Source organism: Saccopteryx bilineata, chromosome 3, assembly GCF_036850765.1.
Source record: "Saccopteryx bilineata isolate mSacBil1 chromosome 3, mSacBil1_pri_phased_curated, whole genome shotgun sequence".
Taxonomy (NCBI): Eukaryota; Metazoa; Chordata; class Mammalia; order Chiroptera; family Emballonuridae; genus Saccopteryx; species Saccopteryx bilineata.
The window spans coordinates 163,691,591-163,820,135 of record NC_089492.1 but is presented as its reverse complement, the minus strand read 5'-3'; the positions used below and the strand labels follow the sequence as shown (position 1 = coordinate 163,820,135).

The 128,545-nt window shown below is 43.7% G+C and overlaps 2 protein-coding genes across 6 annotated transcripts; one reads left to right on the top strand and one right to left on the bottom strand.

Annotated features, from left to right (window-relative positions):
• The first annotated feature begins 37,887 nt into the window (after positions 1–37,887).
• On the top strand, positions 37,888–95,596 carry ZNF697 (zinc finger protein 697). Of its 5 annotated transcripts, XR_010730375.1 has the most exons (6): positions 37,888–38,020; positions 84,653–84,935; positions 86,484–90,884; positions 91,168–91,265; positions 92,559–92,594; positions 95,193–95,596. XR_010730375.1 is itself a non-coding variant. In XM_066268126.1 (3 exons), exons 2-3 carry the CDS (start codon positions 84,692–84,694, stop codon positions 87,860–87,862), a joined length of 1,623 nt encoding a protein of 540 aa, XP_066124223.1. In that variant the 5' UTR covers positions 37,888–38,020; positions 84,653–84,691; the 3' UTR covers positions 87,863–91,123. The 5 variants fall into 5 exon arrangements, 4 of the variants coding, with proteins under 4 accessions (XP_066124223.1, XP_066124224.1, XP_066124225.1 ...); XM_066268126.1 differs by lacking the exons at positions 91,168–91,265; positions 92,559–92,594; positions 95,193–95,596 and having other exon boundaries at positions 86,484–91,123; XM_066268127.1 differs by lacking the exons at positions 91,168–91,265; positions 92,559–92,594; positions 95,193–95,596 and having other exon boundaries at positions 37,920–38,020; positions 84,656–84,935; positions 86,484–91,123.
• A 4,282-nt stretch (positions 95,597–99,878) lies between these two features.
• Positions 99,879–108,812, bottom strand: HSD3B2 (hydroxy-delta-5-steroid dehydrogenase, 3 beta- and steroid delta-isomerase 2). Its single transcript, XM_066268125.1, has 4 exons — positions 108,640–108,812; positions 108,302–108,454; positions 103,419–103,583; positions 99,879–101,038 (listed from the first exon to the last, which is right to left on the bottom strand). Exons 2-4 carry the CDS (start codon positions 108,444–108,446, stop codon positions 100,227–100,229), a joined length of 1,122 nt encoding a protein of 373 aa, XP_066124222.1. The 5' UTR covers positions 108,447–108,454; positions 108,640–108,812; the 3' UTR covers positions 99,879–100,226.
• Positions 108,813–128,545: the final 19,733 nt, after the last annotated feature.

The following is a 128,545-nucleotide window of genomic DNA, read 5'->3' as shown; positions in this document are numbered from 1 at the left end:
TACCTGAATCATTACCAGCTAGAAGCTGCAGTCATTGGGACTTGGACTCAAGCTGCAAAGTGTAGAAATGTGACAACAATTCCAGTGCCATGCAGACTTTTCCTGGGTGTGTTGCTGGACACCTGGACTTTTCCTAGATGTATTTCCTGGACTACTGCTCCTTGTGACAGCTCTTAATGGACTGAACTGGGGTTGGGTTGCATTTGCAGGGAATGCGGAATGATGATGTGTCAGCATGCACTTGGTGAACATGTTAAGGACATTCAAAACAGCAAAGACTCTATTATAGACCCTGTTATATTGGATAAGAATTTGCTTAAAGGCTTTAATCCCTGTAATGTATTAAGACACTTGTTTTGGTATCTGTTAATATTGGTTATGCTAATTTTCTGTTTATTCTGTATTTTTCCTATCTGCCTCTGTATTAGAATCTGGGAAACCAGACAAGTGCAAATCTCAGCACATGAGCTCAATTTAAAAATATATTTATAAATAAGGGGCATATGTGGGGGACGGGCTGTGGGCTGGTGGGGTCATTGTAGCCTAAGGCTTGGTTTGGGACTGAGCCTTTCCCACTCTTAATATTAAGATCTTTTAATACTAAGATCCTTTCAATACTAAGCTTTTCTCCACACCCTTGACTGTTGCATGACATGTGGATGATCACCAGGTGGGAGAGGGGTTGGAGGGATGGGTGAAGAAGGTGAAAAGGATTAAGAAGTACAAATGCCTGATGAGGTGGTGGCGCAGTGGAAAGAGTGTTGGACTCGGATGCATAGGACCCAGGTTTAAAACCCCAAGGTTGCCAGCTTGATCCAGTGTGAGCACAGGTTGTTGGCTTGAGCATGGACTCATAGACAGGACCCCATGTCGCTTCAAGCCATGGTTGCTGGCTTGAGTCCAAGGTTGCTAGCTTGAGTCCAAGGTTGCTGGCTTGAGCAAGGGGTCACTCACTCTGCTGTAGCCCTCTGGTCATGGCATATATGAGAAACCAATCAGTGAAAAATGGCTATTTATAAAAATAGTCATGGGATGTAAAGTACAACATAGGAATATAGGCAATAATATTATAATAACTATGTATGGTGTCAGATGGGTACTGGACTTATCAGGGTGACTACTTTGTAAGGTATATAAATGTCTAATCACTATGTCATATGCCTGAAACTAATATAACATTGCATGCCAACTGTAATTGAAAAATAAATTTAAATATATAAATAAATATAGTCCCCCCAAATATTATGGAGACTTTGATCCTATTTGTGTCTTCTTTTACTTTTCTTACTGGTCATCCCTAAAGAATATCTTTGGACCATTTCAATGTTGATAAGCTTTGTAACAAGAGAGTAGAGTGAGAAAAAAGATAAATTAAAATTTGAAAATTCTAAGGACCTGTGAGCAAATGAAGCAGCTCTCCCTCCAGCTATCCAATAGCTCGTGTGCTGCGATGGGCCAGACAGAATAATGAATGTGGGAGCAGCTGTGAGCAACAGTGCCCACCAAATGCTTGTGTTATTATTATGCACACTTGTATTTAGGTGCTTTGAACACAGAGATAACATAGGCAGCATTTCCAATCCATCAAAAGGCTGTTACAGTGAATCTGGCTGGCAAAATCAGCCAGCAGGGGAAGCAGGGAATTCACTGAAACATCAGAAACATTGATCTGTGAACTCTTCTAGAATGGAATGCTGTGCAGTCATGGGTGTGGTGTAGAGACACAACAGTCAGCAAAGAGGCAGTTTGCAAACTGAAATCCTGCCCAAACCCCTGAGATTTAGCAGAAGCACACAAATAATTGCCCAGAATGGAAAGCTGGCTTGTTGAAGTTTGGGGGGATTAATAATGCTCTGTTTATTCAGTGATCCTTTCCCTCGGGAGACTGGGAGTGCTTGGCAAGCAGCCTCATTACTCACAACCCTCTCCTGCTGGGGCCGGCAAGGTTGGGAGGCATCATTAAACATGCCATGATACAGCAGTAGCAATGCAAGGCGTGTGTCATCTTCCCCAGGCTACCCAGGGAGGTGCGGTGCATTCAACAGTCCAGAAACATGTACAGAGAGTCTACATAATGCCTGGAACATAGCAAGTGCTCAGTAAACATTCACCTCAGTTATTATAACCTAGTGTTTGGCAAACTGCATGATTATTTATTGTGGAAGAGACTGAGAAATAAACTTAATATGTTCATGGACCAGAATTTCTGCCACCACATATTCCTCCTAAGTTCATTACAGCAGATACTGCCAGTTGATAGTTAATCCTGATCCTCTCCAGGGACCACTACCCTGTGGGATCCCAGAGAGACCACATTTCCCAGCCTTCTAGGTGTTGCCACGTGACTGAGTATTAGCAACAGAATCTAAGCAGAATTGATGAGAACCCATTCCAATCTTGACCTTAAAACCTCTTTCCTAGCTTCCACTACCTGTAATGAGAGAGTAAGATGATACGGGATCACTCCCCTCCCCCCACAGAACAACTATCAAGTTTGAACACAATCCATAAATAGCTATCTAAAGGTATTAAATAGTACTGGATAATGAGGCATACACTCTTTGCTTGTATTCGGAATATATACATATAAAGAATTCTTACAACTGAAGAAGACATCTCCCAGTATTTTTAACGGACAAAAGACAAATAAAATATATAGATAGCCAGTAATCATGTGAAAAGATGTTCAACATCATTAGTTGTTAGGACCATACTCATGAAAACCAAGATTTTACTACGTATCTGCTAGAATGGCGAAAATGAAAAACACTGACAATTTCTAGTATTGACAAGAATGTGGAACAACTAGAATTCTCAGACCTTGCTGGTGAGAATGCAAGATGGTCAAGGCATTTTAGTAAATGGTATGGCAATATCTTGTAAGTATGTACTCGGAAATGGCATGTGATAGCTGGGAGGACTAGTTCCTAAGGACTCAAGAATTAGAAAGACTGGGCCCTGGCCGGTTTGCTCAGTGGTAGAGCGTCAGCCTGGCGTGCAGGAGTCCCAGGTTCGATTCCTGGCCAGGGCACACAGGAGAAGCGCCCATCTGCTTCTCCACCACTCCCCCTCTCCTTCCTCTCTGTCCCTCTCTTCCCCTCCCGCAGCCAAGGCTCCATTGGAGCAAAGATGGCCCGGGTGCTGGGGGTGGCTCCATGGCCTCTGCCTCAGGCACTGGAATGGCTCTGGTTGCAACAGAGCAACGCCCCAGATGGGCAGAGCATCGCCCCCTGGTGGGCATGCCGGGTAGATCCCAGTTGGGCGCATGCGGGAGTCTGTCTGACTGCCTCCCCGTTTCCAGCTTCGGAAAAATACAAAAAAAAAAAAAAAAAAAAGAATTAGGAAGACTGGAATTCTAATTTGAAGACTAAAATTTCTGTAGATCGAAGGGGGAGAATCAGAGAAATACAATCTGAGTATTATTAGTGTGACCTGATATTCACCACAGGCTTGTCCAGCCCATGGACATAAGATTTCTCTCTGTGCTTGTTTTTCATTTCACCTCTGTAAAAAAAATAATCAAACCTATGAATAAAATATGAAACATAACATATAAATTAAAACATAGTAAAATAGTAGGATTATAGATAATTTTTTTTTTGTTTTGACTCTTCAGTTTATAGCTTTCTTAGAACCTAATATATAACACAATTTAATTCTCTGGTTATTTGCCCTATAATTTCTCAATAACTTATTCCTTCTTATTGTCATAGAATAGACATTAGAAGAACATAGAGAATAAGATGCCAAGCCTGACCTGTGGTGGCACAGGGGATGAAGCATTAACTTGGAATGCTGAGGTCGCCAGTTCAAAATCCCGGGCTTGCCTGGTCAAGGCACATTCAAGAAGCAACTACCATGAGTTGATGCTTCCTGCTCCCCCCACCCCCATTTCTCTCTCTCTCTCTCTTCTCTCTCTAAAATCAATAATAATAATAATAATAATAATAATAAAAAGAATAAGACATCAAGATCTTCTCTGACCAGAGTATATTCTAAAATAAACATACACCTATCATTAAGAATATTTTGAAGGTAACATTTTTCTCTTAATTTTAATTTTTTTGCTTTCTGTCTATCAGCTCAGAGCAAGTTTAGAGTTGATCATGGCCCTTTTTATAGAAAGAAATCTGCAACAGCAAAGAGAACTTTCCCTGGGCCAGCAGTGACAGTGTGAGTCAGCAAAGCTTGCAATTTATTACCTCGCACTTCCAGTCTGTCCTGAAGCCCTGGCTCACCAGTGGCTTACCTTGATGAATGACAACTGTGACTCCCATAGCTTAGAATGAATGAGAGGCTCTCCTGACACCTGGGAGTTCCACGTGTTTGCCAATCCTATCTAATTATAGAAAATAATTCCTTCATTACTAGTTCACTTACTTATTGAGCATTTATTTCCTTATTCATCTAACCCAGGGGTCCCCAAACTTTTTACACAGGAGGCCAGTTCACTGTTCCTCAGACTGTTGGAGGACCGGACTAAAAAAAACTATGAACAAATCCCTACGCACACTGCACATATCTTATTTTAAAGTAAAAAAAAACAACAAAAAACGGGAATGAATACAATATTTAAAATAAAGAACAAGTAAATTTAAATCAACAAACTGACCAGTATTTCAATGGGAACTATGGGCCTGCTTTTGGCTAATGAGATGGTGAATGTCTGGTTCTATATCTGTGATATGATGCGCTTCCGGAGCCGTGACGCGTGTGTCCCACATCACAGGCAGTAGTACTGTATGTGAGCGACGCCACGCTTTGTGGTGCCGCCACATACAGTACTCCAAGAGCACAGGATGCTCTCACTGACCACCAATGAAAGAGGTGCCTCTTCTGGAAGTGCAGTGGGGGCCAGATAAATGGCCTCAGGGGGCCACATGCGGGCTGCGGGCCGTAGTTTGGGGACCCCTGATCTAACCTATATTTCCAGGCCTGGCACTGGGTTACATGCTGGCAAAAACCTACTCCATTAAGAAAATGTTCCTGAGAAAACAGCTATAGAGAAACAATTAGGTATCAAAAGTATTTCCTATTAATGATGTGTGCTATGAAACATAGTCGAGAGAGATGTCAACTTTTCTCTAGCAGAAAACCAGGAAAATGGTCTGCCTGCCACAAGGCTCACCAGCTGTCTGGGCCCCAATATCTGTGCTTACTGCCTACCCCTCACTGCTAAGCTGATGCTACAGATTTAAGATCTTTTAATGGGAGCATCCATTTCAGGTTCCAACATTTATATGTATTAGGAAAGGTTAAGCTGCTGTAACAAAGGCTCCAATATAAGTACTTTAAAACACTGAAGTTTATATTGCTCATACATGATGGTCCCACAATGTGAATCCAAGTTAGTTGGCATCTCTCCACCATGAGGTCATTCAGGGACTCACATTCCTTGTTTCCTGTGGCTGTGCCATCTCCTTTGGTACTTTCCTGTTTTCATGATCAAAGTTGCTTTTGTTGCAAAAACTTACCATTCTTTCCTAAACAATATCTAAAAGCTGTCCAGTACAAGAACTTGGACAGTTGTAAAGTATGATTAGAAAAGAACAGTAGAAACATATGAAAAGTGTTAATTCTCTTTCATAGACTAATTTGGGATTTTAAAGGGGGCTTAGAGAATGTGACAGTTAATTTTATCTGTCAACTTGAAGGATATTTTTGGAGGAGATTAACATATTAATTGGTGAACTTTGAGTAAAAAGATTGTCCTCTTTAATGTGGGTGGGCCTCACTCAATCAGTTGAAGGCCTGAATGGAACAAAAAGACCTCCTCGAGCAAAAAAGAATTTTCCAGCATCTAGCCTACAGTCAGCACCATTGGCTCTTCTGGGTCTCCAGGCTGCTGGCCCACCTTGTAGATATGGGATAAAACATAATTGCATAAAATAATTGCTCATCATAAATCTCTTTCTATATGTATCCAAACATAGCCTATTGGTTCTGTTTCTCTGGGGAACCCTATCTAATACAGAACTAAGTGCTATTACTCTGTTTAACAACATACTCTTTAACACAGAATTAAAGAATCACAATCTTTTTTTTCTTGACCTCCTTTTGCTTTTTTAAAATTCTTTCTTTCTTCCTCAATTCTTTTCTTTTTCTGAGGCAATCCCTACTCCACTTATGTTTGGTGCTCAGTTTTTCCAAACTTCTTAAAACTTAAACACAAAATGAGTACTGAACACTTTTGCTTTGAGTTATATGCTTGATTCAGTAGACAATTCTTTTTTTTTTTTTTAATTAAGAGAGAGGTGGGGAAGCAGAGAGACACACTCCCACATGCAACCCAACCAGGATCCACCTAGCAAGCCCTCTACTGGGGAACTGCTCTGTTGTTCAGTAACTGAGCTATTTTAGCACATGAGGCTAGGCCATGGAACCATTCTCAGCACCCAGGGCTAACTTGCTCTAATGAATCAAGCCATGCATGTAGGAGAGGAAGAGAGAGAGAGAGAGAGAGAGAGAGAGAGAGAGATTGAAGGAGGGGGAGGGGTGGAGAAACAAAAAGTCACGTCTCCTGTGTGCCCTGACAGGGAATTAAACCCGGGACTTCCACATGCCACGCTGATGCTCTACCACTGAGCCAGCCATCCAGGGCCCAGACAATTCTTGAACCCTTACATGGTGTGGGACCTATACCATGAACAGGGGATACAAACAAGAACTGAACATAGTTCTTGACCTTGAGAACCTCAAATCAAGTGGCATTAAATAAAATTTGAATAAACCATATGTTTCCTCTTCATCTCCTTAAAATTTGGCAAGTCCAAGGGGATTGTAGTGTGTATGACGATGTTTAATTTCATTACCTTATGAATTTTACCTAAGAGTTGCTTCTTCTCCCTGATGAAGTATTGACTCTTATTCTTCATTCTTAAGCAGGTACTTTGGGTTTCAGAAACTAAGACCCAAATATAGTAGGGTCAAATCTCAATAGGCCCCTGGAGTCCTGTGATCATCATCTCATGCCACCCCAGTTTTGTCACAATTATGACCATTTCTTGAGCACCTCCTTGCCAAGAGATTCTACATGAGACTTAGAATTCCTACTGAGCTATCTGAAGTCACAAAACATTTTCAGTTGCTCTATTTATATGCCAGTACATATAGTGTTTATTATGTGCCAGACATTTTATTATACATTCATTACTCATAACAACACCATGAAATAGGTGCCAATATTACCTTTCATATATGAGATTATATTAAGCTCTATCTGAGGAATAGAAAGATTATAAAACATGTTAGGGTCGTGAAGCTTACTTTCTGACAGAGTTGAGATTTGAACTCAAGAAGTCTAGTTTTAACCAGAACACTGCTATCTTTCCCCATACTTTATGGAAAACAAGTAAGTAAATAAAACAAAGAAAATATCCCTAGACTATCTGTCTCTGGCCTAGGATGTGTTCAGTGCTGCCTGCCCACTGCTAGTTATGTGAAATACCAACAAGGATGGGTATGCAGTGACATTTCTGTTGGTTTCTGCTTAGCTCTCTCTCCCCTCAAGACCCCCAGAGATGGATTGAGATCCAGGAATAATATGAGGAACTCCAGAGTCAAAGCTCTTTGAGAATCAAGTCAATCTTACAGCTAGACTTGCTGGGACCCTGTACTTCTGTTTATAGAGTATGTCCTTATTTCAAAAACACTATTTTCTTCTGTAACATCAATGACTGAATGGCTGTTTTGCTCCCTTGTATCTAATTCCTTACTTTGACTCCTGGCTGAGAATTTTAGTTTTTGTCTTGCTTCTTCTAATCCTAGAGATTCAAGTGCTGGCCTTAACCCTCAGTTCCCTGGTGAGGTTCCTGATGCTACCCTGTATCTCGCCCAGCTTTCTTGAGGCTCTGCACTGCCTAACTGCCTAGTTATTTACGTGCATCATCTCCTTGGACATCCTCATGGTGCCCGTTACTGAAGCTAGCCCAAGCTGGGACAATGGTCAGGAGTGGGGCTTTTAGCCTTCTCCCAGTTAGCCTACCCCCAGTGCTATCAGAACCTCAGTTCTGACCCTGACTGCAACCTTAATCGAGGTGAAGGAAGAGAGATAAGGATAAATGTAAGAAACAGGAGCTGAGCAAAACTTAGAGGTGGAATGCTTAGTGGACAGATATGATCTTAACATACCTTGAGGCACAGGAAGCTTTGCTTGGTACAGGGCACTGAGTTCCTTAGGAAGAACAAAAAGGGTGTCTTGGAATCTTAGTTTGGTTCTTCTGGAAGATGTGATGTACTGAAGGAGAGTTTATGGTCAACTGGCCAAGTTCAAATCAAATTAGAGCTACAGGTTCTGTGCCGCTGCCTTGCCCTCCATGTAAGTGGCAGGGTTTCTCACCCTAGAATCCATGTACTTGCAGGCTTTGGGAAATAGCATGCCTATGAGTGTTTTTTTTGAGAGAAGGCTCAGTTGCTTAGATTGGATTTTCACATGGGCTTGTGACTGACCACTTAAGAAATTTTCCCATAACTATCAGCAAGGCTGAGTTAAGGGACCAGACATTTTCATTAACCCTTTCTTTCCATGCTGAGTCCTCTAGAACTTTCAAGTCATGAATAAAGTAGAGACATGTATTTTGATTATAACAAATAAGTGCATACAAATTATATATGTATATATATCAGGGTTTATATTCAATGCTTTTCTTTTTTTCTAATTAAAAAAGAAACATTTCCCATTGATTTAGGAGGGAGGAAGAGAGAAGCATCAGCTTGCTGTTCCACTTAGTTGTTCCATTTAGTTGTGCACTCACTGATTGCTTTTCATAGATGCACTGACTGGGGATCAAACCTCCGATTTCAGCACATGGGGATGATGCTTTATCCACTGAGGCTTCCAGTCAGGACAGTATTTAGCTGGAAACAAGTCAGGATACTGTTTGTGAGTCTGATTTCTCATACCCTGTTGTTTTTAAAAACTAACTGGCAAAATGATTCAAAACTTTAACATGGTGGTATGTGATGGAAATTAGTTTAATTAGTTTGATAACATCATAGGCTTCTAAGTAAGTGAAAAGAGAAAGATTATAAAAGATCTCACCCTGGGGGGGAAAATGCAGAGGTTTAATCTAGTTAGGATATACAAAACACAGTATATTGCAGAAAACTGTGGTAAAAAGAACCTCAGGAGATACTAGTATTTAGGTTCAGAAGAGTTGGGGGGTTTCTAGTCAAGGGAGTTGCTCTGGAAGATATTTTACTTATACAGAAACACCTTGGTCTTTTCCCTAAAAAGCAGCTGATTGTCCTAAAACTTCAAAGAAAGCACACTCCTGATCTCTGGTTCTCACTGAGCTAAGATTATCACTTGACTTCACTTAAAAACTGGCCATGTAGGGATATGGGCAGAGGTCAGAAGAGTGGAAAGAAACTTACAGATCTTCTAATTGATGAGTCACTAACTGTCGGTTGCAAACCCAGGTGCTTTTTGGCCCATTGATTTTTTTGGAGGTAATCTGAGCCAATATCGGAAAATTCATATGATAATCAAGATTTCCATTTCTTTAAAAAAATTTTTAGGAGAGACAAGATGGCGCTGGAGTAGGCGGACGTACCAGCATCTACCTCCCAGAACCAAAGTGGATTACAAACTAATTTTATGAACTATCATCTGGAAAAACCAACTTTGGACTAAACTAAGAGGACTCTTCAACCAAGGAACACTGAAGAACCCGCACCGAGACTGGTAGGAAAAGCGAAAACGCAGAAACGCGGAGAGGGCTGCCTAGCTCCTCAGAGTGAACGGCAGCAGGGAGAGACTCGCATGGCGGGAAGTGAGTTTAGCAGAGGGGAAAGGGTCCTGAGCCCCAGGAACAAAGCCCCAGCCAGCAGCCCCAGAGCCCAGAAGAGGCGTAAGGACAGTATTTAGCTGGAAACAAGTCAGGATACTGTTTGTGAGTCTGATTTCTCAGACCCAGGATCCTTCTTAAAGGGACCGCGCAGAACATCTCTCTCAAAAACAATCACCTGGGGCTCCTGGGGACGGGGGGTGGGGGGGGTGGGGGGGGAGAGAGGAGAGGACCACAGTAACAGGAAGAGAGTGTAATCCAGGAGGCATAGGGAGAAACATTTTGGGAGATAGCCACCCTAACCCCTGGGACGAGTCACTCCCCAAAGCTGAAGTGAATATTTCCCCCGGAAACAGCAATACCAGCAAAGGGAAGCAGGAGAGCAGCCAAACAAGCTCCCCCATGGCATGCAGAACAAAGTCACATAGAAGGAGGGAGCTTTCGGGTCTACAGTAGTGAGTCTTAGGGTCCGAGCTGCAACGCCCCCACCCACACGGCTGAGGGCGCACGGGAGAGGGGGGGGCAGCGGGAGACCACCACTGGGCTCAGGTGTGAGCTCAATCTTGCCCAGCTGGGGAGAAGGGGGCGTGCAAAAGCGGTCAAACTCAGCTGCCGGCAGTCTGTAATCCAGCCTCCGGGAGAAGGGCGGGAACCCCGGAAAGGGTGGAGACCAACCCTGGAGCAAGGGCAGAGGAGCACAGCCCTGCCCCGCCCGTGCAACCCAGGCTGGCCGTCTGACTTGGTAGCCGGCTCCTCCTGCAGGGGTGGAGCCAAAAGCCCAGAAGAGGTGGAGTTCCGCTAAGGAGCTGACCTTGGGCACGCAGCCCTGTCGGGCCATAGAGCCAAGGCTAGCAGCTGTTCCTTCAGTGGGATCCTCCTGCAAGGGCAGGGCAAAAGCTCAGAAACAGGCGGAGACCCGCAGCTGAGCAAAGGTGCTCGCCAGTGCCCTCAGGACCGAGCATAACGTCACACACGGAGGCGGGACAAAGGCCAAGGCCACCAACCCTTGTGCACCCGAGCACGTGATCACAGCCACTCCCGTGAAGAGAAAATGCGTAGGCAGAGAAATACAACACAAATAAACCAAGAGAAATCCCCAGAAAAGGACCTAAGTGAATCAGATATAACCAAATTACCAGATGCAGAGTTTAAAATAACGATTCTTAGGATGCTCAAAGATATTAGAACAACCATAGATGGCCATTACGAAAACCTAAATAAAGAGATAACAAATATAAAAAAGGACATTGAAATAAGAAAAAAGAATCAGTCAGAAATGACAAATACAATATCTGAAATAAAGAATACAATGGAAGGAATTAAAAGTAGGATGGATGAAGCAGAGAATCGAATCAGCGAGTTAGAGGACACCATAAATAAAGGCACGGAAGCAGAGCAGAAAAAAGAAAAGAGACTCAAAAAGTCTGAGGAAACTCTAAGAGAGCTCTGTGACAACATGAAGAGAAACAACATCCGCATCATAGTGGTTCCTGAAGAAGAAGAGAAAGAACAAGGGATAGAGACTTTGTTCAAACAAATCATAGCAGAAAACTTCCCCCAATTAAGGCAGGAAAACATTTCACATGTTCAGGAAGCACAGAGAACTCCATTAAGGAGAAACCCAAAGAAACCAACACCAAGACACATCATAATTAAATTACCAAAGCTAAATGATAAAGAGAAAATATTAAAAGCTGCTAGAGAGAAAAAGACTATCACCTATAAAGGAGCCCCCATAAGGATGACTTCTGACTTCTCAACAGAAACACTTGAGGCCAGAAGGGAATGGCAAGAAATATTCAAAGTAATGCAGAACAAGAACCTACAACCAAGACTACTTTATCCAGCAAGGCTATCATTTAAAATTGAAGGAGAAATAAAAAGCTTTACAGACAAAAAAAAAAAAACTCAAGGATTTCACTGCAACCAAACCAAGGCTGCAAGAAATGCTAAGGGACCTGTTGCAAACAGATCAAAGGGAAAAAAGAATATAGCAAAAGAGAAAAACAGTTTTAAAGAAAAAAAATGGCAATAAACAATTACATATCAGTAATAACCTTAAATGTTAATGGATTAAATGATCCGATCAAGAGACAGGGTAGCTGCGTGGATAAGAAAACAGGACCCATACATATGCTGTCTATAAGAGACACACCTTAAATCAAAAGATGTACACAGACTGAAGATAAAAGGATGGAAAAAAATATTTCATGCAAATGGAAATGAAAAAAAAAGCTGGGGTAGCAATACTTATATCAGACAAAATGGACTTTAAAACAAAGACCATAGTTAGAGATAAAGAAGGTCACTACATAATGATAAAGGGAGCAATCCAAAAGGAAGATATAACCATTATAAATATCTATGCACCTAATATAGGAGCAACTAAATATATAAAGCAGACTTTGATGGACTTAAAGGGCGAGATCAACAGCAATACTATAATAGTAGGGGATTTCAATACCCCATTAACATCATTAGATAGATCCTCAAGAAAGAAAATTAACAAAGAAACAGCAGACTTAAAGGACATATTAGATCAACTCGATTTAATATCTTTAGAACCTTTCACCCTAAAACAGCAGAATATACATTCTTTTCAAGTGCTTATGGTACATTCTCTAGAATAGACTACATGTTAGGGCACAAAAGCGGTCTCAACAAATTTAAGAAGATTAAAATCATATTGAGCACTTTCTCTGATCACAATGGCATTAAACTAGAAATCAACCACAATAGAAAAATTGAAAAACATTCAAACACTTGGAAACTAAATAGCATGTTATTAAACAATGAATGGGTTAACACTGAGATCAAAGAAGAAATTAAAAAATTCCTAGAAACAAATGATAATGAGCATACATCAACTCAAAATTTATGGGACACAGCAAAAGCAGTCCTGAGAGGGAAGTTTATAGCATTACAGGCATACCTCAAGAAGCTAGAAAAAGCTCAAATAAACAACTTGACCCTGCATCTAAAAGAACTAGAAAAAGAACAGCAAGTAAAGCCCAGAGCTAGTAGAAGGAAGGAAATAATAAATGACATAGAGGCTAAAGAAACAATACAGAGATCAAAGAAACCAGGAGCTGGTTCTTTGAAAAGGTAAACAAGATCGATGAACCTTTAACGAGACTCACCAAGAAAAAAAGAGAGAGGACTCAAATAAATAAAATTAGAAACGAGAATGGAGAAATAACAACTGACACAACAGAAATACAAAATATTGTAAGAAAATACTATGAAGAACTGTACGCCAAAAAACTAGACAACCTAGATGAAATGGACAAATTCCTTGAATCATATAATCTTCCAAAAATCAATCTGGAAGAATCAGAAAACCGAAACAGACCAATTACAACAAATGAGATTGAAACAGCTATCAAAAAACTCCCAAAAAAGAAAAGTCCTGGGCCTGATGGCTTCACAAGTGAATTCTACCAAATATTCAAAAAAGAACTAACTCCTATCCTTCTCAAGCTATTTCAAAAAATTCAAGAGGAAGGAAGACTTCCAAACTCCTTTTATGAGGCGAGCATAATTCTGATTCCAAAACCAGGCAAAGACAACACAAAAAAGGAAAATTGTAGGCCAATATCCCTGATGAACTTAGATGCAAAAATCCTCAATAAAATATTAGCAAACCGGATCCAGCAATATATGGAAAAAAACCATACACCATGATCAAGTAGGATTTATTCTTGGGAGGAAAGGCTGGTACAATATTCACAAATATTGATGTGATGAATCAATCAATGTGATTCATCACATAAACAAAAGAAAGGAGAAAAACCACATAATTTCAATAGATGCAGAAAAAGCATTTGATAAAGTCCAGCACCCATTCATGATCAAAACTCTCAGCAAAGTGGGAATACAGGGAACATACCTCAACATGATAAAGGCCATCTATGACAAACCCACAGCCAACATCATACTCAATGGGCAAAAATTAAAAGCAATCCCTTTAAGATCAGGAACAAGGCAGGGGTGCCCCCTTTCACCACTCTTATTCAACATAGTTCTGGAAGTCCTAGCCACAGCAATCAGACAAGAAAAAGAAATAAAAGGCATCTAAATTGGAAAAGAAGAAGTAAAACTATCATTATTTGCAGATGACATGATATTGTATATAGAAAACCCTAAAGTCTCAGTCAAAAAACTACTAGACCTGATAAATGAATTCGGCAAGGTGGCAGGATATAAAATCAATACTCAGAAATCAGAGGCATTTTTATACACTAATAATGAACTGTCAGAAAGAGAAATCAAGGAATCAATCCCCTTTACCATTGCAACCAAAAAAATAAAGTACCTAGGAATAAATCTAACCAAGGAGATTAAAGACTTGTACTCGGAAAATTATAAAACATTGATAAAAGAAATCAGGGAAGATATGAATAAGTGGAGGCATATACCGTGCTCATGGTTAGGAAGAATAAACATCATTAAAATGTCTATATTACCCAAAGCAATTTATAAATTCAATGCAATACCGATTAAAATACCAATGACTTACTTCAAAGACATAGAACACATATTCCAAAAATTTATATGGAACCAAAAAAGAACACGAATAGCCTCAGCAATCTTGAAAAGGAAGAAAAAAGCGGGAGGTATCACACTTCCTGATATCAAGTTATATTATAAGGCCATTGTACTCAAAACAGCATGGTACTGGCATAAGAACAGGCACATAGATCAATGGAACAGAACAGAGAACCCAGAAATAAACCCACAGCTCTATCGACAACTGATATTTGACAAAGGAGGTAAGACAATACAATGGAGTAAAGACAGCTTCTTCAACAAATGGTGTTGGGAAAACTGGACAGCTACCTGCAAAAAAATGAAACTAGACCACCAACTTACACCACTCACAAAAATAAACTCAAAATGGATAAAAGACTTGAATGTAAGCTGTGAAACCATAAGCATCTTAGAAGAAAACATAGGCAGTAAGCTCTCTGACATCTCTCGCAGCAATATATTTGCTGATTTGTCTCCACAGGCAAGTGAAATAAAAGACAGGATAAACAAATGGGACTTTATCAAACTAAAAAGCTTCTGCACAGCTAAAGACAATAAGAACAGAATAAAAAGACAAACTACACAATGGGAGAATATATTTGACAATGCGTCTGAAATTTATAAAGAACTTGTAAAACTTAATACCAGGAAGACAAACAATCCAATCCAAAAATGGGCAAAAGAAATGAATAGACACTTCTCCAAAGAGGACACACAGATGGCCAACAGGCATATGAAAAAATGTTCAACATCACTAATGATTAGAGAAATGCAAATTAAAACCACAATGAGATATCACCTCACACCAGTCAGAATGGCGCTCATCAATAAAACAACACAGAATAAGTGCTGGCGAGGATGTGGAGAAAAGGGAACCCTCCTGCACTGCTGATGGGAATGCAGACTGGTGCAGCCACTGTGGAAAACAGTATGGAGAATCCTCAAGAAATTAAAAATCAAACTGCCTTTTGACCCAGCTATACCACTGTTAGGAATATACCCCAAGAACACCATAGCACTGTTTGAAAAGAAGAAATGCACCCCTATGTTTATGGCAGCATTGTTCACAATAGCAAAGATTTGGAAACAGCCCAAGTGTCCATCAGAGGATGAGTGGATTAAAAAGCTTTGGTATATATATATATACTATGGAATACTACTCAGCCATAAGAAATGATGACATAGGATCTTTTACAACAACATGGATGGGCCTTGATAACATTATACTGAGTGAAACAAGTAAATCAGAAAAAACTAAGAACTATATGATTCCATACATAGATGGGACATAAAGATGAGACTCAGAGACATGAACAACAGTGTTGGGGTTACAGGGTGGGGGGAGGAGAGGGAGGGTGTTGGGGGAGGGGAGGAGCACAAAGATCATGGCTTTTCAGCATTTGTCATATTCCCCCCTTAATCTATAGACAGACAGCAAATATTTACATATGGTGTTCCCACTATAAAGACTGCTGTCTTAGGGACAAATGCTGATAAACTATTTCAGCAGTTCCTCCTTCTTCAAAGACTTATATGTCAACATAGAGCTCCATGTTTCATAGGACATACTCAAGCTCACTCCATGCTCCCTGCAGCTTTAGCAGAAGGGAATGCCCCCCCCCTTTTTTAGTATTTTTTCTTTTATTTATTTTTTTTTTGTATTTTTCTGAGGATGGAGATGGGGAGGCAGTCAGACAGACTCCTGCATGTGCCTGACTGGGATCCGCCTGGCATGCCTACCAGGGGGGATGCTCTGCCCATCTGGGGTGTTGCTCTGTTGCGATTGGAGCCATTCTAGCGACTGGGGCGGAGGCCATGGGGCCATCCTTAGTGCCCAGTGTGGCTTTGCTCTGGTGGAGCTTTGGCTGCGGGCGGGAGGAGAGAGACGAAGAGGAAGGAGAGGGGGAGGGGTGGAGAGGTAGATGGGTGCTTCTCCTGTATGATCTGGCCAGGAATCGAACCCGGGATTCCTACACACCAGGTCAATGACTCCAACGGGTCTACAATATCATGCTTTTTACTTAAAAAAAAATTTTTTTACATTTCTTTTGAATGCTGATGAACAGGAGACACCAAATCTTTTTCACCTGCAAACTACTATCTTCTGTATTAGATCTAGCTAATAACACTGTTTTGCCTTTTTCCAAATAACTCCAGATATATGGAAAAGATTTATATAGGCAGATGGGGATCCTCAAACCCCACAGCGAGATCTTCTGAGAAGGGCTTTTAAGATACCTAGAGGCAGAAAAAGCCCAATAGAGATCAGGGGAACTACCAGCTTTTAGGATACACCCTTAAAGGCTCCAACGCCCCAAAGGGGTCTCATAGGATGCCATCTGGATCCTGCTTCAATAGTGGAAAGGAAGGTCATTGAGCTAAAGCCTGCCAGGCTTACACGCCTCTGCTGTAAGGAAACAGGGACACTGGAAGGTAGGCTTCCCCCTCGCTCCTCTAAGGGAGGGTTCAGTCTCTTCCAGCCCTGCTCCAGCCACCTATGACCTAACCTTGCCCAGAATGCTGGGGTTTGCCACTGAAGGCTGAAGGTGCCCAGGGCCATCGGCCCCCATCTACGACACTGTGGACGAGCCTAGGGTATTTCTTCCAAGAAGCAGGTAAACTGATCTCATTTGCACAAGGGCCACTTAACAATGTTTTGCCTGAATATTCAGGTTTTTTATTCTTCCCTCAAAAATCTCTGTTGTGGGTGTTGATAGTCCTATTTTCTGCTGCTTTGCTTAATATATAGTGTTTCCTTTATCCCCCCTACCTCAATGCCCCACTCATATTTCAGGCTGGGACCTACACCTAATTTAGAACTCTCTTTCCTCCTTTTGCCAACTTGCATTATGAATTTACCTTTGCCACCCAGCTTAGTGTATCCCAAGGTTCTCTTTACCATGCCACAGTCACAGAGCTCCAGGGAAAAGCAACCTGTTCTCAACTCTCCAGGCAGAGGAGAACAGAAGCTCCATATCCACGATGCTGCAAATGGCTTTTTACAGTCTACCTGAATCACTACCAGCTAGAAGCAGCGGTCATTGGGACTTGGACATGAGCTGCAAAGTATAGAATGGTGACAACAACTCCAGTGCCATGTGGACTTTTCCTGTGGGGAACTTTCCTGGACTCCTGCTCCCTGTGACAGCTCCTAACAGACTGAACTGTGGTTGGGTTGCATTTTTCAGGGATTTGGCATGGTGACGGGGCCAACTTGGACTTGGTGAACATGTTAAGGACACTACTCTTTTATGGATTCTTGCTGTGTTGGCCAAGAGTTTGCTTAAAGGCTTTTAATCACTGTAAAAAAAAATAGAGGACTGGATGAAGTAGATGGGGCACATATACACCATGGTATACTATTTAGCTAGGAGAAATGATGACACTGGATCACTTACAGTGGAATGGTGGAGTCTTGGTAGCATTGTGCGGGGTGAAATAAGTGAATCAGAAAAAAACAGGAACCGCAGGATTCCATACATTGGTGGGACATAAAAGCGAGACTAAGAGGCATGGACAGGAGTGTGGTGGTTACGGGGGGTGGGGGGAGGGAAGGAGAGAGAGGGGGAGGGGGAGGGGTACAGAGAGAACTGGATGGAGGGTGGCGGAGGATGATCTCTCTTCGGGTGATGGCTATGCAACAGAACTAAAAGACAAGATAACCTGGAAATGTTTTCTTTGAATGTATGTACCCTGATTTATTGATGTCACCCCATTAAAATAAAAATTTATTTATAAAAAATTTTTTTTAAATTAAGTTTTAGAGAGAGAGAGAGGGAGGGAAAGAGACAGAGAAACATTGATTTGTTGTTCCACTTATTTGTGCCACCATTGGTTGAATCTTGTATGTGCCCTGACTAGGGACTGAATCCCCAACATTGGGATGTTGGGACGACGCTCTAACTAACTGAGCTACCCAGCCAGGGCCAAGATTTTCATTTCTTTTGCAAAGTCTGAAGACACTGCAACACTGATCTCGAGTAGCTACTGGGTCACTTTTAGGAAGCTATTTTCATTAGAAGGTTGTTGCTATTCTTCTGGGGTCCACCCTGAAAGCCAGGGATTGTGTTACTGGATAATTGAGAGTGTCAGAGCTGAAATGACAGGGATGAGATAATTTGCATATTAGAGCACTTGTGCACCTCATGGCTGACATTACAAGAGACCTTAATCCACTCTGTCAGAAGTTGCCTAAGCTCCAGGATAAGTCTGCAGGCTTCCTGTGTTCTCCCTAGGAGACTGTTTGGGATCTCAGAAGCTCTTCCACCTGGAGCTGGATTATTATTTCCTTTGTTTCAGACATTGCACTCACCCTTCATAATCAGGACACCTTATTCTTGGTTTTCAGCTCCTCCCAACACCAGTTCAGATTTGACTTCACTATCCATTCCCAGTTTATAATAGAACAATATTTATTCTTTTGCCAATTTCTGGTTGCCTATACCCTGTCAACTGTACAAGGTGCTGAGGAATCAAAGACAAGACACAGTCTTGCCAAGAGAAGAACTTAAAAGCATAAATGTTTGTGGGGGAGACGTAAGAGCAATCTGATTTGGTAATAAAAATCTGTTCACCAGTCCACCAGATGGCGCTCAAGTAATCCCAGTTTAACAAAACAATTACAGAAAGAAAAAAAAAAGGAAAATTTACTCCGTGGAAGAACAAATAGCACTATATACTTTGATGTTCTACTAAGCTTCTAACTGTTATTTTCCCCAATCCCAGGACTCTGGGTGTGACGTTTGAACAGGGAGGAACACCTTTTCCCACACGGACCCCCTCCAGCCAACACTAGCCAGTAGGCGGAGCACATCCCAGTGGTACTCAGAGAGAACTGGTTCGCGGAGCGGTGTGCTTGCATTTTTCCGAAGTTGGAAACGGGGAGGCAGTCAGACAGACTCCCACATGTGCCTGACCGAGATCCACCCGGCACGCCCACCAGGGGGCGATGCTCTGCCCATCTGGGGTGTTGCTCTGCCGCAATCAAAGCCATTCTAGGGCCTGAGGCAGAGGCCACAGAGGCATCCTCAGCGCCCTGGCCAACTTTGCTCCAATGGAGCCTTGGCTGCAGGAGCGGAAGAGAGAGAGAGAGAGGAAGGAGAGGGGGAGGGGTGGAGAAGCAGATGGGCACCTCTCCTGTGTGCCCTGGCCGGGAATCGAACCCAGGATTCCTGCACGCCAGGCCGGCACTCTACCACTGAGCCAACCAGCCAGAGTTGGAAGGCTGACTCTTACTTGAGTTCAATACCTAGCTGGGTGTCTTTTGGGAATAATCCACGTTTCTCCTCTCATAGCTGCTCTGGTCTGGCCGTCTTTGGGAAGCTGTCTCTTCAGATCTTCTGCCCATTTTTAAATCGCATTGTTTAGGTTTTTGCTATTGAGTTGTATTAAGTTTTTAAATTACACTGCCCACAAAAATGAGGGGATCAGAGAACGTGCAGGTATTCCAGTACTTTCAGCCTTTTGTATAGTGCATTTTCACCAATGAAGTAAAAGTTGGTTTTGCATCTCATTTGCACAATTGAACACCTTTCTTTGACTTGTTTGCTTTCTGATGTTCTTGTTTAATTTTTTAAAAAGTCAAATGCTTTTTTATCGTTTCATATTCATTTTGAAATATCTCTTAATTTTTTGAGCAGTATATTTAAAAAAATTTTAATTTAGAAATGAAATTTATTGGGTTGACATTGGTCAATAAGAATACATAGGTTTCAAGTAAACATCTCTCTATAGCATTTGAACTATTGATAACATTGTTTGCAAGTTTTAAATATGAATTTTTGAATGAGTCAATTTGGCTACAAAAATCCTGTTTGTTATCTAAAACCCGTAAATGCTGCTACACATTCAGGTGCCTTGGGGGGTGTTTTCGTTGTTTTGCTGTGCTTTTTTTTGTTTTCAGAAGATGAAAAATCAAGGAAGGGGACTGAATGCCATGAGTCGGTTGGTGACAGTCAAAACAATGAGAGCAGCTGTGAGAGGTGAGATGGTGGTGGGCTAAGGATTCGGACAGAGACAGAACTCTGAGCAAGGCACACATACAGTATGAGAAAACAAAACACCAAAAATCACGGGATCCATGGGGCAGACAGTGAACAACATCCTGCAGGGTTAGGATTCTCTAGCCGACTTCAGTTAAATCTCAAAGCAGAGAGTGACTGCTGGCAACTGACTCACACAACCAGGTCCGCAATTACATTCTTACATATACACCTTTAAGTTTTTATGCATCATTTATTTTGTTAATTCCATAAACACATTGAATTCTTGTTTTATGGAAGCAGCATAAGCAAGATAGTCAATGATCTTAGATCTCCAAAGATGAAGTTTGCATTCTTTTTTTTTTTATACAGAGACAGAGTCAGAGAGAGGGATAGATAGGGACAGACAGACAGGAACCAAGAGGGATGAGAAGCACCAATCATCAGTTTTTCGTTTTGACACCTTAGTTGTTCATTGATTGCTTTCTCATATGTGCCTTGACCGTGGGCCTTCAGCAGACTGAGTAACCCCTTGCTCGAGCCAGTGACCTTGGGTCCAAGCTGGTGAGCTTTGATCAAACCAGATGAGCCCGTGCTCAAGCTGGCGACCTCAGGGTCTCGAACCTGGGTCTTCTGCATCCCAGTCTGACACTCTATCCACTGTGCCACCACCTGGTCAGGTGAAGTTTGCATTCTTTTAGTTAAATTGCTGGGTCAAAGGACATGATAATTTCAAGATTCTGAAAGACATTTCAAAATGTTCTTTCCTACCCAGAAATCAAACTTTCTTGCAAATTTTGTTTATATTTGCTAATGGTTTGATATGTTTTTCCGTATTTAAGTCTTATCCATTAACTGGCTTGTGGTGGCACAGTGGATAAAGCATTGACCTGGAATGCTGAGGTCACCAGTTGGAAGCCCTGGGCTTGCTTAATCAAGGCACATACAATAAGCAAACAACTAACATGAAGCAGCTATGAGTTGATACTTTTTGCTCCTCCACCCTCTTTCTCCTCTCTGTAAAATCAATAAATAAAATCTTAAAAACAAAAAACAACCTTATCCATTAAAACATTATACCCCTTTAATGTTGCACCATGTGAATCTCTTAATTTATTTTTCTACAAAATGTCCAACTGATTTTTATGAACCACAATTTATTCAGTAGCTCAATCTTCTAACATTGATTTGTGATGCTTCCCTTGGGATATTTTAACTCTTGTGAGATAGCATCTGTGTTTTTCCTTCTGTTTCATTAATTTGCTTATCTTTTCATATGCCAGAACCACAATTTTTGTTTTTGCTACATAGTATAACTTTATGAATAATCTGATATCTGACTAGGCAGGTGCCTCCCTCCTTAATCTCCTTTTCTGTTTTAAAAATTCTTAGTTGTTTATTCTCCCAGTTCAACCTAAGAATAATTTTAGCCCTGGCCGGTTGGCTCAGTGGTAGAGCGTCAGCCTGGCATGCAGTATTCCCGGGTTCGATTCCCGGACAGGGCACACAGGAGAGGTGCCCATCTGCTTCTCCACCCCTCCCCCTCTCCTTCCTCTCTGTCTCTCTGTTCCCCTCCTGCAGCCAAGGCTCCATTGGAGCAAAGCTGGCCCGGGCTCTGAGGATGGCTCCAGGGTCTCTGCCTCAGGTGCTAGAATGGCTCTGGTTGCAACAGAGCAACGCCCCAGATGGGCAGAGCATCACCCCCTGGTGGGCATGCTGGGTGGATCCTGTCGGGCGCATGCAGGAGTCTGTCTGACTGCCTCCCTGTTTCCAACTTCAGAAAAATACAAAAAAAAAGAATAATTTTATTAAATTCAAAAAATAAAAAATTCCATTAGGGTTATGTTAAAACTGTCACTCAATTTGGGAAATGTGAAATCCTGACAATATAGTCAATCTTCCCATTTTGGTATCTCTCTCCAGATGTGGGAAGCATTTGAGGCTTTGCCTTACTTACAATCTAACAGTTAGCTCAGTTATTCTCAAAGTGTGCACCAGGGCGCACTGGAGCGCCCTAGAAGATTTGCAGGTGCACCCTATAGTATTCCAGAGAAATATGTGCCTGTTGGGGACCAAAAATCCAACAGGGATTTTGGAGTTTAGATTTTGGGGTGACAGAGGTGTGGGGAATTGGCTGTAAGCTGACAGTCTGCCCAACCCCCCACCTCACTTGCCTGATTAGGTTGCAAAAGGCTGTTAAGCTGTGGTGCTGGATTGTTTACACAATATTACCCTATATTACCCTATATTCCCTGGAAAGACTGGAGGCAAATTTCTTTTATCCTTTGTTTGGTGTAAAGTTAAGATGATATGTATGGTTGGGGTTTTGAATTGATGACTAAACATAAAGAATTGTCTCTTGAAGCCTTTTGGATTTCTATAAAAGAAGAATATGTAGCAATATCTAAAAAAGCTTTGAACATTTTACTACAATTTTTAACATCCTATTACATAAATAGGATTTTCTACCTTCAACACAATTAAGAGTAAAAAGAGAGGAATTCTTCAATGTATTGATGAGGAAGTGAGAGTTTGCCTTTCAAATATATGCCCAAACATTGAAGAAATCACTAGGACACCTCAGGCTCATGTTTCTCATAAACACAAGAATGAAAATACACATTCGTGCCAGGACCTGCCGAATTTATTAAATCTTACTCAGAATGTATCTATCTATATAAAAAAATAACTTTTCTGTCGTTTTTTTTAAATTTTTTAACCCCTCTTTTTTAGGAATTCTAAAAAGCATAACAAAAAATGTAACATAAAAATGTTGTTTTTGCCCTGGCCAGTTGGCTCAGCGGTAGAGCGTCGGCCTGGCATGCGGGGGACCCGGGTTCGATTCCCGGCCAGGGCACACAGGAGAAGCGCCCATCTGCTTCTCCACCCCTCCCCCTCTCCTTCCTCTCTGTCTCTCTCTTCCCCTCCCGCAGCCGAGGCTCCAGTGGAGCAAAGATGGCCCGGGCACTGGGGATGGCTCCTCGGCCTCTGCCCCGGGTGCTGGAGTGGCTCTGGTCGCAGCAGAGCGACCCCCCGGAGGGGCAGAGCACCGCCCCCTGGTGGGCAGAGCCTCGCCCCTGGTGGGCGTGCCGGGTGGATCCCGGTCGGGCACATGCGGAGTCTGTCTGACTGTCTCTCCCCGTTTCCAGCTTCAGAAAAATACAGGAAAAATAAATAAATAAATAAATAAAACTGCATTCTTTGTAGCTGTCTGGCTTCTTAAAATTATTCACCTGGATTCTGTGCCTTCAGAACCCTTCATATAATCTTTGTTTCTAGAGACCCAATCTAGTCATGATTTTCCAGGGCCTTCCTGTGGAGTCAACCCAAATATAGCAACAGTTGTAACTAAAAGCATAATTCTAATTAACCTTCACCTCCCATCTGGCTCTGCATTCCTCTCCCTCCTTTCCCCCCAAAAAAGCCTTGGCATAAGATATGACTCTTCCATTTATTTAAACATTTCCCCCATTGATTTGGGGTGGGGGGAGAGACATCAACTCATTGTTCCACTTAGTTGTTTTTTCCTCTGGTCTGTTTGCTTGTGAGTGCTGAGAGAGAGAGAGAGAAGCAGTTTGCCCTGCCTGCTTGCTCGTCTGCCCTGGCGAGACTCTAATATACGAAATCTATCACCATTCTCTGGCTCCACATCTGCCCAAATCCAGTGAGAACCCGCATGGGCACGACCACCGGCCTTGGCCTGTACTGTGTCACACACTGGTTTCAGAAGTTGGCTTCCAGCTTCAGGTCTTCTTTGGGTTGAGACAGGACTCTAATCACACTGAGAAACATGCATGTATATATCACAGAAAATCTCAACTATAACAGATCTGCAGACCCAGGTGTTTTTTCCATTTCTATCTAAGCACACTTCCTTCTTGAGTGGAACAGAACCAATTTCCATTTTATCATTTGTGCCCTGAGTGTTGGTAGAAACCTGAGTTAAAGAGCATGGAATCTCTGGTGGATTCCTGGGATGTTTTAGTGCCTCTATGGGTTGAAGCCTGGGGCGAGCTGTTCCTGCCCTTCTGACTCTGACTTGGTAACAATGCTCAGGTCACTGAAACTCTAGAACTCGGTTTCCTCATCTGCACGGGGCTATTAATACCTACAGAGTCTACGTCATAGGGCCACTTGAAGCTCAGATGAGCTAATGAATGTAAAAACATTTTTGTAAACTGGACAAAGTTGGCCATAGGTGGGCTGGAGAAGTGGAGAATGTTAGATTGGTAAAGAAGTACCCCAGGGAGAATCCCAACTTACAGCACCGCTTGTCAAACACTTCTCTTGAACCCACAGTTCAAAATATATAAATAAGGGAGCCAGATGTTACTAAGGACAGCAATGGCCTAGATTTCTGTGACTCTAGGTTGAATTTCCAACACCACTCTAAATTGAAATGTATGAATTTGGCCCTGGCCAGTTGGCTCAGCGGTAGAGCGTCGGCCTGGCGTGCCGGGGACCCGGGTTCGATTCCCGGCCAGGGCACATAGGAGAAGCGCCCCTTTGCTTCTCCACCCCCCCTTCCTACCTCTCTGCCTCTCTCTTCCCCTCCCGCAGCCAAGGCTCCATTGGAGCAAAGATGGCCCGGGCGCTGGGGATGGCTCCTTGGCCTCTGCCCCAGGCGCTGGAGTGGCTCTGGTCACGGCAGAGCAAGGCCCCGGAGGGGCAGAGCATTGCCCCTGGTGGGCATGCCGGGTGGATCCCGGTCGGGCGCATGCGGGAGTCTGTCTGACTGTCTCTCCCCGTTTCCAGCTTCAGAAAAATACAAAAAAAAAAAAAAAGAAAAAAAGAAAAAAAAAAGAAATTATGAATTTGGGTAAATCACTTAACCTTTTTGGTTTCTTCATCTGTAAAGTGAGATGAATACTTATATATTCTGTAAGTATTATGAAAATTAACTAAGGGAAACCTCACTAAAATGGAGTTGGGAGGCCAGGAGGGGACCTCTCACACAGTACCCTGGATGGCAATAACAGGAAGAATTGTCAGTTACAGAACCCAGCAGGAGAAAGGCCAACAGGAAAAAACTGTCAATTATAATCCTTAACAGGAAAAGATGCATATTACATTTCCTATAAGAAATCTACCATGCCAGCAACTCAGCCAATGAGAAACTGTCATCTCCCTGACGGCACCCCTTTCTCCAGTGGACTTTCAAAACAACTCTTAACTTCTTCCTTTTTCTTGGTAAAATGATGGTCCCTCTATTTGTAGGGCCTGCTTAGCTTTTGCAATAGCTTGCTCTCGCAAATTGTGATGCTTTGCTGCTCCCTAATAAGCCCATTTTTCTAATAAAATAACTGACATGTACTTATCAGGTCTTGAGCATATGAAAACCATGTTTTTTTCAGACTTTCTAAGATATTTAGGGTTTGCTGAAATATGCATCATAGAAACTCAAGGATTTGTCTTCTTCACTGAGATGTGTCACACATGAGGCCTAACATGCATAGTAGGTGCTCAGTAAGTATATGTTGAGTGTAAGAATGACAGTTTAATTGTTGTAACTGATTTACAGGATAATTTTGTATTTTAATTCAATTTTATTCCTTTCAGCAAGGATGGTTAAATGTGTAACTCCATGTAATTAATTAATACATATTTTTCTAAGACCTATTATTTAGATGACTCTACAATTCCAAAACATTTTGATTTTGGTTTGAAGGGAAAACATCACCATACCTTGAGAGCATGTAATATTTATACTCAGGATTTTCTGGAACTTAGTTCCATTGTCTTGTCTATGTGATTTCTTCTAGCACTAAAATGTTTAGATTTAAAAGCCAACTGGCCCTAGCTGGCTGGCTCAGTGAAAAGAGTATCAGCCTGGGTGCATATGTCCCAGGTTCAATCCTGGTCGGGGCACACATGAGAAGCAACCATCTGCTTCCCTCTCTCTCTCTCTTCTCTCTCTCTTCCTCTTTAGCAGCCACTGGTTTGAGCATCAGCTTCAGGCGCTAAGGAGAGCCTGGCTGATTTGAGCATCAGCCTCAGACGGAGGTTGCTGAATGGATCCCGATCGGGGTGTCCGTGGGAGTCTGTCTCTCTATCTCCCTTCTTCTCACTTAAAACAAACAAACAAACAAACAAACAAACAAAACAGCTAACTTATACTGCCCCCCCCCCCCCCCCAGTCCTGGCCTCATTCCTCATTTTGGCCTCCTCGGATGCTCAGTACCACACTGTTTCTAGGCTCAGGCTCTTTCTTTGTGCATGAGACTCCTCTAACCCAAATTCACATCCTGCTTCTAGTTCCTACTTTTTCCAGGCTCAGCTTGAAAATGTTTATCAGAAAATGTTTTGTAAGACTAGGTTAGGTGCCAGTAACACTGAATATTTTTCTAGTGCGACACGTCTGCATTGTGTCATTTATCACACCGGATTGTCATTAGGCTGCTCAGAGGCACAGACCCTGTAGCCGGGGTTCCAACTTGATTAGTAAGGATGACTCCTACAACCTGCCTCATAGGGCTGTTGAGAGTATTACATGGTGAAATGTCTAAATATGGAAGCATATAGAACAAGGCTGAGCATATAGTAGTATGTCATGTTTGCTGAATCTGGTGTTAAATATTACTATCTGTTGGTCAACTGGCACCCAACAGCTTCCTGAGAGTAGAAACCACATTTGATTCACTGCTCTACTCTAACACTGTAAATGTTCTGTAAATATTTATTGAATAAATGGATTTATCTTTTCTACTTCGTTGAAGTTAAATTGGGAACCCTATTGCTTGATTGGAGGTGGTGAACCTGGTGATAAAGCCACAGTATTCAAAGAGCAAGTTTGTGAGTAGGTGGAGGGTGTTAGTCACCTCTGCTGAGCACTGAAGCAATCTTATTGAGAAGAGGATTAAATTTTGGTAACCCCACTTAGAAAGCTATGGCTGGTGATAGATTATAGGAAAATCAGCATGCCGATGGCAGTGATAACACTAGGGAGCAAAATTTTTGTTGCATCCACAAAAACACTTGTTCTTACCTAATTGGAGTGTGCTAATCTCAAATCTGACATTAGTTTTTCTCTGTAAGCTACAGTTTTTTTGCAATTCAAGATTTTAGGTTTTCATCTTATTGGAAAATTTTCAACATTTAGTTTAACATAATGAAGTAGAATGTCTTCTTGGGCATCATCTTTGTGAAAATATAATAATCTATATAATGCAGTAAATACACTAATACACTAAAAGATATGATTGCATCAGAATTTGTCTACAATTTCAAAACACAACATATTAAAACACTTATTTTAATCATAAAATTTGCACAAAACTTATTTAAATTTTATTCAGGCAAAAATTTGCATTTGTAGCTCTTGCGCTTGTGTACTTGTTGAGGACAATCTCTTTTGATGCTCTAGTAGTAGTCTGCTCATCACTAACAGTGCCAAGCTTTTCGGGAAACTTATCAAGGTGACTGTTCAGGAGTGAATCTTAATGCTCATGTTACATCCAATGTCGTGGAAAGCCAACAGCATCCTTTGAATCAGAAGTTCATAGTTTTCTGCTTTTTTGTTGGCAAGGAAGTTCTTTGTAACTGCCACAAAAACTGCCATGCTGCTTTCTCCTCCTTATTTATCTTCCTGGCAAATTCTTCATCATGTATGAGGGTTCGAAGTTGAGGTCCATTGAATACACCTGCTTTTATCTTCTCAAAAGACAAGGCAGGAAAAGCAGAAATAGTATGTGGAAAGCATTCACTTTCTGTATTCAAAGCCTGAACAAATTACTTTATTAAGCCAAGTTTGATGTGAAGTGGGGGAAAAATGATCCTGTATTGATTAACTACAGGTTCATTCACAATATTTTGCATCCCTACTCCAGAGCTTCACGTTTCAGCTGCTCTTTCTGTGTCCAATGTTTCTTCCGAGCTCGGCTGTCCCACAAACAGAGAAAGCAAAGATACTTTGTGAAACCTCTCTGTTGTCCTAGCAGGAAATTTACTGTTTTAAGATCCACACAAATGATCCAGTTATGCTCCTCATACTTCAGAAAGTTGAGGACAATTTTTATGTCATTCTTACTAAGTCATTCAATTCTGGTTGGCTTAACTGGTTGAAGGGTTAATGACTGCTTGGCATCAGAAGAAGACCCTTCAGATTCTACAACCATTTCCTCATGCATCTTATCAAAATACACTTGATCACCATGTTCACTTTCTTCGTCCTTAGAAGAAATAAAACCATTGAAAACTGGAACCAGGTGTGTCTAAGAGTGTAGGATAGGTCATATTGCTGAAGAAATATTAGGATATGTGATCATATGCCGTTTTTTCTTGCCAATGCCCTTTGTATGGATCAGACAGAAATAACAGTCACTGCTATGGTCCTTAGGTTCACGCCAAACCATGGGAATACCAAAAAGCACCTTTGCGTTTTCCTTTTGTCCAGTCACGAACCATTTCCTCACAATTATGACACGCAATATGAGGAACCCAATTCTTGTCTTGATCGCCAAGGGGAACTTGAAAATAGGCAATATATGCATGAGTCACAAATGATGAAATATTGGGCCTTTGACGTTGAAGTATGTAACAGCCACATATATAACAGAAGGAGTCAGGACTATTCTTACATTTACGCCTACTCAAAGAAGCCATGATTCAATCTTAAAATAAGAGGGTGTTTTTATCAGATAATGATTTTTTACATTTAAAAACAACTGCAATTATGTAAAAGTGATGTTTGTAAAACATTAATTGCCTTGTGGTTATGTTCAATCCAAGAGTCGTTGCCCTTTAACTCCAATTTAAAAACCAATGCATGCCATTAACTGTAACAAAAATAAATTAAAATTGTATAAAAACACGCACCAAAAAATGGATTTCAGATTTGGAATCAGCGATGCAGAGATATATAGAAACAGTTCTAAAACCTCATGCAACAGAAAATGAAAAAAAAATTGTTCCCCAGTGAATTGACGCTGCTGAGTGGGGGCGCAGTAAAGGAAAACAAACAATTTATCTCCTCTCCCTCATTCAACCTGTAAGGACTGAGTCATTCTCTTTTCAGTCTGTGTCTCAGAATAGATACTTTCCATTCTGTGTCTCACTATCTCAGTGTTGTGTTCATTGTGCACACTCCTCAGCATGGCTCACAGTGTCATTCAGGACCTGGGCCCGTGCCTTCTTCTCTAGTTCCAATCACTGTCATTCTGAGCAACCATCCTGTCCCACCCCACCCCTCTCTTAGAGCACCTTGGGTTTTGGCTGTCACCTGACATGCTCAGCTCTTCTTATTCTTCAAGGTGTCACTATCGGGAAAGCCATCTCCAGCAATCCCAATTTCTTTTCTGCTCTGACTGCTTGCTGTGCAAACACAGTGTTATTGCCACATGTGGTTATCGTCCTTTCGTCAAATTGGGTCATGACCTGTGTCTGCCATGTAGGAAGATGTGCAGAGTAGAGAGCAGGCATACACTAACATAGTGTCCAACTACAAAATGCATGGATGGATGGATGAAGGATGGATAGATGAAAAGATGAATGAATGGATGGATGGGACTTCCCTACTCTCCCCCTTCACACTCTCAGTCTGAATGTTCTTATTCTTTCTTCTTGCCTAATGGGTTTATAGTCAGCCTTTGAGGCCTACCACTAAACAATGTGGGGTAAATGCAGCCTCTCAGAGCCTCATTTTATTTGTGAAATAGAGTTTATTTATGGATATTAAATAAGTAGATGATTCCTGGTTTACAATAAGTTCCATGTGAATGATCGTCTGCAAATAACAGTCTTGTTTCTTCATTTCTAATGTTTGTACCTTTGATTTCCTTCCCTTGTTGGAATGTTTAGGTTGTAGAGGAGCATTGATATTGGGCATCTTTATCCTGCTTCTAACCTCAGAAAGAAGGTACCTGAAGTTTCTCATTTAAGTCAGATACTGATTTATTTTAAAAGCTTGTATGTTACATGTGATTGATTTGGCTCCAACTCCTGGTGACCCTATGAATGAATAATTTCCACAATGTCCTGTCCTCAACAACACAGCTCCCATAGACTCAAGCTTATGGCTCCCTTCCACCTCATGTTTGGTCTTCTGCTATTAGCGACCTAAATACCTTTCTAGACTTTGGAGTACAGGGTTGAGTGAAATGTATACCTTGACCAGTATTATGGTTAACATTACATTATTAACCATAATTTTTTTTGTGATTCACAAATTATTTTCCTCCTCCTCTCATCCTTATGGGATAAGAAGTTCCAGATTGGTGCCCAGCAAGAAAACAAAGTCTTGTGCTCATGCGAAGGGTAACGTTTGTGGGAGGCAGGCTATTTTAGTGCTTGCTCTCAGTCAAGCTAATCCCAATTTAAAATCCCCTTGGCCTCCCTCTGCTGCCTTTGATCAGATGAAAAACACACACTTTTCCCTTCCCCCAATTCTCCTCTAGACAATAAGATACTCTTCAATATCTGAATACATTATACTTGAATAAAATATTTATCTTTACACTGCTAATGGAAAAAATAAAATGGCGTAAGAATTGCTAAGAGCCATGTAAAATAGAGTGGGGAGGCTGTTAGGGAAGATGCCTATGTACATCTTATACCTTCATTCTCAGAGATGCTAATAAATTGCTAACCCTTGCTAAACTCTGGAGGCTGAGCCATAGCATCCTGGGACAACTGTTTTTCCTTCCCTCCTCTGCACATAGGAAGTAACCAATTCCTGTTAACCTGGCTAGCCATCCTTCATTTGCATGAAAGTATTACACTGTTGCAGCTTTTGCCTTTATGAATCTTGCCTTTTTTTATTCTCCTGGGAACATAGTTTGGGTTGCTACTTGAGTCTGTGTCTCCTGGGTTGCAGTCCTTTGCTCAAATAAATGCTATTTGTCCTTTATTACATCCTGAACCGTTTCTCTGGTTAACATTACATTATACTTTAACAAAAAGTTTATTAATTTTTTATTGATTGATTTTAGACAGAGAGAAGAAGGGAGACAGAGTGAGAGAGAAAGAGGGAGGGAGACAGAGAAAAAGAGGGAGAGAGAGAAGCATTCATTTGTCGTTTCACTTAGTTGTGCATTAATTGGTTGCTTCCCATGTGTGCCCTGGCTGAGGATCGAACCTGCAACCTTGGTGTTTTGGGACGATGCTCTAACTGACTTAGATAACTGGCCTAAAAAGTTTTAGTCAGGGTCTTAAAAGTTACTTCTTTAAAAAAAAGTGTATCCAAGGCACTGGCTGGGAGGCCCAGTGGAGAAAGCATCATCCCATCATGCCAGAGTTCACAGGTTTGACCCCCAGTCAGGGCATGCACAAGAAGCAATCAACAAGTACATAACTAAATAAAAAAATAAAGTGAAACAAGTTGATGTTTCTCTCTTTCTCTCCTTTCCTTTCTCTCAAAATCAATGGGGAAAAAAGCGTATCTAAGAGAAGATGCCCACAACATTGTTGCTCCTCTTAGCTGCTTAAAAATAATTCTTTATTAAATATATGCAACAAGTATCTTTGGAAGTCCTGCTATAAAAGCTGAGCACTGTGTTAGACTCATGGGACAAAACTATGACTGAGACAGACCTAGACCCTACTCTAGGAAGTGTCCTGGATGGCTCCAGGAGAGAAAGAAAACACAGGAGCAGTATGAAGGGTTTCACAGAGGAGGGCAACAAGCACTAACACAGAAGAAGGGGAGGCTGCTTTAGCTAGAGTGGCCACAGAAGGTCTCCATCAGGAGGTGACAAAAGAACTAACCTCTAAAGGGTTGGGACTGGAGCTGGAATGTTGACTCTTGGCAGAGGAGGAAGGAAGTCTCTAATGAGAGAGTCCAAGGTTTATGACTTAAAAGAAAGAAGTCAAATGCCACCAGAAAACAAAACAAAAGAACAAAGCTTTAGCTTACCTATTAATAAACGAAACAAGCTCCATAGTAACTTTAAGGGTTGGGAAAAAATGCTAAGCAAAAGAGCCAACACAAGGGTAAAAAACGTGGTTGACTACTCCCAAAGGCCAGGCCCTAGCTGATCAAGGTGTTCAGTGTAATTTCAATCCCAGAATGGTCAGTTTGTCACACAATTATAACCAGCTTGTGTGATGGAATTAGAGGGTTAGTGCTGGAAACCACAGGGAGCCTATGGAGAAAAAGAACACTTTAGGCCCCCTTTCCTTTCTCTCTATCTCTCTCTTCCCCTTCTGCAGCCAAGGCTCCACTGGAGCAAAGTTGGCCTGGGTGCTGAGGATGGCTCCATGGCCTCTGCCTCAGGCGCTAGAATGGCTCCAGTTGTAACAGAGCAACACCCCAGATGGGCAGAGCATCGCCTCCTGGTGGGCATGCGGGTGGATCTGGTCAGGTGCCTGTGGGAGTCTGTCTCTCTGCCTCCAGCTTCTCATTTCAGAAAAATACAAAGAGAGAGAGAGAGAGAAATAGAGAGAGAAAAAGAACACTTTAGTGATAGCTGTTGCCCAGGTGGGACTATCTATTGTTTTTCCCATCCCCTTTTCTGAGTGTCTTTACCATGAGAAATACTGCAAAACACACAAAAGCTCTGAGTTTAGTTGAAATAGGCAGAAATCCAATTCAATTAGATTAATCAAGAAACAAAACTAGGGTAGTGGTGACAGGGAGATTTAATTGTTCACATAATTGAAGAGTACAGGGATAGCTAGATCAGGCATGGCTGAACTGAAGACGTCAAATAAACTCTTAGTTTCTTCTCTCCGCACTTCCTTTCCCTGTTTTGACTACACATTCAGGCTACACCACCAGCATCTTCATAGGTTTGTTGTCTTTCCAAAGAACAATTCCAATAGGAAAAGAGGGTTCTCTGACCTTAGCTGCTGGGTCATAGGCCCACACCTGAGTGGATCACTGGTCTGGGCCTCTGCTGATTGGCAGGCCGGAGGTTTCAAACCTCGCTCTGGAGCTGGAAGATGAAGAGGTAGGAGCAGGGGGAAGCATGGCAGCCTCTTCCAGACAAGACTAAAGTTGGTGGTAGAGGTTCCTTGGAAGGGAAGTTAGGTGTTAGGAGAAGTGGAAAGCATGCTGAGCCATTAAATAAATAGCTGTGCACTGCCATTCATCCACGGTCTGCCCTTCTTCCCTGCACATAGTTTTAAAAACGTCCCCACGTAAAAGCATGCACTCCATATATGCCTGAAAGTGCATCCACCCATACTGCAAAGTGAGAGACCCTTACTTTGTTCTAGCTCCTAGCCCAGGATTTTAAATGATTTTTATTATCTCTTTTTGCCAGCTAATGGCTAAACTACAAATCTGACCATTCCTCACACAGCAGTGTAAACATGGTGGAGGGAACTCCTACTTGACAGCAAGGGAAAGGGTGAATAATAAGCAGGGAGACTGTCCCATAGGATGTATTCAATTCTGCTAATTAGAAATAACAAGAATTACTTGCACCCACAGAGAATTGAGGTTTTTTTTGCTAATTTAGCTGTTTCCATTTTAACTCACAAGAGAAAGATTTTTATTGACTATTTTCCTTCCTGACCACAGCCACATTGGAAAGGTTCCCCTCTGGGGACTGACCAGCTGTAGTCATACACATGCTAATGTAGCTCACATGTGTGGAGTTCATTTATACTCTAGAACCCTGGCCAGGGGCTTTCTGTCTTTTAAGGAAAGTCCTTAGGGCTGATTTACCTTCCAGTTTTCAGTTTCACTGCAGCCATCTTGACCTCCACCTAAGAACAATTTGAAACAATTATCTGGGGGTTTAGGAGGACTAATGGATTGGTCTCTTGATGCAAAGCTGTTTATTAGGGTGACCTGCTTTAGAGCTGTCATTCAGGTGTCATTATTAATAATACATTCCTATTCACACTCAAAACAGTCCCATTTGGTTGATAAGTTATATGGTCACCCTACTTAAAATGGGGTTAATTCTGCCCTTCCTCAGGCAGGGAAGGCACAGCAGGAGGAGTCAGATGCAGACCTGTAGATGATCTTTCCATCATCCGTTTTTCACCCATGTGCCTTTGCTGTCACTCTGGAAAGGGCAGAGAATTTTATTTTTCCAACCTGGTGTGGCTCAGTATATCTGGCTCTTGGCCGTCTGGTCTGTTGGCTAGAGGCAGAAAGAATATCTCTGAGTCAGGCTGTTATTTCTTCCTCCCTTCTTCTACTCGGGCCAGCTTTCAAATCAGCAGGTCTCTTTCCTGAGAACATTTATAACAACTATAAGTAGCCCAAACCTTCTAAAATCCTGACATTGGTCAACCAAAATTTCTAAAACGCCACCCATTATATCCTGGGCTGAGAAGCCTTTGTACTCTAACCCTTATTCTACTTAGAAACTGCGGGGCTAAGGATCTGCACGGCAACACCCACACCCAGCTGTACACAACTCTGTGGGAAGCAAGACATAGAACTCAAAAAAGCTTATGCCCAAAACAGAATGTTTAGCTCATGTAACTAAAAGTCTGGGGGTGTTTGGCTTCAGGCATGATCAAAGAGTATCATAAGGATTTGCTTGTGCTCTCTCTCTCTACACAGACACTTTTTCTCAGATTGCTTCCTCTAGTAACCTATCCCATGTACAGTGACAGAATAGCTTCATGGGCAGGTGCTGACTAAAAATCCATCACTGAAATGGAGGTAGAAACAAGCTATGCCCCTCTCTAAGTCACAAAGAGTGAGGGCAAGAAGGGGGTCATTTCCTCACAGGTATTGTTACCAAAAAGGGGGAGGGTGCTTGCTAGGTAAGAAAAACAGATGTCTACCTTATATACTTGCAAGCTTAAACAATGTAGGCAAATCTAGCCAGGTCAATGACTCTTTTGTTTTATTCCCCTCCTCCAAAACATTTTATATCGTTTTATACTCATTTTAAGTAAATCAAATTTTAGATTAGAATAGTTTTTGAATGCAAATGTGAAAAAATAGATTAGAAAAAAATGCATAATTACAAGAAACTATTCTTCCAAATATTAAAATTATGATACTATAGTAATTAAAAACAATACTCCATGAAATGTAGGCATAGTAATGGAACTTTTTTTTTTTTTTTTTTTTTTTTTTACAGAGACAGAGAGAGTCAGAGAGGGATAGATAGGGACAGACAGACAGTAACCAAGAGAGATGAGAAGCACCAATCATCAGTTTTTTGTTGCAACACCTTAGTTGTTCATTGATTGCTTTCTCTTATGTGCCTTAACCGGGGGCTACAGCAGACCGAGTGACTCCTTGCTCAAGCCAGCGACCTTGGGTACAAGCTGGTGAGCTTGGCTCAAACCAGATGAGCCTATGCTCAAACTGATGACCTCGGGGGTCTCGAACCTGGGTCCTCCACATCCCAATCCGACGCTCTATCCACTGCACCACCACCTGGTCAGGCAGAACATACTTTTTAAATCCTAGAATATATCTAAGTGTGTATAAAATTGAATTTATTATTATTTTTTCCAATTATCAGTTATCTTTTTGAAAGGTGAGGATGAAAATTTTTGGTTGGTTTAAAAATAAAACCCAAACCCACACACAGGTTTACAAGTTTAGACTTTCCTGAAGTTGCTGTGTGACTTTGGAACCTGTTGGAAAAGGCTCCACCCTCTGACCGTGGTGGAGGCCTCCTTACCTCATCTTGCTAACTTTCTATAACTTTCCCCTGAGGATATGAGGGGTGGAGGAGGGGGCATGAGGAGGAAGAAAGGAATGCCATTTCTGTCTAGTCTCAGACTCCCTATTTCAGCCGGGAGTGTGCAGTTTGTTAATTTCAATCTCAACATCCTTAATAATTGTTGAGGATGGAATATGGAAGACCGTCACTTTCTGGGAACACAAACCTCTGTGTATGGCTTTGTTACAGCACTTAAAGACTGTGTAGTAATTGTCTGTGTGATGTTGAGTGGAGTGTGAACTTCTAAGGGTAAGTCGGAACTTGTAGTTACTCCATGAAATCTTACTGTTGAGTGCCATCTACCCCAGGCATGGTGACTAGCATTGAATAAGTGGGAAATAAATCGTTATTGAAGCAACTAATTGACGTGGATTGGCAACAACAGAGAAGGGACTGGTTTGGTGTAGGATGGAGATAACAGTAAATTTCTAGGAATCCTGAGCTGAAGTTAGAAGTGGAAAGGGTACTGTATTTTAAGCAAGGTAGAAAATCGCTTCAATGCGCGTGCTGCTGACAATGTTAAATCCTACAGTCTAGTGTATGATCTTTTCAAATTAAACACTAGAAGAGGTTGCTGTATTTGCCAATGATGATCAGTTATCTTTTTTTTTTTTTTTTTTAGGGTTGGAGGGCAGTTTTGCTAGAGTGTTGCCAGGCTGCAAACCATTACCTAGCAGTAGTTTGTAGAGAACACATGGATCACAGCACAATTAATCCATGTGGACAGTCAACAGAGTAACATATAACAGGAACTTTGGGGATGTAGGTGCTTACACCTATATGCTTTTCATCAATTCTGCACCTTAAATGAAACCAGCCCATCTTCCTGTGGTTAAGGATCTCCGGAGAAAGGGTACTACAGCAGAAAAGTGGATACACTTTTTTTAAGTGTAAACTACATCCCTCACTCCAGTGTTCTAATTCATGTGCACTTGAAATGGGAGAGGCCAAGTGGGTAAGATGGGTTATTATGACCTATATTTTCAGACACGTTTTGGAGCATCCTAGAACCTCCTTTCCTAGTTCCTTTGAGAGAACACAGCTTTTAGTTATTTAGTCTCTATGTGATCCTTCCTTGATTTTTTGGAGGGGCTTGGGCATGTAGTTCCAGAATTAGGAGTTTGTGGAGGATATTACAGGCTCTTGATAGGCTGGAGGAGGAGTTCCTTTCTTGTGGTCAATGTCTTCCTTCCTTAATAAGCCCCTCCTCTCCCCGCATACAGTGGTCTTTACATTTGTTTTGTAGGATACAGTAAACTGAATCATGAAGGTGTAGAAGGGAGTGATAAGCAGAAAGTCTAGCACACAGTTTCTGGTTTTTTTTTAATTTTTATTTTTACGTCTTATTGTTAATTTCTGTACTGTAATTTATTTTCAATCTCTTAATTACTTTGCTTGAAAAGATGCCTGGGCCACGGCCAACATCGGAGGGAGGAACGTCCCCGGGTCAGGCTCTGGAAACAATCAGCCCTTATGGTTTTAAGGACAAAGCGCCAAGATCTTAAGGAACCTGAATTCCTAGTGAGCTGTCAAGTTCTTTAATCAGCCCCCGGCAGGATTCCGGCGGTTTAAAAAAAGAGAATGGACCAGGAAAAGAAAATCTATTAAAAAAATCAAGTCAACTCAAAGCGAACCCACCCCAAACTTTTTCCTTTCTAAAAAAAAGGCCTTTCCACCCCAGGGTCTTTCCGCACATCGCGACAGGTTCCCATAGAGCGGACCGCCGCCCATGCGCGGAGTGCGAACTCCCGCGTGGCGACCGCGTCCCGGAAGGCGCGGGGCAGGGTCCACAGTGTGACCTTCCGCAGTTCCTTCTCTGGAGCGCTTAAGGTCGCAGGGAGCGCCTCTCCTCTAGTCCGAGGCCCCTGTCTGGTCCGAGCTGCTGCGGTGAAAGGAAGTCCCCGGGAACTACAAATCGAGGCATGCTGGGAACATTCCCCCTGCTCCTCCCAGGAAATGTCCTTTGTCCAGCCCTACAGGAAGCCCCAGTGAGGAGTCAGCCGGGCAGCCAGCCAGTCAGCCAGCGAGCCAGCGGCTGCTGCTGCTGCTACCGCCGCAGCACAAGGGCAACCGCGCCGGGGCGCAGGGCTCGGGCTGGGCGCTCAGTGCCCTCGCTCCTGGCCGCCCCGCCGCCGCGCAGGTAGGAGCGTGCCTGCGGCTCGGCTCCCCTGCCGCTTGAAGATGGAGCTGATCTGAACCGGTCCAAACGTTGCGGGGATGGGTGTGCGCCCCAGAGTGGGTGGCGGACCGGCCGGGTGAAGTTGTACGTTGGAGAGACTAGACCGCTGTCCGCTGCCGCGGGGCGCAAGGGGTGTTGTCGTGGCTCTCAAACCCGGGCTGAGCTTCCGCGGGGGTCGGTGGCGAGGGGCCGGGAGGAGGCTGAGATGGGAGGGAGGGGGCAGCGCTGCGAGAGGGAGTTGGGCCGTCCCTCCGACCACCAAAGGGGGCATCCGAGACCCTCGGAACAACGAAGCTCAGGGAAGAAGAGCTTGGGTGGCGAGGAGAAGGTGAAGGGCTTTGTGTGCAGCTGTGACCGGGACCCACTGCGCTCCCTACGCCTTGTCTGTCCACGCCCCCAGCCTCAAGCGGGATGAAGGGGTGGGGTTGGAGTGGGTGCTCAGAGGAGGATCAGCTCGTCATCCTGGCTCCTTGTGAAATGTGTTCTCCCATTCCACCTCCGCTTTATTCTAGCCCGATTCAAATCAGCGGCTTGGGGCTTCCATCAGAGCGGGCAAATGGCCCAGTAAGGATGGGTGAGTGGAGAGATATACATCCTGGACGGTGGCGGTTTTGCTCTGATAGTCTTCCCAGAGCCAGCGGTCCCTGTCTGCCGGTGTGTGGGTGGTTGGGCGAAGCTGATGATGCCTTCACTCAGAATGCCGAAGCTCGGGACTGAGCGGGGAGGCGCGGGGTGAAGCGCGTGTTGGCAGGGTAGGGCGATAAGAGATTGAGCCGAGAGTATCGGCCGCAGGGGCCCTGAGTGTCCCTTATGGCCAGGCTTCAGAATCGGATTACCATTTCTCTGGGACTCTCAGTGATTGTTTTTAACGCCCCCCCCCCCGCCTTCCTTACTGAATCACCCACCCCTTGCTACTTGAGCGCTAGGCTGGACTCAAGTGTGGTGAGGTAGCCTTGCCCTTATAGTGGGTCTGTGTCCTTTACCTGTAGGGCGCTATGACTACTTTGCGTGCCCTGTGGTTCTCCTCCGATGGGACAGAGGGTGTGGTAAAGGCGGTTGGATAATGACTAGCAAGTTAATAGTCTTTGAAGAGCTGTGATGGATGAGTGGGTAATTGTGAACACCGTCCAAAGTGTTCCTGCTGTAACTCAGCTTATTATCCTAAGGGGCCTTGTTTTCTTTTTTCTTCCTCTCTGTTTTACTGCTGTCCCCAGGTGCTTACCTCAGCCTCTTAGGAAGCCAGCATATGGACATTATTTAATATTTTAGGAATACATTTTAGGAGCCAAATGAACCTTTAACAATGTGGCTTAGGTGGGTACACTGGAGTACTAAGGCTCATGGTAAGGGTGGTAGGGCACAGAGCGCTGCCCCCTGTATAAGTCGTTTGTGGGGCAACAGACATTTTTCATGAGCTTTTTTAGGAGAGATGAAGAAGCATCTGAAGTGGGATAAGAATGGAATGAGGGCATGAGGAATTTGAGATAAAGTGGAAGGGCTCTGAAATCAGGACATGATTTTTTTTATAAATTTTTATTAATGTTAATGGGATGACATTAATAGTTCAGGGTACATATATTCAAAGAAAACATGTCTAGGTTATCTTGTCATTAAATTATGTTGCATACCCCTCGCCCAGAGTCAGATCGTCCTCCGTCACCCTCTATCTAGTTTTCTCTGTGCCCCTCCCCCTCCCCATAACTCTCTCCCTCCCTCCCTCCTGCATCCTCCCTCCCCCCACCCCTGGTAACCACCACACTCTTGTCCATGTCTCTTAGTCTCATTTTTATGTTCCACCAATGTATGGAATCATGTAGTTCTTGTTTTTTTCTGATTTACTTATTTCACTCCGTATAATGTTATCAAGATCCCACCATTTTGCTGTAAATGATCTGATGTCATCATTTCTTATGGCTGAGTAGTATTCCATAGTGTATATGTGCCACATCTTCTTTATCCAGTCTTCTATTGAAGGGCTTTTTGGTTGTTTCCATGTCTTGGCCACTGTGAACAGTGCTGCAATGAACATGGGGCTACATGTGTCTTTACGTATCAATGATTCTGAGGTTTTGGGGTATATACCCAGTAGAGGGATTGCTGGGTCATAAGGTAGTTCTATTTGCAGTTTTTTGAGGAACCACCATACTTTCCTCCATAGTGGTTGTACTACTTTACATTCCCACCAACAGTGTATGAGGGTTCCTTTTTCTCCACAGCCTCTCCAACATTTGCTATTACCCGTCTTGTTGATAATAGCTAATCTAACAGGGGTGAGGTGGTATCTCATTGTAGTTTTGATTTGCATTTCTCTAATAACTAATGAAGCTGAGCATCTTTTCATATATCTGTTGGCCATTTGTATTTCTTCCTGGGAGAAGTGTCTGTTCAAGGACATGATTTCTTGATGGAACTTTCTTTTAGTGTGTGTGCGCTTGGGCAAGCCCACTGGAGGTAGAGGTGATTGTTAGAGGAAATTTGATGTCAGAAGTTTAGTTGGGCCCCGAAGAGAAGATGACACCAGAGTGAACCAAGGTCATAAATGGGAAGTCAGGCTAGCCTTTACAACAAGGAAAACAGAGAGAGTCTCCAGAACGACTGGAATTAAGTGGGTGAGTGGAAACATCAGAAATACCAGTTGCTGCAGCTGAATTGGAGGGGTGAGGAGACCTCACTGAGGTTGGTGACTCAGGCTGCTGGCTTGCATCACATTTCCTCCCTTCTCCCGTAAAGTTCTGAGTTTTCTCAGAATCAACGTGTTTGCCTAATTTCTAGTGTCCAGTTAAAAGGAAGGAGAAAGGGAAAAAGTTGGTTAAAGATGATAAGTTAGGGCAAGAGAGATATTGCCTGGTCATGTGGGGTAGGGAAGAGGTCTGGAGGCTGAACCTATGTTAATACCATTTTCTTTCTTTTTTTTTTTTTTTGTATTTTTCTGAAGCTGGAAACAGGGAGAGACAGACAGACTCCCGCATGCGCCCGACCGGGATCCACCCGGCACGCCCACCAGGGGCGACCCTCTGCCCACCAGGGGGCGGTGCTCTGCCCCTCCGGGGCGTTGCTCTGCCGCGACCAGAGCCACTCCAGCACCTGGGGCAGAGGCCAAAGAGCCATCCCCAGCGCCCGGGCCATCTTTGCTCCAATGGAGCCTCAGCTGCGGGAGGGGAAGAGAGAGACAGAGAGGAAGGAGAGGGGGAGGGGTGGAGAAGCAGATGGGCGCTTCTCCTGTGTGCCCTGGCCGGGAATCGAACCCGGGACTTCTGCACACCAGGCTGACGCTCTACCACTGAGCCAACCGGCCAGGGCCAATACCATTTTCTTTGTAGCAAAGATCCTAGCCCTCCTCCTTCCCCCAACAGGTTTCTTAGTGTACACATTGTATTGTTAAATGTAATCAACAGCGGTAGTCTGTGTTCATGGTTCATAACCCTTCACAATTCACCTCTGTCTTCCACTGGCCCCCGGCCACCCCTTATTACCTGTCCATTTTTGAAACAGACACCTTTCCCTTCTCTGATGTGACACAGTGTCTCTATCAGGTTGTACTTTGTGCTTGATGAGCATCCTGTACTCTTCCTGATTATTTTCTGCAAATCCTAGCACAGCCGATGGATCACTCTTGTAGAAATCTTCCTGATCTCTTAGTCAAATTACTCCTCTCCACACAGTACTTATATTCTCTGGACGATGCACATCTTTAGGCTGCCTTGTGATAGATGTTTATCTTGCTAGCCTTCAAACTGTAAACCCCATGAGGGCAATGACTTTCTCTACCCTGTGCTTTATACCTAACAGGGGCATGAAAGATATTTACTTGGAAAGCATGGTTAGATGAAGGAATGAGGGAAAGAACTGAAAGAATGCATACATCTTTAATTGATCTCTTTTTTTTTCTGTAAGGTCTTTAGACCTGTGAGGATTTGTGACAATTGTGTATCTAAAGCATTTAGTACAGGACAGACTGGAACTTTTCCTTTTGTTTCTGGATGAGAAAACCCTGAAAGGATATATTAAGGTGTCTTGGTACAAAGAAATTCAGTAACAGTTTCTTGAATAGGTTCTTGGCCAGCCTAAAATTTCAAACTCTGTATGCAGGGTATAGAATGGATTAATCTCAACTGGGTAATCAATGACTTTGGTCATGCTCTTGGACCAAAGAAGTGACACCTCTCAATTGTGAAGGTGCGATGTGCTTTCTAGAGAGCAGCACTCCAAAGGCCAGCCTGCTGTTTGAAACTAATCCACTGGCATCCACTATGTCACTTTGATTTTTATTGCCCAAGGAATCAACCAGGATTAAAACCTAGCATATAGAAGTACAAGACAGGTCAGACAGACTCCAAACTTTCCCCCAGGACATGGCAATTTTGTAGTTCCTCGTTTACCTCTAACTGGACAATTTTTCATGCTTCCTTTTTACGTGATGACAACAGTTACTGTTGTAGAACATCTATGTATCAACTATTGAATTAGACAATTTACGTGTATTGCCTTGATCTGGTGGTTTACATATTGTCTCCATTTTAAAAAATGAAGCAATGGGTTCAGAAAGAAGTTAAGAAACTTGCTTGCAGTTTCAGCTTCTGAACTGAAGCTAGAGTATAATTTAGAACTGTTGACTCCCATGCCTGTTCAGAATGGATGTACCTGTGCTTTCCTGGGGAGAAAACCACCAGATCTCTTTTCCTTCTTCCTGAGGCCCTCTACCTCCCAGATTTCCTACTGGGAATGTTGAGCTTCTAATTTCATCCTAGTGGATCTCATCTGAGAGGCCCTGGTTTTTCATGAATTTGTTATTATTTTATGCCCGTAACCTCCAATGACCATCAGTTGGGAAGATCAGATTCAGAATCCCTAATAGGACTAGAATTCTTTTCCATGTTCTCCCAGTCTATCTGAATTCTTTCTGTTCCTTTCTCCAGACCAAGTCTTACCCCTTTTGGTAGCCTTTTTTGACATTCCATGCCATACTCAGCCTCTCCCCGAATCTTCTGCGTTATCTGAATAAAAAGGCTTAATATCCTTTTTTTTTTAAGTGAGAGGAGGGGAGATAGTGAGACAGACTCCCTCATGTGCCCTGACTGGGTTCCACCTGGCAACCCCTGTCAGGGACTGATGCTTGAGTCAACCCATCTATCCTCAGTGCCTGAGGCTGATGTGCTAGCTAGGACCTACTAAGCTATCTTTAGCACCTGGGGTTTGAACCAGTCGAGCCACTGGCTGCCGGAGGGGAAGAGGGAGAGAAGAGGGAGAGGAAGAGAAGCAGGTGGTTGCTTCTCTTGTGTGCTCTGATTGGGAATCGAGCCTGGGACATCCATACGCCTGGCCAAGGCTCTATCCACTGAGCCAACTGGCCATGGCTTCAGTGTCTTCTTAATGAAAATAAACTTGAATAAACCGCCATATGGTGCTGGAATATTTGCATATCCCCTGCACATGGCAGGAACTTTATGTCCTGAACATAACCTGACATATTGTGGGGTTTCAGGAACTGCGAGCTGGTGATGAATTGGTAATAACTGAAATTGCAGAAATGTCGGCATGAAACATCATTTGCACATTGACAGTTTGTAGGAGAAAGATCAGAGGGGTCACTTTTTTAGTTAATTTTCATTCTTTTCATGTGACTGCCAAAAAAAGGAAGAACCTTCTGGAAATGTGCCAGAACAGATCAATGTATTACTGAGTCTGATGAGCTTGACTCACGTCAGCACTAAGTGATTACGGTATTTTATTGGTGTTGGGAGCAGGAGTGGGTCCATTACTTCAGTCTTTTCCCCCTTGCTCTCATGCCCACCCACCATATCTTCTAGAAAGGACTTCTTTATTTCATATCTGAGAAATTCAGAGTGGTTTCTCTTGCTTCTGAAAATATGAAAAAAAAAAATAAAGAAAAAAGAAAGGCCGAGTAAGGAAGGGAGGTAATTCATTCTGTTCCCCTGGCCCCACCTCTGAGAGTAGCATGATTTGCCTGGGGTGTGGGTTTGGTCTCCATTGCATCATATCTGAACGGGGTGGTGAGGCGGCGTGGCCTCTCTTTGGGTAGAAAGGCTTTTTTACTCCCAGCAAAATCAAACCCCTTCCTGAGGTGGACTCCCCCTTCTTTTGCCCTGAGCTCCAGGCCTAAGTTTGGAAGCCTCTGCGTACACGCAGTGTTTGGCATTGGTTGTTACCAGCACATTAGTCATTTTGGCCCCTTTAAAGGAGCATAGGACAGCTCTTGGGATCTTTACATTTGTTAGCAAGTCCTGCGTGGTGCTTCCACAGGCTGGCAGGCTGCTCACCAGGTATGTGGGAAGGCCAGCACAATTCTTCAAGCTCTCCTTCCTGCAGAGGGTCAAGTCTGAGTCCTGTGCTGCTGACTCATTGGCTACAATGTGTGCAGTTAGGGGAAAGGGGCCCCTTTCTATGCTGAGCGTCATTTTAGATTTCAATGGCTTTCTGAGAAGTTTATCAGGACCTTAAGATAAGTTAGAAAACAGGAGCTGTTCTTCTGGGTTTTATTATGAAATGTGTGCTTTGGTCTCAGGGTCTCAGTGCTGTGCATATTCATGTGGTTAGCTTATCTTTGATGCTTGGTGACACTCAGGCAGGGTACTTGAGAAAAAAACACATTTTCCATTGTTGACAATTCCCCCCCCCCCCCAAATCCAGAGGAACCTTTGTGAATTCCAAAGAATCACTGTTTTCCTAGGGTTTTTTTTTTTTAAGTCTTCAGGCAGGTATTGACAATGATTTCTGGTAGCAGTAGGTGGCTTTGAAAACAATGAATTCTTAAGATTATATAACTGGAGCCTGACCAAGTGGTGGTGCAGTGGACAGAGTGTCCACCTGGGACACTAAGGACCCAGGTTTGAAACCCTGAGGTTACCAGTTGAATGTGGGCTCACCAGCTTGAGCATGGGGTCTGGCTTGAGCGTGTGATCCGTACACATGACCCCATGGTCACTGGCATGAGCCCAAAGGTCACTGGCTTGAACCCCAAGGTTGCTGGCTTGAGCAAGGGGTCACTGGCTTAGCTGGAGCCCCCGGGTCAAGGCACGTATGAGAAGCAATCATGAACAACTAAAGTGCTGCAAATAGGCCTGACCTGTGGTGGCGCAGTGGATAAAGCATCGACCTGGAAACGCTGAGGTTGCTGGTTCAAAACCCTGGGCTTGCCTGGTCGAGGCACATATGGGAGTTGATGCTTCCAGCTCCTCCCCCTTCTCTCTCTCTGTCTCTCTCTCCTCTCTCTCCCTCTCTGTCTCTCTCCTCTCTAACAATGAATAAATAAAATAAAATTAATAAAGTGCTGCAAATAAAAGTTGATGCTTCCTATCTTTCTTCCTGTCTGTCTTACTAAAAAAAAAAAAGAAATGAAAAGATTGTATCATCAGAATGGAATCTTCACAAGGTGAGAGACCCAGGTTAATGGGTAGGGCAGCACATGTTAAGTGTGCTGTAAATGTGGAGTGAATGAATGTGTTATGTTTAAAAATATTTCATTCTGATTCCCTCCTAATAATGATGACTCTACCAATCTTTTACAATGAGGTACGCAAAGGGTGTGTGCTTAATGCGTTACATAAGCTAGGGAAATTACATATAATTTAGATATATTTAAATAAACTTTGTTTTTAGAGCCATTTTAGATTCACAGCTGTACTGAACAGAAAGTAGAGATGGTTATGCACATATGCATGACCTCTCCCACTTTTAGCATCCTGCACCAGAATGGTATGTTTGTTCAAATTGATGAACTTACACTGACACATCATTGTCACCCAAATTCATAGTTTACTTTAGCATTTATTCTTGGTGTTGGACATTCTGTGAGGTTTTTAATTGACTTTTTTAAATTAAAAAAAATTTTTTTGGGGGGGAATCATCGATTTTTTGTTCCACTTATTTATACATTCCTTGCTTGATTCTTGTGTGTGCCCTGATGGTACCGCAACCGTGGTGTACTGGGATGACGCTGTAACCAGCAGAGCTACCCAGCTAGGGCCCATTTTGTGAGTTTTGACAAATCTATAATGACATGTATCTAACACTGTGGCATTGTACAGAATAGTTTCACCGCCCTGAAAGTCCTCAGTGTTCTGCCTGTTCACCCCTTTCCTGTGTAACCCCTGCAACCACTGTTTTTTTTTTTTTTTACCATCTTCACAGTTTTACCTTTTCTAAAATGTTATATATCTACTATAGTTGGAATCATACAGTATGTATGTAGTCTTTTCAGATTGGCTTCTTTCACCTAATAGAATACATTATATTTCCAACATGTCTTTTTGTGGCTTGATGGCTTATTTCTTACTAGCTCTGAATAATGCTCCATTGTCTAGATGTTCCACAGTTTGTCAATTATTCTATGAAAGGACAACTTGGTTGCTTTCATGTTTTGGTGATTATGAATAAAGCTGCTATAAACTTCCATGTGTAGGTTTTTGTGTGGTGGTCATAAGTTTTCAGGTCATTTGCATAAATACCAAGGAGTGAGATGGCTGGGTTGCATGGTAAGAGTATGCTTACTTTTGTCTGAAACTGCCAAACTATCTTCCAAATTGGCTGTGTCAGTTTTGCCTTCTTATCAGCAATGAATAAGAGTTACTGTTGTTCCACATCCTCACCAGCATTTGGTGTTGTCAGTGTTCTGGATTCTTCCCCATTGTTCGTTTAATTTGCAGTTCCCTAATGATATATGATGTTGGGTACCTTTCCATGCTTATTTGCCATCTATATATTTTTGGTGAGGTGTCTGTTTCACTCTTTTGCCCATTTTAAAATTAGGTCATTTTCTTGCCATTAAGTTTTAAGAATTCTCTGTGCATTTTGGCTAAAGTCCTTTATGGGTTAGGTTTCTTGCAAGTATTTCCTCTGAGTCTGTGGCCCATCTTCTCTTTCTTTTTAAAATATTTTATTGACTGCTTTTAGAGAGGAAGAAAGGAGGGAGAGAGAGAGAGAGAGAGAGAGAGAGGCATTTATTTATTGTTCTACTCATTGGTTGCTTCCTGTATGTGCTTCCTGTCTGTGCCCTGACCAGAGCTCAAACCAAACCCATGACCTTGGTGTTTCGGGAGGATGCTCTAATTGACTGAACTTTTCCTATATTTTTCTTTGGGGGGAGTGTATGTATGCCAGATCTATTTTAAAATAAAACCAGTTTGCCCCCCCCCAAATGAGAAACCAAAGTGTGACATAAACTTGGAGAAATATGCTCCCCAACCTTTTATTTTTTATTTTATTATTATTATTATTATTTTTTGTATTTTTCTGAAGTTGGAAATTGGGAGGCAGTCAGACAGACTCCTGCATGCCCCCTACCGGGATCCACCTGGCATGCTCACCAGGGGCCAATGCTCCACCCATCTGGGGCGTTGCTCTGTTGCAATCAGAGCCATTCTAGGGCCGGAGGCAGAGGCCACAGAGCCATCCTCAGCGCCCGGGCCAACTTTGCTCCCATGGAGCCTCGGCTGCGGGAGGGGAAGAGAGAGACAGAGAGGAAGGAGAGGGGCAGGGGTGGAGAAGCAGATGGGTGCTTCTCCTGTGTGCCCTGGCTGGGAATCGAACCCGGGACTCCTGCACGCCAGGCCGACGCTCTACCACTGAGCCAACCGGCCAGGGCCCCAACCTTTTATTTTATTTTATTTTATTTTTTACAGAGACAGTGAGAGAGTCAGAGAGAGGGATAGACAGGAACGGAGAGAGATGAGAAGCATCAATCATCAGCCTTTCATTGCGACACCTTAGCTGCTCATTGATTGCTCTCATATGTGCCTCGACCGTGGGCCTTCAGCAGACCGAGTAACCCTTTGCTCAAGCCAGCAACCTTGGGTCCAAGCTGGTGAGCTTTGCTTAAACCAGATGAGCCCGTGCTCAAGCTGGTGACCTTGGGGTCTCGAACCCGGGTCCTCCACATCCCAGTCCGACGCTCTATCCACTGTGCCACCGCCTGGTCAGGCCCAACCTTTTATTTTTAAATCAGGTAAATGTCAGTTTGGATTTAATCAGACTGTGACCACAGCCTGAACTAGCTTGGGTGCAGTTATTATGAGGAATGTTTCTGTTTTCCATCTCCCTAGCAAGTGCTCTAGTGTGTATTGATGGAATTGGTAGTTTGGAAAATACTTCCTACATAACATGTACCCTTTGTACAAATTTCTTTAAGGGCCTACTTTTGTCTCATAGCTTAATTCTGGACTCTTAGGAAAAAGGGTTTTTAGGCTGATAATTGTGTCAGGTAAGAAGAGGAATTAAGAAATGCCTGTCATAGTAAGAAATTCCTGTCTTAGTAAGAAAAAACAAAACAAAACTCCAAACCCATGAAAACTGAGAATAAACTTCGGTCTGAAGAGACACTTACTGTTAAATATAATTTTTCTTATTTTTGACTGTGTTCTCCATCACACCTCTTACTTTCCCTACCACCCCTATACCCCAACCTTTTATTTAGTCTGGTTACTTTGAAAAGGTTGAATGTTGGTCTTTTTTCATTCATTATTCAATTTCTGTTACTTCCAGTCCTGCCTTCCTCCAGGAGGGAGAGCAGCACTTGTCTTGTCCAGACTGGGAGTGTCTGGTGGCGGTTCCCACCGTGGACACAAGCACAGCTCTGTGTTGCCTCTGTTCCTTGCACAGCTGACCTGAGTGTTACAGCTTGGAGTGGAGGGGGGGACATGCACAGGACTCTTTGATGCAAACAAGGACTGTTTGCATTGAATGTCCCTTGGCTGACATTTGGCCAAAGGACACAGGATTCTTTTTTGAGAAGGTTCTGTCCAACTTCTGAAGCTAATCACCACTTTCTATCATGTCTGTCTGTTCAGCAGCATAATTAAGCATGCTTGGCTCCTGGTGCTGACAGGTTATTGGATCTTGCTGAGAGAGCTAGGTTGTTTCCATGGCTCTGCCTTACCTGATGTGATGTTGGCCAGATCACTAGGTTTCCTGGTCTGGTTCTTCCTTTTGAGAATGAGGGAGAGAAATAATTACACCTAATTTTATCCATTTCAAGAAATATTTGAGGGCTTATTATGTGGGGAAGCCACCAAAGTGGAGAAAATACTATGTTCCCAGTGAGAGCTTATGTTTAGGAAGGGTTAGGGAGGGAGAGAGCAAACAATAAGATACAAATTCTTTATTTTATTTCTTGATTTACAGAGAGGGTGGGGTGAGTGAGAAGTACCAACTCATAGCTGCTTCATTTTAGTTGTTCATTGATTGCTTGTTCTTTGTGCCTTGACCTGGCAAGCCCAGAGTATTGAACTGGTGACCTCAGCATTCCAGGTTTATGCTTATTCCACTGTGCCACCACAGGTCAGGCTAAGGTGCAAATTCTTATAACCATGGTTGTAGTTTAAAAACTGGTATTAGGCAGACTAAGATGAGGAAAAGTACCTGAAAGTCACACAAAGTGACATAATAATAATTCTTTCTGAGCACTTAACAATGATCTTATAAAGTAGACACAGTCGATTTCCCCATTTTATAGATGAAAATACCAAGGCTCAAAGAGGTTGAGCAGCCTTTCTAAGGCTACAGAGCCAGAGACTGAATCCATATAAGTGGTCTGGCTCTAACCGCTACAAGTTAGGGAGAGACTGCTTCCTGCTGTTTCTTGAGGAGGAACAGAATGGCAGGAGAGGAACAACATAGGGTGCTGCCTTCCTGTGGGGGTGCAGAGCAGCAGCCCTTCTTGGCTGGAGTTAGCAGACAGGTCAGGAAGTGGAAGTGAGAGAGCCTTGGGCTACATTGTGTGGAGTGTGGCCTTCTCTGGAGACCTGCAGAGTCAACCAGGGGTTTCTGAACAAGAGAATAAAAGGAATGGCAGCTATATTCCTTTTTTAAAAATTATTTAAAAAAATAATTTTTAAAGTTTTTATTAGTTTTAAAATTTTTAATTTTTTTTTTTTTTTTTGCATTTTTCTGAAGCTGGAAACAGGGAGAGACAGTCAGACAGACTCCCGCATGCGCCCGACCGGGATCCACCCGGCACGCCCACCAGGGGCGACGCTCTGTCCACCAGGGGGCGATGCTCTGCCCATCCTGGGCGTCACCATGTTGCGACCCTCCTGGGTGTCGCCATGTTGCGACCAGAGCCACTCTAGCGCCTGGGGCAGAGGCCACAGAGCCATCCCCAGCGCCCGGGCCATCTTTGCTCCAATGGAGCCTTGGCTGCGGGAGGGGAAGAGAGAGACAGAGAGGAAGGCGCGGCGGAGGGGTGGAGAAGCAAATGGGCGCTTCTCCTATGTGCCCTGGCCGGGAATCGAACCCGGGTCCTCCGCACGCTAGGCCGACGCTCTACCGCTGAGCCAACTGGCCAGGGCCAAAATTTTTAAATTTTTAAAGTTTTTAGAGAGACAAGCGAGAAATACTCATTTGCTATTCCATCTATTTTTGTATTATCATTGGTTCTTTTTATTCTTATTTATTTATTTATTTTAGATGAGAAGAAGGGAGATAGTGAGGCAGATTCCCTCATGTGCCCCAACTGGAATCCACTTGACAACCCCATCTGGGCCAATGCTTGAGTACTGAGCTATTTTTAGTGCCTGAGGCTGCTGTACTCCAACAGAGCTATCCTTAGTGCCCCGACCCATCGAGCAGTGGCTGTGGGAAGGGAAGAGTGAGAGAAGGGGGAGAGGGAGGAAGAAAAAGCCAGATGGTGGTTTCTCCTGTGTGCCCTGACTGGGGATCGAACTTGGGACGTTCATATGCGGGCTGATGCTCTATCCACTGAGGCACCAGCCAGGGCCTATTGGTTGGTTCTTACACATGTCCTCACCAGGGACAGAACCCGCAACCTTGGCATGTTTGGAGGAACTCTAACCAAATCAGCTACCTGGCCAGAGCCTTAAAAAAAAAAAAAAAAAAAAAAAAAAGCCTGATCAGGCAGTGGCACAGAGGATAGAACGTCAGATTGGGACGCAGGGAGGACCCAGGTTCAAAGCCCCGAGGTCACCAGCTTGAGTGTGCTCTCATCTGGCTTGAGTGTGGGCTAACCAGCTTGAGGGCCCTCACTGGCTTGAGTGTGGGATTATAGACATGACCCCATAGTCACTGGTTTGAGCCCAAAGGTCACTGGCTTGAAGCCCAAGGTGCAGGCTTAAGCCCAAGGTGCTGGCTTGAGCCCAAGGTCACTGGCTTGAGCAAGGGGTCACTCAGTCTGCTGTAGCCCCCTGTCAAGGCACATATGAGAAAGCAATCAATGAACAACTAAGGAACCGCAACAAAGAATGTTTCTCATCTCTCTCCCTTTCTGTCTGTCTGTTCCTCTCTGTCCCTCTCTCTGACTCTCTCTCTGTCTCTTGTCAAAACAAAAAATTGAAAAAAATTTATTAATTTTAGAGAGAGGAAGGGAGGGTAGTGAAGGGAGGGAGAGAAGGAGAAACATTGATTTGTTGTGCAACTTGTTTGTGCATTCCCTCAACCTTGGTATGTTGGGAGGACCCTCTAATCAACTGAGCTATTCGGCCAGGCCTGGCAACCATGTTCTAGCATTGATCTTGCAGTGAGTGCCATGTAGGTGCATGGAACTGGTAAGAGTCTACCTCGGTGATGTGGCAATGGCAACGAAAGGGAAGAAGTAAAAGGAAGGACTTCGGAAATGATTTGATTGAAAGGGGTGAGGAAGGGTCAGTGCTGACTCTAGGGTTTGAGCCTGATGAGTAAGAACAGGGAAGCCTTAACAGAAATGGACACTGACTGGAGGAGCTTTATCTGTAACAAAGATTTGGGAAGAGAAGAAAGTTTTCCCATATGACAGCGGTTCTCAACCTGTGGGTCGCGACCCCGGCAGGGGTTGAACGACCAAAACACGGGTTGCCTAAAGCCATCGGAAATACATATTTCTCAACCTATGGGTCTGTGGCTTTAGACGACTCCTGTGTTTTGGTCGTTCGACCCCCTGCCGGGGTCGCGACCCACAGGTTGAGAACCGCTGCCATATGACCAGGGCCAGATATGTTACAAATGGAAATTCATTTAGTCTTGACAACAGTCTTTCAAGGTAAGTTGTTTTACCCATTGTATAGATGAGGACACTAAGACTCAAAGAGGAGAAATAACTGTCTTGGTGGGCATTTAGTATGTAAGAGGCAAACTTCTCTATTTGAAACCAAGTTTGGGCCCTCACTGGCTGGCTCAATGGATGGAGTGTCTGCCTGATGTATGGATGTCCGGGTTCAATTCCTCGTCAGGGCACACAGGAGAAGTGCCTATCTCAGGGGTCCCCAAACTTTTTACACAGGGGGCCAAGTTTACTGCCCCTCAGACTGTTGGAGGGCCGGACTATAAAAAAAACTATGAACAAATCCCTATGCACACTGCACATATCTTATTTTAAAATAAAAAAACAAAACAGGAACAAATACAATATTTAAAATAAAGAACATGTAAATTTAAATCAACAAACTGACCAGTATTTCAATGGGAACTATGGGCCTGCTTTTGGCTAATGAGATGGTTAATGTCCGGTTCCATATTTGTCACTGCTAGCCGTACAAGTGATATGACATGCTTCAGGAGCCGTGATGCATGCGTGTTGGCGCTGCTGCCGCCACATACAGTGCTCCAGGAGCACAGGATGTAGATATTGAACACCAATGAAAGAGGTGCCCCTTCCGGAAGTGTGGTGGGGGCCGGATAAATGGCCTCAGGGGGCTGCATGTGGCCCGCGGGCCGTAGTTTGGAGACCCCTGGCCTATCTGCTACTCTTCCCCCTCCCTCTTTTCTCTCTCTTCCCCTCCCGCAGCCAGTGACTCATCCAGCATTGCCCTCGGTGCTGAGAATAGCTTGTTGGTCTGAGCTGTCAGCTTCAGACACTGAAAATAGCTCAGTTGATTTGAGCATCAGCTCTAGACAGGGTTGCTGGGTGGATCCCGTTAGGGGAACATGCAGGAATCTGTCTCTCTGTCTCCGTTCCTCTCACTTAAAAAAGAAACCAGATCTGTTGATGACTTAACAAGTGCTATGCCCCCTCCATTCCTTCAGCTGCCTCCTGTCCTGTCCTGTGCCCCATGTGACATACTGGATAGCTTTTTAGGACTGGAAGGGGCTACTAAGTTCCTCAGTTGCAATGATGGGTATATCATTAGACATGGACCTGGAGTGCAGGTGAGGGATTGGGCAAGAGGTTCAAATTTGTGACATCTCTGGACGGACAGAGGAGGGGTTTATTTAAAACTATGGGAAGGGGCCAAATGATTGAAGGGGAGGGAGAGGGAGAAGAAAGGTAAGTAAGAATTTTGAAGGCTGACCTGTTTTAGGAGTTAAGAAGAAGAGACAGGGCAGTGAGTGAAATATGAAAATTACTAAGACAGAGCGGAACCCTGGATGCAAAGGAAGGAGAGAATGTCCAAGGCGAGCACCTCAGCAGGACTTCTGTAGTGATGGCCTGCATCCCGATATATGTGCCACGCACTTGACAGTGTTGGTGATGTCAAAGAAGAGACCGCCTGATTTGGAAGACTGAAAATTATAGCTGATACTAATGTGAGCCTGACTCATTAAATGTTAACAATTAATGACTTTCGCTGAGATGGCTCACATCTGGGTAGCCCATGGTTCACCGGGACCCTGATGTGTGTGGGGACAATGTTAGCACACTAACACCTGTCCCTCTTTTTCCCAACAGCCTGTAAGACTGGCCAAAAAATGGCATTGCAGAAGCAAATGTATTATAGTATGATTATTAATTTTAGACTTTTAATAAATGACAGTGCAGAAGAAAGGGACAGACAGGAAGGAAGAGAGATGAGAAGCATCAACTCATAGTTGCGGCACCTTAGTTGTTCATTGATTGCTTTCTCATAAGTGCCTTGATCTGGGGGCTCCAGCCAAGCCAGTGACTCCTTGCTCAAGTCACCAACTTTGGGCTCAAGCCAGAGACCATGGGGTCATGTCTGTAATCCCACACTCAAGCTGGAGAGCCTGTGCTCAAGCCAGATGATCCCATATTCAACCTGATAGCCTTGGGGTTTCGAACCTGGGCCCTCAGCGTCGCAGGCCGACGCTCTATCCACTGTGCTTACCGCCGGGTCAGGCATAGGGTTTCCATTTTTTTTTTTTCTAATGAGAGGTTCACAGTTTGATTGAAAAAAAGTCTTTAGGCCCTGGCCAGTTTGTTCAGTGAATAGAGAGTCTTCAGCCTGAATCCCTCATCAGGGCACACAGGAGAAGCCACCAACTGCTTCTTCGTCCCTCTCCCCTCCATCTTCTCCTGCATCTAGTAGCTCGACTGCTTCGCATCTTCCCCATACGGGGGTTGTTGGGTGGATACTGGTCCCGGCGCATGCAGAAGTCTGTCTCACTATCTCCCATCTCACTTAAAAAAAAAAAAGAAAGAAAAAAGTTCTTTAAAGATTATTTTTTATTATTATTATTTTTTTTGTATTTTTCTGAAGCTGGAAACGGAGAGGCAGTCAGACAGACTCCCGCATGCGCCTGACCGGGATCCACCCGGCACGCCCACCAGGGGGCGATGCTCTGCCCATCCGGGGCGGCACTCTGTCGCCATCAGAGCCACTCTAGCACCTGGGGCAGAGGCCAAGGAGCCATCCCCAGCACCCAGGCCATCTTTTGCTCCAATGGAGCCTCGGCTGCGGGAGGGGAAGAGAGAGACAGAGAGGAAGGAGAAGGGGAAGGGTGGAGAAGCAGATGGGCGCCTCTCCTGTGTGCCCTGGCCGGGAATCAACCCGGGACTTCTGCACGCCAGGCCGACGCTCTACCACTGAGCCAACCACCAGGACTAAAGATTATTATTATTTTTTAATTTTTTATTTTTTTAATGGGGCGACATCAATAAATCAGGATACATATATTCAAAGATAACAAGTCCAGGTTATCTTGTCTTTCAATTATATTGCATACCCATCACCCAAAGTCAGATTGTCCTCTGTCATCTTCTATTTAGTTTTCTTTGTGCCCCTCTCCCTCCCCCTTTCCCTCTCCCTTTCCCTCCTCCCCCCGTAACCACCACACTCTTATCAATGTCTCTTAGTTTCACTTTTATGTCCCACCTATGTATGGAATAATGCAGTTCCTGTTTTTTTCTGATTTACTTATTTCACTTCGTATAATGTTATCAAGATCCCACCATTTTGCTGTAAATGATCCGATGTCATCATTTCTTTGTGGCCCAACATATGGTCAATTCTTGAGAATGATCCATGTACACTGGAGAAAAAAGTATACTCAGTCACTTTGGGATGAAATGTCCTGTAGATGTCTATCATATCCAGGTGCTCTAGTGTTTTGTTTAAGGCCACATATCTTTGTTGATTCTCTGTTTGGATGACCGATCTAGAGCCGTCAGCGGTGTATTGAGGTCTCCAAGTATGATTGTATTTTTGTCAGTTTTTGTTTTAAGGTCAATAAGTAGCTGTCTTATCTATTTTGGTGCTCCTTGGTTTGGTGCATATATATTAAGAATTGTTATGTCTTCTTGATTCAGTGTCCCCTTAGCCATTATGAAATGGCCATTTTTGTCTCTGAGTACTTTTGTTGTCTTGTAGTCAGCATTATCAGATATGAGTATTGCTACATCTGCTTTTTTTTTTGGATGTTATTTGCTTGGAGTATTGTTTTCCAGCCTTTCACTTTGAATTTGTTTTTATCCTTGTTACTTAGATGAGTTTCCTGTAGGCAGCATGCAGTTGGATTTTGTTTTTTAATCCATTCTGCTACTCTGTGTCTTTTTATTGGTGAGTTTAATCCGTTTACATTTAGTGTAATTATTGACACTTGTGAGTTCCCTATTGCCATTTTATAGATTGCTTTCTGTTAGTTTTGTTTCTTGTTTGATCCTTCTCTTTCGTTTTTCTATCTTTTGTTTTTATTTGGTTGTATTCCATACATCTTTCCTCTGTTGCTATCTTTTTTATCTCATGTGCTTCTGTGGTGGTTTTTTCAATGGTGGTTACCTTTAAGTAATGAAAAGGGTTCCTACCCTGTTCATTGTAACGCACTATTTTGTGAGTACTTTTGCACTCCATCGTCCTTTGCTACTCTTAATCTCCATCCTCTCCCCCCCTTTCTTTTTGTTGTTGTCACAGTTTAAATTTGGTTTTATTGTGTTCTTCTTGGAGCTTTTAATTGTGGCTTTTATTTTTTTTGTTCTTTGTATCTGATTGGAGAACCCCCTTTAGTAATTCCTGGAGTGGGGGTTTTCTGATGATAAATTCCCTCATCTTTTCTGTATCTGTGAATGTTTTTATTTCTCCTTCATATTTGAAGGATAGCTTTGATTGGTATAGTATTCGTGGCTGAAAGTTCCTCTCTTTCAGGACTTTTAATATTGGGGTCCACTCTCTTCTAGCTTGTAGAGTTTCTGCTGAGAAATCTGATGATATTCTAATGGGCCTTCCTTTATATGTTGTATTCTTCTTTTCCCTGGCTGCCTTGAGAATTTTTTCTTTGCTGTTGGTTTGTGCCAATTTCATTATGATGTGCCTTGGAATAGGTTTGTTGGGGTTAAGAAAACTCGGAATTCTGTTTGCTTCATGAATTTGAGGCTTTAGTTCTTTCCACAGGCTTGGGAAGTTCTCATCTATTATTTGTTTGAGTATGTTCTCCATTCCATTTCCTCTCTCTTCTCCCTCTGATATACCTATTATTCTTATGTTATTCTTTCTGATGGAGTCAGATAATTCTTGTAGGGCTATCTCATTTTTTTTAATTTTTGAGTCTCTTCTTCTCTCTGTTGTGCCTCAAGTTGCTTGTCTTCTATTTCACTAATCCTCTCTTCTATCTGGCCTGTTCTATTAGCTAAGCTTGTTACCTTGTTTTTCAGCTCGTGAATTGAGTTTTTCATCTCTGTTTGATTTGTTTTTATAGTTTCAGTTTCCTTGGAAATATATTCTTTGTGTTCATTGAGTTGTTTTCTGAGCTCCCTAAATTGCCTTTCTGTGTTTTCTTGTATATCTCTGAGTATTTTTAGGATTTCTATCTTGAATTCTCTGTCATTTAGCTCCAAGGTTTCCAATATATTAAATTTTTTCTCCATAGATTTTTCCTCATCTATCTGTGTTACCTCTCTTTCTTTTGTATCCATGATATTTGATTTTCTCTTCCTTAATGGCATCTGAGGGTTGGTTTTGTTGATAGTATTAATGAGATTTAATAAAGAATAAAAAGTTAAAAAATAAAAAATCAAAAAAAGTTTTTTAAAATTAATAACGAAATAAAGAAAAATAAAATAAAATAAAAATAAAAAAAAGGAAATTATTCCCCCCCTCCTTTTTTCCTCTCCTCTCCTCTCCCCTCTTTCTTGAGAAAATCTTGTGGTGAACTGTGAATTATATTGTATTAAATAGAACAAACAATGCCTGTAATGGAGGGCCTGAATTGGGGAAAAGTAATAAAGGGGGAAAAAAAAATAATAATAAAAAAGGGGGGCCCTGGCCGGTTGGCTCAGCGGTAGAGCGTCGGCCTAGCGTGCGGAGGACCCGGGTTCGATTCCCGGCCAGGGCACACAGGAGAAGCGCTCATTTGCTTCTCCACCCCTCCGCCGCGCTTTCCTCTCTGTCTCTCTCTTCCCCTCCCGCAGCCAAGGCTCCATTGGAGCAAAGATGGCCCGGGCGCTGGGCATGGCTCTGTGGCCTCTGCCTCAGGCGCTAGAGTGGCTCTGGTCGCAATATGGCGACGCCCAGGATGGGCAGAGCATCGCCCCCTGGGGGGCAGAGCACTGCCCCTGGTGGGCGTGCCGGGTGGATCCCGGTCGGGCGCATGCGGGAGTCTGTCTGACTGTCTCTCCCTGTTTCCAGCTTCAGAAAAATGAAAAAAAAAAAAAAAAAAAAAAAAAAAAAAAAAAAAAAAAAGGGGGGGGGTATGGACCCACAAAAAGCAAATAAGGAAAAAATTTGGATCAAGAATAAAATGATTTGCGTTTAGGTGTTGGTTGACTAAGAGTTATGATGAGAGGAATAAGAGGGAAACAGGAAAATGCGGGGACAAATTAAAAAATTGCTATTGTATTTAGTGGAACAAGAGCTTGATAAAATGGAGAGCCAGGGATGGGAGCACTGCTAGTGAGTTAAAAAGGTGAAGTAAAAGCCCCCCAAAGTGCCACAAACATAAGTTGGAGTCCCAGATAAGATAATTTGTTCGTTATTGAGGTTTGAATGAGAGGAGACGTAAAGGAGAAAGGAAGAAACTAATATAGAGGGAGAAAAGAAAGGGAGAGAGAGAGAAAAAAGAGGGAACCACTAAAAGAAGAAAAAAGAAAAAAGAGGAGAGAGAGAGAGAGAGAGTGTTAAGGGTTTTGGAGTGCAACCCTCATAGAGAGAAAGGAAGAGGAAAGAGAAGATAATGGGAGATGTAACACTTATGGGTAGTGTAGTTCAAGGAGAAGAGAGAGTAAGACCGGTAGAGAGTTAAACGACCAAATTGGAGGAGGAAAAAAAAAAAAAATCAAGGATGAAGAGAAACAAACGAACAAATATAATAAAATAGGATAGGTTATAAAGTCTGCGGATTATTCTTGATTTTGAGAGGTTATCTTCTTGCTTTTTCTTTTCTCTCCCTCTTCCTGGTCGGTGACTCTGTACCCTGGGTTCTGCCCCTTTGGCACGCTCAGGTAGAGGTTTGTAGTTGATAAGTCTCTATGGCGATGTCATGTATTGTGCTTTAGTCACGTTGGCAGTCGAGGCTCATTAGCATTTATAGGCTCCGACAGTGAGAGAGTCCGTGTTCCTGGAGCCTCTCTCCTAGTCTTTCCTTCTTCAATTTGTAGCCTGATAATCCAGCTATCGGGTTGCTGCTGCCTCTGCTTGGATAGTAAGATGCTCAAAGAGCTGGCCACTCCCCACTCTATTTCCACTCAGCACAGGGCTCTGGGTAAGGCTCAGTCAGTCAGAGCTGCTAGCATAATCAGGCGGGGCTTCCGCCCACTCAAACACCTCTGGCTCTGCCACTCTGTCCGGTAACACGGGCGGGCACCCACTCCCGGGGCGCTTGGAGGAAACTCTCGCTCACTATCTGCGCGTGCAGACCAGGATGTCAGGCCGGAAGTCTCGCCCTCTGAGTGAAACCCCCCGTCCGCACTGAAAAGTTCCAGCATTGAAATTGGCTCTCGCTCTGTCCCCGGGCGTGGCTTTTTCAAGGCGCTGGGGTGGCCTGAGATTCCGCTTTCGGCCCACACAAAGGCCCCTGACTCTGCCTCTCTGCGGGGTAACACAGGAGCACACTCCCGGGGCATTGGAAGGAATCTCTCGCCCACTATCTGCGCCCGCCGACCAGGAGATCAGGTAAAATGGCTGCCCCGCTTATCTTTCTTTGTCTGGGTTTGGCGCGAGTGTTAGCTGTATTGCCCGGGTTGTCACAGGAACAGTTCTCCATGCCACAGCCTGGTTCGACCATTTGTGCCGCGGCCTGGATCTATTCACCCCCTTTGCCCGCCTTAGTTTCTATATTCTCAGTTTCCAGTGAAAGCCGCCCTGTTTAGGTTAGTGAGGAAGGCGGAGCATTTCTTACTCCCTATTTCCTTCGGGGTTTGGTTATATATTTGGCCAATTTTTCGCTCGATCATACCTTCGGGTGTATTGTGAAACATCTGGAGGCTCCAAGGATAGGTTTTTCTGTTTCTGGTTGAAGATCTTGTTGAGTTTTGGGGGAGATTTATCGGTATTGCTTCCTATCCTGCCATTACTCTGACGTCATCTATCAGAAATCCTAAAGATTATTTTAAAAGAGCATAACCAGCACTAATTTTTCAGGTTGATGTTTTCTAGCCTTTATCAAGGACTGGGAATTATTAAATATTACCATACCACTCCATTAAGTCAATGCTAATTCAGATGTCTGTTTTCTTTTTTTCTAGCCAACAAAACTTTTTGTTTTCTCTAAGACAAAAAGTAGACAACCCAACACCTCTTACATCAGAGACCGTTATGGAGAATCTCAGGAAGTTGAGTTTGAAGAACATTTTTTACATTTTTTTAGAGGAAAAATGATTGAAATTACAGGAGGAAAAAAAACAGTGATCTGGGAAGGAACAAGAAAAATGGGAAGGAAAAAGGAGTTTACTGCTGTCGGTAAAGCCAGAGCCATTAGCTGGCATAGATGTCACAGCTGGTTGGGAGAGTCCGGTGGGAGAGACTGAACGTGAAAGGAATCAGATGACCTGAATGGTGTGCCAGTCTGGCCACCTGCTTCCTAGCTTTTTGAATGCAGCAAGAACTTCTCTCGTCCTCAGATGCCTTAGCTGTTTAATTAGAGACCCCTTTAAGAAATGTTCGACAGCAACAAAAAGTTAAATTCTCTGATGATCTGTGGGTATAATCTCTTGAGCACAATTTAGCTTGTTGCTGGCCTACCACCTGGCCCATTTAGCACCACCTCCCACACGGAACGCACATTAAGGTAGGAGCAAAAAGCTGCAGTAGAAACGAGAGTGAATCTGGGAAATACTTGTCATGGGCCATGATGGCCTAGCCTGGGTGACGCACCGCCTTACTCACCATGAGTGTGAGCCGGGCTCCTTGTGCTGCAGTTTTGTGTCACTCCCAGAATCCCCTTCTTCACTGCGTATTTCTGTGTAATTATTTGCAGGCAGGATGATTTTGCTAACACTCGGAGGATTTGTTAGGAATGAGTTGGTGACTTTGGCCAGATTTAAAATTTTTCCCTTTGAGAAGGGAAGGATTAACTAACAAAACAAAGCATTTTGTGTCCTGGATAGGTGAGGGCTTGATTAATGTGCTTTGACTCACTGCGCAAGTAAGCAGCTGATGGGAGCCGTAAGCCTGGGGTCAGACTTGCATAAATGAGCTATCCCCTGGCCCTGGCCGGTTGGCTCAGTGGTAGAGCATCGGCCTGGCGTGCAGAAGTCCCGGGTTCGATTCCCGGCCAGGGCACACAGGAGAGGCGCCCATCTGCTTCTCCACCCCCCCTCCCCCTCTCCTTCTTCTCTGTCTCTCTCTTCCCCTCCCGCAGCCAAGGCTCCATTGGAGCAGAAAGATGGCCCGGGCGCTGGGGATGGCTCCTTGGCCTCTTCCCCAGGCGCTAGAGTGGCTCTGGTCGTGACAGAGCGACGCCCCAGAGGGGCAGAGCATCGCCCCCTGGTGGGCAGAGCATCGCCCCTGGTGGGCGTGCCGGGTGGATCCCGGTCGGGCGCATGCAGGAGTCTGTCTGACTGCCTCCCAGTTTCCAGCTTCAGAACAATGCAAAAAATGCAAAAAAAAAAAAAAAAAAAAAAAAGCTATCCCCGGGAGGCAGTATTTGAGGCTTGAAGAACAACTTGACTCCCTCTTCATGCACCTGCTGCATAACATGAGTGATTAGGGAGCGAAAGCAGGTGAACTAGTGATGCTGGGAGCACCCGACACCAGTGTGTACTAGCAAGCACAGCAGGCTCTGGTGGGTGTGGAGAAAGAGGATTGGAACAAAAGTTGAAATGTCAGTGATTTAAGCTTATGTCTGCTATTAACCTCTCTGGGCCTTTATTGCCTGACTCACCTATAAAGCAGGGTGCTAGCCGAGGTCAGCAGACGGGAGCAGGCAGGTTGCATTTACAAGGTTTCTCTCATCTGGCTCCATCATTCCCTTTTTGAAATGTACTAAAATATTTGTGCTACTGCCTGATTTGGGATTTACAGTCAGTAGCTCCCTTCTTCAGCAGTCCAGCCAAGGGTTCATGGCATCTAGTGATGAAATTGCTCTTACCCCTCCCCCAAAACCACTCTGGGTGATGTCTGAAATACTGCGATCAGGAATAATTTGTGCAACCTTGTGGTAGCGGTTTATAACAGGGTGTTTGTTTTCTTTTTGTGCCATGAATCCTTGCAGAGGCTAAGGGAGAGCCCTGGGCCTTCTCAGGAAAGAGTTTCTACAGGCACATTCACAATGTTTCGGGAGTTTCATAAGGTTTCATGACTCTGAAGAATAAGAACTCATGCTTATGGAATATACCGTTATTCTGCTTGCAAGCTGGTATTGGACTACTGCTCTGGGAAATGCTAGGCACTGGAATTAAAAGGGACATAAGGAACCCAAGGAGCTTGAGCCTGACATGAAAATTAAGGTATTCAAGCAGTCAGTGAGCTGTGGATGTCACGACCTTTTTTTTTTTCTTTTCTGTATTTTTCTGAAGTGAAAGGAGGGGAGGCAGACAGACAGACTCCTGCATGCGCCTGACCGGGATCCACCTGGCATGCCCACCAGGGGGCGATGCTCTGCCCATCTGGGGCGTTGCTCCGCTGTAATTTGAGCCATTCTAGCACCTGAGGCGGAGGCCATGGAGCCATCCTCAGCGCCCAGGCCAACTTTGCTCCAATGGAGGTTTTGCTGAAGGAGGGGAAGAAAAAGAGAGAAAGGAGAGGGGGAAGGATGGAGAAGCAGATGGGTGCCTCTCCTGTGTGCCCTGGCCGGGAATCGAACCCAGGACTTACACACACTGGGCTGATGCTCTACCACTAAACAAGCCAGCTAGGGCCTCATGACCTTCTTAAAAGAGATGTGTCACCTCCTGGATGGAAACTGTGCCCTGTGACAGGTTCTATGCATCAGACTTACTGTGCACCCTTGACTAAGGAGGAAAATATTTGCGAGTTTTTGGTTTCCAGCCTATGGTGGGACTGTGGTATCTTCAAGCCAGTCACTTTGGAATGTGGTATGAGTAAATCTGGATGGCAGCATCAGAGTTTCTCCAAGAAGGACACTGGCTAAATTTACAAGTTCTCAATTTGGACTAGCCAAGTACCTATTCCTGCCAGGGTTCATCTCATAGAGATCATATGTTCATAAGTTATTAGTACATTATCTGTTCATTTACACATGCCTTTACATTTTTCATCCCCTTAGGAGGTCAGTCTGGGGATGACCAATTAGCAGTGTGGGACAGTTGCATCTTTTCTCAGTTTGACTTTCCTGGGGATGAGGCATCCCTCTTCTGGAGTTGTCATGCCAGGTCCTCCAGGCAGGTGTATTTCTCCTTGGTCTTGAGTGTAGACTTGCTGAACTAATGGTGGAATTAAACAAGCACTGGCTGTAGCAGCATTCTTCTCGGAGTTCTTCGGAAATATGAAAGCGGAATCAGGATTCTGATTCTATTTTGGATATAACAGCCATTCCTCTATAACAAAATAAGTTAAAAAAAGACTCAAAAGCATCAAACTTGTTTCTTTAGCCACTTTACCCTGCTGCCTCTCCCCCAGTTCCCATGGGTGTTGGATTCAATATTAGGCATTGTAATTACTTCAGATTTGGCATAACTAGTCAAAGCAGGCTGATCCTTTTGTGGAAGTCACTGACATTTTATTATGGTCTGCTCAGAATTTAACTAAATATGATCAGCCTTAAATTTCAGGAAAAAATACTTTGTTTTCCATTAAAGTTTTTTGTTAGGAAGTTTTCTAGCAAATACAAAAGCAGACAGTGTAATGTAATACCACACGTGCCACCAGCCAGCTTCAACAGTGACCCATATATAGCCATCCTGTTTATTCTGTATCCCTGCCTTTTTCCTTTTGTCCTGGAATTCTAGACATCATTTCTTTCTTTATTTCATTTTTTTTAAGTGACAGGAGGGGAGATAGTGAGACAGACTCCTGCATGCACCCCGATTGGGCTCTACCCGGCAACCCCCCTGAGGTCCATGCCTAAATCAACTGAGCTATCCTCAGCACCTGGGCCCAATGCTCCAACCAGTCAAGCCACTGACTGTGAGAGGGGAAGAGAGAGAAGGGGGAGAGGGTGGGGAGAGGTTGCTTCTCATGTGTGCTCTGACTGGGTATTGAACCCAGGACATCTGCATGCTGGCTCAACACTCTATCCACTAAACAAACCAGCTAGGGCCTAGACATCATTTCAAATTCTAGAAATAACATTTCACCTGTAAATATTTCATTATGTACCTCTTAAAGATATAAGAACTCTTTGTAAACTTAACCCCAGTATCAACACCTTAAAAAGCAAACAATTTCTGAATATCAAATACCAGTATTTACAATTCCCCAATTGCCTTGTAATTTATTTTGTAGTTCATTTGAATTTGGATTCAATAAGGTCTAAGCACCAAGGTTAGTTGATACATCTCAAGTTTTTTTTTTTTTTTTTTTTTTTTTTTAATAAATTTTTATTAATGGTAATGGGATGACATTAATAAATCAGGGTACATATATTCAAAGAAAACATGTCTAGGTTATTTTGTCATCAAATTATGTTGCAAACCCCTCGCCCAAAGTCAGATTGTCCTCCGTCACCCTCTATCTAGTTCTCTGTGCCCCTCCCCCTCCCCCTAACTCTCTCCCTCCCTCCCTCCCATGTCCTCCCTCCCCCCCCACCCTTGGTAACCACCACACTCTTGTCCATGTCTCTTAGTCTCATTTTTATGTTCCACCAATGTATGGAATCATGTAGTTCTTGTTTTTTTCTGATTTACTTATTTCACTCCTTATAATGTTATCAAGATCCCACCATTTTGCTGTAAATGATCTGATGTCATCATTTCTTATGGCTGAGTAGTATTCCATAGTGTATATGTGCCACATCTTCTTTATCCAGTCTTCTATTGAAGGGCTTTTTGGTTGTTTCCATGTCTTGGCCACTGTGAACAGTGCTGCAATGAACATGGGGCTACATGTGTCTTCACGTATCAATGTTTCTGAGGTTTTGGGGTATATACCCAGTAGAGGGATTGCTGGGTCATAAGGTAGTTCTATTTGCAGTTTTTTGAGGAACCACCATACTTTCCTCCATAATGGTTGTACTACTTTACATTCCCACCAACAGTGAATGAGGGTTCCTTTTTCTCCACAGCCTCTCCAACATTTGCTATTACCCGTCTTGTTGATAATAGCTAATCTAACAGGGGTGAGGTGGTATCTCATTGTAGTTTTGATTTGCATTTCTCTAATAACTAATGAAGCTGAGCATCTTTTCATATATCTGTTGGCCATTTGTATCTCTTCCTGGGAGAAGTGTCTGTTCATGTCCTCTTCCCATTTTTTTATTGGATTGTTTGTTTGTTTGTTGTTGAGTTTTATGAGTTCTTTGTAAATTTTGGATATTAGGCCCTTATCTGAGCTGTCGTTTGAAAATATCAGTTCCCATATAGTTGGCTGTCTGTTTATTTTGATATCAGTTTCTCTTGCTGAGCAAAAACTTTTAATTCTGATGTAGTCCCATTCATTTATCTTTGCCTTCACTTCTCTTGCCATTGGAGTCAAGTTCATAAAATGTTCTTTAAAACCCAGGTCCATGATTTTAGTACCTATGTCTTCTTCTATGTACTTTATTGTTTCAGGTCTTATATTTAGGTCTTTGATCCATTTTGAATTAATTTTAGTACACGGGGACAGGCTGTAGTCGAGTTTCATTCTTTTGCATGTGGCTTTCCAGTTTTCCCAACACCATTTGTTGAAGAGGCTTTCTTTTCTCCATTGTGTGTTGTTGGCCCCTTTATCAAAGATTATTTGACCATATATATGTGGTTTTATTTCTGGGCTTTCTATTCTGTTCCATTGGTCTGAGTGTCTATTTTTCTGCCAATACCATGCTGTTTTGATTATCGTGGCCCTATAATATAGTTTAAAGTCAGGTATTGTAATGCCCCCAGCTTCATTCTTTTTCCTTAGGATTGTTTTGGCTATTCGGGGTTTTTTATAGTTCCATATAAATCTGATAATTTTTTGTTCCATTTCTTTAAAAAATCTCATAGGGATTTTGATGGGAATTGCATTAAATTTGTATATTGCTTTGGGTAATATGGCCATTTTGATTATATTTATTCTTCCTATCCAAGAACAAGGAATATTTTTCCATCTCATTGTATCTTTTTCGATTTCCCTTAACAATGCTTTGTAATTTTCATTATATAGGTCCTTTACGTTCTTTGTTATGTTTATTCCTAGGTATTTTATTTTTTTTGTTGCAATCGTGAAGGGGATTATTTTTTTGAGTTCGTTTTCTAATATTTCATTGTTGGCATATAGAAAGGCTATGGACTTTTGTATGTTAATTTTGTATCCTGCGACCTTACTGTATTGGTTTATTGTTTCTAATAATCTTTTTGTGGAGTCCTTCGGGTTTTCGATGTATAGGATCATATCATCAGCAAAAAGTGATAGCTTTACTTCTTCTTTTCCGATATGGATGCCTTTTATTTCTTTGTCTTGTCTGATTGCTCTGGCCAGAACTTCTAGCACCACGTTGAATAAGAGTGGAGAGAGTGGACAACCCTGTCTTGTTCCTGATTTAAGGTAGAAAGTCCTCAGTTTTATGCCGTTTAATAGGATGTTGGCTGATGGTTTATCATATATGGCCTTTATCATGTTAAGATATTTTCCTTCTATACCCATTTTGTTGAGAGTCTTAAACATAAAATTGTGTTGTATTTTATCAAAAGCCTTTTCTGCATCTATTGATAAGATCATGTGGTTTTTGTTCTTTGTTTTGTTGATATGGTGTATTACGTTAACCGTTTTGCGTATGTTGAACCATCCTTGAGATTCTGGGATGAATCCCACTTGATCATGATGTATTATTTTTTTAATATGTTGTTGTATTCGGTTTGCCAGTATTTTGTTTAGTATTTTAGCATCTGTATTCATTAGAGATATTGGTCTGTAGTTTTCTTTCTTTGTGCCATCCTTGCCAGGTTTTGGTATGAGGGTTATGTTGGCCTCATAAAATGTGTTTGGAAGTATTGCTTCTTCTTCAATTTTTTGGAAGACTTTGAGTAGAATAGGAACCAAGTCTTCTTTGAATGTTTGATAGAATTCACTAGTATAACCGTCTGGGCCTGGACTTTTATTTTTGGGGAGATTTTTAATAGTTTTTTCTATTTCCTCCCTGCTGATTGGTCTGTTTAGGCTTTCTGCTTCTTCATGACTCAGTCTAGGAAGGTTGTATTGTTCTAGGAATTTATCCATTTCTTCTAGGTTGTTGTATTTGGTGGCATATAATTTTTCATAGTATTCTACAATAATTCTTTGTATTTCTATGATGTCTGTGGTGATCTCTCCTCTTTCATTTTGGATTTTATTTATTTGAGTCCTGTGTCTTTTTTCCTTGGTGAGTCTTGCCAAGGGTTTGTCAATTTTGTTGATCTTTTCAAAGAACCAGCTCCTTGTTTTATTGATATTTTCTATAGTTTTTCTGTTCTCTATTTCATTTATTTCTGCTCTGATTTTTATTATCTCCTTTCTTCGGCTGGTTTTGGGTTGTCTTTGTTCTTCTTTTTCTAGTTCCTTAAGGTGTGAAGTTAAGTGGTTTACTTCGGCTCTCTCTTGTTTGTTCATATAGGCCTGAAGTGATATGAACTTTCCTCTTATTACTGCTTTTGCTGCATCCCAGAGATTCTGATATGTCGTATTTTCATTTTCATTTGTCTGTATATATCTTTTGATTTCTGTGCTTATTTCTTCTTTGACCCATTCATTTTTTAGAAGTATGTTGTTTAGTTTCCACATTTTTGTGGGTTTTTCCCCCTCTTTTTTGCAGTTGAATTCTAGTTTCAAGGCTTTATGATCAGAAAATACGCTTGGTACAATTTCAATTTTTCTAAATTTGCTGATATTGTCTTTGTGGCCCAACATATGGTCAATTCTTGAGAATGTTCCATGTACACTAGAGAAAAATGTATACTCTGTCGCTTTGGGATGAAGTGTCCTGTAGATGTCTATCATATCCAGGTGTTCTAGTATTTCGTTTAAGGCCACTATATCTTTATTGATTCTCTGTTTGGATGACCGATCTAGAGCCGTCAGCGGTGTATTGAGGTCTCCAAGTATGATTGTATTTTTGTTAGTTTTTGTTTTAAGGTCAATAAGTAGCTGTCTTATATATTTTGGTGCTCCTTGGTTTGGTGCATATATATTAAGGATTGTTATGTCTTCTTGATTCAACTTCCCCTTAATCATTATGAAATGACCATTTTTGTCTCTGAGTACTTTTTCTGTCTTGTAGTCAGCATTATTAGATATGAGTATTGCTACACCTGCTTTTTTTTGGGTGTTGTTTGCTTGGAGTATTGTTTTCCAGCCTTTCACTTTGAATTTGTTTTTATCCTTGTTGCTTAGATGTGTTTCTTGTAGGCAGCATATAGTTGGATTTTCTTTTTTAATCCATTCTGCTACTCTGTGTCTTTTTATTGGTAAGTTTAATCCGTTTACATTTAGTGTAATTATTGACACTTGTGGGTTCCCTACTGCCATTTTATAAATTGCTTTCTGTTAGTTTTGTATCTAGTTTGATTCTTCTCTTTTGTTTTTCTATCATTTGTTTTTGTTTGTTTGTGTTCCATACTTCTTTCCTCTGTTGCTACCTTTTTTAAGTCAAGTGTTTTTGTGGTGGTTTTTTTAAGGGTGGTTACCATTAAGTAATGAAAAGGGTACCTACCATATTCATTGTAGTACCCTATCTTATAAGTATTTCTGCACTTCATCATCCTTTGCTACTGTTAATCTCCATCCTCTCCCCCCTTTTTTTCCTTTGTTGTCACAGTTTAAGTTTGGTTTATTGTGTTCTTGGTGGAGCTGTTACTTGTGGTGTTGTTTTCTTTTGTTCTTTGAATCTGGTTGGAAAACCCCCCTTAGTATTTCCTGGAGTGGGGGCTTTCTGTTGATAAATTCTCTCATCTTTTCTGTATTTGTGAATGTTTTTATATCTCCTTCATACTTGAAGGATAGCTTTGATGGGTATAGTATTCTTGGCTGAAAGTTCCTCTCTTTCAGGGCTTTAAATATTGGGGTCCACTCTCTTCTAGCTTGTAGAGTTTCTGCTGAGAAATCTGATGATAATCTAATAGGCCTTCCTTTATATGTTGTACTCTTCTTTTCCCTGGCTGCCTTGAGAATTTTTTCTTTGTCATTGGTTTGTGTCATCTTTATTATGATGTGCCTTGGAGTGGGTTTGTTGGGGTTAAGAAAACTTGGTGTTCTGTTTGCTTCTTGAATTTGAGGCTTTAGTTCCTTCCACAGGCTTGGGAAGTTCTCGTCTATTATTTGTTTGAGTATATTCTCCATTCCATTTTCTTTCTCTTCTCCCTCTGATATACCTATTATTCTTATGTTATTCTTTCTGATGGAGTCAGACAATTCCTGTAGGGCTTTCTCATTTTTTATTATTTTTGAGTCTCTTTCTTCTTCTCTCTGTTGTGCCTCAAGTTGTTTGTCTTCTATTTCACTAATCCTATCTTCAATCTGGGCTGTTCTGTTAGCTAAGCTTGTTACCTCGTTTTTCAGCTCGTGAATTGAGTTTTTCATTTCTGTTTGATTTGTTTTTATCGTTTCAATTTCCTTGGTAATATATTCTTTGTGTTCATTGAGTTGTTTTCTGATCTCCCTATATTGCCTTTCTGTGTTTTCTTGTATATCTCTGAGTATTTTTAAGATTTCTATTTTAAATTCTCTGTCATTTAGCTCCAAGGCTTCCAATATGTTAAGTCTTTTCTCCATAGATTTTTCCACATCTATTTGTGTTACCTCTCTTTCTTTTGTATCCATAATATTCGATTTCCTCTTTCTTATCGGCATCTGAGGGTGGTCTTATTGATAGCACTAATTAGAATTAATAAAGAGTAAAAAGAAAAAAAAAAAATAGGGTAAAACACCCCACAAAAAAAAACAGTAATAATTTATTATTTCCCCCTTTTTTCTCTCTTCTCTTTCCCTCCTCTCCCCTCCTCAGGGAAATATCGTGCCTATAATGGAGGGCCTGATTTGGGGTGAAGAGTTCAAGGGGCAAAAAAAGGGAGTAGGGACCTACTAAATGCAAAAAAAAAAAAAAAAAAAAAAAAAAAGGAAGAAAATCTTAGACAAGCATAAGATGATTTGCTTGTAAGTGATGGTCAACTAAGAGATATAATGAGAGGGATAAGAGGGAATCAGAAAAAAGGACCAAAAAAGAATAATAAAGAAGAAAAAAATAAAAATAATAAGTAAAAATCTGTTGTATTAAGTGGAGCGAAGACTAAATACAATGGAGACCTTGGGTTGGGAGGACCCAAAATGCCACAAAAATAAACAAGAGAAAAAAAAATAAAAACAAAAGCAAAAAAGAGAAATAAAACCAAAAAAAAGCCTTGAGTCCCAAATTAACTAATTTGTTCGTGATTGAGGATTATATGGGAGGAAAGTAAAATGAGAAAAGAAAAAACGAATACAAAGGAAAAAATAAGAAAAAGAGAAAAACGAAGGAAGAAATAAAATAGGAGGAGAAAAAAACAAAATAAAGCAAGACAAAAAAAAAACAAAAGAGGAGAGAGTGAGAGTTAAGTGTTTTGGAGTATAACCTTAAAGGAGGGTGAGGATGAAGAAGAAAAATAAAATGCAACACTCATGGGTAGTGTAGTTCAAGAAAGGGGAAGCATAAGATGGGCAGAGAATAGAAGGACCGAGGTGGAGGAAATAAAGGCAAAAAGATAGAAGAAACAAGCAACAACAACAACAACAAAAAAAAAATTAGTGGATCAAGTTGTAAAGTCTGTGGGTTTTTCTTGATTTTGAGAGGTTAACTTCTTCCTTTTTCTTTTCTCTCCCTCTTCCTAGTCGGTGACTCTGTACCCCAGGCTCTGCCCCTGTGTCACTCTTAGGTAGGGATTTGCAGTTGATGGGATTCTATGGCAATGTCATATAATTGACTTTAGTCTTGCTGGAAGTAAAGGCTTGTTGGCGTTTGCAGGGTCCAACGATGAGAGAGTTTGCTTTCCTGGATTCTCTCTCCTAGTCCCCCCTTTCTGAATTAGCAGCCTGGTGATCCAGCTATAAGGCTGCAACTGCTTCTGCCTGGGGAGTAAGAGGCTCAAAGAGCTGGGAAATCCCCACTCTATCCCCACTCAGTGCAAGGCTTTGGGAAAGGCTCTGAGAGTCAGGGCCTCCAGTGTAATCAGGCGGGGGTGGGAGTCAATTGTTGTCAAGGTGACTGTTCAGCGCCTATCATTTAGTTGGACCTCTCAACCCAGGCTTTCCACACTTTGTAGCCTGTTTTTGCAGGGAAGAAGAGGCACTAGTCTCTGCTTACGACTAGTGTAGTATAGACCTTATTATCTGCCAAGTCCTTCTTGTTAGCGTTTATCCCTGAATATGGAGGCTCTATCAATCAGAAGTTGCCCCCGCCCCTTTAGCGAGAGGCACTAAAAAATATCACGCCTCTTGTCTTGGATCGCTGAACTGAGAGAGATCTTATCAATTAGAACCAAGGGTGCGCAGATTTTATGGGTTAAGCTAATTTCAGTGATTGGGTTGCAGCTGTGTTTCCGAAGGTATTTTAGGCTGCCTGCGCGCACCCCTCCCCCAACGCTTGATTGTTAGCTTGAATGGCTGGGTGAGGTGCCCCGCCCACGGAGAGAATCTCCCAAACCTCTCCCGCTCGGCCCGCCGCTGGCGGCTGGACCGCACCAGGCGCAGGATAATGGAGCCCCCTGGGTGTGCGGGCCAGTAGGGCGCCCTGGGCGCGTGGAATACCCAAGGCACGCGCGCGCGCGAATGGGGCGCTCAGGGCACCGGTGGCCGGCGACCCCCACTCGCAGTGTGCGGGCCGCTGGGAACGTCAGCGGTGCTCAACCGGACCGGGCGCTCGCGCGTTGGCTCGTGGCTGCCGCTCGCGGTGGCGGTTCGCGGGGGCTCGCGGCAGCTCGCGGTGGCGGTTCGCGGGGGTTCGCGGCAGCTCACGGGCTCGCGGCGGCTTGCGGTTCCCAAGTATATGGGCTGACTCACCGCGGGCGCACTCCCTGGCGGCTTGAATGAGCGTCGCTGCGGTAGCTTCCTCCACACCCTCGTCTCTCAGATTCAAGTGATAACAGTCCTTTTGCTTTCAGTTTGTGTGGAACTCCGGAATGCTCCGAGGATAAATTTTTCTGTTTCTAGTTGATAAATTTGTTGTGATTTAGGGGAGAGCTGTCGGACGCGCTTCTCACGGCGCCATTTCCGTCATCTCAAGTTTTTTTACTTAATACATTTTTCTCCTTTCTATTTTTTTCTTGCCATTTTTCTCATTGTTGAAACTGGAACATGTGTCTTATAGTTTCCTGTGATCTGGGTTTTGCTGATAATGCTATTTTTAAGGAAACAAGATAGCACAAGTATTTTATTTTAAGTATTTATTTTTTAATTAAATAAGAGACAGAGAGGCAAAGACAAACTTCCTCATGTGCCCAACCAGGATCTACCTGACAAGTCCCCTACCAGGTGATGCTCAGTGCATCTGGGGCTGTTGCTCCATTGCTTGGCAATCAAGCTATTTTAGCACCTGAAATGAGGCTATGGAGCTATCCTCAGCACCCAGGGCCAACTTGCACAAACCAAGCCATGGCACATGTGGAAGGAGAAAAAAGAGAAGGGGGAAGGGTGGAGAAAGCAGATGGTCACTTCTTCTGTGTTCTCTGACTGGGAATCAAACCTAGGACTTCCACATGCCAGGCTGACACTCTACTATGGAGCCAACCAGCCAGGGCACAAGTATTTTTTTTAAAGTGTTTTTCAGTGTCCGTAAATGTTTCACTTTATGCTGAAAACAGCCTAGCTATGGAGTTTATATTTTAATCGGACAGGAAAATGGAAGTTATCAGGTGACATCTCTACATTTTATTCCTGCTTTCTCTTTGTTGGAAGACACCATGGCAGATTATTTGCTGAGGGGTCACTCACCCACTGCTGAACTGAACTGGGAGGAACATGCCAGCCTTTCTTTATCTATAGCGCCAAACAGTTATTCTGGGCAGAGAATCAGAAGAGCAGTTTTTCCTGTTGAATCTGCAGTGGGGAACTGGGGCAACTGAATGTAGGCCTTAAACCCTTTGGTCCCAACCCTTCTCTGTTCTTATTTGTGATGATGAACAATCTCTTAGTGAGTGCTCATTCCAGTGGAAATACAATCACAGAATCATCTGGGTTAGAAAAGACTCCCTGAGGTCACCTGGCCCCATGTAGTAACCTTAATATGGGATTCCAACATCAACTCTCCCAGAACAAAGCTGCTTGTTAACAACTCCTGTCTCCTACGTACAACCCTTTGCATTCTGTTTTCTCTTTTGTCCTTCAGTGAAATAGATTATTAAATTGCATTCCTTTCTGCTGTGGAGATGCGTGCCTGTATACACATATGTCTGTGTAGATCTTTAAGGTTAATTTTGATTCATGCTTGCCCTCTACAGAGAGCCCATTCAACAGTTGGATAGAGTAGTGATTTTCAACGCAAGTACCACGAGAATTTTTAAAACATGCAGTACCCAACTACTAATATTTAGTCAGGGGCACTGACCTCTTTTCCCTTAGAGTGTCAAATAAAATGATGACAACAGCCAACACAACGATAGCTGTGTGGTATGAATGAATCAAAATTATACCTATTTTTTTTGTCAGGTTGGCAAAATATATTTTTTGGTGCACCACAGAATTTAAATAGTTTGTGTTCCATGAATTGAAAATGGCTGTGTAGAGGCCTTATGACAAACAAAAGGGTTTATGAGTACATTTTGACATATGATGGAATTATCACAGACTGTATTTTTTAGCTACAGTGTGTGTGATGGTTAATTTTATGCATCAATTTGACTGGGCCACACAGGTACATGGATATTGGGTCAAACATTATTCTGGGTGTTTCTGTGGCAGAGTTTTTAGATAAGATTAATATTTAAATTGATGGACTTGGAGTAAAACAGGTTGCCCTCCATAATTGTGGGTGGAAGTCCCCCACTCAGGTGAAGGCCTGAACAGAACAAAAAGACTGATTTCCCTGAGCAAGGAGGAATTCTCCAGCAGGGCTTCGGACTGAAACTACAGCATCGGCTCTGAGTCTCCAGTCTGCTGGGCCACCCTGCAGGTTTTGAATCTGCCAGTGACCAGAATCCTATGAGCCGCTTCCTTAATAACTTTCTGTTGGTTTTGTTTCTCTGGAGTACCCTGAACAAATAGTGTGAAACCAGCCAAAGAAGTATAATACCCCAGATTTTTGTGGCTGTCTATTTTTGAAGTGGTTTTTTATGTTAAAGAAATTGACATCAGAAAAATGAGCATTTGAGCATAACTCTTCTAGCATACCGCCTTTCAATTCCTGACCTGGTCACTTTCCCTCTCTGAGCCTCAGTTTCCTGTCTGTAGAAGGAGTTTGAGATAAGTCTATGACTCCATGAAATACAACTGTTGAACATTTGAACATGCTGAGGGAGTATCTAAAGATAATTCTCCTGAGGGCTGCTCGGTGCTGGGTAAGGAAAGAAGCTTAGGGTGTGTACAGGTCATGGTGATGCCAAGTGGGGTGAGGAATCATGACGAGGAGGATTCTCTGTAGCACGTACAACATTCTAAGTGTAAAGTAGGGATAATTGAATTTCTGCCTAAAAACCTCTATCTTTTGAGGGCAGATGGTCTCACTTTCTCATTTAAGGGCAGATGGTCTCACTTTTCATGGTTCTTAGAATCTCTCTGCACTGCAATAATTCTTACTGTGTGTTGGTGAAGGCTTGGCAGCTCTGACAAGCTGAGGTCCTCTGGCCAAACTGAGGGGCCCCGGCCCAACCAGCAGACAGGAAATGCCTGACCCCAAGGACATAGTGTTATTCCTGACCCTGGAGATTGGAAGGAGTCTCTCAGGCTACCTCTGGCCAGTGGGGTTGTAAGCTGATTTCTCAGTTGTCTTGGTTTTGAGCCTTTCTCTTTTTTCAGCTTGGACTTCCTCTCAGGTAAAAAAGCAGTAACCACAAGGAGGAAATCACATGATTTTAGCTTCTCCTGTCTGGAGCGTGGTTAATACTTAGCTTTCTGTCTGAATTAACATTCACCTTGTACAGCAGTCTATCTGAGTCTGGCACTTTGGGTTGGGCAGTCTGGGTCTGGAACTGCGGAATTCAGCTGCCACCACGGATATGGACAACTTCTCCTGGCAGTGTCCCCTGCAAATTGGTGCGGTGGATTTCTTTGCCCTCAGGGTTCCTTCTGACCAGAGTGAGGAGGCAGGACCCTCATGGCCATGTCCTCTGAGAGGCTAGTTGACTGTTTATTCATTTGGTGCTGAAGACAGACAAATGATTAACCCCCTGTAATCCCTGGTTAGCCCCCCGTTATGGTCATGAGTTCAGCCTTTGGAACCGCAGAGAAATTGTTTTCCAGCCTTCTATCCAGCCGGGTGGCCTGGCCTGGCCTCTGCATAGACACCCTCCCTTGGGAGAGCGCGGTGCATTGGGGCATGGGAAGGGGCTTCCTGTGGGGAGGTAAGGCAGGGACCAGCGAGAGGACAGGGAGACAGGAAAGGAGCTGCAGGCCCAGAGGAGGCAGAGAGGGAGCTAGCTGCTCCTGGCCAGCGCCTGCCCGCTTCCTTCCCCGACTTGATGGCCCCACTGCAGGCCTGGCCCAAGGCCACGTGACAGTGGCCTTGGCACATGACTCCACGGCATTGCCTAGTGTGTAGGTGGGTAGGGGAGTGGCAGAGGTCTTTGCTCAGACTTCTGGCTCCTTCATTTCACCATTCTGCGGGCAGAGGCTGCTAGTTGGGTCCCTCCTGACCTCGCTGATGACATGCCCTCCCTTGCTGCTTCTATGTCCCAAAAAACTGGGGGAATGGGAAATGGGATGGCAGGGAGCCAGAAATGCTGGTCTGAGTCCTGACTTTACTTGGGAGCTGTCACCTGGAGCTCAAGTTGCTAAGTCTCAGCCCTCTTCACATGTAAAACAGGGTGGATGACTCTCATGGAATTATTGGAGGCAAATGAGAGGGACCTGCTCAAGTGCTGTATCAGCTGCCTTGGCTGTCCAGTGGGTGACCAGCTCACAGCAAAGGCCCAGAGGTCTGTGAGCCCCTCCCTCCCCAAGGCCATCCCTGGCTGGAAGGTGCCAGGATAGGGTGGGGTCCTGTGCCAAGAGAGCCAGTCGGTTTATCTTTTAGGAAGGTAGAGGAGAAGTGTGCACTTGTCTGCCCCAACCCCTTTGCAGGAAATTAGGTCAAATTTATAAAGTGATAGGGTCGTTGCTGTTGGTAAGGCCCAGGTGTCTGGGTAACCCCAGTGGGGACCTTTGGGAAAATGTGCCAATAAACTCATTTTCAATTCTGGCTCTGCTGCTGGCTTTACTTCCCCCACCTCATTCCTTCCTTCCTTTTCTCCCTCCCCTTTTTTCCATCAAACTTTATCATATTTTCTTCCACTCTGTAGTATTATTTTCAAACCTACCTGATTCAAATGGAGTTGAGTTTGTCTAGAAAGCATTTTATCATTTTCCTAGTGACTTTATAGGTAATAAACATTACTTTTTTTTGAGTTGGGGAGTACGAGGTGGGAGGAGGGGACATGAACATATTGCAAGTTCTAAAACCTAGGATTTGAATGGTCTTGGCAAAGTTGGCTGATGCCACCCTGAAGTGATCTGTATCTAAGAGAAAAGTGTGGTGGTGGTGACGATGTCGTTGGTGGTGATGGTGATGGTGTTGTTGTTGTTGTTCGTGGTGTGTGTCTGGGGATCTTGCAGCTTGCTGCTGTGCCTGTTAAGTAAGCAAGCTGCCACTGAAATGTCTAATGAAACTGACAACAGTGCCTCCCTGGATAACTGACCTGCACGTCATACGATAAACTAGAACAGTGGTTCTCAACTTCTCTAATGCTGTGACCCCGCAATACAGTTCCTCATGTTGCGGTGACCCCAAACCAAAAAATAATTTTGGTGGCTACTTCATAGCTGTAATTTTGCTTACAGTTATGATTCGGAATGTAAATACCTGATATGCATTATGTATTCTCATTGCTACAAATCAAACATAATTTAAACAGTGATTAATCACAAAAACAATATTTAATTACATATTGAGAAATATTTATTACTAATGGACCTCCTTACCTAGTGTATTGGGGCTACCATTCTGTAAATAGCTGCTTAACTAATGGATGTTTTTTCCAGATTAGTGGCAATTTTTCTATATAGAACAGTGTGAACTACGTCATAGGATACACTGCAGTTTCTGCACAGCATGGTATCTTTCAGGGCTCTTTCACACTATAAAGCAGCGGTTTCTGCGGTGGAATCCACATCTCATTTACTTCAGTGGGAGACCCGTGGGTTCCACAGAAGAGAGACCCCCTGTACGGCAGAAATGCAGTTCCGACACATTTCTTCCTCTCCTATTCAAGTCAATGGGAGGCCGCAGCAGATTCTGCTCAAATATAGAGCATGTTGCTTAATTTTTTCCACGCTAGAACTTTTCCTAGAGCAGAAAAATTCCAAAAGTGGAATCTGCCACCCCCAATAGACTTCTATAGGAGGCAGATCTTTTACACTGCAGAATCCGCACAGCAGATTCCTCAGTGTGAGGCCTCTTTCAGTCTTTTGGGGGTGGCGGATTCCACCTTTGGAGTTTTTCTGCTCTAGGAAAAGTTCTAGCGTGGAAAAAATTAAGCAACATGCTCTATATTTGAGCGGAATCTGCTGCGGCATCCCATTGACTTGAATAGGAGAGGAAGAAATGTGTCGGAAACTGTCATTTCTCCGCCTCTCATTGAAATCAGAAGGAGGCTGTGGCGGATTGTGTGGTAACCCGAGATTCTCGGGAGCTCTCTTCCACAAAATCCGCCGCACTCCCAATGAAATCAATAGGAGGCGGATTCAATGCCGGAAATCGCTGATTTCAGCAGTTTCCTCATTCAGAATATGGGAAAATAGTGGGAGATATGGGAGATAATTATACATTGGGGAACAGTGTGAACTACATCTTATAGTGGTCTCTTATAGTATAAGACCGATGTAGTTCACACTGTGTAAATGTATGGTGCTTTGTGTAAGTGTAAGCTGCTTTGTGTACTGTGTAATGATTATACACAAAGCACCTTACCCTTACACAGGATTGTGTGTATAGTGTGTGTACTGGGTTTTTTTTTTTTTTTTCTGTATTTTTCCGAAGCCGGAAACGGGGAGAGACAGTCAGACAGACTCCCGCATGCGCCCGACTGGGATCCATCTGGCACGCCCACCAGGGGGCGACGCTCTGCCCACCAGGGGGTGATACTCTGCCCCTCCAGGGCGTCGCTCTGTTGCGACCAGAGCCACTCTAGCACCTGGGGCAGAGGCTGAGGAGCCATCCCCAGTGCCCGGGCCATCTTTGCTCCAGTGGAGCCTTGGCTGCGGGAGGGGAAGAGAGAGACAGAGAGGAAGGAGAGGGGGAGGGGTGGATAGCTGATGGGCGCTTCTCCTGTGTGCCCTGGCCGGGAATCGAACCCGGGACTTCTGCACACCAGGCCGACGCTCTACCACTGAGCCAACTGGCCAGGGCCAGTGTGTGTACTGTTTTTACATTATTAACCTTTTTTACACCAGCAGGCTGTCTCGCAGGCTCTCTTCCCTGCCCCTTAGGCCCCGGACAGATGATGCAATCACATCTGCGCATGATCGCAGGCATTTAGTTTGGAACGCAGGCCACGTGCGTTCAAGCTGAATAGCACTGCTACGACGGTAGCGCGGCTTCTCAGCGGCTAAAGCCATCGGAAATATGCCGGGGTCATGACCCACAGGTTGAGAACCGCTGAACTAGAAGATTCAGACCCAAACTCCTCATCAAATAGAAGCTCAGAGGGGGCGGATACTTGAAGTCACACAGCACAGTGTGATAGCCCTGGTTTTAGGACGTAGCTGACCAAAAACAAGGGCTATCATCCATTGCTGCAAATTCAGGGATTAGAATTCTAGATGCAGAATTAATCTTGTCTGCCTGACTGCTCCCACCACTACCTCTATCTCTGTGGGACACCTCTTAAAAGGCTTTTTCTCCTTAAGTATCTCTCCTTCTGGAGGGAGAAGAGCTCCCTTACAGATGGTTTATGTCAGAGTTTGTTGAATCACCTACCTCATTCAGCTGTAGACATATACTTTCTGTATAGAGGATGGGTTGTCAACATCTCCAAACTATATGGAACTGAACCTTGTTTTCTTTGCCCCAGATCTCCAAGAAACTAGCCCCTCCCTGGCTCTTGTCTCCACAGGTAGGCTAGTCATTAATACAGCTGGTCAGCTCTGCTTGTCCTGGCCAAAGGCCATTCTTGGCAAATAGAGCTGTGACCCTCAATTTAGAAGGTGTGTGTTTATAATTTTTTTTTTTTTTGTATTTTTCCGAAGCCGGAAACGGGGAGAGACAGTCAGACAGACTCCCGCATGCGCCCAACCGGGATCCACCCGGCATGCCCACCAGGGGCGAAGCTCTGCCCACCAGGGGGTGATGCTCTGCCCCTCCGGGGCGTCGCTCTGTCGCGACCAGAGCCACTCTAGCGCCTGGGGCAGAGGCCAAGGAGCCATCCCCAGCGCCCGGGCCATCTTTGCTCCAATGGAGCCTTGGCTGCGGGAGGGGAAGAGAGAGACAAAGAGGAAGGAGAGGGGGAGGGGTGGAGAAGCAGATGGGCGCTTCTCCTGTGTGCCCTGGCCGGGAATCGAACCCGGGACTTCTGCACACCAGGCCGATGCTCTACCACTGAGCCAACCGGCCAGGGCCTATAATTTTTTAAATTAAGAAGTTAGCTAATTTTTTTTTTTTTTTTTACAGAGACAGAGAGTGAGTCAGAGAGAGGGATAGACAGGAATGGAGAGAGATGAGAAGCATCAATCATTAGTTTTTCAGTGCCCGTTGCAACACCTTAGTTGTTCATTGATTGCTTTCTCATATGTGCCTTGACCACGGGCCTTCAGCAGACCGAGTAACCCCTCGCTGGAGCCAGCGACCCTGGACTCAAGTTGGTGGGCTTTTCCTTAAACCAGATGAGCCCGCACTCAAGCTGGCGAGCTCAGGGTCCCGAACCCAGGTCCTCTGCATCACAGTCCGACGCTCTATCCACTGCGCCACCGCCTGGTCAGGCTAGAAGTTAGCTAAATTTTTATAACTACCAATTACCATGTCTCTACTGTGTGGCAGCTACTTTTACAAAAATATTGTATGATTAGAGGAAGCATACTTGTTTTTATGGGTGCTGACTTTGAGGTTCAGCAAAGCTAAGTAACTTGCATAGAGTAGCTGACAGAGAGCAGTGGCTTTGAACCTAGGTCAGTCTAGCCACAAAGCTGTCACAGTGCCCTGCCACCCACTCTTTGTTCAACCTGGCCTTGCTTAAGAAAATATGTTGCTAGTTTTTATTTGGAGAATGAATTGGAAAGTAGCTGGAACAAAATGTGCTTAGATAGCTGTTGACAGTGTCTAGATAACATTTCTGAAAATTAAAGTCTTCTAGATTGAAGTAATCACAACTCGTCCTCGTCTTCCTTTTTGTTGCCTCTAGAATAATCATAGGTTTGTTATTCTTTTATGTGTCTTGTCAGGTTTAAAACAAAGTTGGCGCTTTTCGCTGATAAAAATAAATCTTTACTGTGAATACACAGATATTCACAAAAAGGAAAAGTCTTGATTACCATACCAGCTTCTGGTTAAGAATGTGGGCACTGGAGCTGGACCACAGGGGTTTGAATCCTGCTCTGCCACTTAAGATCTTATGGTCTTGAGCTAGCCTCTTTACTTCTGTGCCTATTTTTTCATCTCTGAAATTGAAAATAATACCTTGCTTCTTTGGTGTGTTGTTAAAGATTAAATGATATAGAGCTCCTCGATTCCTGGTCAGGGCATACAAGAGAAGCAACCAACTGCTTCTCCACCCCTCCCCCTTCTTTCTCTTTCTCTTCCCCTCCTGCAGCCATGGCTCTAATGGTTCCAGCAAGCTGGCCCTGGGCACTGAGGATGGCTCCATAGCCTTGCCTCAGGCACTAAAATAGCTAGGTTGCTGAGCAATGGAGCAGCAGCACCAGATGGGCAGAGCATTGCCTGGTAGGGGACCTGCCAGGTGGATCCTGGTCAGGGTACATATGGGAGCCTGTCTGTCTGCCTCCAGCCTCTCACTTAAAAAAAATGATAACAGAGCTCCTAGAAGTGACCAAGAGGTGTTTAATATTTTAATAATCTTCTAGTTTTCCTCTCTGGACCTGTGTATACCTGTGTATGCTAGTGTGCATATACTAATAGACATAATGAGATTATTTTTAAACCAACCAGTTCCTATCTAATAATATATTGTGACTTCCTTGCCTTACCTCTTAAGAAGCCATTTGCATTACTTCATAGCTGCCTAGAACCCAATGATATAGTGGTGTCAATGGAACTGAGCCTACGTTTAGGGCATGCAGATTGCCAGTTTTGCACTAATGTAATGCCTTTTATAATAAACTTGAGCAGAGTAGATGTTGTATACTGAATGGTGTCTCTTTACTGACAGGAGCTGCCCCCTCTTTTCAGAGCATATCTTCTCATGTCTCCCCTGGTGTGAATGAGGTCATAGACATGCTTCCTTTGGGAGCCCACACCCTCTTTAACTCGATTGTGGCAACATTGTGAACTTAATATGCCAGCCCTAAGTGAACACTCAGACTCTTCTCCCTTCTCCCCATCCTTATCCTCCTTTAAAACCAGAAAAACCATGTTTATTTAGTACCTTTAGTATGAATCATCTCTTGGTTCCCAAGAAGTCATAGATCAGAAAGTCCTTTTGTTTTTGCTTCTACAAAGGTGCTCTGTCCTTCTCAACTGGGCTTGATGTGAAACCTTGAGTTTCCTGGTTTCCTAGGATGGACCCCAAAACCCCACTTTTCAGGCTAGAGAGCTGTAGCCACTTCTGTACCATTCTGGGCACCATACCCTGCCATTTTAGTTGTATGAGTTTCTGATGACACATATGGTTCTCTTACTGATATAAAATTCTTGCTGGTTGGTCTCAGATTGGCCAAAAACATTGATTAGTTCCCCCTAAATTTCCTTCCACCCCTCTGCTGCCTTTATCCACTAGCAAACCAAGAGGTCTTAAAAACACGTTTGAAAACCCAACTCTTATCTCTGCACCCCTCACCTTCGGAGTGTATTGCATATGAAAATTCATGGGATGTACCTGTGTACTGCACCAGGAAGCAAGAAGTGATGGATACAAGTGGTTGAGGGTTAGTAGTCCCTTGTGGGATGGACCTCTTAAAAGGTGTATAACTTTAATGGGGTTTGTAAGCCTAATACTGAGTGTTTGAAACCGGGCATCTTAAACAGAATGCATTCTAAAGGGACTCAGCTGCATTCCAGGACACTGTTGACTGCCCAGTCACAGGCACAGCCATTTTCCTGTGGTGGTGAGGAGAAGGGCTTAGTTTTTCACCCTAATCTACAGAGTTCGCATCTCTGAGAAAGGGCATAATAGGTCTTTGGGGCGTTAAGTCAGCTAAAATTTTGGTGGTGCCTGTGTATCTTGAGGTGTGCTCAAATGGCATTAGGACTTAAAAAAAGAAATAATGTGCGTATTCCACATTCAAAAGAGAAACTCTGCCTGACTAGGCGGTGGTGCAGTGGATAGAGCATTGGACTGGGATGCAGAGAGCCCAGGTTTGAGACCCCGAGGTCGCCAGCTTGAGTGCGGGCTCATCTGGTTTGAGCAAAGCTCACCAGCTTGGACCCAAGGTCACTGGCTTGAGCAAGGGGTTACTCGGTCTGCTGTAGCCCCCTGGTCAGGGCACGTATGAGAAAGCAATCAATGAACAACTGAAGTGCCACAATGAAAAACTGATAATTGATGCTTCTCACCTCTCCCCATTCCTGTCTGTCTGTCCCTATCTATCCCTCTCTCTGACTCTCTCTTTGTCTCTGTTAAGAAAAATAAAAATAAAAAGAGAAACCCCATGTTTATACCACATTTTTAAAACTCAGAGTATCAGTTCCTTGACACAGTAATTTCCAGAGTGCTTTTTATAATATTTGCTTCCAATACCTTGCCTGTGAGGAAGGTTAAAGAGCATTATCCACTTTGCACTGATGAACACACTGGAACAATTGGAACAATGTGAAGTGAGGTTAACTGACTTTCTTTGGGCTCTCACGTGAGGCTGGCTCAGCCAGAATGGCTTCTGCTTTCCACTCTGAGTTTCTGGAGAGCTGGGGCTGCCTTGGGGAAGTTCTCAGTGGAGGCAGGAAAAGCTCCCAGCCAAGAAAGGGGCATCTTTTTCCTTTTTTTTTTTTTTTTTCTGAAGCTGGAAACAGGGAGAGACAGTCAGACAGACTCCCGCATGCGCCCGACCGGGATCCACCCGGCACGCCCACCATGGGGCGACGCTCTGCCCATCCTGGGCATCGCCATGTTGCGACCAGAGCCACTCTAGCGCCTGAGGCAGAGGCCACAGAGCCATCCTCAGCCCCCGGGCCATCTTTGCTCCAATGGAGCCTTGGCTGCGGGAGGGGAAGAGAGAGACAGAGAGGAAGGCGCGGCGGAGGGGTGGAGAAGCAAATGGGCGCTTCTCCTGTGTGCCCTGGCCAGGAATCGAACCCGGGTCCTCCGCACGCTAGGCCGACGCTCTACCGCTGAGCCAACTGGCCAGGGCTAGAAAGGGGCATCTTGCTTAGCAATGTTCTTGTAAGTTCTGTTTGGGGGCTGCTGAGTCAGAGAGAGCTGGACACTTGAAAATCTTAGTCCAAGATCCTTGACCTATAAACTGCTTGGCTGTCATGGAGCTAAGCTGGAGGAGTGATGGATGGCAGAAGTAAATTATTTTTGGCTCCATGGCTCAGTGTTGGCAGGGGGCCCTTTAAATTTGAAATGCAAATTTGACATCTACAAAAGGTTTAGGAATCTGAGGTATTTTTTCCCCTATAGTTCCCATGTTGGCATGTTCTGTAGAGGGGTTTCCAGTTATGCCAGGAGCATGCTCTGTTAAGGGCTCTCTACAATTAAAGTATACATATAACTATGTAATAAGGCTATAGGGATGGCTTCTAACATATAGGGTCCCCGCATTTCTTCCATCCATCCCCAACAGATCTATGAAAGCTTGATCCTCAACACAAAGCCAGGTTGGTGCTGCTCCTAGTGACATGATCCTGGATCAGAAGTTAGTATATCAATGCTTCTGTTATTCTTATGTCGTTTTTTTAAAATTAAATTAATCAAATTATTTATTGGTTTTAGAGAGGAAGGAGGGGGGAGGGAGAGAGAGATAGAGCGAGCATGTGCGGAAGATTAGTTGTTCCACTTATTTACACATACATTGATAGATTGTGCCAGAACCGAGGGGTTGAACTTGCAACCTTAGCTTATCAGGATGATGCTGTAACCAATTGAGCAACCTGACCAAAGCCTATTCTTGTGTCTTGAATGTACTTTTCCTCTGGCTCCTTACAGGTCTACTCCTGATTAGCTAAATCCTCCCAAGATTGCTGTGGGCTTGAGGTCTAATTGACAAATACAAATTGTATGTATTTGTATATATTTAGAGGAGGGCAAGCTTTAATAAAAGTAAGGAATACAGGTAACTTGGAGGCCGCAAAATTGGTTTGTATGCCACTTTACATCTTACATGTTAGCCTTAGGGTAGTGGGTCTTCTTTTTGAGTATTTTCTGAGTTGTAAAATGAGAATGTCATTACCCCCCCATGGTTAAAGCTACAATACCATGTCAATAGAATCACCCACTTCCCAGGTGGAAACATTAAGTATGGCCTCAGGGTGAGCTGCCACTGACCTCTGTCCCAGACCAACCTCCTTTGCTCTAGGATCTGTAAGACATGAGTGGCACAGAGGTGTGCCATGCCATCTGAGGCTTGGAACTCTTACCACTTTATTGGACTGTGCCACTGGAATTCAGAGGCAGATGAGGTGAGGGAATAAGGCCAGACTGTCGTGACCTTTATCTGTGTGTTTTGTCCGCAGCAGGGATCCCCAGTCATCTCCTTGTCCCCTTTGTCCCTAATGGAACAAGAAGACAAACAGGGTGTGTGTGAATCCCTGGACTCAGAAGACACAGGGATGGGCTCCGATTTTGAGAACTCTGAGGACAGGGACGGAGACCCACACGAGACAGAAATGGGTTCTAACGCACAAGATGCAGACAAGAGAGGCAGTGCCCTGGAGCAGGAGATGGGCTCCAACCCAGAGGATGAAGCTCCGAGAGGCCACTCAGAGGAGCAGGAACTAGTGTCTGACATTTGCACAGGTGAGGAAAAAGCTACAGTCTCCAGGAAGTTGCCCCGCTTACACTTATTCTCAGCTCCTCCAGAGTTATACCCAGAAGCGGCATTGTGTGGGAGCTCTCCAGAGGAGGCCATTAAGACCAACCTGCACCATCTTAAGCCTGAGAAACGTTCTTTTCTTCAGTCCAGTGTGAGGTGGGCTGTGATGGTAAACGGGTGAAGAGGGCAGTCATTGGTGTGGCACTTGACAGTATACAGAATACTGCTTTAAACAACACAAGAGGAAACACAGGTAATATTAGAACCCACCTCCTCAGGTTGTTGGGAGAGTTAGATAAGTTGCCGCATACAAAGGCTTACTAAGCACAGTGCTGAGCAAAGTATTCATGTTTACAATTATTGTCATCACCTTGTTTGCAGATAAATAAACTCAGTGGTAAGTGACCTGCCCAGGTTCATGTGGCTAATTCTCAGAGAACCCAAGGCCTCTCTGTTCAATCTTTTGCTGTTCCTGACTTGAAAACAGTACATGCTGGGACTCCATCTGTACTCAATTCTGTCTTGGAGCATTTCTTACTCTATCCTGCCCTGTGTGTGCCTCGGGGACAGAAAGGAGCCAAAACACCTTATGGCCAGGGCTGTGAGATTGCATTCTTTTCCCTGGAACTCACCCAGCATCCCAGGCCTGGCAGTCCACACAAGCAAGAGTTCTCTCATATCCAATGACTTTCTGGAGAGTCCTCTGCCTGGACACAGGCAGCCAAAGACAGTGTGTGTGCTGCCAGGCGTCCCCAAACTGCGGCCCCGCGGGCCACAATGCGGCCCCCTGAGGCCATTTATCCAGCCCCCACTGCACTTCTGGAAGGGGCACCTCTTTCATTGGTGGTCAGTGAGAGGACCACTGTATTTGGCAGCCCTCCAATGGTCTGAGGGACAGTGTAAAAAGTTTGGAGACCCCTGAGTGCTCACTTCTGCTTCCCCCTACATCTTCCCTACCCCCCTTAGATAGGAAAGCCCTTAGGTTGGGGTGTGTTTGGTGTATTGTTCCACCTTAAGCTGTTGCAGAATGACCAACCACATTTTCAAAATCAGTCCAGGGTCTGGTTAGGCCTGGTTAGGCCAGATGGGCTTTTGCTGTGGTTGGCTAGAGTAGTCTTATCTTGGAGGCTAGGGCCTTAAAAGGTATGGGTCGCTCTTAGAGTGAGCAAATCTCTTCCGTGGTCTCACGGGTTCCCCTTACCTGGCCAGACCTGACCAGACAGTCAGGCCTTAAGATGACTCTTAACAGTGGAGCCTCAGGACAGTGGGTGTGGCCTGGGCCCAGAGAGAACTGGTCAGCCACGGGGGCAGGTGAGTGAGCGTTTCCCAGGTTTGGGAGCATATGCTCCTTTAGGCCTTACTTCTCCAAGAAGCATCAAGTGTAATCTCAGGGACTTTGGAGTGAGGTTGGGAGTACCCGGGGGAGGTGATTAATTACTCCGTGGCTCCCACACTTCCTGAGACTGATTTCCTCTGGGTTTACTTTTTGAGCTCCAAATACAGTCACTCCCATTGTCACCCTTCTGTTGCAGAGGGGCTGCTGAGTAAGGAAGAAGTGGTTGCTCTCCGAGGGGAGGACAACCAATCCGGCGTAGCCGAGATGGCCATGTTCCCAGGACTGTCTGAGTCCGACAGCGTATCCCCGAGGCCCAGGGAAGAGGAGGAGGAGAGCGCAGGCGAGGACCGGCTTGAGGAGGATGAGGAGCAGTCGCCGCCGCCCATGCTCCCGTGGAGGCGGCACCTCTCCCTGGGGAGTCGGCACCTCAGTGACAGGTCGGCCCCCCGCCGCTTCCGCCGGCTGCACCACCCCATGGCTGTGGATCTCGGGGAGTTGGATAGTCTGATGGCTAGTATCATGGATGCGCCCACGATCTGCCCCGATTGCGGGGAGAGCTTCAGCCCGGGCGCCGCCTTCCTGCAGCACCAGCGCATCCACCGCCTAGCGGAGGCGGCCGCGGTGGCCACCCTGGAGCCGTTCGGCCTGGCGGAGGAGTGTGGCGCAGGGAGCTTCGGGGCGGGGCCTACGCTGGCCCGGCCCCCGCGCGAGAAACCCTTTCGCTGCGGAGAGTGCGGCAAGGGCTTCAGCCGCAACACCTACCTGACCAACCACTTGCGCCTACACACGGGCGAGAGGCCCAACCTGTGCGGCGACTGCGGCAAGAGCTTCAGCTGGCGCGCGGACCTGCTCAAGCACCGGCGGCTGCACACGGGCGAGAAGCCCTACCCGTGTCCCGAGTGCGGCGAAACCTTTAGCCTCAGCTCGCACCTGCTGAGCCACCGGCGCGCGCACGCGGCCGCCAGTGGCGCCGGGCCCGCAACGCTGCGGCCCTTCGCCTGTGGCGAGTGCGGCAAGGGCTTCGTGCGCCGTTCGCACCTGGCGAACCACCAGCGCATCCACACCGGCGAGAAGCCCCACGGCTGCGGTGAGTGCGGCAAGCGCTTTAGCTGGCGCTCGGACCTGGTGAAGCACCAGCGCGTGCACACGGGCGAGAAGCCCTACATGTGCTCTGAGTGCGGCGAGACCTTCAGCGTCAGCTCGCACCTCTTCACGCACAAGCGCACGCACTCGGGCGAGCGGCCTTACGTGTGCCGGGAGTGCGGCAAGGGCTTCGGCCGCAACTCGCACCTGGTCAACCACCTACGCGTGCACACGGGCGAGAAGCCGTTTCGCTGCGGCCAGTGCGAGAAGCGCTTCAGCGACTTCTCCACTCTCACGCAGCACCAACGCACGCACACGGGCGAGAAGCCCTACACGTGCATTGAGTGTGGCAAGAGCTTCATCCAGAGTTCGCACCTGATCCGACACCGCCGCATTCATACCGGCAATAAGCCGCACAAGTGTGCGGGCTGTGGCAAGGGCTTCCGCTACAAAACGCACCTCGCGCAGCACCAGAAGCTGCACCTGTGCTAGGGCTGGGACTCAGGGAGGCTGCCCTCTCGGGAGCACGTGAGGCGTAGGTGTTCTGGGGACAAATCCTATAGAAGCAAATGGGAAGGGGCGGGAGGGACAATATGAGCGGTTAGGGAGCCTTTTGGTGTTGTGGGTCCTGAAGGAAGGGAGGGTTGAGAGGTGTAAACGCCAAATTACCAAATAGCACAAGCAATGAATGTTTTCCGGTTGTTCTATAAATGCCAAACTAGCACTTTTCTATTTGTAAAGTGCTCTATGCTTTTTAATGAGTGTTAGCTGTTTCTCACAGCTTTGTGAGGTAGACCAGTATTATGACCCCTGTTTTAGTGAAAGCCTGGGGACAGGAGTGCGGAAGACTGTTCTGAGGAGAGGCTGTGACAGTTGTGGAATATGTGTGGTCTGACCTTCTGTGCTCTCGCTAGGAAGACTTACCTGTTGTGATTTATATAATAAAACAAGGACACTGAAATTCGTATGCTTGATTGCTTGATGAAAACCTTAAGGCTGGGCTAGAAGGGCCAAAGATGTCCTTGTTGACAAAGCTGGTCTTTGTCATGTGATTAGGGTGTCCTAGGTATGTTACATTTCTAGTAGGGTCTGTAGTTAGGTGACTGTTGTGTAGATGTCAGTTGCCTGTGCTGAAAACCACTCCCATAGGTTAGTCTGTAGGAGTTAAGAGTTGTGGGAAGCAGCCTGTTTTCGCCTCTAAGTGATCATTACCCTGGACTTTTTGTGGAAGCATCTTCACAAACTGTTGGACACACGTGAAGGGAAGAAAACAACTACAAGATTGTTTTTACCATTTAGCAAATTTTCTGGGGAGGCCAGTAATTTATACTTATCAGTTGCATTCTAGCAAAAAACCTCTGGGGACTTTAGGAAAGCATGTTTTCATTATTATAAAAACACTTAAAAAAATCCCTGAGAATTCTGTGCTTGCATAATGCTTACTGATCTTGACCTCTTAGATTATTGTTATTCACAAATGCAAATAGATTTACAAAATATAGATAGTTTGGAAAATACTAATTTTTTAATTTTCTTTTAGTTGAGAGTGATATGAGCAAAGCAAGTGTTCATTATTTATTCAGAATTTTATAATCTGAATGTGAAGTGTATGAGACTCACCTGAAAATAATATGGTATAGCCCATTTGTAGGTAATCTTACTCCTTTGGGTTTTTTTTCCATGCACATCTACCTCTTCCAGTTGCCTTTAAGTTTCCTCAAGTCTATGCCTATGAAATGTCATTGAACTTTTGATTCTTCATGGGTTGACTATCCACTTCATGGGTTATTTGGCTTTTGCTGCCATGGTTATACTGTTGCACAGTCTCGCCTGCATCAAATATGTTACATACTAGCAGTTTTTCAGAAAGAGTTCAATAGGCAGTGAGGAGATTGAAGCTAATGTAAAATAATGTAGAGGCAGTTGATATCTTTGGATTTCATTGACCTCACTTGTTCTTTCTGTTACCATGGATAACAGAGTCAGTTGCTACTTCAGTATCCCCTCCTTGATCAAACCCCTTAGCAGAAAGAAACAGACCAACATGAACACTCACTGTCATGGTGCATCTATAATGTGATTCCATTTTTTCTTACAATTCTTCAGGGAACATTATCTGCATTAAGTGAGGTTAAATGCATTCAGGAGGTGGTTTCTTGTATTTAGTTTTAGAATAATAGTATTTCTCAAACTCTCTTAACTGTGGTTTACCCTTACAGATGTTAATCTGAAGATTCCTACCAATTCATTAGCAAAGGTGGAGGCAACTGTATCATTTGTTTCCCAGGAGTTTGGTCAAGTTCAGGCTGAGCTTTACTGAGCAGAATCTGGAGCAGATTAAATAGGTTAAGTGGCTGGCTTAAATCTTGAGCTCCGAGTTGGAAGGAGGAGGTGACAAGGTAACCCCATGAGCCGTGTAGTCTCTACAAGATCAGGAGGCTGTACATATGTGAAAAAGTACAAATTAAGAACCTGTGTTCATAGACAATCTGAACTGTATTTCTGAAGTTCGTGCACACTTCACTGTAATGTTATTTTACAGCTGTTTGTTAAAATCGTGAATCATTTAATGACCCTAAAAATAACAGGTTTTGTGTGAGTGTGTGTTTTGTATGTGTGAATTGCCTTACTTTCAGGTTGTTTTATTTAATGATGGTTCCCTGGACAGCATTCTGGTGTTCAAGCAACCAATATGGAATATTTGTCATTAAATCCATATCAGTCTTTTATCATATCATTCTTTAGTCTTTGTCACCCATTAAATGTCAGTTCACTCTGTGAAAGCTGTATTCACAAGTACAATTTGATTTTCAAAATACTAATAGTTTCTGGTAAAACAAGGGTAAGCAAACCACCAAGTCCAGCCTGCCTCTTTTTGTAAGTAAAATTGTATTGGAATATAATCAGACCCATAGAGACTGCTTACATGTTGTCTGTAGCTGCTTTTGGATTACAATGGCAAGGTTGAGTGGTTGGGACAGAGACTCTATGGCTCGTAGTCCTAAGATATTTACTATCTGGTTCTTTACAGAAAGTTTGCTGACTCCTATGTTTATTTTTTTATTTTTTTTTCAGATTCCATATAAATATTCAAGTGATGTTTCTTGATGATCAGAAAATATGTGAAATCAGGCATAAAAACATATGCAATATTTTAAAAACTAGGTTCTCTCTTATCTGAAATAGTGGCTCAGAGCTCACAGTTTGGGTTTGTTCATTTTCAGAATTCTAGATGAAATAAATTAATCAGTGTATGTAATTGGGGTGTGTGTGTTAAATTGCTACTGGAAACTAGAAAAAACCTATCTACATATCTGAAAATTGGAGAGTTTCAACAGGAAGTAATTTATAACAAAGTGAGAACACTAATGTTGCAATTCCTGAAACCTACCACTTAGGAAACGTGCCAGTGGCTTGATTGGATCTCCGTGAACCACTCTCTCCTGAGAATGAGCCAATAACAAACAACCGGATGTATGAAAAGACCCAGGAGTCCAAGCACAGACCATTTGAAGTAAATAGAGCAATGACATCCTGTAAAACAGAGACCTTGTGGGAAAAGAGCACACTCACCACATGCTTTCTGCACTGTGGACGTGGGCAAATATTGTCTTTCGATCCAGTTTACCAAAATGTCAGAATGTACAGCTAATTTTCTTTTCCTGGCACATCTCAAACAACTCATTAAAACCTGTTGTTGTTGTTGTTATTATTATTATTTTATTTTATTTTAGTATCCATAGAGACAGAACAAAACTCTCCTAATTTAGTTGAGATCACTTTTTTTTCTATTGCAGATTATAGCAGGAAATGAAATAATAATTGCACTTTTGCAGCCTTTCGGCAGAATGCAAGTCATGAGACCACTTGAACCTCATTTGTATCAATTATAATGGTAACCTCTATTAATGTTTTCCTTTTGTTGTTTTGTTTTGTTTGTTTTAAGGAAACATAGATTTTTATTTCCTGACGCTTGATAGAACCCCTCCATCGGAGGCAATAACTGCATTTCTGCCTGGGGACTAGCTTTTGGTGACATATCCAATTCCACATACCATGACCATGAACACGTTCTGAAGGTGCAGAAGGAGGCAGCACAGTGACATACCATGACCATGAACACGTTCTCAGGCTGCAGAAGGAGACAGCACAGTGACCGTGACCGTGAACACGTTCTGAGGGTGCAAAAGGAGGCAGCACAGTGACCGTGACCGTGAACACGTTCTGAGGGTGCAAAAGGAGGCAGCACAGTGACCATGACCATGAACACGTTATGAAGGTGCAGAAGGAGGCAGCACAGTGATATACCATGACCATGAACACATTCTCAGGCTGCAGAAGGAGACAGCACAGTGACCATGACCATGAACACGTTCTGAGGGTGCAGAAGGAGACAGCACAATTACATATCATGATCAGCAACATGTTAGAGGGTGCAGAAGGAGGCAGCACAGTGACATACCATGATCAGGAACATGTTCTGAGGGTGGAGAAGGAGGTAATGAAATACCATGACCATGATCACATTCTGAGGGTGCAGGAGGCAGCACAGTGACATATGATCAGGAACATGTTCTGAGGGTTCAGAAGGAGGCAGCACAGTGACCATGACCATGAACACATTCTGAGGGTGCAGAAGGAGGCAGCACAGTGACCATGACCATGAACACATTCTGAGGGTGCAGAAGGAGGCAGCACAGTGACATACCATGATCAGGAACACGTTCTGAGGGTGTAGAAGGAGGCAGCACAGTGACCATGACCATGAACACATTCTGAGGGTGCAGAAGGAGGCAGCACAGTGACCATGACCATGAACACATTCTGAGGGTGCAGAAGGAGGCAGCACAGTGACATACCATGATCAGGAACACGTTCTGAGGGTGCAGAAGGAGGCAGCACAGTGACCATGACCATGAACACATTCTGAGGGTGCAGAAGGAGGCAGCACAGTGACATACCATGATCAGGAACACGTTCTGAGGGTGTAGAAGGAGGCAGCACAGTGACCATGACCATGAATACATTTTGAGGGTTCAGAAGGAGGCAGCAGTGTGGTGGAATGAGCACTCTGGGTGTTGAAAGGGCTGGGTTCTAACATTAGTAATAGCTAACATTTATTGAACATACTGGTCGCTGGATTCTGTTTTAAGCACTTTTTATGAATTATCATTATTCTATTTTACAGATGTAGAAGCTGTGACTCCTGTGTTTAAATGTTCAGGTGGGTCAGATCATCCTGGAATTGGCTGATGTCTAAATGGTCTTCCTGTCCTAACCAATAATTCATTGCAGTACTTCTACACTGATGTGGCTTTCAGATGTTGGGAATGTGTAATGTTATACCTACCATTGTTATTTATTTCCAAAGATCTGTGTCTCATTCTTTGTAAGAACCAATCTGTGGGAAATTTTTGTTGTGGGCAGGGGAAGGTAGTTATGGAGGAAGGGAGGCAGGTCTTAGGTTTCATCTCTATAAAAATAGTTTTTTTCTGAATCACATAACAAAGTATCTTCTTTCCCCCAGTTTTCAGAAATGTAATTTAATGGCTACTGATAATACTGAATGCAACTTATCAGCTACACTGACCTTATGCTTAAAATATTTTTTAGCTAGTGCCTGCCCAACCTTGTATGAGACATGCCACAGTGAGACAACAGTTTGTAAGGAAGAGATTCACAAGAAACAGAAGAGAGGAAGCATGAAAAACACTTTTTTTAAAAAAAATTTTTTATTTATTCATTTTAGAGAGGAGGGAGGGAGGGAGGGAGGAGAGAGAGAGAGAGAGAGAGAAAGGGGGGAGGAGCAGGAAGCATCAACTCCCATATATGCCTTGACCAGACAAGTGCAGGGTTTTGAACCGGCAACCTCAGTGTTCCCAGGTCGATGCTTTATCCACTGCGCCACCAGAGGTCAGCCCACTTTATTTTCTTTTAATGACCACAACTACCTCCTTGTGTGAATGTCCACAAACCCATTCCCTGCAGAGCAAGGCCAACGGATACTGGGTCCTGGTGCTGCCAGGAGGCGAGTGGTACTATGATCACAACAATCCTTTCCAAACTCTATTCGCTCTTATAAATTTATAATTGTCACTTCATAGAGGTCTTTGTATCTGAGTCATATGTGCAGATGACAAATTTAGGTATAAACAAGAACTTAAAATCACTCATTTGAGATTTTGTTTAAAATTACACATGCTACTGATGTAACAGGTAAAATAGAAATGTGGTTCTTAATATCTTAACATTCTTTAAAAATAATTTTTATTGATTGATTTTAGAAAGAGAAGAAGGGAGAGAAAGAGAAATATTGACTTGTTGTCCCATTTATCTATGCATTCATTGGTTGATTCTTGTACGTGCCCTGACTGGGATTGAACCTGCAACCTTGGTGTATCTGGACAATCCTCTAATCAGCTGAGCTTCCTGGCCAGGGCCACTTCTTAACATTCGTAACAAAACAGTCCTAATTCTGCCAGTTGTTATCATTATAGATTTTATAGTTGCCTTTTTAACTCCTCCTTAGCACAGTTTGAGAATATATGTTGATTGCTATTTACTATTAAAAAAAAAAGTTTACGGAAATCAGTTTATAAGACCTAGAAGAGCCCTAATATGTACTATTTTCCTCAAAATGGATGTGAGAAATGTAAATTTTATAACAGCATTATTTATCCTGGTTCAGTTCTAATGGGTTGTCTTGTTAATTTTATGTTGCAATTAATAAAAATATTTTCTTCTACAAAAATAAAATGATAAGTGCTATACAGATTTTATTAATCCATTCACCAGCTATGAAATAAATACTGTTGTAAGCCACGTACTTGTTTAGCTATTGAAGATTTGGTAATGAACAACACAGGCAAAGGCCCTCCCTTTCATAAACATTTTATTCTAGAATACTAATATGAATGTTAAATTAACTGATACTACTATTTCATTGTGTTTATAAGAGAGTTATAAAAGAAATTAAAGGAAATTACAGCATACATTTAACATTGATTAGCTAGAATGACCTAATGACTCTATTCAGGATTGACAAATAATAGTTATAGTAATAATACTAATAACTAAAATTGATTGTTATAAGCACTGAGGTAAATCAATTATTTAAATCTAAAAGACTCATATACTTACACAGCGAGAGAAGGGAAGGGGAGGGAAGGGAAACAAAAAAAGTAACTAAGTTAGATTATATCTCTCCGTAAGGAGATTATCAATAAATGAATATGAAGTAGAATTTGTTTTGTGATATTAAAATATTAAAGGAGGCACTTAGAACACTAATACAATATAGCATAAGCACATTTTAGTAATTTATACACATACATATCATGGAGACATGCTCTTTGCCATGAGTCTCATTTTCCAGAAAAGGCGAGGTATATTGCATGTGAAGTAGTCAAAGGTCTTTAGAAGGTAATGGAATTCCTGCTCTGAGGGGAAAAAAGGAAGAAGACAGAGGTTACCCAAGGTGATCGTGGTCTTTTCCCATCATGTGTTTGCAGGTGTGTCTTCCCTTCTGCCCTGTGCTCTCTGGTTATCCACAATGGTCTCACAGTTGCCTGGAACAACTCTCCTTTCCCACCTCTGTGTCTTGCAGACTTCAGTGTCTCTGTGTGGGGACTGCAAGCTGGCAAAGCCTTTGCAGTTTAAGGCTTAGGCTAAAGCCTAAGCTCTCTCCCCCACCTCCGTACTGGCTATGAAGCTCAGTATTTGTACTTGTTCCAACCCCCTACCTCACTTGTTTAAGTTGCTAGAGGCAATTTACACGCCCTTCCTCTCACCCTTTGTTTATTCTGATGTTGGTTTATTTCAGTTATGCATGGTAAGGGGATTCCTGTTTATGCCTGAAGAGAATTCCTGGCCTGACCTGTGGTGGCGCACTGGATAAAGCATTGATCTGGAACACTGAGGTTGCCGGTTTGAAACCCTGGGCTTGCCTGGTCAAGGTGCATATGGGAGTTGATGCTTCCTGCTCCTCCCCCCTTCTCTCCTCTCTCTCTCTTATACTCTCTCTACTTTATAAAATAAATAAAATCTTAAAAAAAAAAGTTCCTGTTTATGCCTCAGATGTGTGACTTTGTATTGAAGACTTCCTTATTTGCATACAGCTCTGCACTATATAATAAAGGAGACCGGGGCTTTGCTTTGCTCGTGCTAGCCATCAGCTGTGCAAAGAGACCTCTGGGTCCCATCTTTTTCCTCTTTGAGTTTATTTCTTCATCCCGCACTGTTCTCACGCAGGAACTGGACAATTACTAGCTGTGCTGGTCTGTGGCACCTCTGCCTGGAATACATTCCCCATATTCAACACCAGCCTAAAGGCAAGGGCCCTATTTGAGTGCCCTACCTAGATGGGCTTCTCCAGTAGCACCTTACTTGTCTTTGGCACTTTGCCTTGTTGACTGTGTACAATACTGACCATGTCTCATGTTTGATAAACTCCAGCAGACCAGGAGCAGAGATGGAACACTGGAAGCCTTAGGCCTGTGTTCAGACTGTATGTGTGTTTTGTTAGTTTGCACTCTTTTTAAAAATCAAAATTAATTAAAAAAATTACAACCTATGTCAAACCTACAGAAAAGTACAGAATGTGATATAGTGTATACTCAGGACCTGTCACTGAGAATGAACAGGTTGTCTCCAACACCTCCCTGCCTACTTTTTAAAAACTAAAATATTGTACACAAAATTTGAGCACTAGCCCACACACCCATCCCCAGAGGTGGTCTTCACACTGTTTTCGGAATCTAGAATGTATTGCCAATGTTCAGGAATAAAGAGATTTCCCAGGAAGATTGGGAAGGTTGCTTTCCTTGAGGAGTCAGACTTTCTGGTAACTGGGGGTTCATTTTCAACACAAATGAGCAGGGGCTCCACAGCTGCTGCCTCCAGGGGGCGGGAGACGTGCTCCCTAGTCACCACACTCTCCACCACTCCCCAGGGTTTCTTAGCCCTACGCTGCTTTGCTTGTATGTGGGTGTCCAGCTCCTGTAGGCACATACACTTACCATCTTCATGTAAACCCTTTGAAGTTACAAATCTTTTCTTTTTTGTGACAGAGAGACAGAGAGACAGGGACAGACAGGAAGGGAGATGAGAAGCATCAATTCTTGTTGTTCCTTAGTCTCCTTAGTTGTTCATTGATTGCTTTCTCATATGTGCCTTGACCGTGGGCCTTCAGCAGACCGAGTATCCCTTTGCTCGAGCCAGTGACCTTGGGTGCAAGCTGGTGAGCTCTGCTCAAACCAGATAAGCCCATGCTCAAGCTGGCGACCTCAGGGCCTTGAACCTGGGTCCTCTGTGTCCCAGTCCGATGCTCGACCCACTGCACTACCGCCTGGTCAGGCAAAATAAAAGTTTTTCTTCTTATTACTGGAGCTGAAGCAGTTAGTTACCTCTCTGTGCCTCCATTTCCTCACACGTCAGATGAAGAGAAGAGGACCTACTGACTGTTGTCATGAGGATTATTATATGAAGTGTTTAGAACAATACTTGGCACATAATTCTCCTGCTTTAGGCCCACAGTCGTTTATCTAAAAGTCTTGAGGCTAGGCATGCTTTGGAATTCAAATTTCTTTTGGGTTTCAAGAAGATAATACATGTAATTTCATAATGCCAGTGGTGGGATCTGGGCTGGCACCTAGTAATTGAAGGCACTGAAATTTCTGCAGAAGAAAGAATGGACATTCATGTGAAGTGTAGTACAGAATTAAGTAGCTTAGTGGGTGGGCAGGCTGCCTACAGCAGTCAGGCCCTGAGAGGAAGAGGCCAGTCCAGTCCCAAAGCTGCCTTGCCCTTCACCCCAGGCTTTGGCTCTTTCTTCGCAATTTGGGCTTTCTTATGAGAGGAGAAAACGGTGAGGTTGGTTTCTGTTATTGTTGGTCCATTTAATAAAGTAATAGAATTTGTAGTTGGGGGTGGAGGGGGGACAGGACCCCCGGGGTTTCTACAACAGCCCGTCTGGCTGGGCTTCCTGTCCACATCCCATCTTCCAGCTTTCTGCCTCTTTTTTACCATCTGTCACCAGGCCACTCATCACCTGCCAGCCCGCCGGCCGACCGAGGCCTGCCTCATCAGAGCCGCGTGGGCACCCTAAGATACCTAATCTCCGCTGAGAAAACCCTTCTGCCTGGCAGGCCCGCCTCCTCCCTCCCCTTCTTTCCCCCCTCCAGCTCCACACTCCCCCTCTCCTCCACACCCCTGCTCAGCCCCTTCCTCTGCCTGGACCACCACACTCTCCTACCCGAGTCCCATCCATCCTTCAAGGCCCAGCTGATGTCCCACCTGCTCTCTGAGACTTTTCCCTATAACTTTAGCTCAGCTCAATTCTTGGCTTAACTTGGAGGCCCAGCACTTGCCTTTGCTCTCCTTGTGATTTACTGGGTACTCTGCGCAGTGACGCAAGTGGGAGAGGGGAAGAGTTGGAGGTGGGGAGGGAAGAGGGGGTCCAGGAGGGGAGAGAAAAGCGGGTAGCAGCTGGGGCGGTTGGCTTTTTCCCTCTGAGCCTCTGCTGCCCCCGTGCGTTGCTTCCCGTGAAGTGCACCCTAGGCTTGTGCACTTAAACTCAGGCTGCCTTGCATAGTCTGTGAGGTCTGCACCCAGCCTAAGTAAGGATGTCCTGCTTCGTTGGCCAAAAGATTCCGAGGCCTTTAAGCTTGTTCTGTTGAGACTGCTGGGTCATCCCTGTCCTCCTCTTGCCCTTTGGTGACAATATCCCTTCCCTGGTGTGGGGTTTCACTAGGCTAAGCATGTGGGTGAAGGGCCTTTGTCCCAGACCCCACCCCACCCCTTTCTGTCCTTCACTATTGACATAAACAGACGAAGATGCGCACACCTTGCAAGGCTGGACAGATGCTGGCCCTTGTGTTTTGTGCTGTGGGGGAAGACAGGAAGGGAGTGTTTCATTTCTCACCTGACCACTGCGTGAGCCACTACACCCTGATGTCCAGGTGCTGATCACCTGTCCCTGGCTTTTGAAGGTGATAGAAATCTGCTCATCTGGGTCAGAGTGGTTTTCCCCCATTTCTCCTTAAACGTGAATGCTTAAACTATCTCCTTTGTGGTAATCGAATTCAACTGAATTCTTTTTTGTTTTTTTAAGTGAGAGGAGGGGAGATAGACAGACTCCTGCATGCTCCCTGACTGGGATCCACCCAGCCACCCCAGTCTGGGGCAGATACTTGAACCAACCGAGCTATCCTCAGCCCCCAGGGCTGATGCTTGGGCCAACCAAGCCACTGGCTGTGAGAGGGGAAGAGAGAGAGAGAAGGGGGAGAGAGAGGGGGGAGGTTGCTTCGCCTGTGTGCCCTGACTGGGGATGGAACCAGGGACATCCACACGTGAGGCTGACACTCTATCCACTGAGCCAACTGGCCAGGGCTGTTATTATGTAAATTCTTAATCTGTAAATTCCCTGGATAAGAAAGAAGTCGTCTTAATATTGAGGGGTCTAGAGGGAGGCAGTGCTCACCTCTTCACAGTCAGACCCCACAATGACCTCCTTACCTGCCCCAGGTCACAAGGTCCTTGTTGGCACTGTTTCTTTTGACTATTAGTCCTGTGTTCAGTAATGACTGTCACCATTTAAGTCCTCAGATGTGTCTTGATTGGCTTCTTCGCCTGAGGAGAACTGAGAAGGATGCGGGGTCTAGTGATGAAGGGGTAGACGGAGGGAAAGGAGACGGAAGGGTAAAGAGGGGTGCAGGTAGGGCATGGGCGGTTAAATCTGGAGGTGTGGGGTGGTGGACTAACTAGGAGATCAATTTTTAGAGGAATTCATACCTGTCCATTTACTTCCCAAGAACTCTTGGTGTGGCTTCATTGTGTGATTTGAAAGCTTGGCGTGAATAACCTATAGGAATGACCTATACACATATATCCAGGTGTGTCCTAGAGACCTTTGAGGAGGTGGACATGGTGGAGGGGGCTGACTGCATCTCTGTTTCTCCCTCTGCTGCCTAGCCCAGCTGGCATGGGCACACATGCACCCTCAGGTGCCCCTCAGGGGTGCTCCTGGATTCTAGAGAATCTCTTGCACAGGACTGGGTGAAAAGTAGGTGACCCAAGGAAGCCAGGCTCTGCAGGGATCAGTGGCCTGTGGCTCCAGGGGCCCTGCTGTACTGCTGACAACCCCAATCACTCCCCATCATGCTGTAAGTTTAGGGCAGTTCAGGCTAAATGATACAGTGAGAAAATAAGGGCTTTCAAGTAAGTCTGTCTGGGTTAAATGTCCTGGTCACTTATCAGTTAGTGCGACCATTAACCAGTTTCCTTATTGATGAAATGGGAATTCCTACCTCATAGGTTTCCGGTGAGGATTAAATGAGATGAGACACACCAGTCATATGTTTCAGGCCTGAAACGGAGTAGGTGCTTAGTTGATCTTAGTTCTCCCTTCCAAGAACTTTCTGCTCCTAGTTTCACGCAGCTTTTCTAATAGGAGATGGTGACATTTGGAAGTAAAGGCGAAAGGAAGATCTGTACTCACATAAACCACAGCTTCCTGCACATTTGGCATTAAAACATTTATTATTCGTTTCATTGAGCTGGGTAAAGGAATAGGGATTTTAAAAAGAGTTTGCAGTTAACAAAGGAAATGGAACTAAGAGGCAGAAGCCTACATTAAAAGAGGCCCAATATCTCAGAATCAGCAACTGAGACTTTGGGTCCAGCAGCTGTGGCAAATTCCCTCGGTGGGTGGGGCAGCAAGCTTCGGTTGGTCCAGTGATGGCTGTCTTGTAGAAGGGATGCAGTAGGACCCAGGCCCATGTTACTCCATGAAGCCAGAAGAGGGGAGCTTGACAGCCGGCCTCTAACAATGCCCACATCCACACCCCTGTCATCTGGTTCACTGAGTCTTTCTTTCCTGGGCTTCCTGGTGCTGCTCCACCAGGGAGCCAATCCACTCCATGGTTTTCTGCTTGGCTTTCTCCCAGCTGAAGAGCGGCTCATACCCCAGGTCTTGCTGAGCTTTCTTATAGGAGAAGGTGAACACACTATTTAACAAGGTCACATTGTGGCGGTTGAAGGGAGGCTGGTACCGGTAAATCGGACTGAGCAGGAAGCTCACTATTTCCAGCAGGAAGGCGAGCCAGTACTTCAGCGACACAGGAAGGCTCATTCTGGAGTCGAGACTGAAGCCCCATTCTTTGCTCAGATTGTAATTGAGGTGATCATAGCTCTGGTGAGGTGTGTCATCTGAGATGTAGTAGAACTGTCCTTGGATGTTTGGGGCTTTCTTGGGGTCCCGCAGAGCCCTCAAAGCCAGGATGTGGGCCCAGGCCACATTGCCAACATAGACTGGGTTGACAATGGAAGACTTGCTGTTATGAGGCAGGATACCATTGTTCTTCAGGGCGTGGTCAATAAAGCCATAAAGGAACGGGCTTCCTTCCCCATAGATATACATAGGCCTTAGAGCACAAGTGTACAAGGTGCCACCATCTTGGAGAGCCCACCCATTTGCTGCCAGCACAGCCTTCTCGGCAAGCTTTTTGCTGCATGGGTACGCAGCTGGCCATTTTGTTTCGAGATGCTGTTCTTCACAAGCGTTCTGGACGATCTCCGTGTAGGAGTTGGGCCCAGCCACCTCTAGAGTGCTGGTATAGATGAAGATTGGCACACTAGCCTGGGCACAGGCCTCCAGGAGGATCTGGGTACCTGCCCATGGGAACACGCTGTCAGTGTCAGGGAGTAACCCAGAGGACTCACACCCACAGACCGTGTCCACCCCCTGCCCCCTAGGGCGGGCATGACTGCAGATCAGGAATGAATTTTTCTGTGTCTATGGCTGAGAGCTGACCACTAACGCCATAGAAAAATGGAGAAATAAAGAGATTGACATTGAATTCTAGAGAGCAAACTTTTCTAGGCCTATTTTCTAGGCCTCTGGGTTTCATGGACTATGTGTGCACTGTTGTTACTTTATATTTTCCTGACTTTGGACATTAACAAATGACCATTTTCCATTCCCAGCACTTTGTTAATGACAGGCTATTTTAAATTAAAAGAATTAGGAGACCATCCTCTAAAATTATGGACAGTCCTAGTCCTTAGGGGAAAGGGGACAGTTGAAGGATTCTTCATTTCAAACACATAAACATGTTTACAGGTGATATACACATTTAAATACATATTAAATTGTTTCTGTTCTCTTTTCTTAAAGACCAGTAAAAATGTAGTCATAAGGGCGTTTGAGAGTAACTGAACAAATTAGTGGGTTCTGGGAAGAAGCTGGAGATCTAGATTTTGTTACCAATTGTGGGCTCCCTACAAAGGCCGCTCCTAATTCTGTCTGTGACTTTGTTTCCCCAGGTATGAAAAGAGGGGGGTGACAAACCCTTCTACTTAGCATTGTGGAATTCTGCACTGGCCTTTCCTGTTGAGCTTGGTGGGGGGGGGGGCATTAGGAAGAGTACGCCCTCTGGTGGTAATATGTATACTGGGAGGATCTGGTGGAATTCCAATAGCTGGGTAGAACCTTAGCTCCTGAAGAAATCCAGAGACCCTCCCCTACAAGGACTTTCCAGGACAAAGCATCGCTTTTAGTTTTTGCACTTTAAAAACCCCTTTTAAGGTAATTGTACAATTTGATTTTTGGGAGAGACAGCCTCAAACAGTTTTTAAAATTAAATATAGAGGCAGGGAATATTTGGTGCTAGTTTACCTGCAGAGGGGAAAAACACGATTGTTGTGAGGTATTTTCAAACCAGGGAATTATATTGGTTTTAGTCAACTGATGCCTTTTAACATTTCTCAGGGATTTCGAATCTCCTATGGTCGGGAGCTGCTAAGAGTAGGAATTGTGAGAGGGACTGCACACCAGAAACTGCACCCTCTTAGCACCCTCTTTGCAGCATGGGCGTGGCTAAGGCTGTGGCTAAGTAGAAGCTCAAAGGGGCCTTTTTTGAGATTGTACTATTTTTTGGTTAGAGACCCAAACAATAAATTACTTTAGAAAAGGAGTCTCTGGATCTGGCCGGGTAGCTCAGTTGGTTAGAACATAATCCTGCTATGCCAAGGTTGCTGGTTAGATCCCCAGTCAGAGAATATACAAGAATCAGCCATGAATGCATAAATACCTGGAACAACAAATCAGTGTTTCTTTCTCTCTCCTTCCCCTTCTCCCTTCCTTTCTCTCTAAAATCAGTTAAGTAAAAAAAAAAAAAAAAAAAAAAAAAAAAAAAAAGGAGTCTCTGAGTAGACTATATTTGGAGTGCTTGGTGTGGAAGACAGATGGACTAGGGGGATGGGGTCCTAGAAAGACTGGCCCCCACGAATCAGAGGGATGATAATGTGGCAAGCTAATGCAAATGCATCTAGATTTAAAGTAGATTGGAAAGCCAGAATTCTGAAGGAGCCACCAAACATTTAAGGCTTAAGGACCTAAGTCATACTCTGGAACCTGGTTAGAAAGTAGTCCTTAAGAGTAGACCTCGTTGTGAGATGAAGAGATGGTATTATGGATAATGGGATACCACTATTGTTAGGAAATATTACAGGAAGTCAAGTGCCAGGTAATTCTGTAGTGCCAGAGTGCTGTGAACCAGCTTTACCCTGGGTGGGAAGTCCTGCCTAAAGGAACTGGCCTGGAGCGATAGCCCATCCTTGTAACTGACTTGGGGCCACCTCTTCACGAAGCTCTTAGTTCTTGGCCTGACTGTGTGATCACCACCTTAGAACCCCACAGAAGGGCTCCAGTGATGACCAGGGAAGCACCTGTAAAGCCTGGCTCCAGCCCAGGGATGCTGGCTGGGTATCCAGAGTTTGAGGTTGGAGTTTAGTTCACACTTGATTGGGCAGCAGTAGAAAGGGCTTTCGTGGCCTTTGGAGTCACACAGCTGTGGGTTTATAATCTCAGCCCTAGTCTTGTCATCCAACAACCTGAGGGTAACGGCCTTGATGCCCTCCATTAGCTGTGCCAAGCAGAAGCACAGGGCCTTGTCAGGTGACCGGTGATGGGGCTTCTCCTATCTTCCTGGTTCTGTCTTCCCAGCCTCACGTGTCCACCCTCCTCCCCCTCCTCCCCAGGACACTGTACCTTTCAGGTTGACATTCATGATGGTCTCTCGTGGAATGACATTAAAGACGTCGATGACAGAGGCGGCGTGAATGACAGCCGAGGTGCCCTCGCAGGCTTTCCTCATGAATTGTTCATCCAGAATATCCCCCTCCAGCAAGGTCAGCTGGGTCTTGCCCTCGAACCCTGCGTGAACACTTGTCAGGTCATTGGAAGGCTTTCTGGATCTAGGAACTCCCTGACAAAGGTGGCATTTTACCCAGTTCTTCAAGGACCGGCAGATTGGGGGCAGGGTGAGAGGGGGACACATTCCATGGAAGGGACAAACAAACCAAGGCTCAGAAATCAGAATGCATATTGTTTATTGGAAATAGCAAACTACTGTTCCCACCCCATCTCGTCCCAGAATAGAATTTGAGAAGGGAGGAGTCAAGTGTGCCCAGAACACTGAATTGTTAAAGAGATCCATGAGTTTTCAAAGAGGTTGGGGGTAGGGAACAATACAGAGAAGACAGAAACTACAGTTACCCAGGTGCCTCCAAGGTGCCCTTGTTAGTGGCCAGGAGGAAGTAAGAAGGACTAGACTCAAGAGGATTTTGGGGGGTGGGTAAGGGAGGAAGAGCATGGGAGGATTCTGTGGGGGAAGGGGAAATTCCGTTTTCTCCTTTTGGTTCTTATGGGTGGTCAAATAAAGAAAATAACATAAGACAGACAATTGGGAATTCACATAAGCATGAGAATTCCAGAGACAGTAAGGCAAAATGAGGTATATATGTCATAAGGGATTAAGAAGAAGAAGGCAGGGATCTGGGACTTCAAAGGGAAGTAAGACAATTCACAGGGAGATGAAAAGAACTAAACTTAGTAAACAAATGTTTTTGCTGGGCTCTCTAGTGGGTCACAGAGAGGACTTTGATCAAAGGGCCTTGCTGGGTTCCTCCCCATTGGCCACACCTAGTTCAGATTACACTATGGTTATCTCTGGTGATACTTCTTCCCAGAATAGGCCTTCTATCTGAAATTCTTCTTGGCAGTTTGGGGGAAGGTCAGAGTTTCTATCTGAGCCTTTTGTTTCTTAAAAATAAAAGAATTCTCATTTCTCATGCCAGAGAGAAGCATTAGAAAAAAAAAAAAAGAAAGAAAGAAAAAAAAAAGAAAGAAAAAGAAAAAAAAAAGAGATCCATGAGAAGTTCATAAAATTCATCAAGGAGAGTAGCATGTTGTGGTATAAGAGGACAGAGCTCAGACTTAATTCTGTTGGGGCTAGGACTCAGGTATAGATTTGGAATACGCAGAGAAACATGAACTGAGCAGGAAGCACACCCCGCCCACCGTGGATTGGTGTGGGGGGCGAAGGGAAGGCAGGGTGGTGAGAGGTCAGTCAGTGTCTGACCAGAGCTCAGATGTGGAGGACCGGAACCAGGGTCCCAGCAGCTTCCCTGCAGCAGAGACGGGGAGGTGCACAAGGTTCGACTTTCAGAAGTCACCTTAACACGTCCTGGTCCTCACTGGACATGGGCTGAGAAGAAAAGGAAGAGTCACAGTCTCGGATGACCAGGAGGACAGTGGAACCACTGACAGGGAATTTAGGGTGCGAGCTCTCATTAGATATCATCAAACGCTGATACCAATGTTGCAATGAGTCAGCCTCCAGCTGTCTCACCAAGAGCAGTGGATTCAACGTCAGGGTCTCGCGACTTGGAAGTCCATGGGAAGTGAAATGCCGCTGTGCTACCCACAGTTTAGATAAACAGCCCACACTCGTTCTGTGCTTTCTGCTTTACACTCAGCTTTCATCATTTTCTGACTTCCTGTCACAGCTGTCTCATGAGATAGATGTTCTGATGTCCACTTTACAGGCAAAGAAACTGAGGCCCAGAGAGCGAAGAAGCAGGTCTAAGCCACAGTTATAGTGATGACTCAGCCCGCCCTCTTCCTTCTAGCCTTGCTCACCTTCCCCTGCCACCTAAGTGCCAGACTGGTCCATTTCTGGGGCAGAGTAAGAAGTCTGTTGAACTAAAGTTGGCTGCGGGGGCCAGAGAACAGTGACAGAGAAATTCAGAGGGAAAAATCCAGGAATTCCCTTCCTGGGTTACAACTGGGAACAACCATCTTCTCTCCTGGAGCATCTGCCAAGTTTTCTCTGCCCCCAAGAAGACCCCAGAGAGAGGGAGAGAGAGAGAGAGAGAGAGAGTGTGTGTGGTGGGGGGGGAAGGCAGGGGAGAAGCTGCTAGAAATCATCTAGAGAGTAGAATTTTCTCTGATGATGTCCCCAGGGCTGCCCTCTCCACCTGCTTCCTCTGCTTCTCTATTGCTGGGGAGTTGGGGATCCAAAGCCAAGAGAGGGAACTCCTTCTGCCAGCCCCCCTAGCCTGCAGGGACGTGGAGAAACCAGGAGAGGGTGCTGTGGAAGCCAAGTGGTGGGCTTGGCTGAAGTGGTGCGACTTGGGTGGGAGGGAGGTCCAGAGAAAAGCTTCTAGGCCAGAGGTTGGGAAGTTATGGCTCTCAAGCCAGATGTGGCTCTTTTGATGGCTGCATCTGGCTCGCAGAGATATCTTTAATAAAACAATAATAACGTTAAAAATATAGAACATTCTCATGTATTACAATCCATTCATTTCCTACCGCTCATGTTCATGGTTGCGGGTGGCTGGAGCCAATCACAGCTGTCCTCTGGGACAACACCAAATTTTTATTGGATAATGCATAACGTACAAGGGTCGTTGTATGGCTATCACAGAATTACATTTTAAAATATGTGGTGTTCATGGCTCTCTCAGCCAAAAAGCTTCCCGACCCTCGCTCTAGGCAAACTCGTGGCTAAGAGCACAGATGCTGAGGCTAGGCTGTCAGGTTCAAGTTTAGCTTCGCCATTTCCAGCTTTGGGACCTTGAACAAGTAAATTAACCCCTGCTAAGCTCTGAATGTTTGTGTTCCCCCACATTCATGTGTTGAAATCCTAATGCCCAATGTGATGATGTTAGGAGATGGGGCCTTGGGGGGGGGTAGGTCATGAGGGTGGAACCCTCATAAATGGGATTAGTATTTTCATAAAAGAGATCCCCAAAAGACCCCCCCTTCCATCATGAGAGGATGCAGCAAGAAGGTGCCAACTCTGGACCCCCAAAAAAGCTCTCATCAGAATGTCACCATGCTGGTGCCTTGAACTTGGACTTCCAGCCTCCAGAACCATCATAAATAGATTTTTGATGTTTTCAAGCTACTGAGCCTCTGGTGTTTTGTTACAGCAGCTGAACGGACTAAGACAGCCTCTCTGTCCATGTCTGTCCTCATCTTTAAATGAAGAAGGGTACTACCACCCGTCCCTTCAGGTTAAAAGGAGCAAATGAGTTACATGCCAAATACTTAGCGCAGTGCTTGGCACAGAAAGAACATGTAAGGATTCTCTAGTTCATCTTTATAAGGACCCTGCCTATTCATGACACCACCTGCCATCACATTGGGAAACTGTTCGTTTGGCTCAAACATTGCCCTTTGGGGAGTCCACTGTCAGATTACAAGCTTTGCTGAGCTGCAAGGATTACAAAGATTTGGTGGTAATTACTTGTGAACTGGTTTCTTGGAGACACTGTTGAAGCAGAGGGTGGAGGCAATAGGAGGGTTGAAGAGGTCATAGGAGAAGAAAGAGCAGAGTGTTGGGTGCAGTCCAGGAGAGCAGCTGGGGTGTCTGTGTGGGAGGCGGGGTCACTAGGACAGCATGTGGACTCCCAGTCTCCTGGGGCTGGGAATAGGACAGGGGACACACAGGGGAAACTCATTTTTCCAAGAGTCAGCCTTAGAGCACATAAGCTGTGATAAAGCCCCGGTCTGAGTTCTGGTACTCATTAACCAGAGGGCCTCTGTCGGAGCTTAGTCTTTGTGGATCTTGATTTCTTCATTGTCCAAATAGGGTGATCCTACCCTTTCTACTATCCCCACTGGACTAGTTTGAGGATTTGGGGGGTGGAACAGGTTGGAAAATGAACAATCAATCCAACTTTTGCATTTGCACAAGGGGCGGTAATCTGGGGAAAAAGCAATTAGCTGCTACCACCAAGTCTGTAGTCACTCCCTTGATGAGGAACAGAGATAAATGGTAGAAAAGAATTGTGCAGGGAGTTCACCGAGGCGAGTCTGTGCCCGTGCCACCTCACACTGTGTCTCTGGCTCCCGACTGTGCCCTTGGGTACCCTTTCCGCTCCTCACCCACTCTTACTGTCATTCCCCCTATTCTCTGTCCCTCTTCTCTTCTCTTGCACTCTAATTCTCTCTCTGTGTATCTTTCTGTCTCTGTCACACACAAAAGCACACTCAGATTCACCTTCACCTTCACTTCCATTTATAGGGTGAGCAAAATAAGTTTACTGTTGTTTGTATGGAAAATAATACAACAATAAATAACGACAGAAGGATAGACTTGGTTTCGTGTACTTACAACTGCAAAGCTACCTTTGCCCACCCCATATTTTCCCTTCACTGGAAATGCTAAGTGAAGCCACAGAAAGACCAGGGCACTCAAGAGGGGTGGAGACCCCCTGGTGGGGTCTCCAGGTTAATGGTGCTTGCCAGCCCTTTGGAGATGTTTCACAGTCATTTCAGAACGCTGAAGAGTTGTCAACAAGGGAGAGAACCAATATTTGATTTTGTAGATGAGAAGCACAGAGGCCTAGCGGCCCGAGTGGTTGGCTGCCAGCCACCCTGTCTGGTTCTGGGCCAGTCTCCTGAACCCCCAGCCCAGTATCTTTTCTATGACACCACCTGTGATTTCCTTTCTGATGACTTTGGATATGAGGATTAATTTTGATTGGCTACTGTGTTCCTTAATTTGTTAGACAGGAACCCCCTGCTCACCCCAACACAGGGTTTATGACAGAGCTGCATGCCCATGCCTTGAGTTCACTTACTAGAAAATTCCTCCCGCAGTTCCGGTCTGAAGACTTTGTCCAGTGCCCGGATCTCCTGCAGCTCTTTCTCCTCCACCAACAAGCGGATGATCCTCTGGCCCAGGAAGCCTCCTGCACCTGTCACAAGGCAGCTCCAGCTAGCCATGGTCACACCTGGGAACCAAGAAACATGCCAGAAACCAGAAAGTATGAGGGAATGGATTGGAGCAGAGGGCCAAAAACAGGCCAGGGGTCACAGGCTCACCCCAATCCATTCTGTTCCCTCTATTCAGCGTTTGCAACCCTCCCCTCCACCCTCGCATCCAGGAGTAGTTGAGAGAAAATATAAAAGCTCTAACCAGTTAGATTGCTAAATGCCAGATGGAATAGCCTGGGTTCTGTCTGGTGTCCTAATCGCCAAGGACGAGAGGGAGCCTTATGCGCTGTCCCCTCTGCCTTGGCCTCTTTATCTCAGACTCTACTACATATTCATTGCTCATTCCGGTCCCAGGATCCCTCCTCCCACAGTGTGGGAGCTTCAGCTTATATCTCATTCCTGCAAAAGCACAGGAAGAGAAAGCAAACTTCAAGGCCAGCATGATAAAGACCCTTGGTTCCACCCACAGCCAGACACCCAGCAGGTGGCACCAGCTGTTTGGGATCCAAAATCTGTGCCTGTAAACTAGACTAGGAGCTGGCTTCCAGCTCGATAGGCATTTTGCCTTGTGAAGTAAGTACATCTGCGGTGAGGGTGGGGGGCAGTGCGAGGGACCACTTTAGTCCACTGTCTCCTCTCTCAGAGTATGGCTGGAAATATTGCCATCTTGCAAAGTTGAGAAACTTGCAATGGTGGCAGCTCCAATCACTGCTGTACAAAGAGGTGACTTTCTTTCCCACCCAGTATATCCAGAATGTCCATTTGTGTCTCCCCTGGAGAGCTCTGTGGGAAGCCACCTAGTGATAACCACCAACTTCTATGACCTGTATCCTGGGGGGGGGGGGGGAGTCCTAGTTGTGGGTCACAGTGCCTTTTTTTTTTTTTGTATTTTTTTCCGAAGCCAGAAACGGGGAGGTAGTCAGACAGACTCCCGCATACGCCCGACCGGGATCCACCCGGCATGCCCACCCGGGGGCGATGCTCTGCCCATCCGGGGCACCGCTCTGTTGCAACCAGAGCCACTCTAGCGCCTGAGGCAGAGGCCACAGAGCCATCCTCAGCACCCGGGCCAACATTGCTCCAATGGAGCCTCGGCTGCGGGAGGGGAAGAGAGAGACAGAGAGGAAGGAGAGGGGGAGGGGTGGAGAAGCAGATGGGTGCTTCTCCTGTGTGCCCTGGCCAGGAATGGAACCTGGGACTCCTGCACGCCAGGCCGACGCTCTACCACTGAGCCAACCAGCCAGGGCCCACAGTGCCTTTTTTTAAAAATTTTTTTTTTTTTTTTTTTTTTTTTTTACAGAGACAGAGAGAGAGTCAGAGAGAGGGATAGATAGGGACAGACAGACAGGAACGAAGAGATGAGAAGCACCAATCATTAGTTTTTCGTTGTGACACCGTAGTTGTTCATTGATTGCTTTCTCATATGTGCCTTGACCGTGGGCCTTCAGCAGACCGAGTAACCCCTTGCTCGAGCCAGTGACCTTGGGTCCAAGCTGGTGAGCTTTGCTCAAACCAGATGAGTTCGCACTCAAGCTGGGGACCTCAGGGTCTCGAACCTGGGTCCTCCGCATCCCACTCCGATGCTTTATCCACTGCGCCACCGCCTGGTCAGGCTGCCTTTTTAATTATAGGCATTTGCACTCACCACACATTCTGTTTGTAAAACCACTCAGCAGATTCTGAAGCCTGTGCTGGAACCTAGAGGTGCTCAAATACCATCGCCACAAGCTGTTCATGTCCAGATCTTCAGTGTTAGTTCTGCGCAGCAGGGCAATGGTGTACACCATGTAACCAGCACACGAAACGAGACAGAGAATGTTTCCTTCACCTAGGTTGTTCCTGCCCCTTTCCAGTCAAATCCCTCCCACTTCCACTCTACCCCAGCAGCACTTGCGTCCTGATCTTTAGGCCCCTAAGTACTCTCCTAATTCTTCTAAAGTCTTTATGGTTCTGGATTCTATACTTAAATATAGAATCCATATGAAATTAAGTTTTGCACATGAGGTACAGAAAAATTTACTGTTGTATTTATGACTCTCTGGCCTGTTCTTTTCCTATTTCAATCAGTTTCTTCTGTTTTAATTATTTGCTTCCTTTTATTTACTTTGGGTTCCATATACTCTTTTCCAAGGTTTCTGTGGTCAAACCTTTTCTTTTTCTTTTTCTAGAGCAGGGGAGGCAGAGAGACAGACTCCTGCATGCACCTGATGGGGATCCACCCGGCAAACCCTCTATGGGGCAATGCTCTGCCCATTTGGAGTGTTGCTCAGCAACTGAGCGATTTTTAGCACCTGAATCAGAGGCCCAGTTCAGCGATGGAGAGCCAATTCCCTTGTGCCAGTTGAGCCATGGCTAAGAGAGAGAGAGAGAGAGAGAGAGAGAGAGAGAGAGAGAGAGAGAGAAAGAGGGGGGAGGGGGGAGAAGCAGATGGCCGCTTCTCCTGTGTGTCTTGACTGGAACTGAACTAGGACATCCATGTACAGGGCTGACACTCTATCACTGAGCCAATTGGTCAGGGCCTCTTCTTTTTATTTTTTAAAACATTTTCCAGCCTGACCAGGTGGTGGCGCAGTGGATGGAGCATCGGACTGGGATGCGGAAGGACCCAGGTTCGAAACCCCGAGGTCGCCAGCTTGAGTGCGGGCTCATCTGGCATGAGCAAAAGAGCTCACCAGCTTGGACCCAAGGTCGCTGGCTCCAGCAGAGGGTTACTTGGTCTGCTGAAGGCCCACGGTCAAGGCACATGTGAGAAAGCAATCAATGAACAACTAAGAAGTCGCAACGCGCAAAGAGAAACTGATGATTGATGCTTCTCATCTCTCTCCATTCCTGTCTGTCTGTCCCTGTCTATCTCTGCCTCTGTAAAAAAAAAACAAACAAAAAAAACAAACAAACAAAAAAACATTTTCCATTGATTTGAGAAGAAAACAGAGGGAGAAAGAGAGAGAGAGAGGCAGCAACTCATTTTTCCACCTAGCTATTCCATTTAGTTGTGTACTCATTGATTGCTTCTCATGTGAGCCCCAACTGAAGTCAAACCTGTGACCTTTGGTGACCTTTGGATGCTTTATCTCTTGCGCCACCTGGCCAGGGCCTCTTTTGCTCATTTTTATTTCAGGTTATTTTTTTTTCTTACTGTAGAGTTTTTTTTTTGTTGTTGTTGTTGTTTTAGAGGGATTAAAAAAATTTTATTTAGACAATTAATTTTAACGGAGTGACATTGATCAATTAGAGTACATAGATTCAGAGAAAACATCTCCAGATCATTTTGACGTTTGATTATGTTTTTTTTAATATATAAATAATTTTTTATTTTAATGGGGTGACATCAATAGATCAGGGTACATATATTCAAAGAAAACATCTCCAGGTTATCTTGTCATTCAATTCTGTTGCATACCCATCCCCCAAAGTCAGATTGTCCTCCGTCACCTTCTATCTAGTTTTCTTTGTGCCCCTCCCCCACCCCTCCCCCTCTCCCTCCTTCCCTCCCCCTGCCCCCCCCCCCCCCTGTAGCCACCACACTCTTATCCACGTCTCTTAGTATCGTTTTTATGTCCCAGCAATGTATGGAGTCCTGCAGTTCTTGTTTTTTTCTGATTCACTTATTTCACTCCATATAATGTTATCAAGATCCCACCATTTTGTTGTAAGTGATCCGATGTCATCATTTCTTATGGCTGAATAGTATACCATGGTGTATATGTGCCACATCTTCTTTATCTAATCTTCTATTTTTTTTTACAGTGATTAAAGCCTTTAAGCAAACTCTTGGCCAATACAGCAAGAATCCATAAAAGAGTAGTGTCCTTAACATGTTCACCAAGTCCAAGTTGGCCCCAACACCATGCCAAATCCCTGAAAAATGCAACCCAACCCCAGTTCAGTCTCTTAGGAGCTGTCACAAGGAGCAGGAGTCCAGGAAAAGTCTACATCTAGGAAAAGTCCGCATGGCACTGGAATTGTTGTCACAATTCTATACTTTGCAGCTCATGTCCAAGTCTCAATGACCGCTGCTTCTAGCTGGTAATAATTCAGGTAGACTGGAAAAGCCATCTGCAACATGTGAGGATATGGAGCTTCTGTTTTCCTCTGCCTGGAGAGATGAGACCAGGTTGCTTTTGCCTAGAGCTCTGCGACTGTGGCTTGGTAAAGAGAACCTTGGGATACCCTAAGCTGGGTGGCAAAGGTAAATTCATAATAGAAGTTGGCAAAAGGGGGAAAGAGAGCTCTAAATTAGGAGTAGGTCCCAGCCTGAGATATGAGTGGGGCATTGAGGTAGGAGGAATAAAGGAAACACTATATATTAAACAAAGCAGCAGGAAATAGGACTATCAACACCCACAACAGAGATTTTTGAGGGAAGAATAAAAAACCTGACTATTCAGGCAAGGCATAGTTAAGTGGCCCTTGTGCAAATGAGATCAGTTTACCTGCTTCTTGGAAGAAATACCCTAGACTCGTCCACAGTGTCGTAGATGGGGCCGACGGCCCTGGGCACCTTCAGCCTTGTTTGATTATGTTGAATACCCATCTCCTAAAGTCAAATTGTCCTCTGTCACCTTTTATTTGGTTTTCTTTATGCCCCTCCTCTCCCCCTAACACCTCCTTCTCCTCCCTTCCCCTCCCCCTGATAACCAACGCACTCTTATCCATGTCCCTGAGTCTCAATTTTGTGTCCCACCTATGTATGGAATCATACAGTTCTTAGTTTTTTCTGATTTACTTATTTCACTCAGTATAATGTTATCAAGGTCCATTCGTGTTGTTATAAATAATCCGATGTCATAATTTTTTATGACTGAGTAGAATTCCATAGTATATATGTACCACATCTTCTTTATCCAATCATCTATTGAAGGGTTTTTTGGTTGTTTTCATGTCTTGGCCACTGTGAACAATGCTGGAATGAACATGGGGCTGCATGTGTCTTTACGTACCCATGTTTTTGAGTTTTGGGGGTATATACCCAGTAGAGGGATTGCTGGGTCATATGGTAGTTCTATTCTTAATTTTTTGAAGAACCACCATACTTTCTTCCATAATGGTTGTACTACTTTACATTTCCACCAACAGTGAATGAGGGTTCCTTTTTCTCCACAGCTTCTCCAACACTTATTATTACCTGTCTTGTTGATAATAGCTAGTCTAACAGGTGTGAGGTAGTATCTCATTGTAGTTTTGATTTGCATTTCTCTAATAGCTAGTGAAAATGAACATCTTTTCATATATCTTTTGGCCACTTGTATTACTTCCTGGGGGAAGTGTCTGTTAATGCCCTCTTCCCAATTGTTATTGGATTGTTTTTTGTTGATTTTTTTTTAGTTCTTTGTATATATTGGATATTAGGCCCCTATCTGTGCTGTTATTTGAAAATATCATCTCCCATTTTGTTGGCTGTCTGTTTTGTTGTCAGTTTCTCTGCTGTGCAAAAGCTTCTTAGTCTGATGTAGTCCCATTCATTTATCTTTGCCTTCACTTCTCTTGCCTTTGAAGTCAAATTTATAAAGTGCTCTTTGTAATCAAGGTCCATGAGTTTAGCACCTATGTTTTCTTCTATGTAATTTATTGTTTCAGGTCTTATATTTAGGTCTTTGATCCATTTTGAATTAATTTTAGTACAAGGGGACAAACTGTAGTTGAGTTTCATTCTTTTGCACGTGGCTTTCCAGTTTTCCCAGCATCATTTGTTGAAGAGGCTTTCTTTTCTCCATTGTGTGTTTTTGGCTCCTTAATCAAAGATTATTTGACCATATATATGTGGTTTTATTTCTGGGTTCTCTATTCTGTTCCATTGGTCTGAGTGTCTATTTTTCTGCCAATACCATGCTGTTTTGATTGTCGTGGCTCTATAATATAATTTGAAGTCAGGAATTGTAATGCCCCCAACTTTGTTCTTTTTCCTTAGGATTACTTTGGCTATTTGGGGTTTTTTATAGTTCCATATAAACCTGATGATTTTTTGTTTCATTTCTTTAAAAAATGTCATTGGAATTTTGATGGAAATTGCATTAAATTTGTATTTTGCTTTGGGTAATATGGTCATTTTGACTATATTTATTCTTTCTATCCAAGAACAAGGAATATTTTTCCATTTCATTGTATCTTTTTTGATTTCCTTTAACAATGCTTTGTAGTTTTCATTATATAGGTCCTTTACATTCTTTGTTATGTTTATTCCTAAGTATTTTATTTTTTTTGTTGCAACTGTAAAAGGGATTATTTTTTTGAGTTCATTTTCTGATATTTCATTGTTGGCATATAGGAAGGCAATAGACTTCTGTATATTAATTTTGTATCCTGTGACCTTACTGTATTGGTTTATTGTTTCTAATAGTCTTTTTGTGGAGTCTTTGGGGTTTTTGACGTACAAGATCATATCATCTACATAAAGTAAAACCTTTACTTCTTTCCCAATATGCCCAATTATTTCTTTCTTTTGTCTGTTGCTCTGGCTAGAACTTCCTGCACTATGTTGAATAAGAGTGGAGAGAGTGGACAACCCTGTCTTGTTCCTGAGTTTAGAGAAAAAGTCTTAAGTTTTTTGCCATTTGATATGATGTTAGCTGATGGTTTGTCATAAATGGCCTTATTATGTTGAGGTATTTTCCCTCTATACCCATTTTGTTGAGTGTTTTAAACATAAAATGATGTTGTATTTTATTAAATGCCTTTTCTGCTTTTATTGATAGGATCATATGGTTTTTGTTCTTTGTTTTGTTGATATGGTATATTATGTAACTGTTTCACGTATATTGAACCATCCCTGTGATACCTGGATGAATCCCACTTGATCATGATTAATTATATTTTTAATGTGTTGTTGTATTTAGTTTGCTAGTATTTTGTTTAGTATTTTAGCATCTGTATTCATTAGAGATATTGGTCTGTAGTTTTCTTTTTTTGTGCCGTCCTTGCCAGGTTTTGGTATGAGAATTATGTTGGTCTCATAAAATGTGTTTGAAAGTACTGCTTCTTCTTCAATTTTTGGAAGACTTTGAGTAGAATAGGAACCAAGTCTTCTTTGAATGTTTGATAGAATTCACTAATATAGACATCTGGCCCTGGACTTTTATTTTTTGGGAAGTTTTTTTCTATTTTCTCTCTGCTTATGGGTCTGTTTAGGCTTTCTGCTTCTTTGTGACTCAGTTTAGGAAGATTGTATTGTTCTAGGAATTTATCCATTTCTTCTAGATTGTTAAGTTTGTATGTCTATGATATCTGCGGTGATTTCTCCCTTTCATTTTGGATTTTATTTATATGTCCTTTTTCTTTTTTCCTTAGTGAGTCTTGCCAAGGTTTGTCAATTTTATTGATTTTTTCAAAAAACCAGCTTCTTGTTTTATTGATTTTTTTCCTATAGTTTTTCTGTTCTCTGTTTCATTTATTTCTGCTCTGATTTTTATTGTTTCCTTTCTTCTGCTGGTTTTGGATTGCCTTTGATCTTCTTTTTCTAGTTCCTTAAGGTGTGATGTTAAGTTGTTTACTTGGGCTCTCTCTTGTTTGTTCATATTAAGCCTGTAGTGATATGAACTTCCCTCTTATTACTGGTTTTGCTGCATCCCAGAGATTCTGGTATGTCATATTGTTATTTTTGTTTGTCTGTATGTATCTTTTTTTTTTTTTTTTTCTGAAGCTGGAAACGGGGAGAGACAGTCAGACAGACTCCCGCATGCGCCCAACCAGGATCCACCCGGCACACTCACCAGGGGGTGACGCTCTGCCCCTCCGGGGCATCGCTCTGCTGTGACCAGAACCACTCCAGCACCTGGGGCAGAGGCCAAGGAGCCATCCCCAGCGCCCGGGCCATCCCTGCTCCAATGGAGCCTCGCTGCGGGAGGGGAAGAGAGAGACAGAGAGGAAGGAGAGGGGGAGGGGTGGAGAAGCAGATGGGCGCTCCCCTGTGTGTCCTGGCTGGGAATTGAACCCGGGACTTCTGCACACCAGGCCGATGCTCTACCACTGAGCCAACCGGCCAGGGCTGTATGTATCTTTTGATCTCTGTTTTTATTTCTTCTTTGACCCACTAATTTTTTAGAAGTATGTTGTTTAATTTCCACATTTTTGTGGGTTTGTTTATTTCTTTTTTGCAGTTGAATTCTAGTTTCAAAGCTTTATGATCAGAGAATATGCTTGGTATAATTTCAATCTTTCTGAATTTGTTGATATTAGTTTTGTGGCCCAACATATGGTCAATTCTTGAGAATGTTCCATGTACACTGGAGAAAAATGTATACTCTGGGATTTTGGGATGAAATGTCCTGTAGATATCTATCATATCCAATTGTTCTAGTGTTTTGTTTAAGGCTGATATTTCTTTATTGATTTTTTGTTTGGATGAACAATCTAGAGCCGTCAGTAGTGTATTGAGGTCTCCAACTATGATTGTATTTTTGTCAGTTTTTATTTTTAGATCTGTTAGTAGATGTCTTATATACTTTGGTGCTCCTTAGTTTGGTGCATATATATTAAGAAGTGTTATATGTCTTCTTGATTCAGTGTCCCCCTTATCATTATAAAATGACCATCTTTGTCTCTGATTACCTTTGCTGTCTTATAGTCAGCATTATTAGATATGAATATAGCTACACCTGCTTTTCTTTGGATATTATTTTCTTGGAGAATCATTTTCCAACCTTTCACTTTGAATTTGTTTTTATCCTTGTAGCTTAGATATGTTTCTTGAAGGCAGCATACAGTTGGATTTTCTTTTTTGATCCACTCTGCTACTCTTTGTCTTTTTATTGGTGAGTTCAATCCATTTGCATTTAATGTAATTATTGACACTTGAGGGTTTCCTATTGCCATTTTATATATTGCTTTCTGATAGCTCTGTATCTTGTTTGATTTTTCTCTTTTGTTTTTTCTGTCATTTGTTTGGTTGTATTCTATACTTCTTTCCTCTGGTTCTTTTTTAAGCCATGTTGTTCCTGTAGTGGTTTTTTCAGGGGTGGTTACCATGAGGTAATAAAAGGGATATATATCATATTCATTGTAGTACATTATCTCATGAGTGTTTCTGCACTCCATCCTCTGTTAATCTTTGTCCTCTCTCCTTCTTTGTTTTTGTTGTCACAGATTAATCTTGTTTTTATTGTGATCTTGTTGGAGCTTTTACTTGTAATTTTGTTTTGTTCTTTGTATCTGGTCAGATAGCCCCCTTTAGTATTTCCTGAAATGGAGATTTTCTGGTGATAAATTCACTTATCTTTTCTATAGCTGTGAATGTTTTTATTTCTCCTTCATGTTTGAAAGGATAGCTTTGATGGATATAGTATTCATGGCTGGAAGTTCCTCTCTTTCAGTACTTTAAGTATTGGAGTCCACTCTCTTCTGGCTTGTAGAGTTTCTGCTGAGAAATCTGATGATAGCTTAATGGGCCTTCCTTTATATGTTGTATTCTTCTCTTCCCTGGCTGCGTTGAGAATTTTTTCTTTTTCTTTATTTTGTGATAATTTCATTAGGATGTGTCTTGGAGTAGGTCTGTCTGGGTTAAGGTAACTCGGTGTTCTGTTTGCTTCTTGGATTCGAGGCTTTAATTCTTTCCACAGGCTTGGGAAGTTCTCATTTATTATTTGTTTGAATATGTTCTCCATTCTGTTTTCTCTCTCTTCTCCTCTGATATACCTATTATTCTTATGTTGCTTTTCCTGATGGAGTCAGACAATTCCTGTAGGGTTTTCTCTTTTTTTAAAAAAAAATTTGTGAGTCTCTCTCCTCTTCTCTCTGTAGTGTCTGTAGTTGCCTGTCTTCTATATCACTGATTCTGTCCTCTATCTGGCCTGTTCTATTAGCTAAGCTTGTTACCTCGTTTTTCAGTCCATGTATTGAGTTTTTTTTTTAATCTTTGTTTGGTTCTTTTTTATAGTTTCAATTTCTTTGGTGATATATTATATTTGTTCATTGAATTGTTTTTTGAGCTCTCTAAATTGCCTTTCTCCCTTTCTTTTATTTCCCTGAGTATTTTTAGGACTTTAATTTTTTAATTATCTGTCATTTAACTCCAAGGTTTTCAAGCAATTGAAAAATTTTTTTAGAGATTTTTCATCATCTATCTGAGCTACATCTTTGTCTCTTGTATCCATGATATTTCACTTCTTTTTCTTTACTGGCATTTAAAAGTGGTATTGTTAATAACACTAATAAGAGATAATTTAAAAAATAAAATAAAAATGGAAAAGATACAGTGAAAAAAATGAAAATTCTATTATGATAAGTGGAACCAAAACTACAGAGAACAGGGAGCCAGAACTGAGGGAAAATGACAAAGAGATAAAAAATGAAGTAAAAACCACACAAAATGCCACAAAAAATATGAATCCAAAATAAAATAATTTGTTGATAAGTGACAATCGAATGAGTGAGAGAAAAATAAAAAGAAAAAAAAGAGTAAAGAAAAAAAATTAAAAAAGGTTAAGGTTTTTGAAGTGTAACCCTCATAAAAAAAAACAAGAATGAAAAATGTAACAACTATGAATAATGAAGTTCAAAAGGAAAAGGAAAGGATTAAAAGAAAAGAAGATAAAATTACCAAAGTGGAAAAAAAAAGAAGTTATAGAAAAATGTAATTTCTTCCTGGTTTTGAGAGGAACCTTCTTTTTTTTCGGCAGGTGGCGCTGTACTACAGGTTTTGCCCCTATGAGGCTCTTGAGCAGAGATTTGCTGTTGTGTTGCTATGACAATGATGTAGGCTGGGCCTCAGTCCCATTGGTAGGCTAGGCTTGTTAGGGTTTACAGGCTCCTACAATGGGAGAGTCAGTTTTCCAGGTGCCTCTCCTCACGTCTCTCCCTCCTGAGCTAGGTGCCTGGGGACTTAGCTGTGAGGTTGCCCCAGCCACTGCTTTCAGAGTAAGAGGCTTTAAGAGCAGCCAGGTCCTTCCTCCAGTACTGCTCAAAGCACAATTCTGGGTAAGGCTGTGCCAATCAGAGCCACCAGCGAGAGCTGGCAGAGCTGGGAGCCAGTTGCAGATCAAGTGCCTTTCTAAAGGCCCCCAGGCATTTCTAGTACCCTTAGCACTCCATGGGTCTAATCTCCACAGGCTTCTCCCTTGTGCCCTGTTTGGTAGCCCGCAGCCCAGCCCCCATGACTTCCGCAGTGCACAGGGAGGTCTGCTCCCGCCCACTTAGGCGCACAGTGCCTGTGATCTCAGTCAGTGCTAGGAATGCAGGAATGTGCTTTGAGACCTGTATTGGCTCGTGGAGGCGCCCGCCGGGACAGGTCCAGGCCTAGGGATCCCGGCCCTTGTGCACTTCCCGTTAGTCGGGGAGTGGGACCACACCGAAACGCTGGCTACAGCCCACGCAGAAGTCCACTGCTGACAGTCTCTGGCCTAGCCCCTCCGCCCATGAATGTGCATGCCCACCTCAGAGGCACCAGGTGGAACTACTCGCACACCACCTGCAATCATGGACCCGGAAGCGCACAAAGCTGCTCCGGTGCCAGCCTCCGTGGGCAACCCACATTGGCAACTTCCATTGGAGCCTGTTGCCCGTGCTAGCCCTGCATCGCGATCTCAGGTTGAACCAGTGCGCTCTTTTCCACTTGATCATCCACCCTTTCTCAGCTTCTTCCCTCTGCCCCAGATCCTCCGTTTCTCTCAGTTCCAGAAGAAAGCGGTCCTTCCTCAGATCAGTGAGGAAAGCGGAATACTCTATTCTCCATCTTATTTCCTGCAGAGTGCATTATATATTCAGCCACCTTTTTACTCAATTGTACCTTTGTCCAGTGTGTGTATATTTCAGATGCTCCTGAGATTTTTTTCTCTGTCTCTAGTTGTTGAATTTGTTGAAATTTCAAGGGGAGGTATTGGGAGCACCCCTAGGGTGCCATTTCTCTGATGTCACTCTATTGTAGAGTTTTAAGTGTTCTTTGTAAGTTTTGGATAACAGTCCTTAGCAAATACATATTTTGTAAATACATTCTCCCAGTTTGTGACTTTTTTCTCATTTTCTTGACAGTATCTTTCTCAGAGCAGTTTTTGATTTTAAAATTTGATTGACTTTTTCAGGGAGAGAAAGGGAGAGTGAGAGAAGGAAGCATTCATTGGCTGTTCCACTTAGTTGTTCATTCATTGGTTGCTTCTCCTGTGTGTCCTGAGTAGGGATTGAACCCACAATGTTGACATTTTGAGATGATGCTCTGAGTTAACTGACCAGGGACAGAAGTTTTTAATATTTTCCTCCTATATTAGGTTCTAGGAGTTTTTGGGGGTTTGAATTTTACATTTAGGTCTATGATCCACTTTGAGTTAGTTTTTGTGAAGGATGTAAGGTAGTGTCTAGATTCTTTTTTATTTTTTGCATGTGGATGTCCAGCTGTTTCAGCTCTATTTGTTGAAAATATTTTTTTCCATTGTATTGCCTTTGCCTCTTTGTCAACAATGAGTTGACTATACATGGGTCTATAGCTAGGCTCTTTCTCTATTCTGTTCCATGGATCTGTTCATCTATATATTCTTTCATCAGTATCACACTGTCTTTTTTTTTTATACAGGGACAGAGAGAGAGAGAGAGAGTCAGAGAGAGTGATAGATAGGGACAGACAGGAACGAAGAGAGATGAGAAGCATCAATCATTAGTTTTTCGTTGCGATACCTTAGTTGTTCATTGATTGCTTTCTCATACGTGCCTTGACCGTGGGCCTTCAGCAGACCAAGTAACCCCTTCCTTGAGCCAGCGACCTTGGGTCCAAGCTGGTGAGCTTTTGTTCAAGTCAGATGATCCCGCACTCAAGCTGGCGACCTTGGGGTCTCGAACCTGGGTCCTCTACATCCCAGTCCGACACTCTATCCACTGCGCCACCACCTGGTCAGGCAGTACCACACTGTCTTGATTATTGTACTTTATAGTAAGTCTTGATTATTGTAGCTTTATAGTAAGTCTTGAAGTTGGGTAGCATCAGTTCCATGACAGTTCTCCTTCAATGTTGTGTTGGCTATTCTGGATGTTTTGCCTCTCCACATGCACTTTAGCATCAGTTTGTCAGTATCTACAAAGTAAGTTGCTGGGATTTTGATTGGGATTGCGTTGAATCTATACATCAAGCTGGGAATAACTGACATCTCGACATATTGACTCTTCCTACCCATAACATGGAATTTCTCTCTGTTTATTTAGTTCCTGCATGATTTCTTTAATCCAAATTTTGTAGTTTTTCTTATATAGGTCTTATATACATTTTGCTGAATGTATACCTAAGTATTTCCTTTCCTTGGGTGCTAAGGTAATTGATATTGTGTTCTTAATTCCAATTCCACTTGTTCATTACTGGTATGTAGGAAAGCACTTGACTTTTGTACATTAACATTGTATCTGGCAGTTTGTATTTCTTAATCCCCTTCACCTTTCCACCCCATCTTCTTTTATCTGGCAACCTGTAGTTTGTTCTTTGTATCTATGAGTCTGTTTCTGTAATACAAAAGAATATTATTCAGCTGTAAAAAATGAAATCTTACCATTGGCGACAACGTATAGTAGATGGACCTAAAGGGTGTTGTGCTAAATGAACTAAGTCAGAAAAAGAAAGGCAAACACTATATGATTTCACTTATATGTGGAAGTAAAAAACAAAATAAACAAAACAAACTCCCTCAATTCTTGTTTGTCTGAGAGAGTCTTTATTTCTTCTTCACTTTTAAAAGTTTCACAGAATACAGAATTCTGTGTTGGTTTTTTTTCTCTCAGCGCTTTAAATATCTCATTCCACTCACTTTTTGCCTGTGTGGCTTCTGAGGAGAAGTTAGATGTAATTTTTATCTTTGCTCCCCTATAGGTGATGTGTTTTTCTTTTCCTCTGGCTTCTGTCAAGATTATTTTTCCTTTAATCTTTTATTTTTCTGAAGTTTGAAGATAATATTGCCTTGGTGTTCACTGATCTTCCTGGATATGTGGTTTGGTGTCTGACATTAATTTGGGGAAAATTTTTTAGTCATTATTGCTTTAAATATTTCTACTTTTCTCTCTTCTTTTTTTTTAAAATTCTCATTACTCATAGAATATACCTTTTATAGTTGTCCCACAGTTTTTGGATATTCTATACTGTTTTCAATATTTTTCACTTTGTTTTTCAGTTTTGGAAGTTACTGTTGACATAGCATCAAGCTTAGAGATTGTTTCCTTGGCCAGTTTCAGTCTACTGATGAGCCCATCAAAGGCAGTCTTTATTTCTGTTACAGTAATTTTGATTTCTACATTCATTTCTTAGAATTTCCATCTCTCTGCTTACAGAACCATCTGTTCATGCATGTTGTCTACTTTGTCCATTACAACCTTTAGTATAAAATTCCAATATCCCTGTCATTTCTGAGTCTGGTTCTGATGCTTCTGTCTCTTCAAATTGCATTCTTTGCCTTTCAGTATACCTTGTAATATTTTGTTTAAATCCAGACATTATGTACTTGGTAGAAAGAAGAACTCTGGTAAATAGGGCTGTAGTGATGTGCTGGTGAGGTGTGAGGGAGGGGAAGTGTTCCATAGTTCTATAATTAGGTCTCAGTCTTTTGGTGAACCTGTACAGCTGGACTGTGAACTTGGCAGTGCTTCTTAGTCCTCCACATTCCCTGTTAGGTGGACAGGGTGGCTACAAGGGGCTGGAGTTGGAGATTTCTCACCTCCCAGATGGGTTAGGCTCTGATAAAACCCCTGTAGGATAGGGTCTGCTGATACAGTTTTTCTCTCTTCTTTTTTTCTCTTCTTTTCCAAGTGAGAGGAGGGGAGACAGAGTAAGAGACTCTGACATGCACCCTGACCGGAATCTACCTGGTAACCTCCGTCTGGGGCTGATGCTCTGCCCATCTGGGGCCATGCTCACAACTGAGCTATTTTTAGCATCTGAGGCAGAGGCTCCACAAACCTATCCTTAGTGCCTCAAACCAATCGAGTCATGGCTGTGGGAAGTGAAGAGAGAGAGAGAGAAAGAAAAGGGGGAGTGGGAGGAGTGTAGAAGCAGGTGGTCACTTCTCCTGTGTGCCTCGACTGGGCATTGAATCTGGGACTTCCACACGCCAGGGCTACACTCTACCACTGAGCCTACAGTTTTTTTGAGGGCAAGCCTTGTTAAGAGCAGAACGCTCTGGGTATTTCAGGATGGTTACTTTCCCCTCCCCCTGCTGAAGCTCCAGTGGATTTTTTTCTGGTGTTCACCATGAGAACCTGGTAGAGTTAGTTGTTCATGGAGGTAAAACACAAATGTGGGCGGGCTCCTGTGACTGGCCCCCACTAGAGTTTGTAACACTCAGACTGGTCTACAGGAGCCTGCAGCACTTTGTCGATCATAGCTGTGGTTTCCTACCCTAGTACTCCCTTTCAAGGAGGTTCTGTTCCCAGGGTTCTCAGTTAAATTGTGATTCCCTGCATCTGCCTGTCTCTCCAATTTGGAAGGCAGTGGCTTGCCCTGCAATCTCGCTTTTCTGAAGGATCTGGAGGAGTTATTAATTTTTCATTTCATTTAGCTTTTAACTTGTTGTTAGGATGGAGTGGAGACCTCTAAGCTCCTTACGTCCTGGATTGGGAAACAGGTTTCTTATGTCATTTAATTTTCACAATGACAATCCTAAAAGAGTGGTATTATTGTTTAATAGAGGAAGATAAGATGTTTTCAGTCTTGCGAAACATCTTGAGGACAGTGACGCCAGAACCTTGGAGTGACTTCAAAGCTGATTACTAGAAAAAACAACAACAACTTATCTTTTAGATAAGCAGTATGCTGTGCCATTGTTGGAACTTGCCAGGGAGAAGATTTCTTTGCCATCTTTACCATGCATTCCAATGTAGGACATTTTTAGGGTCCAAGAAATCCCTTCTAAGAACAGCTTCTGGTGCTATCTTTGTAATATCTGTGTTCATTTCCTTTGGAATCTTGGATCTAGCCATCTGAGTTCAGAAGGAAAATGACTTAAAAATAACACACGCAGGTGTCCACAATCAAAAGAGTATGGTTAACACCAAGGTAGATGTATACAGGCAGAATTTATACTAGATTATTTTGTAACACAAGCTAACTCCAATATCTGCATACCAATTGACTTAATGTCATATGCTATTATTATTATTATTTTATTTTAGTGAGAGGAGGGGAGGCAGAGAGGCAGACTCCCGCATGCACCCTGACTGGGATCCACCTGGCAAGCCCACTAGGGGGTGATGCTCTGTCCATCTGGGGCGGTTGCTGCATTGCTCAGCAACCAAGCCATATTTTTGTGCCTGAGACAGAGGCCACAAAGCCATCCTCAGAACCCAGGGCCAACTTTGCTCGAACCAATTGAGCCATGGCTACAGGAGGGGAAGAGAGAAAGAGAGAGAGAGAGAGAGAGAAGGGTTAGGTGTGGAGAAGCAGATGGTCGCTTCACCTGTGTGCCCTCGCTGGAAATCGAACCCTGGACATCCACATGCCGGGCTGATGCTCTACCACTGAGCCAACTGGCCAGGGTTCTTATATGCTATTATGATGTCCACTTTTACCCCAGACAATCTGGAATGACTCAGTCAATCCCCAACTGGTAATTTCAGGGCTGAAGAGATGACCTGGCCAACATGCCTATTTATAAGTCCCTAAAGTACAGTTATTACAGAGAAAATTGGGGAATTTTACAACATGTTCACCCACCAGCAAGATAATCAGAGCATGAAGAAAACCCAGATTTTTGAGACAGTAAAGGAGTTAAAAGAGTGAATGTTATTCTATCAATGTATTCTCTGGTTTCAGACCTTATTTTCAGGGTTGCTTATTTATTCTTTGCACCACAAAGGACAATTTGGTACTGAGATAGTCTCATCTTATTTCTGGTATAAAGAGAATAATGAGACCAACGTTATGAATGTAACAGAAATTGAAAGCGACTTTGACAAGAGATGTTTGAGGCATAGTTCTGAGATCTAGAACTGAAATTCCGGAGAGTGAGGTCCTAGAAAGTGCACCACACCCCCTGTATGTGATGCTGTGTCCTAGTAGGGGGTGGGGTAGGAGGGCTGGGGAGAAGGCCCAAGCGGAGGAATCTATGAAGATGGGGTCACATGCTAAAGGAAGTGGGTGGGGTGTGCAGTTCCCTCCTGAGTCTGCCCTCAGCCTGCCCTCTGCCAGAGTCCATGTTCTTGGGTAGCCCAGGCAACAATATTTCTCAGATTTTGATTGGTTTACCTCTTTAGTACTTTATTGAGAAAGCCTACCATCTATTTGGTAAAACTGTTCAGTATGACTGAATAAAGATCCCTCCTTTCTCAATTATTGGTGAAGGACTGGAATAGTCTATTTTAATTTGTTTCTAGAGTCTCTGAACCTCTTTTCTCAAAACTTTCTTTTTGCTGCTTCTCCTAGAGATAAGTGCAGCATGCGGAACAGATGCTATTTAATGGGCCTGCAGCATCCTGGGCCATGAACACAAATATGTTAGGCTTTCACTTGTGGCTCTGCTCTTTCATGTTTCTGGCCTTGGCTCTGTAAACTAAAGTAAAACAGTTCTCCAAGATCCCTTTCAGCAGTGCATGAGCTAGGCTGCACCAGGATCAGCCCACCCCATATCCCTGTAGGTCATTTAGGCTTCCTGTCATTCATCCATCCATCCACCCATCCACCCACCCATCCACCCACCCATCCACCCACCCATCCACCCACCCATCCACCCATCCATCCATCCTACAAATGATGAACAGTCTATTTGTGAAGACAGTCATGCAAATAAATAAATATAACTGCAACTGCTAGACCAGTCAGATGGTTGCCCCTAGACATGATACTTCCTTATATGTCCTTAAATTATTAGCATAAGCACCCCATCTTTGCTGCTAAATTAAGACCCTTGCTTGGCCTCAAAATGACCATCAGCCCAACAATGCAGTGCCAGTTTGAACTTTCTTTATTTTATTTTTATTTTTTAATTGAGAGGAGGGGAGATAGAGAGACAGACTTCTGCATGTGCTCCAACTGGGATCTACCCGGCAACTCCCGTCTGGGCTGATACTTGAATCAACCCAGCTATCTTCAGCACCTGAGGCCAATACTTGGACCAGTGGAGCTATCCTCAGCGCCTGGGGCTGACGCTTGGACTAACTGAGCACTGTCTGTGTGAGGGAAAGAGAGAGAAGGGGGAGAAGGAGGGGAAGAGAAGCAGATGGTCACCTCTCATGTGTGTCCTGACTAGGGATCAAACCTGGGACATTTGCATGCCAGGCCGATTCTATTCACTGAGTCAACCAGCCAGGGCTTGAACTCTTAACTGAATGAAAAGTTAGGGTGTAACAAAAGAATTGTGGTCAACTACCCTTTTTCTTTTAAATAACCCATTAACAATGCCATTTCGTTCAGCCTCCTGAGTCTCTGCTCAAAGACCATGATTCTGTAAAGTAGCTACTACTCTTCTAAGTGTTCTAACTACATTGGCCCTTTCTTCCTTCTTTCATCTGGTTGGGCAGTCCTCCTGTTTGATTGGTGGGGAGTAGGATTTTTTGTTGAGGAATAATTCATATGGATTCTTCTGTCCAGAATAAAAATTTCATAGTTATTCATAGAGATATAGAGGATGTACAAAAACATAATTTTCTAGCTGTTTCAGTCATTACTGACCAGTCTTTTTAAGATCTTATATTTTGAGAAGAATCAAAGGGACTGATGATTTGAAAGTCTGGGTGTTCACTTCTCTGAATTCTGGGTTCGGAGAGCACCCCAGCAAGGCAAGTAGGACTGTCTGATACAGCCATACTTTCTCTTTCTAAATGAGTAGGAGGCATATGCCTCATATGTTTGGTTTAAGCAAGTGGCTGTGGCATTAAGAGTCATGGCCAGGGAGATTGCTACAAGACTTCTTTTCCTTTTGGTGTGTGCCATGCTATCTGATGTTCCCTGGCCCGGGCTCATGCACAGCAGTTTCTAGCCAGGAATGGTGGGAGGCTTTCTGTGTCTGTTGGCTTAGGTAACATTGACCCATGCAGCTTGGTTCTGTCCTAATTCACTGTTTTCCCTTCAGGCCTGCTATCATTCTTCAGATGTGATGATGCAGTCTGATCCAACTTTGCCTTTTTGGATTAATTTATTAAACAAATATTAACTCAAAGCCTTCTATGGTGGTGGGCATGGTCTCAGGGAATGTAGTGATGCCCAAGACTGATTACAGCTTCATGTGCTGGTGCAGATGAATAATTAAAAGAAAAAGAAAACAAAGGACAAGTTAATTACAGATTCTAGTGAGTACTGGGAGGGGAAGAAACAGCGATGCGATGGGTAAGGGGAGCCTATTCTAAATAGCGTGGTCAGGGAAATCTCACCTCCTTGGGGAGGTGACAGTTAAGCTGTGATCTAAATGTCAAGAAAGAGCCAAGGGAAGAGGATGGGGAAGGACATGTCTGCAGAGGGAGCAGTGAGTGTGAAAGCCCAGAGGCTAGCAGGATTTTGCTTGTTCAGGGAACAGAAAGGAGGCGGTGAGGCCAGGGCCTAGCCAGTGGAGGGACCACAACAAAGCACAACAAAGCAGTGAGTTGAAAGGATCACAAGAATCAGGTCCTGCCGTGCCCCAAAGAGCTGTGATTGGCTAAGAATTTATGCTAAACAGAACGGGAAGCCAAGAAAGGCTCTAAACAGGTGAGACATGGGATTTGCTTGTACCTTAAAAACACAACCCTTTCTGGTTGTAATAGAGGACAGAATGTAAAAAGGAGCAAGAATATAACAATGGAAACCAGTAGAAGTTGCCTGTTTAGGACATTGATTTCTATCTTTAACTTTCTTGCTGTCTTCAAGTGTCAGATCCTAGTCAGCTGGGTGCCCCTGCTCTAGAGTCTATTTCCACTAACTACTGGTCTGGGAAGCTTTTACTCTGGTAAAGACCCTATTAATTTTTATTTTTATTTTCTTTCCAAGTGATAGGAGGAAAGATAGAGAGACAGACTCCCACATGCACCCCCAACTGGGATCCACACAGCAATCCCTGTCTGGGGCTGATGCTCTGCCCATCTGGGGCCATGCTTGCAACTGAGCTATTCTTAGTGCCTGAGGCTGAGGCTCCACAGAGCCATTCTCAGTGCCCAGGAAGATGCGCTCAAACCAATTGAGCCATGGCTGTGGGAGGGGAAGAAAAAGAGAGAGAGAAAGGGTGGGATGGAGAAGCAGATGGGCACTTCTC

Excerpts from the sequence above, each read along its gene's own strand:
- ZNF697 (XM_066268126.1), top strand. The coding sequence starts at position 84,692 with ATGGAACAAGAAGACAAACAGGGTGTGTGTGAATCCCTGGACTCAGAA. Across the intron at positions 84,936-86,483 it reads AGTGTCTGACATTTGCACAG|AGGGGCTGCTGAGTAAGGAA; the intron begins GTGAGGAAAAAG and ends CTTCTGTTGCAG.
- HSD3B2 (XM_066268125.1), bottom strand. The coding sequence starts at position 108,446 with ATGGCTAGCTGGAGCTGCCTTGTGACAGGTGCAGGAGGCTTCCTGGGC. Across the intron at positions 103,584-108,301 it reads ACTGCGGGAGGAATTTTCTA|GGTTCGAGGGCAAGACCCAG; the intron begins GTAAGTGAACTC and ends GTGTTCACGCAG. Across the intron at positions 101,039-103,418 it reads CATGAATGTCAACCTGAAAG|GTACCCAGATCCTCCTGGAG; the intron begins GTACAGTGTCCT and ends TCCCATGGGCAG.